General features: G+C 40.8%; 6 protein-coding genes across 13 annotated transcripts; 2 read left to right on the top strand and 4 right to left on the bottom strand.

The window, feature by feature from the left end:
- Positions 1-635: 635 nt before the first annotated feature.
- Positions 636-66,619, bottom strand: CRACDL (CRACD like). Of its 5 annotated transcripts, none has more exons than XM_027718149.2 (12): positions 66,529-66,619; positions 44,897-44,960; positions 27,729-27,805; positions 26,630-26,795; positions 23,814-23,949; positions 23,272-23,436; positions 22,585-22,653; positions 19,150-19,368; positions 15,557-17,138; positions 5,754-5,947; positions 3,908-4,043; positions 636-3,083 (listed from the first exon to the last, which is right to left on the bottom strand). In XM_027718149.2, the coding sequence occupies exons 3-12, from the start codon at positions 27,793-27,795 to the stop codon at positions 2,938-2,940; spliced, it is 2,880 nt and encodes a 959-aa protein (XP_027573950.2). In that variant the 5' UTR covers positions 27,796-27,805; positions 44,897-44,960; positions 66,529-66,619; the 3' UTR covers positions 636-2,937. The 5 variants fall into 5 exon arrangements, with proteins under 5 accessions (XP_027573950.2, XP_027573951.2, XP_027573949.2 ...); XM_027718150.2 differs by lacking the exon at positions 66,529-66,619 and adding an exon at positions 45,393-45,415; XM_027718148.2 differs by lacking the exon at positions 66,529-66,619 and adding an exon at positions 45,043-45,304.
- Positions 66,620-75,086: 8,467 nt separating this feature from the next.
- Positions 75,087-87,672, bottom strand: TSGA10 (testis specific 10). The gene is given in 11 exon segments (XM_039390551.1): positions 75,087-75,330; positions 79,081-79,201; positions 79,516-79,718; positions 81,887-81,939; positions 81,942-82,000; positions 82,002-82,090; positions 83,743-83,920; positions 84,465-84,568; positions 86,716-86,884; positions 87,108-87,163; positions 87,583-87,672. Coding segments are annotated over 11 exon segments (1,233 nt in total). The 3' UTR covers positions 75,087-75,219.
- A 6,001-nt stretch (positions 87,673-93,673) lies between these two features.
- Positions 93,674-95,379, top strand: LIPT1 (lipoyltransferase 1). Its single transcript, XM_027718170.2, has 2 exons — positions 93,674-93,730; positions 93,959-95,379. Exon 2 carries the CDS (start codon positions 94,186-94,188, stop codon positions 95,305-95,307), a length of 1,122 nt encoding a protein of 373 aa, XP_027573971.1. The 5' UTR covers positions 93,674-93,730; positions 93,959-94,185; the 3' UTR covers positions 95,308-95,379.
- A 771-nt stretch (positions 95,380-96,150) lies between these two features.
- On the bottom strand, positions 96,151-102,203 carry MITD1 (microtubule interacting and trafficking domain containing 1). Of its 3 annotated transcripts, XR_003540184.2 has the most exons (8): positions 102,041-102,203; positions 101,746-101,847; positions 101,154-101,290; positions 100,985-101,071; positions 100,233-100,348; positions 99,849-99,909; positions 97,300-99,761; positions 96,151-97,097 (listed from the first exon to the last, which is right to left on the bottom strand). XR_003540184.2 is itself a non-coding variant. In XM_027718131.2 (7 exons), the coding sequence occupies exons 1-7, from the start codon at positions 102,192-102,194 to the stop codon at positions 99,666-99,668; spliced, it is 753 nt and encodes a 250-aa protein (XP_027573932.1). In that variant the 5' UTR covers positions 102,195-102,203; the 3' UTR covers positions 96,151-99,665. The 3 variants fall into 3 exon arrangements, 2 of the variants coding, with proteins under 2 accessions (XP_027573932.1, XP_039246504.1); XM_027718131.2 differs by having other exon boundaries at positions 96,151-99,761; XM_039390570.1 differs by lacking the exon at positions 100,985-101,071 and having other exon boundaries at positions 96,151-99,761.
- Positions 102,204-102,207: 4 nt separating this feature from the next.
- Positions 102,208-106,183, top strand: MRPL30 (mitochondrial ribosomal protein L30). 2 transcript variants are annotated; one of them, XM_027718134.2, is made up of 5 exons: positions 102,208-102,329; positions 102,690-102,770; positions 104,307-104,453; positions 105,209-105,282; positions 105,370-106,183. In XM_027718134.2, the coding sequence occupies exons 1-5, from the start codon at positions 102,246-102,248 to the stop codon at positions 105,500-105,502; spliced, it is 519 nt and encodes a 172-aa protein (XP_027573935.1). In that variant the 5' UTR covers positions 102,208-102,245; the 3' UTR covers positions 105,503-106,183. The 2 variants fall into 2 exon arrangements, with proteins under 2 accessions (XP_027573935.1, XP_027573936.1); XM_027718135.2 differs by lacking the exon at positions 102,208-102,329 and adding an exon at positions 102,340-102,392 and having other exon boundaries at positions 105,370-106,083.
- A 2,103-nt stretch (positions 106,184-108,286) lies between these two features.
- Positions 108,287-110,256, bottom strand: LOC120325126 (lysozyme g-like; the record flags this gene model as incomplete). The annotated part of the gene is made up of 2 exons (XM_039390550.1): positions 108,287-108,407; positions 110,168-110,256. Coding segments are annotated over 2 exons (210 nt in total), but the record flags the coding sequence as incomplete, so codon positions are not given.
- Between the last annotated feature and the right edge of the window lie 718 nt (positions 110,257-110,974).

Raw genomic sequence — 110,974 nt, 5'->3', positions numbered from 1 at the left:
TGGCAATCTGTTCCACTGTAACTCTGCATTGTGTGAAAAGAAGCACATCATGTTACTGCTCCTCTGAAGCACATTTTGAGACACTTGAACTGGTCCGTAATTATGGCAAGATCCTGAGTTTGTTTCCGGTAGGCCTGAGCAGCTGCAGTCCGTTCCCCTGGAGGTCAGATGATGGTCATGGGCTTGTAGGAATCCACAATGCTGGCTGTCACCGTTCACAGCAGTCATTCTCACCCACTTGGCACTGAAAACATGGAAGTGAGTCGAACCACCAGAAACCCTAAGGCAGCAATACCTGGACCTCATCACAGTCAATGGCAAAATTGTCCAGCCGATGGTTCCTGCCTCAGCATGCTCCCAAATCTAGATCCCAAATGGCACAGGAGGTGTAGGGCAGGTGTGGCACAGGGCTGTGCTCCATGAAGAGCTGGTCGTCCATTCACCTCCTCTCCTTGACATGTCTGCAAGGGAGTTGGACACGAGACTTGTTCCCCTTGAGATAGTGCAGGGCTTACCACGATACCTCTGCCTTTCACCTACATTATTCCTGAGCATCTGTCTATGAAAATAGGAGATACTCCAAGAGATTTGTACTCTTCCCCATACACTGCACAGATCATGCTCCAGGAATTCAGTTGTGATTCAACACAGTTTTAATTGTTTTAAACAGGGAGGGAATTGTAAGGAGACAGACCGTACCTTTAACTACATTTCCTGGAAACAATGTGCTCTTTTCATGGGGTGACAATAACTAGAGAATACAAATTTGGTCTTTTTTAATATAGTATATTCCTTTAATACAGAAACTATTTGGGTTTTTTCAAGATTGCTACAAAAGGTAACACCATATCTTAAAATTACACTTTATGCTAATTAGTTATTTATTACAGAAAGGGTGTTTTGGAAGGACAGGGGGTTAAAGACGGTTTTTATTGTATCTGAAAAATGTGCCTTTTTCCACTGTAGGTCCTAGAGTATGATTTGAATACCACAAAAAAACCCCAAAAGTCACTTGAAATAAAGGATGCTTGCTCGTGGGGGAGCAGTGTGGAAGTTTTTGCAGAACCAAACTTCAGATAGTTGAGCCCAAGGTTGCACGTCCTGTAATTAACTTCCTATTTGTAATTAAATTACTATTTCTGGTGTGGATCTGTTTAACAGAGAGCTGTCTTGCGGCTTCTGATTTCAGTGGGTATCCCACACTGCTTTCTGTGATCTGCAGGAAGGAGAAAACCCTGGGACAGCTGGCAGAAACCTATTTGGGTGGGGACCACTGACAGCTGCTGTGATGGGCTGGAGCAGGTCTGTGCAGATGCCCCATCAGGCCTCCAGCAGCCGTGCAGGCGGATTTCGGCAGTGATGCAGGCTGACTGTCTGTGTCCAAAGGCCTTGACAAACAGAAAATTTGTTTTCCCTTCTGGTATTTTCAACGATGAACGACAACCTGACTGAAAACCTTTAGCAGTGTGTTGGATATTCACATGCTCAACTCTCTGTTTCTTTATTCATTACAAAATGTTGTTGTCATTACCGAGAGGCTTGGGTTTTCCTCCCCATCTCTGAGGAGAAGACAAGGTTTTGAAATTGCAAATCCTATATTTCCTAAAGTCTGCCCACATTTTTCCAAAAAGAACATTAATGTGACAAGAAGAACAAAATTACTGATACAAACATAAATAAAGCCAGGGAGTACAGTGCTAATACAGGAGTATTCACCCATGAAATGCTTGCCTTAGCAGTGGGGCATGACAGGGTTTGTCCTTTGCTTCTTTAACTCACAGGGAGGTCTTAAAATATGTTCAGAGTGACTTTGGTCAATCAGCAACAAATGATTTATATTGTCAATCTTGTTAAACAAGTGGAAGTGAAGAGCCTAGGAGACTTCATGAGTGGGAGTCCCAAACTGGTGGGGGAGATTCAGGTCAATGAGCATGAGAATGTTAGATAAAGGTAGTCAAGTACAGACGTTCTATCTGTATGTTACTGATTTTTATTGAGAAGAATTAAGATTATGTAGGGGATGTTATGTGAAGCTGACACTATGATGAAATTCACAGTTTTTCCAAGCATTTCAGTTTGGACTTTAGTTCAAGGATTTTCAGTTCTTAATTAAATTCATATTGTCCATTACTACTAATACCATCCTCCTAACTGATTACAAAGCTTTCACAAAAAGGAAAGCCAGTTACAACCAGATAAATTCATGTAGGAAAGCAACTGTGAATGCACTGCTGAGCTTCCAACTGCAGTTCAGTTTCCTTACTGCTCACTTGCTTGCAAACATTGTGCAACCAAGGTTGCTCAGAGAAGGAGACGAGGAATTTTTATTCGTGGTCACGCATAAATGTGGGTATTTGTGCCTCCTGAAATGTAACCCAACCCCAGAAACTGCACCATCGGCTCAGCCAGGCAAACACACCGCTCGGGCAACACGTTTTAATGGAGCACTCGCTAGCAGCTATTCGGGAATACCACCATGGGCCTAACAGCTTTGGTAGGAAGTGTCAGGCGATTCCAGTGAAACACATCCACAGAATCGGGCTGTTAGTGCACAATTTGTAAATGTAAACAGAGAAACCCATAAGAAATGGAATTTTCCCGCAACAACAGAAGTTCAGCAAAGTTTAACAAAGATCCTGTTTTGATGCAAACATAATTAAAAGCAGAAAATGCAGGAAATACGTAAGGCAAAAGTTTTATTTTCCAAAGTATAAGTACGTCCTTAGCATAACCGAAGTAATCCATTGCCATTGCAATCCTGATTGCTAAAAAGTTGAAGGTAAACTTTTTGACTGCACCTATTGCACTCTTTCTCCACAGCTGTATAATAAAATCCTTCTTCCGTATCAAGAGATTCTTCACTGTGATTAGCTGGTATGCAGAAGTTCAGTTAAGTAGTTGACTTAATTATGAAAGATGCTATTTGTTTGCATCATTCTATTTTATAATCTGCGGCATATCACTCCAAGCTTGAGATTTCTTTTTGGCCAGTTCCATCCACGATGGCTCATCTGGAGCAGCATTACTAGCTTTCTTCAAGTGGCCTATTTCCTCCTTATCCGCCAGTGCAGGTGATGGAGCTACTGTGAATAAAACACATGGGCATTTTACACTTGCTTGCTGTGCAGCTAAACACCCGAGCTCTTTTACTAAATACTTTCCATGCATTGCCCTATGGTAGAATATCTTTACATTTCACATGGAAGCTTCTTCTGCAATAAGTTATTGAGGAAATTACCATTTTGTACTCTAAGTAATACAGTGTTTTTCTTATCACTAATATCTTTTGATCCCTAAATTTACCAAAACACAACATGATGACCTGGATTCCTCGCTGGGCCCTGTGTTAACGCCCAGGCCAAAGAACAGAGAGTCTTTTCATTAGCAAAAGCATTCACTTGCAAATTCCTTCTTTACCCAGCATCCAACTCACAGGAATTTTATACCTTTCTGCCTTCTTTCAAATTTTAATTTACCAAAGAGATGTACAAAGTTATTGTGGGAGGACTAATGGTCAGACAGTTTGTTATCACATCATTTCAGCTCGCTGAGGAAGTCACATTAAAATTGAATGCTATTGAAAATATTTTTGCTTACATTTTGCAGTGGGATGGTGCCTTTGGGTCCTCATCCAGTAAAATGGCCTAGCATTCTCAATTCACCTTACTCGAGTTTTGGCTACTCCTTGTTACTCTTTTGTTTGTAATCAAACTGGTCAAAAGAATATGCCACCCAATAAAACCCCAGATGTTAGAGCTGAGAAAACTCTCTGAGTTTTCATCTGGCTGATGTGGGGCTGAGGAGGAGATTAGGATCTAGCTCCTACTCCTTTTGCAGCACACTCAAGCACACTTTTCTGACAAGGTTGTGAGATAACAGCCGACATTTTAAGCATTTTGTTTCCTACCAGGGACATAATGTGAAAGTGAATTGGTTCTCAGCAGAGGCTCCTTCACTTCAGACTTTGTGTCTTTCCTCTGCTCCTCAGAAGCGCTTTTAGCTGCCAAGTAGGATGTTTTGCTCCGTTGTTGCTTCGCTGACCCCTAGGCACAGAGAGGGATAAAATCTAAGTAATGCAGGGAGAATGAGTCCAGTTTGGAAGAACACAAGCTAATGGAGTGGATGTGGTCCCGGCCACATTTCAACACACATCGGTCCCAGTCCTCTCCCTTGGGCTGATACCTGTTCAGAACATTCCAGTGGTTTCACATTAACGTCCATGATACTCAACTTTACAAATTAAAACTATCCATCTGTATCTCTTATTCATAATGGTATCTATGAGTAAGTAATTATAGTCTTCAATGCAAAATGTATTTCAAGTCCTTTACACATCTCTGCTAGCATATATAGGATTTGGAAACACTCTCGTTCTCTCATGTTTCCCTTCCACCTCTCAGATTTTGTGGGTAAGGGCACTGTATTTTGGGACAGTTGATGGTAAATGGATTTTTCACAAAAAAGAAATCAAACACATCCGCCCATAGATTTTCTTGCCAGTATCAAAAACTATCCTGAAATGATAGTGCCTGGTGCCATGTGGGAGAAAGAGAAAGTGGGAGTAGCACAGTGGCACCAAGCCTCATATGCTGCAGTCAGGAGAATCTTGGCATGTTTCTCTGTTAGCTGCTATAGAGAAATAAAATGCACAGCATGAATTTAGAAATCATTGCCAGATAAAATCTAGAGTTTCTAGTTCTGACATAGAAACTGTATTTTGGGTTCATTTAAGCCCTTGTTATCTAAGTGCTGTGATCATGTTAGGCATTACTGCAGTTCATAAACTTGCCTAGACATCTTATTAGGTATTATTTCTTGTTAATCTAACCACTGCTATTTTTCATCATCTAGAAATCTTCTCTTATTCTGGGATATGAGACAGCTGCTTGGGTTTCTAACAGTACCATGTGAAGCAAGAAAGTAGGCCATTTGCACTGGGAATGCTATACTGGTATAGGACACACATGTTCCTGTATCAGTGCAGGGTTCTTCTTGTGCAGGGTGCAAAACAGGCAGCACTTGCATGCTGTTGCTCCGTGAGATAGTCCAGCACTAGGCAAGCCTTATTAGTGTTCTGGATTCATGCCGAGCACTTCTGCTGGCACAGCTCTGTCATCTGGGAAGATCGCTTCCTACAGGTATCACCCTCTTTTGCATGGGATCTTTGAAAAAGCAGTGTCAGCCCATATTCCATGGCACCACATGTGCTTCTGAATTATCCATATACAGGGAACCAGAATTTATATCTTGGTACTCTCTACAAATACAAAAGTTATTTTTATCCTATTTCAATTCTCAAGGCTCTAAAAATTGTTACCTAGGAGCTTCTGGGAACGAGCTCTTCATTCAGTGTTAAATCAGTCAGGAGGTATAGGAGGAGGTTCAATGAAATGCTGTGCTTAGAAGGATAGTTAAAGAGAACATATTTCCTCTGCTTTGAGAAGGATCAGAGACTACAGTTTAGCACCTCATTTGCAATATTTTAGCATCCAATACACATGTCAGATCTGGTAGGTATGCCAAGAAATTTTACACACTTCACATAGTTCCAGGATTTCCTGGAAATACACAATTACATATCTGAAAAATCAGAGAACTCTGAATCTCTAACATATTTCTGAGAGCACTGTTACTTATGGTTATACTCATTGAGTATCTGTAATCATTACGGCATGACTGCTAATATAGCAGTAGATTCAAAGAATACTATAGGAAGGTGATACAAAAGCATCACAAATTTTTACTATAAGTACCTCTGTTTGTTCCTTTTCTTTATTCTTTTTCTCTGTATCTGTCTTAATATCCGGAGCCACAAGCTTTTCTCTGTCCTTCTCCTGCTGCATGCCCCTCTGCTTTTGCCTTGCAATGGAAATCCAGGCTGGCTCTGCTGGAGTGTCAGGATCTCTTCCAGAGTCTCCAGTAGCCACAGGGGAAGGCACACTTTTCTCTGTTGACAAATTATTTATGTACATGGTTATAGGAAAAAGAGTTGTAATCAGCTTCAACTCACACTTGCTCAATACTCTGATTGGGCCAAGGACGTGAAAACAGCCTAGATAAACAGGAATTCTGTTTAGTTTGGTCTCCAGAGAGCACTTTTCCTGTGCTTGCTTGTTTAAGTTATCATTCTACTGGTGAAAAGCACTTTGCATCTTTGCTCAGCTGGAAACGCAGTGTCACTGCCCTCATGTGAGGGAGATGCTGAAACATGAATCAAACTTCACTAATCTACCCATTTCCCAAGGTCTCTCCTTCTCTTCCCTCTTCCATAACCTCTTAGAGACTAGCAGATGCTGATTCAAAGCTGGACACATGTGGACTGTGGTGTTGCAAAGGCAACTTCTTCCCCACTGCGGCTGCCCTCAGCTCCTGCTCTTCTGGAGAAGAGGAGACTGAGGGAAGACCTCATCGCAGTCTACAACTTTCTCTGAGGGGAAGAGGAAGGGGCAGGCACTGATCTCTTCTCTGTGATGACCAGTGACTGGACCCAAGGGAATGGCCTGAAATTGTGTCAGGGGAGGTTTAGATTGGATTTTAGGAAAAGGTTCTTCAGCCAGAGGGGGGTTGGGCACTGGAACAGGCTCCCCAGGGAAGTGGTCACAGCACCAAGCCTGACAGAGTTCAAGAAGTGTTTGGATGATACTCTCAGGCACATGGTGTGACTCTTGGGGATGGTCCTGTGCAGGGCTAAGGGTTGGACTTGATGATCCTTGTGGGTCCCTTACAACTCACCATATTCTGTGATTCTGATGCCTGTGCAGCAGCAGCTGATGTCTTACTCTGGTTCCTGCCTTCCTTCCACCCCTTTAAGAGCACCATGGTGTCTGCAGGTGCCGTGGGTGACTGTGCACAGCAGTCTGTGGCATCTGACCACAGAGAAATACCACTAAAACCATGATGTGATTTCCTTGTCTTTGGACGTGAGGTTTACTTTGACTTATCCCTGCTGACACTGACCTGCTTTTCACTGGTCCCAGTCACTTCCATGGTGCTCTACCAGAACTGAGACTTCAGTGAGATGAGAAAAAAAAGCACTTTCTAGAGCAGAGGTTCTAAAGTGGTACCTTGCTGTCCTCGCAACTGCCACCCAGGGATATGCAGTATCCAGGGGTATGGGGAAGTGAAATACCCTCTATTCAAATATTCTGGGAAGGGAAATCCTGTCTATTCACTGAACTGGATCAGGAGAAGAGTCTCAGTAGCTCTGTTTGCTCCATCCCCGAGGTTCTCCACTTTTTCATTGGCTCACACTGCACCCAAAATTGAATTTTCCAACTACTGTGGAGCTTCTGTATAGTTTAAAAGAGGAACAAGAACAGTACTAACAACCTTAGAGCCAGAAAGATTGATTTAACCTTTCCCAACCATTTCTGGTCACTGATGTTACCAACATGTACAAAAGGCTATTTCAGAGCAGAAGTTAAGCTTCTCATCCTCAAATCACACGTGGTCCTGCCCCTTGGAAAAGTTTATGTAGTCAGCATCCTGTTCAGGGACACAGGAAGAGGCAGACCCAGCCAGAAAGGATTACTGCCCCAGAGCCCCTTAGGGCTCAGCTTCTCTGCTGGCATAGAGCTGGGCCTCCCAGCCACAGGACCCTGTGGAACTGTCAGGCACGTTTCTGAAGGGTAATGTTCTAGTTTGGAGCAACGTGGCCCCAATCAGGAAAGCAGGCAAATGTCTCTGAAGGCACATTTGAAATGCATCATGAAGGCATGGGAGATGGAAGAGAGGAATCTTTCCCAAGAGCTGGAGTCTGCAAATTCAGGCACATAATGAAAACTCACAAACTTAGTTTGCTCAGGTATTTTCTCAAGTCATTGTTATATCTCACCAGAGACAGACCAGTTATTTGAACAAGAAAACTTTGTAAAGCATATGTCAGCTAAGGAGAGAAAAAACCCCACGTTTTGCTTTAACACCAAAGTAAGATATTTTGCCAGCTGATGCCTGCATTTCCCTTCACTTTCACCTCATGAAACCTCTGGAAGAAACAAGCCAGAAAATCCAGATGTTCAAATACAGCACAGATAAAGCAGGGCCCCTGAACATCCCTCCCTTTTGCACAGCATGTTACTCCAATTCTCTGCATCCCACCTAACTCTTTACATGACAACAGCTGCTCCTCCCATAATCTTTTTCCCATTGCCAGCTTTTTCTGCCTTTCAATGGCTCTCCTTGCTTCATTTTTGTCTCATTTTACAGGATAGTAGAGAATGAGGCTGGGAGAGATCTCAAGATGTCGTGTAGTCTATCCTTCAGCTGCAAGGCAAGATCAGCTGAAAGATCAATAACACATAAACTGTTTCCTCACAAATATTTATCTGTCTAACTCTGCAAAGACAGGACAGGTCTCAGTCTCCCTAGGCAACCTATCCTTTAGCATGGCTCTTTTTTTTTCTACTATTTTTTTTTTTGCCTATACAGTAAGTTAAATCTTCCTTGTTGCAATTTAAATCCTTAACTACTTCTCCTACACACTATGGACATGAGCAGATTACTCACAGACTCCTTGCGGCAGCCTGTTATACATTTGAAGACTAACACAATGTTTTCCCTATTTTTTTAACTATTTTGATTAAAAATATTCTCTAGATCGCTCTTGCTTTTATAGGAATTGTCCTAATTTGGTTCAAATCTTCTGCAAATACACTGCTCAAAACTGACACTTGAGATGAAATGGCGTTAGCATCAGCTGAAGTGGAAGGCCTATGCCACTTCATGGTTTCTTGAAATGGCTTCTTGTACGCATCAGTCAGTGACCCTTAACTTCCACAGTTCTCCAAGATAACCACTAGCAGCTCAAGGACTGCTAGCCCATCTTCTCTGAGTATCCTAGGACAAACTTCTTCATAAGTTCACCCACAGAGTTGAATTGATGTGATATCTGTTAATGCATCTGCCATCACATTCCCTCCTTTGCTTGCAGGCCCTGCCCTTAAACTCACCTGCACCTTTTAAGGTGGTGAGCAATTTGGGCAGGACCAGGAAAACCAGGTGCTAAGCTTCATCAGTTCCCAAAGCACTACACGGTATGCAGGTCAGTGCCACTACTGAAGGTGATGTCTAGCATTCCTCGGAGCTGAGAAGAGCTCTCTGGCTGTACACACCACCACACACAAACTATTTGACCATCTTTTCACCTTCCTTCACCATTTGTAATGTCTTGGTCCTCAAAAACTCCAACATCTTTACCCTGCAGGCCCTTTTCAATCCACTCATCAACTTTTCAATGATACTGGGAACCTGGTTTCTCCCTTGATGCTGCTAGTGATGTACAACTTAGTCATTGTTACTCCAAATCCCCCTTTGTGTTTTGTCCCATTTTCTCTGTCACACCACAGGAGCTTTCTGTAAACATCAACATTCTTCCTCCTCTGCTTCTACCACACAATCAATACTGACAAAATGACTGCTATGTCCAGGTTCTATTTACTGTTCTACATGTAATGGTCTTATTGCTACCTGTGCTTCCATTTCTCTGTCATCCTCATGAATTTAGGATTCATCTTGCTGTTATTTCAATGTGCACTGCCTGGCACAACAGGGTTCCTAGTCCTGCAGCGATATGTCTGGAGGCTGATATTACAACAATGTTTTTCATAAGGCAGATACTCTAACGAAGGCATCAAGCACCTTCAGTCTTTAGACAAATCTCTCTGATAAGACGCCAGACATCCTAGTCATGCCAATCAGAAAGCAGCCAAATTAGGGGCAAGTATCATCCCATAAGAGATGGTATCAGAATGCCCCCGTGACAAAAGGGAACAAAAGCTCTTTAACATAATCTAAAAGATTTTATATGTATCTCTATGGGCCTGACTTAGGACAGCAGAGTAGTATCACCTATAGAGGATCAAGAGCTGATCTGCTTCTGGGAAAGGCTTTCTTGTATCTTTGAGCAATTAGGTTCTGCCCTTGTTCTTGTGAGATTCTTTACTGCAGAAAGCCAGAAAGGCAGGCAAAGCAGAGGAAATGCCTTATCTTCAGCAAAAAATCATCACATGCAACCCACGCAGGATTTGCTACCTCATCTGTCAGCCAGAATTACTGTAAGTGGTAGAAGAGGCATATTCACTATTTATTATCTTTCCCATTGCCCAGAGGTGCTTTACATCCTCCCACCTCCAACTAGATAAGGTTTCTTGGCAGTATACATGCACCATTGTTCCAGCCAGAAGGATGAAAGGTGGTGAAGCAATCCAGGAGATAGCATGGCAGTTGATAGCACGAGTTGGCAGTTTAAGGTGACCTGAGACTGTCGTATGAAGCTCTTGGTACCCTAAGACACACCAAGAGACAAAAAGCTTTCTCAGGAAATGACTGTTCTCAAGAGAACTGCTGCTTGCACATCCTCCTCCATTCATAACAGCCTGATCACCTTGAACAAGCTCTTTTAGTCTTATCTCATCCAGTCATGGGATAGCCCCTGTGCTTTTATGGTTCAGCACGTGGCAAAGCACAGTGTTTAAGGAATTGTGTAGCCAGAGTGGAACCAAAAGTACTCAAAGGGACAATTTTAATTCCTGTTTCTGCTGCATGTCACATGCTCAGCAACAAGCACAGAAGCACCCAGCTGATCAATGCCACTTTTAGGGAGATAATACAGTACAAAATGCAAGCAGTGGCATCCTCTCTCGGAAGCTGTGCAAGTTCAACAGACCACAGTGTTTCACTTCTCCTCTGGCAAAGCAGGGCCGAGCCTCCTGCGTCTGCGTTACACTTGCGAGATTTTCTGAGTAAAACTACAATCTGAATCATATTCTTCAGTTTTTATTACAACATGTTACTTTAAACAATGTGCTATTCAACTTGTTACTTAATAACTTCATAAGCTAATAAAGGACATAGCTGGCAGCAATTTTTCTCTCATTCACTCACCGTTTTAACCTCATGATTGCATCTTTCCCTGGTTTCCTTGGAGCTGGCTTGGCCTCAGGCTATTTTGAAAGAGAAAAGCCCCTTCCTCCCCTTGGGTTAAGTTACCGACGGAAAGATACCAGGTCAGAACTTGTCAAGCCACTCTGTGCATAATGTCACCAAATATTAAAACCAGAAATTAGTGTATACTACTGAGGTCTTCTGCTGCCACTGGAAACCGTGCCCAGAGGCTGCTGAAGCCTTCCCTTCACATCTTTCTCACGGCCACCAAACACACATGAACAGTCACAAAACCAGCTGCTCTGTCTGCATTCTTCACCACTTCAGTTCCCTCCTGCACATCAGAATCCCCCGAGCTCCCCTCCACTGGTCTGACAGCAGCAGGGCTGGCTGCCTCAGTAGTCTCCTAAAGGGGGAAATTCCCCTGCTGCAACCCCATTTAATACAGGCATCTGTTTCCCTCAGCATCTTACTGAAACAACTTACTTTTTTTTTTCTCAGACTAAAGTTCTGGTCTTACAAAATTTCTTTTGCTTAAATATTGTGGAAATGAATGTGTGCACTTCTCATTGATAGTTGGATATTATCATGTAATATGTATCAGATTGGTTGTGTGAACAAGATGAAGATAAAACGTTAATCTTTATGTGCAAAAGGAGATCTGTGATTGACTTGTTATTGTGCATCAGTTTATACACACACACAGAGAACGTGAAAGAGAAATACATACCTATTCCTGTCTACTGACAGACAGATACTCTGTATTCAAATGTATCTGTGTGTGTGTTGCTTACATGGATAACCACAGCAAAGACATATTCAAACATTACCCTGAGATTGTCTTTTTTAGAGATGGCCTCAGATATGTATCCATTTTCTTTAAATCTAAAAGCCTCTGTACACAAAGATAATATAGCAGAGGCTCTTTATAACATTTAAATCTCATACCTGGAAAAGAACATTCTATATCTGCAAGTACTGCAAAGAGTGGTTAGTCTTGCTGTATATCTGTGCAGGGGAAAGGTCAGAGGCAGAATATTAGAGCCTTTTGAAAGTCAAACTATTAAAAGCAAGCAAAGCTAGCTTGTGATTCCCTGAGTGTTTTAAAAGCAAACATGCTCAAAACTAATCCAAACAACTTTACACAGGGAGATAACACCCTCTGTATGCAAGTATCATTGTTTTATAACACTGCTTATGCATGCATATTTAATTCCACACTGTTTTATCTTTGCTCATTTATAAAACACCAGTTATTTTAAGAAGGGCTTTACAAATGCATATAGCATGTAGTATATCCTGGCCTACATATTTCCCTTTGTTTATTAAAGCACTACATGCATTCGTTTCAGTATACAGACCTGATTCCTTAATTTCAAAGCTATTCTAAAAGATTTGGCTAAGTATTTCTGTCACTTCCTTCTTCTCTAAGCTGCTCTGTGAGGTATTTGACTTTTGATTGGATCTATACCACAGATGCCAGGAGAGTCCTTTTTACACAAGAAACTACTGTTTGCATCAAAGTGCATCTCATGGCTGGAATACAGCCATGTTGCAAAACAGCCTGACACAACTGAGAAAGCAAATTCTTTTGGAAAAAAGAAAAAAAAAGAAAGGAAAAGAAAAAGACAGCTTTGTTTTTAGCTGTAGCCAGGACAGCATTAAAGCAATGTCTTTTTGATGTAGACAGAAATATTTTTCTTGTAATTTCAGAGCCTCTATTTACCAGACAATGCCCACCAATTTCATTCACTGTTACATCCATTGTCCTTCCCTGATGTCCTTCGTCCTCCTTTTCTCTGTTTAGAGCATGTCTCCCACTACAGCTCCTCAGTGGCTGATTTTTATATATCCTAATATGCACATTCACATAGGTATTGCTTATGGTTTTGCTCTTGTAATAACCTGTTAGCATATGGTAATTGTTTCTGCCCTTTACAGGATTTATAGCAAAGTCTGTCAACTACAAACAACACAATTTAACCTTTTAAATCTTGCAAGGACTCGTGCCTTTAGCTCTAGAAACTTAAAAATTACTCCTCCTGGGGTGACTAATCACAGAATATTCACACACCCATTAAAGAGCCACCTTGCAGCCCAACAGAGGCCAAACAATCCCCAACTATTTCCTCAGAAAACTCTGTGGAGCAGGAGTGTTGCTTTCACCTGCAGTGGTAAGCCAGCATTCCATCAGCCTTCCTATTGTCTTTGGTACCAGGAATGCTGAAAAGCTAAAATTTGAACTGAATGAACCAAATTGCTCCTGCTGACCCCATCACACAGCAAACTTTTTCGAGATGAGCATACATGAGAAGGGAACTGCACCCCCTTACATCACCATTTCACAGCTTGTCTTCTTGTTCAGCACAGGGAATTCCTAACACAATGTGGAAAGAAACTCCTTGACAGCATAAAGTGTCTCCTGATGGTGACCACAGCTCTGTGAAAGGGCTGATGAACTCAAGGACTAGGAGAGGGCTGGGTGGGTAGAAGGTAGTGCTTGGTCAGATGTCTAAAGAGAAAGTTCTGCCATGGGATAGGAAGGACCTCGGGTCAGTTTGGAGCAAACTGCTTTGTATTTAGAATTAAACTCTGAGTCCTGGCATGCCCTTACATCAGAACCTATTACCAAGCAACTCAAAACTGGAGATAGGAGGAAACCTGTAGCAGCTCTGCTTCAGTTGATACAATAAGATCAGTGGGGCAGTATATAAGGAAAAAAACTAGTTACCATCACAGACCAATCTGAACCATCATGTTAAACAACCCCAGGCCATATAGATTTGGTGTAATACTCTCAGTACATGTTCAAAACAGGGCTTCTTAACCCTGTTTCAGATTCCAGGTGCATGCATCCCTATCAGGGAGTCTGGGGCATGACTCTTGCCCACAGATCCTATTTTGCAGAGGGCAGTCCTGAGCCTGGGAGCAGGAGTCTCCTTCACCCTAGGGCTGAGGAGCCACAGGAGAAGCCTGGAGGAGATATGTCTCCCCAGCTTCATTTCTTTCCCTTCTCCCTTCCCTCAGCACTAATTGTCTCCTGCCCCACTCCATCTGGAGGCACCCTGGGACTCAGCAAGAGGGAACAGATAAAGGGCTCTGTGCAGGAGCACTGGTGCTCCCACTGCTTTTCTCAATCCCCTGCCAGACCAACCTGTGCTAGGTCTCCTCCTCATTTGTTCCCAGTACGACCGTCCCCAAAATCTCAATCCATGAGAGATGTGGGCATCACTGCAAATAATCTACTAGTCAGGGCAGCAGAGAGGGGAAAATGCTTTTAAAGGGAGCAGTGAGATTATATATGTATTACACACACATATATATGTGTATCTCTTGCCTGCAGGATGTGGGGAGGCTCTGGCTAAATGGCTGTAGGGACCTCTTACAGCTGTGGATGCCAACGAATCCCCTCCTTTATGACTGCCGGGAGAGCAGGAATCTGTAAACATGGCCAGAGTCTTGCAAAAATATCTGTGATGCTGAGGCAGATGACAGCTGGAATCAGATGCCACTCAGGGCAGCAGCAGTCTCTGAGGCCAGGAAGAGACTTCTGTCACCCTATAGGACAAGTGGCCTCTTGTGCCCTGAGGTCTTCTGCTGCTTGGTGCTTCCCCACTCCAAAGCTCAGAGACTGACCCCAAACAGAGAAGAGCAACCAGAGCAGGGGAGCTCTGCAATGGCACAGAGAAACCTTGTCATTTGCTTGTCCAGCATCTTCTCCTCACATTCTTAACATCAAACCCATGACCAGACACGTCCAGGGCAGGGAATAATTTTCTCCCATATATCAGAAGACCTAAGGATTTATTTTTTCCTCTCTTGGCTGTTCTCTGAAATGAAGAGCAGAGGTCTCCTGCTAGAATTGCTTGAGTGTGCTTCACTGAACTTTTTTACTGTCATTGCAAAGACCTCAGACACTAGTGCCACTTCCAGTCTTCTGTTCCCTGCCTGCAGCCCACAGCATATCAGTCTCCAGAGGACTGATTTTTTTTAAAATGCTAACCCAATTATATAATAGAGACGACAGGGTGAAATTTAAAAATCTGCAGCAGACACAAACTTATGGTCTCTCCTGGCTTTAAACTCCAGGAAGCTGCAGGGTTGTTAATTTTTGTTTTAAACAAGCAATGACTAATGATAAAGGTGGATAAATGAATAAGCAAAGCTCGCAGGAGGCAATAAGTAAATGGTGTGTTGATCATGGAAGGCAAAGATGGGCCTCATTGCATTTCTGTCTCAATGCTATGGTGAAAAGAAGGTCTAGAGGTCTGAGTCACTCATCCCACACAGGGCACTACACGTAATATGTGCTCCTGGCTTTTGAACTGCCATGCAGCAGCTCTAAATGGGGACAGTTAGTGGTCTGGTATTTCCGTTTCCCAGTACTTGCTAATGCACTTTATTTTTTGAGTGTCACTTTGAACATCCCTTAAACAATGCCCTGAAATGCAAAAATCAGAGGCAAAACCATCTTATTCTGTCTGCTGTTTCTCGCCTGCTGTCTTTCTGATAATCTTTTCAGCAAGGGAGAATCATGGAGTAACACCACTGAAGGCAGAGCCATCAGCTGGTGCTCATTAGTGTCGTGACTGACACAACAGTGCTGCCTCTCACTCTCAGGATAAGGTCACTCTTTGCAAGTGAAGGTAATTTTAGAAAATTCTGGGAGTCTTACCAGGCACTTTACCAGAATTTGACTGTTTCTCCAAGTCTTTGTCTTCACTTCTGGATTCGGGAGAATGCAGAGGTTTGTCCTGCTTCTCCTTGTTTGCAGTAGTGTTTGGGATGGTTATGTTTTGCAATGCTGGCTTTTTAGGCAGTGGAGGTTTGCTGCTAAGTTGTTCAGAGGACTTTGCTTTGGGTTTGATCTTTTCATTTAAAGAATCACCAATATTTGTATTGGCTGGTTTTTTGATCTCTGCCTTATCACCTTTTAGAAAGGAAGTCAATCCCTCATTTTCTAAATTAAATTCTGCACTGTATCTTTTAATCTCTTTTGATTCTGGTGATGAGTTGTCTCTATATTTCAAGGACAGTGAGGTGGATCTAAGTTTCACTTGAAAAGGACTTTTATCTTTACAGCTTGGCTGATTCTGGGATACCACCGAAGAATTGCTTGGCATCAGCACTGCATCAACAGCCAGAGAAACATAACCAGCCAAAATTTCTGTAGGTTCTGTGTTCTCAGAGTCAGACTCTGCCAGCGAGGTCTGCTTTTTGTTGCTACTTTTTTCCTCGTCCAGCTCTGATCCCTTCTGGAAGTCTTCTTTCCACTTCTCATTTCTTGAGGAGACCTTTTCTTTGGACAGGGAGAATCCAGTATTTAATGGGCTTTCCAGCTCTGATCTTTCTGGGAAGTGTAGGCTTCTGGTTCTTGGTCTCTCTCGTGCAGAGGACACAGAAAACTTTCTGAAGGCATTGAGTTCACTGACTACTTTTTCAGCTTTGTTCCCCAGTAGTTCCTCTTTGTGGACCAGTGACTGACTGTTCTTACCAGAAGCAGCTGCCTCTTGTGCAGTCTTTATTTTCTCTAGAGAGCAGGAAGTAGATGATCCCATCCACACTGAGGAAGCAGGATGTGAAACATGGAACGAGTCTGTGGGTTGGGAAGAACCCACAAAAAACTCCTTGCTGGACTCTGACAATAGAGTAAACTCTTTCTTTGCCTCTTCACTACAGGACATTTCCACAGGTACCTGATCATCCTTCTGTATATTTTCGTTTGACCTTCCCAATAATACAACACTATTCTTACTAATTGGAATATTTTCTTCGGATGGTATTTTATTTACTGGAAACACAGTAGGATGCTCCTTATTTTCTTGATTTAAAATATTGATTGACATATCACTCACATCCCCAGACAAGAGAACCAGTGTTTCTGAGGAATCTTCTTGCTTTTTTACTTCTCTGTCTGGACTGGAGTAGGAAGAAGTTGCGGGCTCTTTGTCTTCTATCAGCAGTGAGGACTCAGACTCTTCACATGTTGTTTCCAGCACTCGTTGGCAGTCCTGTGGCTTATTATCCGGAAGCAGGGCTCCCTGTACAGCAGCAGGCTCAGAAGCAGGCTGAGTCATCACTGGTCTCAAAGCAGGGGGGAGGTCCTCAGGCACTCTGGGCTTTGGCCAGGAAACAGCATCCTGTGTTGCGGCTGCAGTCCATGGCAGTTCTTGATTGCTGGGTTTGAATACAGCATCATCCTCTTCTTCTTCTTCTGGGGTACAGCTCAAATCAGTCAGAGATTCAGACTGGGTCCTCTGCAAGAAAGAAATTCAGAAAGCCCCATCACCATGTACAGCTTCACTTTTTTTCTTATTCATCATTACATTTACAATCGAGATCTTAGAGAGGAAGGCAATACTTGCCTCTGACGCTGAGCTTGCAGTTTCCTTAACCTACAGACTGTATGCTTTTTTACTTAAGCACATCCTGGAATAATGCATTTAACCAATATAAAAGCAATGACTGACGCTTCCTTCTGCACAACTAGTGCTTTCATGCCTTTGTAGATGGGAAGTTCATCAAAACAATGCCCATTGGACTGTCCTTAGCAATTGATTCCCTAGAGCATACTGCCTGTGTTGTGTTGCTCTTAGGCAAAAAGTAGCACTTGAAAATCCCTTTGTATTTTGCTACTCCATACTAGCATTAAAAATAAAACAACCCATTCCTTCTAAAGCATGACTCTGAAGAGGGAAGAGCAAAAGCCTAACAAACCCATCCATGCCAGCTGAGTATCTGCCCCAAATGGCAATCTTGTGTCTAATCCCACTGCCATACGGCATTACAACCTTGCTTCCTTTGTGTAAAAGTCTGCTTTTTTTTTCAAGAGTTATACTATTTGAGAAAAGTTTATAAATTCATGTGTAGTTACCTGTGAGGTCTTGTGATTAAATTTCAGGTGAGGACTGGCTGAATATGCTGGATTATTTGAAAGCACAGTATTAAGCTGCTGAATATGCCTTTTCATATGGTGCCTGTATTAGCTCACTGGTTCACTGTAGTTTGTTGGGTAAATATATACTTTGGATGTAGGCCCTAATTCTAAGAACACAAAACCTGCACTTTGAAGATATTTTAGGGTTCTTCCAACTTCTTTTTTTGTAAATGTAATTGCAAAAAGAGTTGAAATGCCACCTGCATTCACAGTCCATATACATAGGAGCATAAAAGCAGAAGACATCAGTTAACCAGAAGCAAGGTGCACAGATAGAGTTGGGCAAGAAAATATTAAAAATTGTATTATCAAAACATGTGAACGCTCTCCATGGAAAACCAGGAGGGCTCGGTCATCTGGCAGTTTATAGGCAGTCTGGACAAAGCAATTGTATTTTAGTAACTGTTAGAATGGAAGAGGAGGTTTGACCAGTGAATTATTGCTTTACATGCTTTTCTAAATAATGGGCCTTATCATTCTGTTGCTCACAGCAATGCTTTACTGAGCTGAAAGGCCACTCACAGATTTTGGGAAATACAGAATATCAGCCAAGTCATATTTTGAGACAGAGGGAATAATATTTCTGGTAATAAGCAAGCTAAATTAATGGTTTTACTGTTTTTAAAACGTGGAAAGCCCAATGAGCAATAGAGCAAATACTGTAATAAGAGCTGCAAACTTCAGTGATAAAAGGGAAGAGCGAAAGAATAAAAACTAAGCTATGCCCTTCATAAGATATGACAAAGAATAAGATAAATGGTGTTTAAAAGCATAGTTTAAAAAACAATTTTTTTAATACTATACAGTTTTTAATGTATTTTTAATAGTATACATTTTGCTTTCCATTGTGCTTTGGTTTTTGTTTGGTTTTGTTTTGTTTGGGTTTTTTTTGTTTGGTTGGTTGGTTGCTTTGTTTTTTTTCCTGTGAAAACTTATTTTAATTCTCTATAATGCACGTAAAGGACTTACAAGTTTTGGGGTGGGGAGATGTCTGAATTTAGGACAGTCTTTATGTACAGAATTTGGTTCCAATTAATAGGTCAGACCAGCTTCTGCACCACAAATAGGATACTAAACTGTATTGCACAGTAAATTTAAGAAGAAATTGTTACACAAAGTGCTGCATCAAGAGTTAATGGGTAAACTCATAATAGTTAATCTGTTCCTAATGTCTACTCCCGATATGCAGCCTCATTAGATAACAGCTATTAAAACCCAATGAAACATCCATGCCACCATATGATTTTATCATATCAGAGTTTGAAATACAAAGTCCAGTAAGAACTTTCTGGGTTTGTGTCAAAGGTGACACTGATTATTTTCACAAGTACCTGAGAAAATCTTCTCATTTTACTGGATCTCTGATTCCGGGGTTTTATTAAAAGCTTATGTTTAGCAGCAGAATTATCCAAGACAGTGGAAAGTTCAGGTGGAGTGTCAAAATTGGCTGTAGGTGAGACGGTACTGTCAGATGTCTGCAGAGATCCACTTCCATGCCTAGTGAACAGCTGACCATCTGTAGCATGAGCTCTAAAAGGATGCAGTGTAACCTGAAAAAAAAAAATCCCCAAACAGAGAATCAAGCAAAGAAACAAAGACATGAAAATAACAATTCTACAAATACATGGCCATGTTTATTAGTATTTTAACTGTGCCTCTTTTTCTTTTTGATTCTCTTTAAAATAGTTTGCATTTCCTAATGTTGCACGTGATGTACTGTTAGCAATTCTGCATTTTTAGCTGTTTGAATACCATGATGTACTATCCAGTGGGAAGGAGCAAGTCACATTTAACTGAAAGATTTAAAGCACACAAATACATGGCCAGCATGTTTTAGAAGACAGATTTATGAAGAGTACTCTGTTACAGAACCTAAAGGGCCATTTTCCTTTCTGGGTCTGTCCTCCAGCATCTCTGTCTAGGCTCCTACCCACAGTTGTGCTGTGCTGAGCAACTTTAGCTTCCTGTATGTCATCATGTCCCTTCAAACTCTACAACACCCTCCTAAAGACAAAAGAATCGAACATTAGTGGCACTGACACTTAAGTCAGTTTGTGTTTTCACCTCATGTACCATGGCTAGGCTTCGCGAACGAAGATTTGGGAACCTCATGTATATATATCTGCAAAATAACTAGGCAGTTTATCTGAAATGTAAAATTTCATTTGTAGACTACTCTGGGGAAGGAAGTGATGGACAATTCCTACTTGAGGCAAATAACTCATCCAGAAACAGCTCCTGAGTGCTGAAAGAGGTGTAGTACTTTCATGAAGCTGGAATCCAGCTTACCTTTGAGCTCCATCAAAAACTACCCTAGTCCCAGGGATGATGCAAAAATGAGACCAGAAAATTTATGAAAAATTACTCTGAAAAGAGTTCCTCTTTTCTCTCAGATTCAGTTTTGCAAATAGGCAAAATGTTATTTCCAAATTATCTGTCACAGCATTAACATGATCTCTGACAACTGTGATAGCACTTCCTTTGTAGGCTTAAAATTCTAATTCATTTCATTCAAGGAGCTTTCCTGCTTTGTCATGCATTCTTCTTCTTTTCTTCTTACTTATTTCTCTGGAAGTGGTATTTTACTAAGGGGGCTGGATTGGAGATGGGGAGAGTAGGTTAGTGTTTGTTTTATTTCGGGAGAGAAAAAGCATCAGCGTTTCCTGCAAGTAGAATTCTGCACTATGCACTGTAGCCAAAAGACACTCTGTAGTGTAGTGAGGGCCTGCTACAGATTCCTCAATGGCCAGGGGAAAACTCCCATTGATTTTAGCAGAGGCTGGATCCACAGCTTCTGGTCATACTTTCTATTTAAGAAAAAAAAGTAGCACAGCCATTCTGAATAATGGATGCTCTCATTAATTTTCACTCTACAGTATCTGCAGTCTAGTACTCAAACATGACTAATGTACAACAAACGATACGTGGCTGCATTATACGTTAGCACCTAACAGTGAATACATTGACATTTCAGCTTCATGATAAAGATGCAGCACATGTTCTCTTTTAAGGCACGTCATTATTTGCCTGCCTTTCTTCTGGCTCCTGCTTTTCCTTGAGAACTTTGCATGTCTTCTCATTGGCAGTGCTCAGTGTTGGCCATTATGCTGGAAAATCCGAAATCTGGTTTCTTACTTAAATTAAATTGAGTGAATGCCAGCTCTGAGCCGGCTGCAGAAGTTGCTGTCCCACAAAGTCTGGCTCTGGCAAAGCCTGCTGAAGAAGGAAACAGCTGGCAGACCCCTTTCTCCAAATCTCATGTGCACATGGCTCAGTTGTCCATCTGTCAGCTGGTCGTGGTGGGTGGTACAAGGTGGGAGGCCATGAGGAAGCCCCAACCCCAAAGCCTAGACAGGACACTCACGATTCCTTTTTCCTTTCTTTGATTCAGGAAACCTTTGAAGATACAGCAAGGTGTCACTGCTGTCCAAAACCTCAGGGCTGCATTGTGCAAAATTCCTCGGCCCTGGAAACTAGTCTCCTCTGACTTTTAGAAGGAGGGCTAGTCTCTCCGAAATGCCGCTCCTGTGGTTTGGGAGGAAAGCCTTCAGATGGAGCTACATTCTGGCTGCACTCTGCAACTGGACTGGGATGAAGAGAGCTCTGAGCTAAATGATGGGGCATATGGAAAAAGCTAAGCAACTGTGTAGTCACTACCATGCCTCAGGAGTCAGCGAGTGAGTCAGAAAGTGATGTTAATGGAACAACAGGGAGACGTAAATCCTCCTTTAACAAACATGCATCTGGACTGTACAAAATTACAGTGAGCCCAAATCAGTTTTCAAGAAATACCTTCTTCATGAGTTTTGTTGATTTTCTTTGAAAAATATTAAAATTTCACTGCATATAAACAGGTTTTTTTAAACAGATTGATGTGGAATCTAAAATGTATGGCCAGAAATCTTTGCTGAGCCCTGCTGCAGCTGGCCTTGAAATGCATTTTGCATAATTACCAAGAAATGGTCAGCTCAGGACTAGCTTCTCTATTTCCTTTCTGCAATTCCCCTTCACCCCTCCTCCTGTTTCTAGAAAACGCTCTTCCCTCTACCCCCTGTGTTGTTTCCACCATGACTCCAGCTGTGGACAGCTAAAAGGGACTCTTCAGAGCTTTTCAAAACAGCCCTTTAATCAGCCAGAACAGCTGGCTGCTGATTGAAGAAAGTCATCCATTCGCCTATACTCAAGCCCTGAAAACATCACTGCAGCAAAATTCACAGCCAGAATCCTGCTGAAGGCTGAGCTTCAGACTCCTAAGCAGTAATGTCAGCCACTAACATCAGGCAAACACTTTCTGTATTAGTGCAAGGTAATTCTGTGCTTAAAGCATGGTCTGGGCAGATTTCAGATGACCAAGAGTTGGTTCACATCTCTTCAATAAGCTTTCTCCCTTACCCTATGCATGTAACTCATGCAGCCTTTACTGTAATTTCCCATCTTTAAAAAAGGGGGATACTGTTCCAGTGTCTGTGGCTCAGAGATTAAATCATATCTGTAAAGTTTGCTAAAGGATATGAGCTATTCTAGACACCCTAATTATTATCAACAGGAGATTACGTGGCATCAGAATTATGTTGATAAATGATCATAGCTTTTATCTTAGATGGACAGGCATTAAAAAAGCACAGTAAACAGACAGATATGCAATTACATACATAAGAAGTTGGTTTTTGCAGCAGACAGGCAACAAAATAATATTTATGTCTTAAATTCCTTTAAAAAACTACTGTGGGTAATTGCTTGTCCCTTAATACATTGGCAGAAGTTACCTGTTCTTCTTCTTCACTGCCTGTTCCAGCTAAACTCAAAGAGCTAAGGTGCTTGTGAGAGTCAAAGAACTGTGGGATGGAATGAGGAAGAGATTCAGTAAAAGATGACAAACAAGGTGGATATAATCACAGAAACAATCTACACAAAGTGCACAAGGGTACTGACAATGTACGTTGTTTTTCTCTAAAGTCTTAAAGATTAGCAAGGACACTGCAAACATAAAGTGTAAGACATGCAGATAAAGAATGAAATAATGTGTAACAAAACTATCATAAAAAAAAACCAGCTTCAAATTATTTTGTTTCTTTTTCCAATGACACCCTAGAAAAACATTAGAGAGCTCTCTTATCAACATACTCAAGGGGGAATACAGATCTTTCAGCCTTTTTTTTTTATGCCTGGCAGCTCTCTGTAGTCTCTATAAAAACCACAGTATTCCCATGCATACATACAAACACATCCTCTTCTTCCTAGTTCTGCATTTTCTGGTGTGATATTTATATTTTAACAGGAACAGAGATTCTAAGTAGCTGTTTTCTAAGTAAGCATTTTGAGTAAGGTATTTCTGAATTGTTCAGCGATAAAATAAGGACATATACAGCAAACAAAATAACTTATTTTGCCTTCCACACATAGGTAAAACAGGTCATTGAACACTGATTTTTGTCAACACTGGAACCACTCACTCTTGTTCTTGTGCCTGAGTTTAGGCTCTCATGGAGCAAAGACATTTCTGGAGGGCTTCTGGGTAATCCATCATCTTCAGAACTGGTCCCAGCATCCTCTGTTCGCTTTGCATGAAGTCCAAATGGAGGTGGAGGTCCCAATTTCATGGTAGGCTGGAGTTTCAGCTTCAGTGTGGCATAAAATACATTAGCATAGTATGATGGATAGTATAGATAGATATGATGGAGGTTTCCCCAGAACATCTTTTAGCTCAGGTTAATGAGTTACCATTATTTTAACTTCACAATTGAATAATCCAGAGCACAAGACATCTGATTTTAGATGTTCTCTTAGGGAGCCAAACAACCTATCCAATTTTCAGCTATCATTTAAGTAAAAGATATGATAAGGCTGTCAAATTAACAAATGTAACATTCAAGTAAACCGCAGACAGATATTACTTACTAATCAAATGCTCAGCTACAAATATTAGCCCCAAAAAATCAAGACTGTGAAGACATTCCACCTCTTCCATTTGAAAAAATGATGTTGTGTAAATTACCTGTAAAGCCCTAATCCGGTCAGAAATGTTTTCTTGAGAAAACACTCTTACTGGCCTTGCAGGCTCTTGCCCAGTCTCAAGGATGAAAATGCTATCATGTGACAAAGCTCTGCTTCCCATAATGCCTTTATGTGCCCTAGAATAATATAACAAATTAGTGAAAACATATAGACTTTTATGCCACTTCTTTTAACTCAGGTAGTCTGTTGAATGTGGAGTGGGAGACAGGTGTGCACATCACAAACAAGATTCCAGACTTCTCCATGAATACAATACAGTCATTCAGGCTAATCTAAGTAACACCTTTAAAAATCAAACAAAAATTTGCAAATGCTGTTATCTGTCACATTAACAAACTGAATCAAGGTTAAATGAGTTATATCTTATGGAAAAATCTACTGCCCCTTGGCTGGAATCCAGCAGCTGGGTGGTGTGACAGTGCTGCAGGCAAGACCACGTGCAAAACGAAGGAGTTCACATAAATGAGCCTGTACTAGAACTGGACTAACTTCTCACTAACGTCAGAACGTGTCTTGCAAATGACTGACCATTACCATAGGAAGAATAAGTATCTCTTACTACCTAAATGTGGTACAGCGTTTAATGCTTCTCTGCTGTACAAATAATTGGCAAAAATACTTCAGGCAATGTAGTTCTCACAGAGAATCATTTGCATAAATCCTTACAAGATCCTTACAAGGTGCTGCCGTGCTTTATATCAAGACCCCTGGGATTTCTCTTATGAGAGTGCAGAATACAGAACTGTCTGGGTTCATGTAACTGTCAAGTTAATTGAGCAGGTATTCTTAAAAAAAAAAAAAAAAAAAAAAAAAAAAAAAAAAAAAAAAAAACAAAAAAAAACCCCAAAAAAATCTGTGTATTTTTGGATCTTAGATACCATCATAGGGACATACAAGACAAACATAAACAAACACGGCAGAAAGTAACATTTTTCTCATAATGGCTGCTATAAATATGTTTGATAAAACAATGGCAGGAAAAAGTTCATCTGTATTCTTGCTGCAGAAGGAAGGAAAGCTTCCTACTTCTGCTTAATGCATTAGAGACATTAGAAGAACATTTTATCTAAATGAAAAGGTGATCTCTGCAATGCATCCAAGGTCAGACAGATCTATAGCAATTTGCAAAGTAGGTGCCAGTCTGGGCTGCAGTGGCTGCCCAATTCACCAACATTTTACAAGGACTGTGACAGCACCCAGATAAGCAGTGCACATTTATCCCAGCATGCTATCCTCATTTTCTCCTTCTATCAGATGCATACCTCCCAGATGCACAAAGGAGGTACCCTGGATATCTCCTCACATTATGAGTGTTCAAATTAATTTCCTTCCTTTCAAAGAATTTCCTGGTCTTTGTCTGTCTAAACAAATATTAAGAAACAATAATGTAACAACCCTTCAATTTAGGGCACAGCAACATGGCCAGAACAGCCAAAGATTGTACCCACTTAGACATGACTTCGTTAAGTCGTTCACAAGAGAAAGAAAATCTCATCATCCGTGTCTTGTTAATATGTTGTCAAACAACAACACTACAGACCACCCGGTGCTGACAGCCCAGAACTCCTGGGGCTTCAAGATGGACAAACATGACTGTTGCCAATGCCACAAAAGCAAAACAAAAATCCCCAAAGAAACCCCAAAACAAACTAAAAAAAAAAATTAATTGTTAATAATTTCTTTTGGTTGTTTGGCGCTGCCTGGTGGCCACATCGTATAATGTTTTAAATGGACAGGATGGTTTTTCTTTCCCATCCCTGAACACAGCAGCATCTCTTGCTTGAGGACCAGGAGGCTTGTTCTGCAGGGCAAAACATCCACCAATGCAAGGACATGCTTTTTAGGCAGCCAAGGGACTCTTCAGTCCCTCTCTCCATCCAGGAACACATTTGAACTTTAGACTGGGTTCCTCGGGGTTCCTCGTGATTACCTTTCATAGTGGGTAACATTTTTGGCAATGCCAGAACGAAGACATGACTTTCAGAGGCTGATAGATACACAGGTTGGGATTCATCTGGTCTAACTTTAGACATTACACCACAGGTATTTACATCAGAGCTGGTCGGCCCTGGCTCCTGTTTACATTCAGTGGGGAGATATAGGTACTTCTTAGAGCCTATTCATGCACAAGGATGATACAAGCTCTCTTAGTAATGCTGACTTCTCTCTGATAACTACAAAATGCTGGTGATTAACAGTCCCTGTCCATGGCAGAGGGGTTGAAACTAGATGATCACTAAAGTCCCTTTCAACTCAAACTAATCTATGAATCTACGGATCTATAACTCAGACACAGATATTTGTCCTTTGGTCAAATGAATCCCATGTAAACAGGGGAAATAAAGTCTTCAGAGCCTCTGGTTCCTGCTGACTTCATTTGCAGTCATCCCCTTACTCCTTCCTTGCTTTCAAAAACCTGGTATAAATGGTTAGGCAACTGAATTTCTTTAAAAATCCTTAGGAATTATATTTTAGGGGCATAAGGCAATCCTGGTAGGATATAAGTTGAGTATCTAATTAATTTTTCAAGATGGGAATGACATTCTTTTGAAATGACAACCAAAGCCTTGTTTATGATTAAAGGAAAGCTTTTTTAATTAATATTTCTTGCTGCATTCTATCCAATTACCTTCTGATTTGTCTTGCATCAGCCATTTTAATTTGTACTTTCCTAGAAAAAGGAACCGCTTGAAAATTCACCATGCTGAACAAGAGAAGGCAATTTTGGGGTGTCTTAAATCTACAAACATTGTAGCAGTTTTATATTTGTTTACCAGGGAGAGTCCAAAGACTTACTCAAGTTCATCTTCAGAGTCATAATTAATGCGCATGTCGTGAGAGGCCGCAACATCACTTGTTGACTGGCACAACTTCAGATTGCTGCTTGCAGAAGATGGTGTCTCCTTCCTTTTCTTTTTACCAAAAAACTTTTTGAAAGATTTGAACTTTGATTTTTTCTTTCCTAAGTGAAGAAACATAAATAAGAAGCAACCAGCAGCATGTGCAAATTTTGGAACAATGATAATTCCTTTATAATTTCCTGGAAAATGCAATACAGTCCACTCTTGCATTAATGTCTTTCAAGACTATACTGTTAGCATGAAATTACTATTATCTTGAAGAATAGATTGCAATGTTTATGAGACATAAAAAATAACCGATGGCGTAGAATCATTCCTAATAGAGTTTCTACTTGCTTCTTCAGGTAATTAAACTGTGAAGGAAAAATTTGGTCTTAACAACCTGGGATACAGAAAAGAAATTACAACTTCGAAGCTCACTGCCTTTGTTCAGCAAGCTAAACACTGATGATAAGGGCAGTGCTACCAAAACCAATTTAAATGTAGAAAAGGCATACATAGGTGAATGTGCACTGTCGGGAGGCAAATGCTTTTAAAGTGTTAGTTTTATAATACATCCCAGAATATTTTGAATGCTAATTACAAGACTCAGTGGATCACAACTAGAAATCAAGCAATAACCTTGAAAAGCAATTCTAGTCTGCTCAGTGAGGAAGGACCTGAATTAGGATCAGTTGCAAGCTCTGTGAAGGAAACTATTTAAAATTAAATCAGTGTTTTGCATGGGACATTCCAACAACTTGTGCTTGTCCTGTTTAAGTTGGCATGACAGCCCTGTGAGGCATCCCTGTCAGTATTTCACTTACTCGCGGATCTTGTTGGATAAAAAAGTTAGCTTCATCACAAGATGCTACAAAAATCTTATTTCAAGCCACTGAAAAGGTAAAAAAAATATAACAGCTCTTGGAAACAGGAGAAGAGAAAGGCAGAATGCATTCTCTAAACAAATAGATTCACTTCTCTGTTAGAGCTAAAGCCTTGAAGCTCAAGAAATCATAGCACTTTTCATTCACTGGGAAAGGACGCAATTCTACCTGAATTGTCCTCTCCATCTCCTTCAGCCTCTCGCATCTTAGGGTCCATTATCCTCGAGGAACTCATGCTACGATCACTAAAGGAGGTGGAAAAAAGTGTTAGTCATATCAACAAAATAACAGTACTTCACTATATATGTGTGTACATACATACAGACAAGCTACTAAAATATACAAATATAAAATAGAATGTGTAAGTTTACATATGTCTACATACATGCCTAAATATATTTGTGTATATAAATAAATATACATAAAATGTAAAAGTATCCCATGTGATACTTATTAGGCTAAGGTATAATAAATTCCACAAACTATTTCCACTTTCAGGAGACAACAGTACATGACAGTTCAGTTGACCAACTAGCCCCTCCGGTCTGAAAGCTGGTGAATTCTGGAATGCTTCTAAAAATACGCATCAGAGGAGGCGGGCTTCTTTGATTCTCCCTTTCTGAGCCCATTTAGGACCACAGATAAAATGATAATTACAGCATATGCTTAAGTGTACAAGTAACAACAGTGAAGAACCCCATGTATTCTTCCTTTATTTACAACCAATTTGAAGCATTCTACAGATTGTAGTTTTCCTTCTTTTTTAAGCAACTTGCGAAAAGGTAATGACTCTTCCAAATACTTCGTACAGACAACAGAAAAATACAAGTAAAACAAAACAATTAATTTTCTTATTTTCTTCTCTCCTCTTTGTTTTTTGGAAGTAAAATATCACTTTGCTTATCAAGGTTCCTAAATTAAAAAATATTTCCAAAATCGTACATGTCCCAAGCCTGAAGACAGTTTATCTGTAATTTAAACTGCATTTCCAGAGCAGTAGTCTGTGTTCTCTTTTCTTCATCTGAAGAGTCACAATGTCATGGTCAGGGCAGAATAATGTCATAGATGCCATTGACTGGGTAGTGAGTTAAATGCTGCAGTCACTCTTTGGGCTGTTGTGGTGACAGATGCTCATGCCGCAAGCTGGATAGGAGGGTGAATACACTGTGGTTGTTTTGATCCCCTGAAGTACCAGGAGACTTAAGTAACAAGGTTCGTAAATTCAAAGAGTTAGTGAAATGGGAATGAAACATTTATTACTCAAATCTAAAACACAACACATCACCTGAACCATCAGCAGCCACTTGAGCTGGGCCATGACAAATGCCTGCAGGGCAGCCACAGCAAAGGCACCTCTGCTGCTCAGAGGCTCCGGGGCTTCTATGACAGCTGGACCCACACCCTGGTTGTAAAACACCCCCTGCCACCATTGGGAAAACAAATCAGAATTAAACACAAACACGAACAACTTTTGGTTGGAAATGTAGGGAGAATTAGTAAGGAACTGACTCTAGTGGTGTGGCACTGGAATAGGTTGCCCAGAGAAGCTGTGGATGCCCCATCCCTGGAAGTGTTCAACACCAGGCTGGATGGGGCTTTGAGCAACCTCGTCTAGTGGAAGGTGTCCTGCCCATGGGAGGGGGGTTGGAACTAGATGATTTTTATGGTCCATTCCAACACAAACCATTCTATGATTCTAGGATACCTTTATTTTTAAAGTAAATGCCCACTGGGAGGTGAAAGATAAATACGTATTGTGGGCTGCAGCATATTCTGTTAATTATTCAACAGGGTGTCTCAGATTCATGTTGTCACATTGCAGCAGCAATGGCAGAGTGTAAATCAGTATCTTTAAAGCTTTAGCTGTCATATGCATGCCCTGTAGCATCTATAAGCTACATGCATCCAGAACTGGGATCCTACAGTCAGTCTCTATATAAATTATGGACAACATAACTCACATCCCCATCTGTGGCCCACTGGCAGAGCCCCACTGCATCCAGCTGCACTCAGGTGAGGGTGTTTGGGTTTTTTTTATCCAAATGTTCATACACCATACTTCTCTAGTGCTCAATAGCAAAGCCACTGGGGGATAAATACTCACACAATGAAAATGTTAGTTTGAAACATGCAGGCAAGTATGAACCAGTTCCCTCTGGCAAAATTCAATCAGATAGTATATTACGTTTCTGACAAACCAGAATTGTGTTGCTGTCCTATCACATCCCAAACCTTGGCAGCCAAATTTCTAGAGAATAAAACCAATTAAAAAAAAAAGTTACCTCCACCATAACGTGTGAGAAAATTTGTGTGACTGATTTGTGACATTGAGGTCACAAAGAATGTTTCCACTGGGTGCCCCAAACATTCAGGGACACTGATATGTGGCCAGGGGTGCAGCACACATCTCCCCACTTAAAAGAAACAGAAGGACACTGAACCCTGATGAGCTCTCTCCTTGCCAGCCACGTGTCTTGAAGCAAGATCCTCACCCTCCTGTCCTCATGCAGCAATTCCTCAGGTCTGCCACGTTTTTGCTGTTTTCTAACTTTTTTTTAAGAATTACTGTGTCTTCCCAAGAAACACCCAAGACTCAAGGAAGGCAGCCTGTCAACACTGTGCTTTTGAGCATGTCTCTTGCAAAGGCGCAGAGCCGGAGCGTCGGCTTGTGAGAAGTGAGGTGCTTGGCCCACGTTGTGCAATTTGGTAAACTGCTCATATAGAACTTGTTTAGCATAACTTGCTGAGCATCAGGAGCTAAATTTGCTGAAGCCTTAGGCCGCAAGCTGTGAATTTTCACCTAGACATGTTGAACTTTATCTAGTCAAGTAAAAGAAGGCCGCAGAGCCAGGTCAAGACAGAAGATACAGAAGCTACTTTCATTAACAGAAACTGCAGCTTTAGAGATAAGAAATGTCTCGCCTAGAGGCAGTGAAAGGACATAAAGCAGAACAGGAAGACCTCAGACCCTAATATTACTACTGATCTGAACTGCTGCATGAAGGGTGAGGAATTTAGACTGCAAGGGTATAATTGCCCAGGGGTTTCTTGGTTTGAGGTTCCCCCTTTGGAGGCACCCAGCTCAAGCTATAGTTGCATTAATAAAAAATTACTTTTATAGAGAAATCTACCTCTCAGCTTATCAATTCAGCAGAAACCTAGAGTAAAACCCTACTATGATGGCTGGCATGTATAGTTTTCATAAGTCTGGCAATGCAGTGGGACTCTAGGCAACAGCCATCAGATCCTCTCATCTCCAAATGTCCTGGCCCTAAGTGACTTCACCTGGGAACTTATGGGATAGGAGGCACCAACCAGTGAGTGTTAAAATTCTGCTACTAAATTCTAGGTGTTCTGGGTCCAGGTGGGTTTGAGTCCCACCTTGGAAGCATGCTAGGAGAAGTGTGGGAGGTCTTATCCTCATAAGGTGCACGAATTTTACATACAGTTATGGGGAACATACCCAGGACAGAGAAAGGGATGCCCTCAGCCAAACTACCAGAAAAATGAAAGAAAATAGATGTCACTGCAGGTCTATAAAAAAAATCAGCAATAACATTGCATAAGGAAGACTGGACAGCACTTAGAAGAGCGGGGGTATGGCCCCATTAAGGACGTTTTGAATTTAAAAAGGTGGCTATGCTACAGGAAATTTTGGAAAATGAAAAACTGCAGCAAATGGATTATTGGTATGTATGGGATAATTGGGCATATGACCACCATGAAGAAGATGGTAGAAAATGAATATGAAAGCCTTGAGGAAGAACCTTAGCTGCAGCAATTGTAATTTAACCAAGATGCCTGCAGAGCCAGTCTCAGCACCACCCTACACTTCTCCCTCTGTATTGCTTGCAGGTTCCTCACCAATTACTTCTGCTTTCCTCAATGCTTCTGCAGGGCTTTACCCTGTGGTGTCTAATGTTACCCTTAATCCTATCACAATGGAGCCAGTGGTGGTGGGGTGCATGTATTTTGTGTGAAACGTTCCTCCCACACCTCAAACGTTACATGTGTACACACCCAGCACCCCTGGAGTCCTGGGGATTTGGTTATGTGTGGAAATCACATGCCTAGGTTAAGGCTGATATGCATCATTACTTTATATTAATTGTTCTAGATATGATCCATCCCAGGCCAATGCTGGCCTGTTGCTGAGGGAGTTGTTCCATCTACATGAGCAAGATGAGACATTTGAAAAAAACATGAAGTTGACCCTACTGCCAGATGCTGGTCAGATTTCTGGCCTCAGGTTGATGCTGGTTGGGCTTGTAATAATCAGAAGTAATTGCCAAACAGTGTTTGGAGATCTGATAAATGTGATTAGAGCTTGTGAGGAGACGAGTAAATTCAACTGAATTACAGGAATGTAGACAGAGGCCAGAGGAACACTTAGCAACTACTGAGAAAGACTGTAACAGGTTTTGTTGAGGAATGACTCTCCAGAATTTTAATAATATATTATTATTTACTGTAATAAAATACAGCAGCAAGTGTATTTGTGGACCAAGCTGCCTCTGACAACTGAAACTATTTTAAGGATCACATGCCAGCGTGACAAAGAGAAAATTAGAAAGATAATATACTACCTGAGGTTCTAGACTTGTACAATACGTAACTGATTCATCACTTGCCAAGCAAGACACATGAAGATTGTTTGAAAGATACTGTTTGTCCATATACTGCTTTAGCAGGTCATCCAGGGATTTCTTTGTTCAAGGACCTTCTTGGGAGATGCCCAGCTCAGGCTGTAGCACTATTAATAAAATGTACTTTTATAGAGGAGTCTCTCAGCTTATTGGTTCAGTGGAAAACTAGTCAAAACCAGTTATGGTGGCTGGCCTGTGTAATTTCCAAAACACCAGATCCCACCAGCACTGCTAGAGTCATCCCTCAACAGCTCAGTGTCACCTGGGGCAAGATTTGTCTGCTTTGCTATGGGAGAGCTGCCAAAGAGACCCAGGCTGTGTGCAGGGAGGAAGGCTGTCCAGGTAAGATAACTCTGGAGTGAAGCAGAAAGCAACTCAGGGTGCAGGTCAGTGTCACCCAGAGTGCAGGAGGCGACATAGGGAGCAAGTACCAGTGGCCTTTGCCTCCTGCACAGGAACCTAGAGGCTGATATCCCCAGCAAGGAAATGGTTATTTTAAATTATGGTCCCAGACATTTGGGTCAGGTAAGCAATACTGGTTTTGCAGTGGTATGACTGTAAGGCTTTTATAAAAACTACCCCTCAACTAAGCATGCAATTGTAAGGATTTGGTTTTCAGCTGAAAAGGCAAGTTTTCCAGCTCAAACCTGCGGTTGGGTGTGACTCTCCCAGGCTGATGGTGGCTGACACAGAGGAGAAGGAGGCAGCAGCCCTGGCAGCAGTCATTATGTTGTGCAAACACACACTATAACCAGGACAGTGAGGCATGGCCACCTGCCCCGTACCAAGGGTGAGGGAGAAGTTTTGTGGCTCCTATCACCAAGGGGAAATTTGTTTACGTCACAGATGCTTCCTTAACCTGAGGATGGTGGCAGGGGGAATCAGCAGGCAGCAGAGGGGACTGGAAGAACTTGCAAAGCACTTGGGCGGTAGTGTGCTGGTTATTTGGAAAGCACTTGGGCTGGTAGTGTGCTGGTGGTCAGGTTTTCAGAAAAATCCTCGGAAGTCAACAAATCCATTTTTAGCAAACTTTGGTTTTAAGCAAATACTGAAGCTGAGACAACCACTTGCTTGAGAGTTTTGCCAAGGGAGGTTTCTATAGGAGCAATATCCCAACACAGTGTAAAGAGATACTGGCCCCCACTGAGCATCCAGCAGCTGCCAGAGATCCCTCCATGATGCTCTGCAAGCAGGCGCTGCCTGGCTTAGCATCTCACCAAACCTAGCTGTAGACAATCACATTCATTTCTACCTTGAAATTTATGATGACATTTTTATTAACATGGGAGAAAGCTGGTTTTCCTTTGAAATGCTTCCTTTGCTGAACACTGCAGAGAAACATTGGTTTTCACCTGTTCAATACCCACCATCAGGAGATAACTCTATTTTCTTTCCAAATATATAAACTCAAAGAACTGTTCTATCTATATCTTCCCTTTTTTCCTTCAGTTTAATGTATTTTAACAATATCTTTAGGCAGGTTTTCAATCTTTCAAGCTTTTTGCTCAACATCTGTAACAAACCCTCCAGTATTAATACATTCATCACAGGAAAGATTTGATTAAAATGCGATACTTAGGAGGAGAAACAAAAAAACCCCCAAAGTCCAGAATTTACCCTTGGTATGACTATAACTGCTTCTCACTTTCTTACTTCCCTGATGTAAAAGGAGATTTGATTTTTTTGCTCTGGAGTTAAATTTTTTCTTCCTCAAAGCTTTGTTTAAAATCTATGATGGTCTACAAATTTAACAGCTGTGCAAAGAAATAACTGACAAAATCCAGCAGCTTTGAATCAGCACCCACTGGGATGGGGGGTATTCATTGTGCACTTATGCTTGGATCTAGAGGCTTGGCTGCACAGCAGGACTGCCGAGCTTTCTCATTTCCAGTTTCCCCAAGGATTTACTGAAGTCCATCACTTAATTAAATCATCCTGTGATCTGAAGACTCAGCAGGATTTGCATCCTAAAGAAGCAGCCTGCATCACTTCTCCCATGTTAGGAAGGGCAAGATTTACCACACCGCTGGCAGTTGCACCCCTTTCCTCTTTTTTCCCCCTCCCCACATTATATGTGTGAATTTTTTCACAATGGAATACCAGAGGTACCTGGTTTATCAATTTATTATGAGGTTTTATAAGCTAAAAATGTCTGACGATAAATTGCTAAATATTACCCATTTATAACAGTATTTTTTGCTATATTGGGCTTCTCCCAGCAGAGACTTTTTCCACTTTCCTTCATCCTTCTCGGGTCCTTTCTAGGTAAGCTGTGACACAAGAAATACAGCTGAGACTATGTTACCGCAGAGAATAAAGATGGAATATAGCAGCACGATGGGTTTTTATTCCCCTTTCTATCCCTCCCAAATGCCAGTACACTCAGGAGTGTGTATTCAAAAAAATCACAGTTTAACCAAATGATTTACACCTTTCATTTCTTTGTTGTATAAGAATATTCCTTTTCTAGTAGACAAAGAAACACAAGGAGTTAAAAAAATCTGAATTTACAGAAATTATTTCACGTGAGAGGAAGACCTGGCCTTCTCTCATAAATTCCAACTGATATTACATAGCCTTGACACTTTCTCCTATTAACAGAGATCCCAGCATCAACCCCTCCTTTCAAGCTCCCAAACAACCTTCAGTGCTCCCAAGTGATAATGCTTGAGGCCTAGACAAAACTAAATCTCTCACAGTGTGCCCAATTATAAAATCCTTTCCAAAAGTCATCCATCATCTTGAGCTTATGTTACTAAGATAAACATAAACCTCTCCTCTCTACCCCTGCTCCCGCAACAGAAGGTCTAAGAAGCATAGTGAAGTGCTATCCCTGAGCTAGCAGAGCATATATGAGCCCAAGTATTAGGAGTGTCCACATGAGTGAGATGCAAGTCTCTGGGAATCCAATTAAGTTTGTAGAAACACATCCAAAAAGCTCACAAAAAGGACAGGAGAATTTGATAACAACTGCAACCCCATTTCCAAAGCCATACATCTTCCTGCTCCAAGCCTTTCTTTATGTCAAAGGAGTTTCACTTTTCATTTTTTATTCTGCCTCCAATTTTTAAATCAAGTGAACAAATGCACCTGAGTGCATGCTTACACACACACAGCCATCCTAAGAGTTTTATCCAGACTCCCAGCACTGTGACTGAAGGGTCACCCTGCCTTTCTACCATATGTCAGCACCTATACAGGATCTGCACATATTCTAGCTTTGTCCCCATCCTTTTTGGATTATTAAAAAAAGACATTTTCTGAGAAAACTGCATTGGTTTCCACTACAAAATCTATATAAAATATCAAAAATAAACTTCATGCTAAACCAAGAAGAAAAACACCCTTTCACTTTTTGCATATGACTTTGACTTTTGTTTTCAAAGTTGGGCAGACAGTCACTTCGTTCCATTTTGTTCAAATGTTGTGAATTAGCAAGCAAAAACTACTACTTAGCAAAGTCTCTGACTTCATGTGTTCTCTGCTTGTTTTAATAATTTAGTGCAGATGCTGTTAGCACCTACTTGTTTATGCCAACTGATGTCCATGGGGACATCATCTTCAGAATATAGTATTTTCACAAATGATTTGCTGTCTAAATGATTGACAGTTTGCTATCCATCTTTATCTGTCTCACACTGAAGCTGGTACACTTTCCAAATCTTTTCTTATCTGCATTATTGGCAAATAAAAGGTTTTGTTTCTTTGCTTGTGACTAACATTTTTCTCCAGCTAATGCTACCCATGTAGCATGCTCTCATGTTAAAAGAAAATTTGCATATTGCACAACCACACTGGTACGGGGAGAGCCACTCCTCATGCTCAGAGCAAGGCTGGCTGCACAAAGCTTTGCTGCCAGCATCCTCTCTGTGGCTGCACAGGTCCTAGGCCAGCATCCAAGTGAGAGCACCCAGCCTGAACACAAAGTCAATGTTCTCTTTTAAAACTCTGCCATTTAGGGATCCTCCGATCCTGTTCCCAGTCACTGTCAAAATTAATAGAGCTAGCTGTGATTGATTTGCCCTTTCTTTCAGAAATGGCTAACAAAAGTTAGCTGCACCAGCACATAATCTCTTCCAATCCTGTTCCTTGTGCCACAGTTTGCTACTCCTCCACCCCAAACATTAGTGGAGGTGGAGGAGTAAGAAGCTGTGGCACATGGACCAGCTATGAGTAACTACTGACACACTGCTGACTTTTTGCACCAGCCCTTGCCTTTGCAGTACTCGCATCTATCACTCAAATCCCTGCTGCATATGGTGTAAACATAAGGTGGTCCTGGATATCCCTGTGATCACTGAGAGAAGAGATCACAGGATGTCAAGTAATACAATACCTCCTAAAAGGAAGATAGGATAAAGTTTTCTGCATGACAAACATCTGAGCCTTTGTGCAAAGAGGGCAAGGCCTGCCATGAACACCACGTGAGGCTTTAGAGGCTACAACAGGAAAAACGGAAGATGCAGAAGGTGCATCTTCCCAAGCCTTTCAATGGGCTTTCTGGGTATTCAGTTGTTTTCACGTGCTCCTTTCACTGCTCTTGGGCAATGTGTGTTTTCCTTTGTCTTACCAGCCCAAACTCCTCTCCGGTGCATCTGCCTCTGTTATTCCAAAGGCTGTGCAGATTCTCTTGCTGGATCCTCACCAGCCCTTCTGCCACGCCCCTGCCAACAGCGCATTCCTTTCTCTATTACAAGAAAACTGCACTTCCAAAGGATGGGAGGGAAACCTTGCATTTCTACCTGTTTTTTTCTTCAAGAATTAACAGTCCTTCCTTTCTCCAGCATTTCTGAGAGAAGTGAGAAACACTCCATAAAATAAACTTTTCCTCCCAAGCAGCTTTTGAAGAGGGAGCTTTTTGTTTTTAAAACAGAAGGCACACCTAGGATTGCCCAGTCTGATGTCCTGTACAGTACAGGGAATAGACCGTTCCCCCAGAAGGGTGAAGGGAACTTTTCTTCCCTGATAGTGCTCGGTAACTTGAGGGTACACACCTTGACAAAGGTCGTATTTTGTTAATGGGAAAAGGCTTACCTTGACTTGCGTGCTTTCTTTAAACAAACAAAAAAAACCAACAAACCAAAAACAAAGCAAAGCAAACAACCATACAGAAGAATTACAGGAAGGGGGGCGGGGGATGGAGTTTGCATTGGCAAATAATAAAGCAAACTCATGTGAAATGTCTTATTCCTATGCAGTAACCCTTTCCTTCTTGCTTTCAGTTCTTTATGTTTTGTGATTTAATAAAGGGGCCAGGAGATCTATTCTACCCACATGGAAAGCACTGTTATTAAGATCTGTTAAAGTAAAAAAAGTCACATTGGCTCTCCTTCTTCCTCAGCATGCAGGGATAATAAAGGCATAGCTGTTTCACACAAAGACACAAGACCTCCCCCAGCTAGCTCCCTACCAGAGATCCTCTGCTATATTTAGGAGCACAAACAGCTCAACATACTACCGGAGTTTTAGGTTTGTACCAGCCATCTTTACTGACAGAAGCACAATCTGTATTTTTAACTTAAATAATACAGAGTGTTCACATAGAGTACTTTGGTTAATAATGTTCTGAAGAAGTTCATAGTTTTTGTACAATAGCAGGCTAACGTCACTCAGAGTCAAGGGTCAGTGGCATATTAAAATTTCACTGTGCCTCTCCTTGGAAAGCAATAAAAATAAAGTAAAATGTCTTGCTTTAGTTAGAACAAAATTACATTTGATTCTACACGTCGCAATTGCAATTACTGTTGAATTCAGCATTGGGAACGTTCCTGAAGCTATTTCACAAAAATAATTATACCAGGTCTTTTGGTATTCAGAATGAGTAGGAATACTAACATTGTTATAAAGGTCTCAGTGCTTTTAAATTCAAGGAAATATAACAGGGCTTTCATTGATCCTTCCTTGCTTTTCTGAACCATGAATACAATTAATTGTCTGTACACCTCTGTACACACACACTTACTTTGTGGTAAAGAAAGAGTAAGATTCCCCTGCAACCACAGCAAGCTCTGAGCACTGGCTCGCTGACACCTGCTGCCCCATTAATTAGCCTAATGTAAGTGTGTTCTTGTACAGTGCAGAGGTTAATGGGAGTTTAAGATGCAGAAAGTGTTTAGCAGTACCCGGAATGACATCCCTGTTCAGCTTTATCTGCTGTTCTGAAGGCAACTCGGTGGGCCAAGTTAACCAGACAAGGAAGTCAGTTGCTAACATCTAGAGCTGAACTTGGCCCAACTTTCGCAGGTATATAATGAGTGGTGTAGTCAACAGTGTCATTTTAACAGTTTTATTAAGTTTCTTTGAAAGTTAATGATGAATCTTTTAAAATGTTGTGTTCATTTGAACACAGAATATAGTTATATCCCAGGCCTACTTCCAAATACTTTGCTGTTAGTGTGATCAAAATTAGTCTGCTTTGGGCAAAATTAAAAAGGAAAGTAAACAAAATAAAGAGACTAAACTGGGCTTTACATGCTTCCTCGGGAATTCCTGCGCTGGAAGGATGAAATAATTATTGTGATCATCTATGAACCATGTGCAGAATAGTTTTAATACTGTATATTTAAAGTAGAAGGGGAAAAAAAAAAGAAAGAAAGTAGGGAATGCAAAGAGAATTAAATAAATGTTTCTAAGAGAAGCCAGAGCCCTTCCAGGCAGAGATACACCAGACAGCCAGCTGAGACTAGCCAGAACATAAGCAGGTTGATTTCCAGGAGCTGCTTGTGAAAGGTGCCATCAGGGGCCCTCAGTCCTCAGCTTTACCTCATATCAGCCCACACCACTCTGCTGAACCAGCTGCAGTCGTGTGCTAACCTGGAGTCACCTCGGATGCAGGGATAACAAGAAGCCATGTCTTCAGCCCAAGGACTGGTTCACCCTCCTGGGTCATCTTAGCACGAAGGAGCGGCAAGGATGGAGTGAGATCCATCTGAAGCCACGGGATGGCAGCAGGACATGGTGGGGAAGGGGAGCATCATCCCCTGCACTCCCTCTGTACTCTGCAGACTCTGAGGCCAGCTTCCTCCCCTACATCCACACGGTCTGTCCAAGAGGTACAGCCACTGTCAGCACAATCTCAATCCTCTGAAATTTCCCCGGGCAACAGTGCTCACATATTTCAGCAATAACTGCTACCTTGTAAACACATTCCACATTCCTGTTGCATTAAACCCCACAGGTCAAATGCAAAGCTGAACAGCCTCTTGTCTGACTGTTGTACAAGCCTTGCTCTGAGGCAGTACATGTGGCAGGCTCTTATTTGGAAAAGACCTTCTTTAGTCTCTTTTGACTCTTCCTAACTCAGGTCCTCTCAGCTTTCAACTGATAATCATTTTCTTGAGCCCTGATGGGAGACAGAGGAGCCAGGGGCTCCTTTATCTTTCTTCCCTCTGAGTAAAACTCAGATCGGTTCCAGAAAAAAGAGCATGAGATTTTTAACACAAGGTCGCAGTAATATATGACTACCTCAGGGATTTCAGGTAGGAGTGCAGTTAATTTGGACAGTCTTCATAACCCAAATAATTTCCTACATGGAAAGACTGGAAGGTTGCTTTCTGCCCACACCACAATAAACGTCATGGCTGAGTCCTTTCATCATTGTTTGGAACCTTCCTCCACATTCTACAAGAAAAACAGGATTTCACAAATGTAAGTACCCTAACTTTTTGTCATTTACTCCCTCACGACATGTACTTCCAAACTTTTAATTCTTACTATCCACTCAGGACATATTTGTTGTCATGTGTTTGAAAGACAGAAAATACTTTGTAGCTTTTGTCTCCTCATATACTTGCAGGTCTGTGCTCCAAACCACAATCTGTGCTGCAAAGCAAGGATATAAGCAAATGGAAATAACTGCCACTTGCTCAGATTCTTGTTTTCTCCTTTGCTCCTTCCCTGCAGCAATAATCTCAGCAAATATAACCTCTGACAAGTCATTCTGCATGTATAACCTCCAGCTGCCACTTCAGACTTACAGACTTTTGGAAGTCAAAACCCTGAATGCAGCTTAACAGTTTTTACTGCCACCTCAACAGAAATCTAGAGCCAAGTCTCCAGTGCACCCTACACCACCTGCACGAGCCCACTCATTCCCTTGGACTGGGAAATAGAAAGCATTTCATGGAATCACGGAATTATTAGGGTTGGAAGGGACCTCTGGTCCAATCCCCCCAGCAAGGCGGGGTCACGTAGAGCAGGTGACGCAGGAACATGTCCAGGTGGGTGGGTTTTGAAAGTCTCCAGAGAGGGAGATTCAACGACCTCCCTGGGCAGCCTGTTCCAGTGCTCTGCCACCCTCAAACGTAAAGAAGTTCTTCCTCATATTGAGGTGAAACTTCTTGTGTTTTAGTTTATGGCCACTGCTCCTTGTCCTGTTGCTGGGCACCACCAAAAAGAGTCTGGCACCATCATCTTGACACCCACCTTTGAGATATTTATATGCATTAATGAGATCCCCTCTCAGTCTTCTCTTCTCTAGACTAAGTAAGTTCCAACTCCCGAAATCTGTCCGCATAAGAGAGATTAAATGCTTTTCCTAATGTTCTTCAAGCAGCATGTCTCAGAGTAGGGACCAGACAGTCTGCCATGCAGAAGCAGCGCTCAGCTCCAGGCTGAGCTTTGCTGGAGCCAATGGCACAGACTGAGGTGCCCTCTCTGGTCTAGGGCCAGATCCCCATGGCACCCTGTGATGTAGTGAAATGTAGGAGGTAAAGGGAACTCGATCATGCTCCCTGGGTCTCCCCAGGAAGGGGTTCCATAGACCACTGGTGGGGAATACACTGGGAGAAATGTCTCCCTTCTCCCACATCGACACTCGCCCTCAGTCGTCTTCTCATTTCTGCCACTGGGACAGAAGTTCTCCCTATCCTCCTCTGACCTGAGCAGCATTTTCCTTGTAAAACTCCTCACTGGTTTAAGATCTCTGGCAGAAAGCGATCATGTGCACATTTGTCCCTGGCTGCACCTCCCTCTAGGCAATGGAAAGAGGAAGACACTTCAGGAATTAATAAGTCTAAATCACTTTACTCCAAGAGACACCCATGTGCAGAGGGCATCTCTTCCTTTCTGCCCCTCCTAAACATGATTTTCAGGTTCCTGTATAGCCTTTGGGGCTTACTTGGCATGGGGGGTAGAATGGTGGCGATGGGAATGTAGAGCCATTTGAAGACTTATCACACTTGTCCCCAGGCTCCCTTCTTTGAATATACCACAAATGTTTTACTTCAATTCTCAAATGCCTGATGAGATGCAGGTTATTAATTCATGACTATGACAAGATTATTATGGTTAATTTAACATGTGCAGGCACTTAACTAACTACTGTTGGGAAATATTTGTCATTAATTCAAAAATGTCCTGCCTGTAATTTGGCAGATATAGTGCAAGAGTGCAGCAGAAATCCAGCATGACATAAAGAGCACTCATCTGCCATCACCTTTACTTGTGCCTGTACAATGCCTGATTTAAATGAGCACAACAAAACGTACTGCAGCATTCACAGATTAAATGGCATTGGCATTCAAACACTAGAAGGAGCCCAGACGTAGGAAGTGGAACAGAGAAGCACATAATCTCCCCATGGGGAGTGAAAGGGACACCACTGGGAGAGAGGGTAGCAGAGCACTATTCCTAATCAAAGCTCAGAAAGCAAAGCTATGCAAACAAAAGCTGCTTGCGTGGGCTTTCCTCCCACCTCCTGTGAGTCTGCCTTGATTCCTACCAAGGCAGATGATGCAGAGTAAAACCAGGGAAGAGGTTTCATTTAGGAGCAACCTTGTCTCTCAGGCATGGCACAGACCTCCAGGGTCATCCCACCACTCTTGGGGAGGGAACTCCCTGCTTCAAACTGCTATGCTTTGCTTGCTTTCCCAGGGAGGCAGGTGAAAAACCTGTGTGCACAGAACTAGTTACAGCAACAAATTAAAACTCATGTCCAAAGTGACCAATCTCACAGCACCTTTGAAGTGTCCCAGCATTTCTCGGCCTTTTCTGATCCCTTGGGCAGGTCCAAAGGCAGTGATGAATTATTTTGCCCACAAAGGCTCTTTACCTCTGTGTTTTTGCACGATCTATCACTATCATATGCATCCCACCTATCAGCCCCTTCCTAGTGCAGGGACTCCATGTATGGCCTGGACTTTTTCAGTTCTCTCATACGGTAAACTCTCCTGAGGAGCAGCATATTTTGGTGCACTTACATCTTTGAGCTTCATATAGGTGTTTCAGGATAAAATTTGGGAACAGAGCATTGAATCCTCCGTTGTTGCTGGCAAACACTCCATATAATCCCTTCACAGGCTGATTAAAGTCTGATTCTGAAAATTATTCAAATTCAAATGCTATTCAAGAACTTTGTAACTCTTACGTGTTAGAAATTCCCAGACTAAATGACCAGTCTAGACCTGTTTATTTTTGTGTCAATGCAATACTTTCTTTGAAACAGCTTTTCTGTTCTGCCACAGGTATTTAGAGAAGATGGCCATCTCCCCTTTCAGCCTTGATCTGCAAAGCCAAACAAGGCATGGCACCTTAATTTCCTCACAGAGATAAGCTCTCTATTACCCTGGCCATCTTACTTATCCATCTTTGCACCCATCCTACTCTGAGCTCATCTCTTCTGGCAGTCAGATGTCCAGAACTGGACACTGGATCCCAGGCAGCCTCAATAGCTAGATGACACAAAAGTCACTCTTGGATTTAAGCTCCCTAGCTCCTAGTTAAGCTTGCATATGTTGGCAGACAAACACCGAGGAAAGCCTTTACCTGCTTCCTCTAGTCTGCTCTCTACTGCAGAGTCCAAGGACATGTTTGAGCTATTTATTATCAAGAAATGCTGTTCAATTGAAGGACAATGTTCCAATAACCTCCCCAGATTTGGCTCTTTTCTATGTCCAAGCACCCAGATGCTGATGCTGGCTGCCAAAACTAGACTACAGGACCCATTCCAGCTTCTTTTCAAATCCCGAAGTGCCGGCATACGCTCCTTTGGCTGGATTTACAAGGGCCCAGCCATCTGTGTATCTGCAGAGTGTCTCTGATGTAGGTATAACATGAAAATATTTAGCCTTTCACATGCAGTTGGCAAATGCACTAGGTCAGGCTTGAGGAAATTCTGACCTTCTTTGCTTAGAGGCCTCCTTCCTTTCAATATTTTTAAAAATATTTGTGAGTCACAGCAAGAGGTAGGGAATGATATGTCTAACAGAGCTCCCAGCTCTGTCAGAAAAGCATTATTAAGAGGACACTATCAGGCTTTGTGAAAAGAGGAAAGATCAGGAACTGCTGGGTGACTTAATCTCTTGTGTCCCACCTATCCTACGAAGGTGCTGTTTTACTAAAACAGCTAGATCAAAGCTCCTAAAGAGGTTTCTGCTGTTAACTGCCTCCTGAAAGCTGTTGACCTTGAGACTGGAACAATTAAATGAAATGTGAAGCACCTCCTCAAACAGATATTTTTCCTTCTCTGTCCTACATCACCTAACCACACAGTAGTATGAAGTTACACACTTCGGAGAGCTTTTTGTAATAAAGAACATCCTGAACTGCATGAAGATACTGCCCTGATACATATTTTTTCTCTCGTCTTAAGTGGACACATACCTTGTAAGTCCTAGGAATGAATGTATGAGCTCTCCCGTAAGTATCTCCCATATGTATGATAGAGACAAAAACCAGATTGGACTGGCACACTTTGAAAAGCAGCTGCTGTATCAGGTATGCAATGTGAGACTCTTGGAATTGTTTTTCTGAATACTAAATGTGGAAAATATCAATTGAAACTGCACTTAGTCCCTCTGAAGAAATCAGCTTCTGAATGCCTTCAAGTCAGTACTCAAATTAAACAGCTTCATATTAGAGATAATTAAAATATATTGCTTAAAAATAATCTGATCTTTTATGTCCCTATTCAGAATCCACCACTACAAACTCCTGCGCAAAAAACTTGTAAGCATGCTTGCAGTGTACATGTCCAAGAGATGTGCAGCCAGATCTTTGGCTGATGTCACTTGGCAGGCCTTTGCTCCAGTTAACTGGAGCTGTACCAAATCATATCGCTGAAGAGCTGGAACATACTGCTTATAAACTTCTGAAAAAGGCAAGTTAAATAGCTTGTATGCACCTGGAGAGATTAATTTCCATGTTTTTCAAAATATGAAAACTGTATTTTCTTTAAGGAGTGGTCCTTCACAAAACTATTATGCCAGCCCTGTGCCAGCACTAGATACGAATATACTCTGGTTTAATTCCCACCATCTCTGCTATCTGTGAGTAGAGAAGATAAGGCACAAGGAAGACAATTTTTTTTTTTGTAAGTATTTTTCTTAGAATGGCATACCACTTTAATTTTTACATTTGACAAAGGGCTTCTACTTGTAATCTATCAGAGGAAAACAAAAAGCAGTAACAAATCCCACTGTGTTACCAGCCAGAGGCAATGACAGCCGGCCTCTGCAAACAATACATAGTTAGAGGAACTTGCTGTGTTCCATTTTGTAAACATGGTACAAGGAGTGAGTTGCAGCGACAGCACAGCAACCAATAACTCTTGATCACTTAAAGATTTTTCATTAGCCAGTTCTATAATAAATTAACTAGGGAAGTGTAAAGGTTGTTTTCAACAATTTATAAACACCCACCACAAGGAACTAGGGAAGACAGTTCATCTTTTCACTTAACTTTTTTACTTACCCTCCGATGAAACTTTAGTAAGTACAAAGGCTGGTCAATACTCCCAGAACTGAATGCTGTGCACCTGTGTAACCAAGAAACACATTTCATCTGTCAGAAAACAACTTTTAAAACACTTCAGACATAAACTTCCTTCAGCTGCTTACCTGCGTAGGTTCCTGTTTGCCAGATTCAATGTACCACAAAAGGCTACTGGTGTTTCAAAAGGGATCTGTCACCTTGCCAAACATTTAAGTGGTAGCAAACCCAGCAGAGGTACTTTCAAATTTCCCCAGAGAATTCTGAAAGTCTTGATTTGGTTTGACTTCGATAGTGCACCCTATGTCTCATCAGTTATCCAGCACGGGGCTACTATCTGCCTTCCCAAAGCACGAGTTATTAGCACTGCCCTGAGCCTTTCACCAAGTGATCCCTGTATCTAACGCGGAAGGAGTCGGTCAGAGGAGAAAGCACCAGTATCCCCCAGTTGCTAGGTAACAAGCAGGGAGATCCTGACCTGAATTCTTAGTGGAGGCTGATGTTGCTCAGGAAGCTTAGCTGGGTCCCTCCTGGAAAGGGAGGGCCGTGCCAAAAAGTTCCTCCTGGCTTTGCAAAGGCCATGGCGTAACATCACGCAGGACAAAGGGGCAGCAGCTGAGCTATTTTTATGACAAAAAGGCACCTGTTCTGAAAATAGGAACACATGCAAAAACGGAGGGTGAATTTTTTGCTCCTTGTGCCAATGAAACTAGAGTGTTTTTAACATTAAAATGGTATTCTTCTATTTCAAATCTGGACATCAGATAAAGTGGAAGAAGCCACCCATCATGTGCACAGCCTCAACATTAACAAATGCAACAACAGAATATTAAGCATATGAAAGTAAAAAAATACAGGTTATCTCAGACATGTATGCTATGAATCATAACACAGAAAACTGAAGAGAAGCAAATCAGGAAGTTAGTGATGACAGAAGAACTTTGCATTTTCTGTCCGTGTAAATATTTTGAGTTACTGCCATGGCACTGTATTAATTACTCTATTTACCTCGCAAACTCCATAGGATGTATTTTCAAAAAGAAGAAAAGTAAGGGCTGAGCTAGACCTGAAGTGCCTCTGGGTCCCTTGAATGGGGTATACCCGACCCTAGTCAACCTGTATAGCGAGTGGAAGGAAATAATGCCTCCTCATATGCAGCATAATACAAATGTTGAAGACCCAATTATCTGGAAAAAATGCCTGTTTGCTTTCTACTGACTCCAAGGAACATCTTGGTAAACGAAAGCAATGCTGTGACCACCACGTATGGCATGGCTCCCACAGGCTGGAGGGGCCTGTGAGGCCGGGAAGGCTGAGGGGTATTGGTGCAGAAACAAATCTTTTCACTCCAGCTGGCTGCTTCGCATCTGGGCACATTCTCACGTGTGGGCTGCTCCCTCCTTGCTCAAGTACGTTCTGCCAGTCCCAAACAGGAATATCTATGAGGACGTGCAGCTCAGCCAGGGCAGTAGCTCCCCTATCACCTTTGTAGGGCACACTCTCTGCAGGAGAGATTTGCAGTGGGTAAACCTGCCACGCAGCAACCACATGGGCAAAAGCTCTTTTAAAGAGGGGTCTCAGGCATAGGAAGACTGGCCTGTCATGTCTTGAGAAGTGCAGCTATGACCTTAAAAGGGAATTACTCCACAATAACATTTATCTGGTAGAAACAAAGCAATGCTTTAATGGAAAGGAAATGCACACAAGTGTCTTTGCAGAATGCCAGCCCAGCTCAGCTATACAATGGCACATCTAATGCTTACTCCTAATGCACGTAGTGTGGCCCCAAAAAAGACTGTCCTTTGATATAGCCAGGTTCAGTGTGTTCAGCACAGGCTCCTGGTCAGAAAGCAGTCTCTTAGCTATGCTTGAAATCTCTCCCTCCCCCATAAATGTCCATATTTACCCAGGGAATCAGTCTATCCCTGCAGCAATTATAACTGTCCAAAAGCAGATGAGTATTAAGGTGCTCCAAGTACCTTTCTGAACAAGTGCCAAAACCCATCACATTAATAGGAAAATTATAGTTCTTTTGTTCATTTCCCTTCTCTCATTTTATTGCAGAAACAGGAGGAGCTCAGTGTTAAGTCCTATCCCAAAAGCACTTAAATTGTCAGACAAAATAGTTACGGATGTCATGACCTGAATTCAGCAAAACTGAATTAATTCAGGCTTTAAATAGAGTCACAATAAAAAAAAAAAAAACCAAAAACGTATAGATAACCAAGAGACATTGGGAGGAAACAAACTGAAATTTTAAGATGTTAAATATATATTCACCTGCTGCTAAAGAAAAGCTGATCATGTAACAACACTGAGCGCAAATTGGACATCACAGCTCTGTGCAGTGCAACTGATTTTTAAGTAGTCCAGAAACAATTTTCTGACGAAAGGCCATCTTACAGATATCATCACCAGAAGGCAAAACAATGCAGAGAATCTGCTCATAGAAATATTTGTATTTTAGATAGCACTAGATTAATTTTTTTACTATAGATTCTGCTTTTTGGTACTTTAGTGCATCTTTTCCTACAAATTCTTCCAAATGGCCCTAATGTACAGCAATGCAACAAGCTGACACTAAATAGCAGAAAGTAGAGAAAACAGAGGAAGCTTGGCAAAATGAAAGGTACAGCCAATATAAGCTTTTAATAACAAGGTCCTTAATAGAGACAAAAAGAAATTAAGTATGGTAGATTTGAGAAGAAATGGAGAATTGCTGAGCCTAAGAAAGAGGAAGATGGAAAACCTCTCAGGGGCAAGAACTTAGATGTGAAAGGGGAGAAGGAAGATGAGAAAAATACTTCAGATTTTTCTGAACACAGACTGAAGGGCAATCGTGAAGACCGGAAAGAGAGCCATGGGAGATGCTTCAGGTAGGTGCCAGAATCCAGTGATCTCCTGGCCACAGATGAGCAAATGGCTTAGTCAGTGATTTGTCATTGACACTCTTGGCAAAGCTACTGTAGGGCCATTGATTTAAACTTCTGTGCAGAAAAGCGGGTGCGAATGGTACATGGATCAGAGTGATAGACAATTAAACAATGAGAACTGCAACACAGTAAAGCAGTTTTATATAAAAGTTAAAAAAAGGATGTAGATGGTGACAGCTGTTGGAAATGCCTACTCCAGGGAGAGCCCAAACTGGGCACCTTTCCACTCTCTGAACATTTCCTCTGATCATGTCTTGATCAGCAAAAATGGGTAAGTAGTAAAATGGATCAGGGTGGGGTACAGGAAATCCATTCCATGGTGTTAAAAATAACCTGTCACATCTTCCTGTTGTCTAAACTGGCATAACTCCATTGGCTTCATATAATGCCAGCTTAAGATCTGGTCAAATGCAATGAGTAAGAGGAAGGTGGCAGTGCCCCTTACATGTTTCCCTTTGCCCACAGGCAGGTTTCAGCAAAGTGTGTCTATTCCAGGGGAAGATACTTAATAAAGGATTTAATCTTCCTAATGAATACGAAGGATGCCAGAGTACCAAACCTGTCAAACACACCTTGCAACAAAACACATTTTTAAAAATTTGCTTTATTCAGCTCTATTTTTGTAAAGTCATGCAAAACGGAGAATTCTAAATTGCCTGACTTCAACCACTGGAAGTCAAACGCTCCTGTACAAATCTCACTGCAGAAGTGTAGTATCACAGTAACTGAGATCTTACATAATCCGGTCACATCTCCACACACATCAGGAACACAGTGCCGAGAAGTCTCCCGGTTGTTCAGCCACAGAAGGAGCTGCGTGAAGCACTGATTCACGCTGATGAATTGTAACCAAGCAACACTGCCAGCATCTCTCCAACCCATTGTTCAACTGAGCTGAGGAGAATAGCAGCAGAACAGCACTGAAAATCTGCCAAACTTCGACTTCAATTAAAGAATACCATCCCTCTAACACTAGATATAGTAAATTCTTTAACCAAACTTTAACAGAAATAAACTGTTACTTCTCTCTCAGTAGAAAGATTATGTCATGCCTGAAGGCAGCAAATTAATTTCTGTGCATCCATGACCTCTTGTAAATCATCTTTACAAAAGAAAATGTTCAAATTCACTTTACACAGAAAATGAAGGGCAATGAATTATTCATCTGAGCAGAGGGACAAAAATACTGCCTTTTTTTGGTTTGGCTATTGGATGCTGAGGGAAACTAAAGACAACTTTCTCAGATACAGTAACTAATCAGCAGCAACACAGACGAGGTGGAAAGGAAGTAGATACTTGAAAATTTTGTTCACTGAGAGTTAGCAACTTTTTTCCACGTAAGCATCTGAAACCAACAGTTAATGCATGTAATACAGCTACTACATCATTGATATGAACCTTATTATCAACAGAGGCATTAAAAAATTAGGTTGCAATACTGACATTTTTTTCTTTTATTGCGGTTAAGTCTGAGGGGTTGGATCGTTTGTCGTGTTTAATGCCACCAGCTTCGATATCAAGAACAAAATTCACTGTAAAATTATCCATTCTTGCTCTTCATGGAAATAAGAAGACGACACAGTCTGCCAACAAGACTGTTGGTTTCTAGAGAATTTAAATTTTTTAGATGTCCCACAGTATCCTCATTTCACCAGAAAAAAATAATCACATGTACAAATTAAGAATAAGATACAGAATTGACTTGTTCTTATAACGCAAAAGACAGGCTTGCAGCTGTAGGCATTTCTCAGAGCACAAAAACCAAAAGCACTGACCTGTGAAACAGAAATAGTAATAACATCTGCTAGATTTCTGGGCTCTGAAATCACATTCCCTGAGAGCAAGTTTCCAAACTTATGTAAGATACCACTTCCCTTTTCAATGGATTATGCTTCTCTTTTGAAACTTTACTTAAAAGCCTGAGTGTAAAACCACATATATCTTTCTTCTCCAGGAATTAAAGTAGTAGAGCAAAGTTACAAACTGCCATGGCATTGGCATAAAAATAGATTTATCAATGTCTCTCCAAATTTGTGATATCCTAGAATGACTTGGGTTGGAAGGGACATTAAAGATCATCTATTTCCAACCACCCTGCCATAGGCAGGGACACCTTCCACTAGACCCAGCTGCTGCAAGCCCCATCCAACCTGGCCTTGAATACTTCCAGGGATGGGGCATCCACAACTTACATTAGATCACCCTCTTTCCTTACTCCCTGCTTTTCTTTCTAGGCTTTATTTACAAACCAGGTTCCTAGATATGGTCTTCTCAATCCCACCATGGGGAAATCAAGCAGTCTTGTATTCACTGTTTTACATAGAGGATCACCAGGATTTCACACAGGCAGGAATGCTGCTGCTTGGGTTCTCTGTACTTGACAGTTTAGGGTCCTTCTTATAAGTCCTCAACACTGCCACAGGTTTTGACACTATACAGTATTTTCCCTAGAGGGTCAAAGTCTGCTCTCCCTTGGCATGAGTGTGAGCAGATATTTAAAGCAGAACTTGCTCTCCCCTTCTTCTTTCCCCTCCTATGTTTGCCAGATGCCTTTATTTAATGTCTGTTCCCTGGATTGGCTCTTAGATTGATTTCTTCCCTCTACATTTGCCATCTGCTGGTCCAAACAGCTAAACAATACACTTCTCAATCTCATAGCATTGATTCATTCTTGCTGTCAACCTGGCATCCAAAATAGTATGGCAGGTCTGGGTAAGGCCTTTCTCCACCAACAGGAATTTTCTCCTTGTACCTTTGCAAGCCGCTATTGCAGGAGCAAAGTTTTTAAGAGGGAACAAAGCCAAAGTGAGAGACAGGTACCGAGAGGAACTGAACCACTTTGTCTTGATAACGGGAAGTGGTCTGTGTTGTGGCTATTTCTTGGAAGCAGGATTTGCAGCCCAGGTAGCTGGGTGTGGCTTTGTACAAAGAGAAGACATCAAACCGTATAGCAGCTAATGGCATGTGCACTTCCAAAAGAAACAAATACTTTGTGGAAAAAAGCTTGACTTAGAGCCTTTGAATCCCTTTCCAGAGTCTTCAGCAACTGTCTTCCTCTCTCCAGTGAAAATTTATGAGGACTCCTGTGAAATAATTGGTGTGAATATGGGCACCATGCCTGTGCTCTGCAGGGTACACAGCCTGGGCAGCACTACAGGGGAAAGGCCAGAACAAGGGCTTGCAAAATGCAACAGCAGCTGGCTGGGAAAGGTGTGAGGAAGAGGACAGAGGCAGCACAGAAAGAGGAGGAAAGGAAAGGTGCCAAAAAGTCTTGTTATGACCCCACCTAAATGCTTAACAGCAAGGTATTACTGAGTTGCCTAAATGTGCGTGTTTTACCCGTCCTGTTACATTAAACTCAGAATGTTTTAGAGACGAGTCTGTCTCTTGAGTGTTTGCACAGTTCAAAGCACAATAGCTCCTTGTGCTGGCTGAGTCCTTTGAATGCTGCAAGAATACAATTAAATAATAGGAGCAGTAAAAAGCTTCATCCTATTCATACTTGAGAAGATCTTGCGTGGCTCTGGACAAATCGCAGCCACAGCAACACTCAACAAACACATTTTCTAATCCTCTCATTATTATTGTTGCTTTCTCTTAAAGGTATTTTAAAAAGAGAAAAAAACATTCCTTTCATGAAAAAAATATGTATTTCATTTAATATCTGAATGCCACAAAAGACTAATAGTGTAAGTGAATAAAAGCTTGAGAATTCCTGGTTCAATGCTTCTCCTTATGCTTAAATTTGCATAAACACTTGCTTTTTTATGTTTCTCCTGTGATTTTGGTGGCTCAGCTGACATCCAAATAGCCTGCCTGCTCTCAACTTTGCATCACATGGTGAAGTAAGTGGGAACAGTGTGAGATCTGCAGGGTCTCAATCTCTTAATGTTTAGATAAATGCTGACACTACAGAGCTGGTCCTAGTTTTCCAGAGCTTCCAACCTATTATGAATCTAATAGAGAAAACCCAGCACTTCAGTGTTCTTGGTCTCAGCAGCTCTGATCCAATGCCCGTTGAAGCCAAAAGAAAGGTTCCTTAATTACCCAGTTAGTGTCAAATCAAGCTCAATTAGACTCAAGTGCCATTGAAGAACAAGATGTAAACACAAATTCCTTCACTACTGAACTGTACAGCACCGACCTGCCTGATCCAGGTCTTCGTGTAACCTGATACTTCATACACCACCCAGCGTTCAAGGGAGTGGTGCTGAGAAACACTTCCTGAAATTCCCAAGCTGCTTTACCTGCTTCACGTTGCTAGTTCACAATGAGATTGCTGGTTGTCACCACTATGAATGGAAGGATAAAAATTCAGTGTTAAGTTATGAAATGTTACATCTGCTCAAGAAGGCAGAACCACCAGCCAAAACCAGTGTGTCACAGAAATGTGTAAAACAGCACCAGATTTAGCCAGATCCAGCACAAGCCAGGTTTATATTTGAAAGCTGCACTGGTACAGATGTTAGTAGGTGTATGAATAAAAGAGCAGAAGATTGTACCACCAGTCTGCATATCCATGGTAACAAAGAGAGGATCTCCTGGGAAAAGAAGTTGTGAGTGGGGTAACAAAGGAGCTTTATTCTTTCCCCCTTTGCCTTAAGGCTAAAAAGCTTTCACACTATCTAGCAAGATTATTTAGGCTGGGGCCATGTTCATCCCTGGATTACAAGAGCAATGAGAAAAAAGAACAATATGGCACCTTCAGCCCTCAGAGTGCTTGTCTAGCTTGCACTGCGGTCCACGTCTCTGTATGTTCACAGCTGTTGTTCCACCTAGGCTGAAGTTGATGCAAACACACCCAGTCACACTACAAACAACCCATTATAGTAGACACAATACAGAACAGTACCCAAGACATACACCAGTGAGTTGGGGTGTGCAAGCCAAAGAAAGAAACAGTGGCCTGCTATGCAGCTCTCAGTATACAGTATTTAGGCATGAATCGTGGAATCGTTTAGGTTGGAAAAGATTCTAAAGGTCATTGAGTCCAACCATTAACCTAGCATTGCTAAGTACCAGTATTGCTCATTTCCCTTTGTATATATGAGTATGTTCTGAATACATTTATGATGACACAATTGCATCCACTCTAGGCCAGGCCAGGTTTAACAACTTTTACTGTCTTGTAACTACTCATAAAAGTTCTATTACTACTGAAGGACAATGTCCAGAGAAAGAAAGACCGATTGCAGAAGCAATTAAGTTACTGGGATTTCCATGCAACACACAGGGATACCAGTGTCCTCACATGCATGCCTATTCCATCACTCATGGTTCAAAGGGCAACTCCTTGAGCTCCCACTCCAAACTACACTCACAGAACTGCCATCTCTGTCCATCTCCTTACAGCCATCATTTGGGCAAGAGGGAGGTGCTGCAGCCGGCACTGACTGAGCCCATGTGGACTGGATTCTGGGTACCTGTGTGCTGAGCTGCCAGGCAGGAGGTCAAAGAGAACAAAAGAAATAGGCACCATCTGCCCTATCGATGTATGTAACCTCTGAAGCAAAGGGATGAAAAATTGTTGCAAATACAGTTATTTTTAATAATCTCCTTTTTTTATTCTCCTGCCGCCAACAAAAATTCCAGTTTATCCATTTATGAGTCTGAAGCTCTCTGCACATGGTCCATTTCTCTTGCTCCTTCCTGGTCCAGGTTCTTCCTGGTCTTCGCAATAGGCAAGAAAAAGTGACTTCAAAAAGAAAGGACAACAGAAAGTAAACCAAGGCAATAAAACCTTAACATACCCAAAAACTCATCTGAACATCCAAACAGGAGCAGAAAAGCTCCTTCTTCTTTTTAAATCCATCTTTTGTTTCCATGCTACAAGGTATGTGTTTTAATAGTTTGTTCTAAAATAAGTTGGGCGTGGTCTTTTTACTAACTATTGTATGATTTGATAATTATATAGCAGAGCAAACTACTTTCCTAATCTCAAATAAACTCTTAAATTCTACAGTGCCTTTAAGAAAATGGGGCTTAAATACCTTTTATTTTTTTCCAATGTCATGTATGCCCAGGAGAAAGCAATTTTTCCTCTATTTAAGTTGGTCTTGAAAGTCTTAGAATTGACAGTTGCATATAAACAATTTACATCCTCACTTTTACAGCTACATGAAATAGCATTAATTTATGCAGTACACAATGTCTTGATTTCCTGATTAACTTCCCTTCAGGCTTTCACTGCGAGTCAGTGATATTTTATTAGAGATGAGATAACAGTGATACTTGTATTACTTTCCTTCATTACATTCAGTTGCTTGTAACTCTGGCGGGTGGTGTAACTTTTAGGTCTTTTGAGTGGGGGGACAAAAGGATTAATAGCTTGTGATGGTGTAATTGGAGTGTCCACTCCACAAACAAGAGGTAGGTTATGGCTGCACAATGAACCTTGGTTCTGACACACTCAAGCTTGAGGTTTGACTCAGCAAAGTAAATAAAGCTCTTTTCAAGCAGTCTGCACAAAGTTGTCAGGGCGTTCTGGTTTAACACACAGCACAATATCACGCATTATACATGCAGTGGGATTAATTAATACGTTTAGAAACTGTCAACTACCAGGTGTAAGCACTTCAATCTGCTGTTCCTAAGCAAAGTGGTCGAGAGTTTAATAAAAAACATCAGAAAGATTAGGTAAAATTTCAACATAATTTTGATTATGAACCTTCTCATATAAGTAGACCCCTTGCATGTTCCTGTTGCAGTAACTCTCTCACCTCCACTAGCAAATGGCTTTTCCTTCCTCACCCTTAGCTATTAAAATACATATTGTATCCAGATCACTACAGGCTGCTGTGGAATATAAAGTTTTAATGACACCACAGCAGACTCTTGGGCTGAGCTTATAAGAGCTCTCAGTTTTAGTCCAAATCTAATAGTAAAGTAAACAGAGTTAGGATGATGCTCAGTGCTATTGTAAATTCCAACCACATTCCATCTTGAAAAATGAATGGAGAAAAAAAGTGGCGTAACCACTTATAAATATTATGATGAAAACTAGATTGGTCACTTTTATTTTGCCCTAGGCTTCAGAAACAGAGGCCATTAAAATAACAACTAGTCTGATAGAAAAGCTAGGCAGAAATGAGGCTTTATATTGTGGAGATACAGCAGACAAAATGTAGTGCTGTAGGAGCAGATGTGGTTTTAAAAAACAATAAAATACTTTTCACCAGAATTCGCAAATTCATTTTGTGGAGATGGAGTCAGGAAGCCCTTGCTGGACATTCCCACCACCACCAACCACAGATCCAAAGTCCCCATGAACCCAACAGAAGGTTCATACTGAGCTGTACCTATTTGCACACATGGTCCTCTTTTATACTGTGATTGAGCTACAGCTTGTGATTTTGTTCAGAATAAGACTGCAAAGCAGCTAAGCTGGTTATTAAACCAGACTGTTGAAGCAAGTGTGTAAAAATTACAGAATTCAACTTAAAGGTTACAGTCTAATTGCCAGTATCTTACTTTGAATAAGGAACTTGCTGCAACAGGCTCACTGCAAGAGTTGCAGAGGATATTTCTGCGAAGTTTCAAGAAAACTGACTAAAAATCTCTTGACAATTTACAGTGTTCTCTGCTCACAGAGTCATTTTGCATCAGATTCACAGGACTAGCTTTTACTAAAAAAATCCGCTCACCTTGACAAAGGTTGTGGAAACAACCTCTTTAGAGTAAACAGCCCTTCCTTAAAGCACTCCATCAGTCCAAACAGAAACCCTCATATGCTTGTGCTAACAGTGTCAAGTTACATCAGAGATGGTAACCAGTTTAAAGAGCGTAATTTTGTCAAAACAATAGGCCAGCTACCATTATCCTTCCATACACTGTGGACTCACTGCAAATGTCAGAGAAGCCAGACCGTTTACCTGGTTCAGATATCTCCAAAATGGACTAACCTTCAGTCCCATAAAACTGAACTTGGCTAGTTCAAGAGTTGAAGCCCACTTGGGGATCCTGGAATATCAGATATGTGGTACTATATTATTACAAACCCAGGATTTCAACTTGTTTCTAGGAAAGAAATGTCTTTCTTTTTCTCCTATCTTCTTCCACTGTTAAATTTCAAGCTAATAACCCATTGTTGTGACTGAGCAAAGCATTACTGAAGCAATGGCTACAATTCAAAGCAAGTGTAAAATGCAACAGAGCTTCCTTATCCATGAACGTAATGAGAGCGACAGAACCATCACCTGTAGATGCATGGCAAGACCAAAGCAGCAACTGATATTGTGGGTCAGAAGAGACTTCCCTTAAGATTACTATCACAAATGCAGGTATTTGTATGGAAGAGATGTCTCTGCAGGAAAGAAGAAAGCAAGGAAGGAGAAACTCTGCTGAAAAAACAGTAGTAAAGTCAGCAGAAAGTATGAGAGAAAGGGAGAACAGCTGTAGAAAAAAATTCCCTGAAAAGGCCTAATGACAGCATTACTTCATGAGTGGCAGAACAAAATAGTAAGTGATGTTCAGAGAAGCCTCCCTCCTCTTCATTGCATTCTACTTCATCCATGGAATCAAGGTTTGCTTTGGTTTTTCAATTATCAGGATTGGATCTGGCTTCATCATCAGATTAACATTAGCTAAAAGTTATTAAAAATTGCCTGGTTTTGACCTAAGTTTTTACAGCCTCAGATCTCAAGCAAATCCAGGGACACAAGCCCAATTCTGACCTTGCAGCAGTTCCTTGTTCTGTCTTGCCCACTTACAGTTTTATTCACACACTTTGTGATCTCAACTGCTTGTGCAAAAGTGGAAGAAGTAGCAGCAGCAGAATGACTTTCAGGTGGGTTTTGTTGATTTCTTTCACAGCTGTGGCAAGAATTAATAAAGGCAAACTCATCAAAATACAGTAGTGAGCCTGTTCCACAGCCACGAGGCCAGAGACGGGACAACAGCTAAGCACCATGCGAACCACTGGGAACCCACACTCACTCGAGCTGTGCTAGAAGGCCCCCTTCTCCTGTGCTGAACTCCATCCATCTTTCACAGACCAGTAATGCTCCTTGCTGTATTTGCATTCCAGCTTACCGGACACGTTACCTTCACTCCATCACAGCACCCAAAACACCGCTCCTTTGACACGTATACAGGGGAAGAATGTACCTGAGAAATTCTGTCCAGCAGAGAGAAGGAGATTTCCTGAAGTCCCTTAGGCTTCTCAGCTGACTGCAGGATGTGCCACCGTTTCTCAAAACTAATCAGCTGTTCCAGAGAAACATGCAACTTATGAGGAGAATGTGTCAATTCATTCACCATATATGCTCCTTTACAAATATGTAACACAGATTGGAACTGACATTCAAGATGACCCACACCCTATATAAGCCTCACAAAAACTGCCTAGTTATTCACTTTTCCAGCTTGCCAAACTAAGCCTCCATACTCAGTGTCAAGCTAAAACATTTGTTAAAATAATTCTTGGCTTCCTTCCACTCCAAACAAATTCATCAGACAGATATTTCAACTCATTTTTGACTCAAGCAAGCAGAAGTAGGAAGGTACAAAAGAAGAGATGTAAGATCCTTCATTAGTTAAAATATGATTTTTTTGGTACATATTTTTCTTCCACATAAGGATAATGGAAGGTTTCGGCTATTTTTGAGGTCACTGTCTCCAATTAAGAGAAATGCACGAGCTTTAAACAAATCAGACAACCGTGGAACAATTTTAATCCCTGAATGAATAAATCCCTTGGGGGACCTGGCTGCAGAGAAATCAATGGGCAATTCTATTAAGCCTTAGCAGCAAATAAGGCACAATCTGGCTTCTACAATGGACCTCAAAGCCACAGATCCTGTCATAAGAATTTATCAGATTCGTGTGATCAGTCATCAGTGTACAGAGCCCGATTATACACAGAATTTCTTCTGCTTACAGCAGCTGTTGGAACAGCATTGTCTCTAGATCATCTTTGAGTGAGGGGCTATAATCTTATGCGGAAAAATGACAGTAATAAGTGTTAGCTGGGTGAATACTCATTTATTCCAGTGAACTCCTACCCTTATCAGCACCCTGCTGCCCACTGACCTTACCTCTAGCTCAGAAGTGTTAATAGAAGTGTCAGCTGTGACTGTGAGAAGCTCAGCATTTGCTCCCACAGCCTTTCACAGCAATGTATAAATGACCTCCTTTGCCCTACAGACTGGAAGTGCTCTCTCTAGCTGTGGGATCAAACACAAATCATTCATATCATACTACAAAAATACACCACAGACTGGCACAGAAGATAGAACTGTGTTTTTAAAAGAAAAAAAAAAAAAATCATCAAAACCGAAGAGGCAACTTCCCCTCCTCCTCCATATACCTACATGCTGACCTGCTGACATCTCGCACGGTAAGGACAAAATCACCTTGCTTGATGTGATTGATACAGCCTAGGCAATATCTGGGAGCCTCTGCAGCAATACCTCGGGCTGCACCTGCTCTTGCAAATAAAACTCTTGGGACTGCCCTGTGGCACTGGACACAGTGCTCGAAACCAGACTGCTAAACTCTCATGATCTTCGAAAGGGGCTGACTACATCCACTCTGCTTGTTGAAAACATTACCAGCCTATCCAACCAGGACCGTGTCCAGGGCTGTTCCAACAACGCAAGAAGACAGGTGATCAGTGACAATCTGACCCAGGAAAGTTCCCCACATTGTTCAGTAGTTGAGAGGCATCTTCCCTGTCCAGCTACCCAAACTGTTCAGATCTGAGGCATGTCCAAGGTGCATGACAGCTGCCTTCTCTGCTCACAGGACTAAATTTCCTTTCCTTGAAATCAAGGTATGTGAATAAAGAAAAAGGGTGAAAATAACACACATACAGCTACTACCCAGACAGAGCTGTGCTACAGACATGGCACACCCAGTGCTCAGAGTTCAGGAGTACTCACTCCAAGCATCCACTCTTTAGTTACAGAGTCAAGTTTTCACAGCCATTAAATGCTTAAAGATAGAGATGGGAGCTATCACTTCTTGCAATGAATAGCAATCCTTACCCAATAAAATGCACAGCAGGATTTTTAGGTTAGGTGCCTCAATCCTATTTCAGTTGAGTGGAATTATATCCCTGAAGATGTTAAAAGCCTCTGTATTGAGATGCCTCTTTTATCCCTTGGCACCCAAACACGTCTCTAATCCATTTCACTGGCTTATGAAAGAAAGAAATACAGAAGTAATACTGCAAGTCTTTTCCTCCTTCTCCTGGGTAAATAAAAAATATCCTCTGCATATTTCAGCTTTGCAGTCTCGCTTCAAGTCTACCTCTGAGCACTAAAATGGAAGTCCTGTGGAAGCTGCTGAGGTAAATTTCAACACTGCCTGGTAGTATGAGACACAAGACAGGCAGAAATAGTTAAGTAGTTTAATTCACACTGGTTTGGCATTCGGCCAAAGGGGTTTTGTGGAAGTAATTAAAAAAAGGGAACCTTAAGTCACTAGAAGGAACAAATAATTTTCATAGTGACACTTTACTTTTCTTCCCCGGCATCCTTTCAGTGATGCACGTTATCCAGAACTCTGTAATCTGCAAAATCAATTTAAAACACCAATGTACAGTTATCACGTCACTCTAAAAAACTAAATTGGTAAAGAAACATAGCAGTCTTCATCTGTCGGTTCAGCAGCAATCAGATAAACTGGCTTTACAGTCTGGACCATATATTCATCTCACACAGATGTGAAAAAGGCTAAGCTACAAGATTAAATAAAACCCATATATATTGTCTACCACAACTCCTATTATTTTGAATCGATTAACTTTTGAGATAAGTACATATTCTAAGTGGATATTTGAGAGCAGTAAACTGTACAGTATCTTAACAAGCGGCTGCCGAGGAACAAGAAACCAATATGACTTCACTTTGATAATTTTGGACTGAGTGATTTTGGGGGAACGCATCAGGATAAGAAAGAAAGTGTATCTGTGCCCTGCCAAATGGGTCTGACAGTTCTTCCTGTGCTGTTAGGAAAAAAAACATAATTCTAATTTCTGCTACAAAGCAATTAGCATACTAGGAGAAAATTACAGTACACAGTGACACAAGATAATGCTCCACATTAACTGTTCCTATAAACCTTAAAGGCAAGTAAGAGGGACAACAGTAAAAAATGTTACCCTTATTTTAACAAAATATGTCTTTTTCAGAGTTAACTTCCATGTACTCACGTTTGGAAGCCAGATCTAAAATACCTGAAATAGCCTCCATTTTCACAAACTGTTTAGCATTCCTCTCACTGAAAAAAATCAGTCTTTAGAGTACATCTGCCTTCAGTGTCCCAAAGACACTAGACACTTAGGAAAATTCAGGACACTTCACTGAAATACACTAACTTGTCTTTCTTCAGATATTCCTTTTTAAAATTCTGGGAGAACAGAACTGATGGGAATAGCATTTTCTTTTTCATGCTTGCATTATGTGCCAGTATAGCAAAATCCAGCCACCACTGGTAGCTTGAATGCACCAAGCAAGACATGGAGGAGGATCTCTGCAAGTCTGCATATTCATTCATGTTTACAAAACTGAGAACACAAAGGTCTAAGAGACTGATTGACCTATTTGAACTATTTGCTTAATTGACAATCAACTCCAGGTTTCTTAACTGCTCTTTCTGATTCACTGTCTTGTATATTTGTTCATGACACACTGTTGAAGGAACTAAGGGCTGATCTCTGGCTACAGACATCAAGTAAACTCTATTTTACTATGATACTGCCACCTGTAGTCTTTCTGAACACCCCACTACCTCTGCACAGTTTTGATTTTTAAACTTCTAAAAATGGCATTGCTTATCCTTTGCTAAAGAGTTCAACATCACCCCACTCACCAAGAGAAATGTCAAATAAAAGGTTTGGGCAACAAGCTTTCATCCTCTTTCCTCTGTGATTTCCAGCCCCACCTAAAGATCTTCAGAGGTTTGCCTGCCCTGATGTTCTCTGATGAAGACTCTGCTGTCAGCAGGTCTGAGAAGAACAGGCAACTCCAAGGTGAATATCTACCAAACTAGCATGAATGGTTACTTCCAAACAAGAGAGAGCATGCCTGAACACACTACACAACCAGCCTACACTGCAGAAGACAGGGACGGAAATCAAATCTGAAGTTTCTATGAGGCCTAATGGAGAACTCTCACCAGATACTTCTATATATACTTCATTTATGCTCTACTTCTGTACACTGATTAGTACCAGTGACATTAATTCTCTTCCTCTTCCAATGTTTTTCTGTACAATAGTTTTTTTTATGCTAACCTATCATTAAATTAAAAACAGATCTCAAAAAGGCCAGATATATGCCTTTCATTGCAGAGCAACACACAAAGTGATGTAAATTCATAATCTCTCTGTTTTGTAGTCTTACAAGTCAAGACCTAAGCCCTATGGATGTTTTGCTCAGCATTCCTAGCTATGGAACTGTCAGCTCAATGGTGACGCATTAAACACTATATCAACTCAGAAGGCCTGTAGCTACAGAAATTAATTTCTTCCATTCTTCTTTCTAGGAACAGAATTAGTTAGAAGGACAGACAGACGAGTGTCTGTCCCTCCTTAACCTGTGATTTGTCCAAGTACTTATGGAAACTCTTGCATATTTCCATGGTCAGCTGATACAGTGCAGCCGCTGAATCTGCCCAAACCCCTAATGCCTTGCACAAAGCTCTGTGATACCAATTCCAGTATTAAGGAGAAAATGTTGCAACTGTAAGATTTCACAAATTACTAATTGTGATGGCATACAGTGCCCCGAATCCTTTAAGTTCAACGTTATATTGTATTTACAGCTTCTTTGTTCAGTTCTAGAATATTTTCCATTTTAAGAAGGAAAGAAATCTACTCAAGTTTAGAATCAAATAAACCCCACAATTCTAAAATACAGTTAGCTGATAGCATTTTATAGACAATGAGTTAGAAGATTAAGTGGTTCCTCTGTTATTCTATTTTTCTCTAAATTGCAGAGTTGCCAAAGCTGATCTGATAAAAGAAGAATGACGTGGAGAACAAGAAACTGTAATCTTCCCATCTCACCACTTTCAGATACAAAGGAGTAAAACTGGAACCTGTCTCCCCTGCCCAGAATTTTTATGTGCTAAAAAAAAAAACCAACAAAACAAAACAAAGCACACTGAGTTTTTAGCTTTTCAGGGATGCAATATTAAACAATGTCATTAAAAATAAGTTGACTTTTTAAAAAAATAAATTCCTTTACTGTTTTAAAAAAAAAAGCAAAAGCAGAGCTGTTGTGTACTTTTATCCATAGAACAAACAAACTGTTTATGGAGACTGTAGCTTAGCAGTGTGAGCTGAAGCATTTTTTGTAACACTGTCAAGAGTGTGCCTTGCCTGTAAACTCAGCCATCATACCTAAACCCCTAAGTGTATGCATAAAACAAAAAGCTGTATTGCAGTACAGTCAAGATATTTTCCTTGAAGGATTCCTTTCAAAGCTAGTTCTGCCTTAGTTTAGCAACAAACTTCATCAGAAAAACAGATGGTAGAGGACACCACTGAACGTATGTCCCAGCTTATACACATGTGGGTTTTCCATACTCCTGGAGCTGACTGATGAAGTCTGCTCTGAAGATGCTGGGAGCATGGAGAACCATGGGCCCAAGAATTCTGAGAAACAAAATGTACTAGAAGAAATACAAAGAAATCACTGTCCTGTTTTATCTCATTCTCTTTGAACATCAACTAACAGGCTAAAAAACTTTGCCCTAAATCAATACTCCAGTAATTACACTTAACTAGACTCATTCAAGGTCACAAAGAGTCAATGGTGTCAAACTGCTATAAAATCCCACTGTATCTTTTATACCTGTTTTGATGCTTATCTCTCTGAGTCATTGATTTAATCTTCCTTTTGAATTATTTCAAAATTCGTCATAATTTAAGGCATCACCAATGAGTACAGTGAAACTTGCTCCCAGGGCATGTTTCAAACATGCTGTACTAAAGCAGATACACCATCTGCTGTTTAAAGGGCTCCAAGACAGCTTTCTGTTAGTTAAATTCCTACAGCTACTGGATAAAGTACTACTGCCAAGAGGAATTCTGTTGGCTCCCTCTGAGGCTATACAGGGTACAGGCATCAGGAGTAATGGGACTTGCAAGAGGTATGAACAAAGTAAACAAAATAAACATTGTCTTGAAATCAAGACAATGACTATTTAAGTCTGAGCTTCAATAGAAACATCACTGCTGATTGTTTTCACAGAAACATCTACTAATATATTTACACTATTCTCCCAAACTAGACTGCTGTCTGTGTTTTCCCACGTGCCAGCAGACCCAGTTGCTTGGCTTTGAGTTGCCAAGATTTTTAGTTTCACCCTGTTATAACTCAAACAGATGTAGGCATTTTACACTCAGAATTTTACAACCCCTGATGTTCACTCTTTATAGACACCAAAAAATGAAGTATTGTAGAATTACTGTACTGATTACATTATTTACTTTTATGTTTAACTGTAAAACTTTCCATTTCAAATGTATTTCAGAGTGGCCAAAGACCCCCTTGCCTCATATTGCAATGTTCTACCCATATCCACCTCCAAAAAGTAATCAAATTTGATACTGTATCAAGAAGATCTTATGAGATTGTCTTAGCTTAGCCCTCTTCATGTGTAATGATGGAGTGAGAGAGGCTGCAGTACCACACTGAGAAGGCACAGAGGAGGAATTTGTGCCAGTATTTGCCAGTTCAAAAACATAAACTCAGAAGACCCAACTTTACCAAGCCAAAGCTGAATGATGGAGAAATATAATTCTGAAGGAGTTCTGCTGACTTTGGGATGAGTAGCAATCCACAGAAATGCTTCAGTACAGATAAAGCCATCTTCCTTAAGTGACAGTGTTGTCCATGAATGGATGTTTCACTGTAATAAAATGGGTAAACTAAATGGTCTCCTGCCCTGGCCGTTTTTGCATAGCCTTTCTTCTCTCTTTAATAAAATAGAGCCATAAATCTCCTAGTAAGAGAAGACTGTATATTTAATACCTTGAAGACATTACATTTTATGACTGAATTTCCATCTTTCCTGTGATTGTTAACTCTCAAAGTATGCAAAGCTGGGAAATGAAGAAGCTTTTTCTAAGAGTGTGTTACAATCCTGGCACCTACAACCTTCGTTCTACTGCCTTCCAACAAAGATTTCCATGTTCAAGCAGATGTCTTTCAGTATTTTGGTCTCAAGCAAACCAGACACATTCAGTTCCTCAGCACCTACAGTTTCAAAAAGGGACTTCTAGGCATCTGAACAAAAAGATAAATGAACTGTGCATTGCTGTATATATACTACGTTTAATGAGCCAAAGCCAGGCCTTGCTGTTACGAAGCAAGACCTCAGAGGGCAAGACAAGTGATGCACTCCAGCTGTGCAGGGCACTAGACAAGAGATCTGTGACAACAGTAGCAAAAGACTTGGAAGACACCTTCACTTTTTGCACAGCGAGTGTTCTGCAGGTTCCCATCTACAACGTGGATTGGTTATAATGCTCCAGTCAGAGAGTGGTTGTGCTGGCAGAACACACATCTGAAACCAAGAGTGGAACAGCTGGATGCGCTGCGAGTCAATGGCCATTTATTAAATCCTCACACAAAACAGGGAGAATTTGTCTCTGTGTTGTTAGACAAAGATGATTTCACTTTAGCCCTGCTGAATCTGAAATGCAGCTTTGCTACTGCAATAAATATTTGCCTGAGACATTTCCATAATTTAATCATATTTTCAGTTGCTCAGTAACAGTTCAGTGCCAGTCCTTGCTATTAAGGAGCTTGCTCTTTCCTCCTCTTTGCTCCTCTTTTGCCATAACTGTAAATATTGAATCTGCCAGCCAAGTAATGTACAGCTGTTAATGCCCTGCACGAAGGGATAGCAGAGGCTGTCCGTACCACTACAAGCCACATGTGAGCAGAGCCCTTTTCTCTGGGGAGCTCAGCTGAGCTGCAGGTAGCAGGCACTCATATTCCCACGCACTACCTTAGAAGCAGCACTGCTGCACCCACTCCTAAACAGTTTTATGGATTTTTTTTCAAGAGAAGAGTCAGACTATATATATCTACAAGGAGATTTTATGCTAAAGAAAACATTTTTAATTAAAATCACAGTAGAATTAAAGTTCACAAGGTCACTGCGAAAGCAAAGAAACATGAGCTTCTACTGTCTATAAACTCTGACGTCTGTACACAGACAAACCAATTACCCATCACTATAAACAACCACAGACAGTTCCTACTTCATCACTGGATAAAGCAAAATGCACCTGCTCCCTTCCCTTTAATGGTAAGCCAACTCCTACCATGAAACCGCCTTCTTTCAATGATTAAAGAACTACAAGGCAAGTGCCAGTAATAAAGTTATATTTTTTTCCTCCTGTAATTTAATCTTTGCCCTGTAGAAACTGCTGATGAGCTCAGTTCCACTTAAAATTTACATAGAAACAATCCATATCATGTTGCATGGAAAAGGACTGTTGCCCCAGTGTTTACTGGCCCGGTGATACAAGGAATGAGAAGTTACTCGGACGCAAAAATGATGTACAGCATTGTATTAGTATCAAACAGGCTTTGATGCATGGTTGCTATTTCTGGAAGCTAATGATCTGTGAGTGATAAAGCAAATGAACTTTTTAATGATGACAAATACAGGAGAATGTACAGCACCGAGTAGAGAACACGATGTCAAATGAAGAAAGATTTATGGGAGCTAATTATGGTACATAAGATTTATAATGGAAAAAAGAGGAGAATAGGAAAAACTTGTAGAAGATCTTGTGTGTGTCCAGCTGGAATAACAATTTGCTTTCAGACAAAGAGATGGACTGTATAGTTTACTACATGCTTCTAGTTGATACTTATATTGCTTTGGTATTTATACGCATATAAAGCCTAAGACATGCAGGATTTTATGCAATTTAAAACAAACTAGCTATAGAAAAAAACTCGCTATAGAAAAAATGTAGTTTTTTAACTAGTGTGAAAATAGGCAAATAAATAGTATTTTATTGATATTAAATCTATGGGATATTTTTCAGTTAATTGTATGGCAAAACTGGCAGGGTAATGTTTCCACAATTAAAATTTCACTGCACTCTTAAAAATTTTTGAAGAGATTCCCACGCATTGACCTAAGATCCATCAGTGTCAATTAAAATTCAATGGACTAAATACACTATTGACAGCAAAGTTTGTCAACAGAAGCTAATGTAATAATGAAAGAAATTGATTTGTGGTATTTCAGATCTCATGACCAAAAATACATTAAGGAGGACAAAGAAGTCACAACATTTAAGGCAAACTTCGGGCCGGAGGGTCAGTCAGCATTTTGCAAGACAGGAATGGGAGAGGGTCAGAAAACATCCCTGCCAGCTGAGCTCAGCCTTCCCGAAAGAAGTTGGGCTGGTGGGAGCACAGGCCCGTTCACCTCAATCTAATTCACACCTTCGACAAACCTGGAAATGTCGGTGGCGAAGGAACCACTTGCGCACATAGAAACCCGTGTCCATGTCCCACTACGTACCTTTCGCCTCTAAATTAAACGCCTTTTTTTGCTTCAGATTAAGCGTTTCCCTTCGCCTGCTCTCAGGAAAACAAGCTCCGGAGGACACACGGGGAAGCAAAGCCCCCCGCCCCCGACGGCCGCGGCTTGGCCAGCGGGAGTCGCTTCCCGGCGGGTCTCCCCGCCGCCTTCACTCACCTGGAGCCCGCGCGAGGGGCGAGGCGGCGCAGCCCTGGCGGCACGGGCGGCCCGCAGGGGCCGGGAGGCCACGGGGAGCGGGAGGATCGGGCGGCACCGGCCCATCCGAGCCGCGGACCTGCCGCCACCTGCCCGCGGCCCTGCCCCGCTCCTCCCGCCGGCCCCGCCGCCACCTGCGGCGCAGGGCCCGCCCGCGGCCGCGGGGCCAAAGGCGAGGCGGGCCGGCCGCGCTGCCCCGGGGGCGGGCGGGGTGCGGCGCCCCGGTGTTTTCCTCCTGGGCAAAACACTGACCGCGTCGGGTCATAGAGGTACGGGTGTGAGGAGAATGAGCGGGACGGGCGCTGTGAAGGGCCGATTTCACCGTTTTCCGCCTCGGCTTTCCTTTCCACTTCGCCCACCCGTAGTGGCTGAAGGTAGCGACGAGCCATCTCCAGGTTTTTGCTGGAGCGAGTTAAAGACTGTTGGAGGTGGCGGGGTAATTGCAGCGTGTAGCTATAGTCAGGATGTTCGTAGGGGTATCAGAGTGAAAGGCTCCAGCTGAAGTTGCTTGCAGCTGTGAATAGTCGTGCATTTGGATCTTCAAATGGTGTATTTGAAGCTTTGCTTCCATGCAAGAGGTGAGAAAGGATGGATGGACAAACTGGCTGGAAGAACTGACAAAAATAACCTCGAGTAGTTTCCCACTTTGGCATCTATCTATTTCAATAAAATTCTCTCAAACTTGTGAGTTCTGATTTCAGTATGAGCCAGTGAGTCTGAGGACAACAGTTCTGGATAGAAAATAGAGGTGTTGCCTGAAAAAGGAACGACCACCGCACTACATTGCCTTGTAGTCCAAGGTAGAAGTGTTAGAATGAAAAATTATGTGGAGGTTGTTTGTTTCTTAGGGCAGTGGTAAGGGAAGCAGAAATGAAAATGGAAAGCTGCTGCACACTAACTCAGTCTTAAAATGAAAAATCATTTCCACGTTACTTCTAGAGCAGCCACTCTGGGTCAAAAAAGAAATTCAATTATAGGTTTTATTTCTGCCAAGTAGCATTGTTTTAAAAATGTTCATGCTATACTGGCAAAAGTGATTTCATAAAATATTACTATGTGCAGGAAAGACATACCCTTGTGTAAAGCAAATCTGAGAAGCACATTGTTCACCTGCTCAGTTGCACTGCAGCTCTGACAACATTTTCTGCTTTGTGTACTCTATATAATTGCTTGGGTGTAGGCTGCATTCAAGATAAAAAATGTTTGTTCTTCTCCCACCTCAGGAAATAAAAACACTGAAAATACAATGCAGAAGAGAAGCATAAACTAGGAAACTTAAAACTAACCTTAGACTTTTGCATCTGCTGAAATAAATTACTAAGCTGCTTTGTGGATTTTAATAAAAATCAAATGTGGGACGGCCTAGAGAAAAATCTAATTGCAATATTTTAGAGAGGTAAAAAAAAATCCATTGGATGGAAACATCATTTTAGGCCATGTCTTCAAATATAATGTTTTAATTATAAGCAAATTTTGTTTTTTCAAAGTTTATTAATAAAAAATCTGATCCGCGTCATGAAATAAGGTTATGTGTTTTGATATAGTCAATCCAAGTGGAGTCACATGAAAATTTTATCAGTCTAATTAAGCTCTTTTCCTTCTGTCTGGAAAGTGTCCAAAAGGTAAAACTAACTGAAATAATCTTTCCATGTGTTCAGATAACTGTGCATGTTAATACCACAAAGCTATGTATGATTCATTCATCTTCATTTCACATACTCCCTCTGCTGGGAATTAGCATGAAGGTTCAGTGGATCAGAGGAAAGATCATTAAGAGAGCAAGATACATTAAAAACTCTCTTTTGCTTCTTTCATTAAAAGATCACACTTCTTTACAGACCGTCCCATCTATATCAGTAAATCAATTTGTATTCCTTGTTGCAAGGCTATTCATACCAAAATCACTTCGATGTGGAAGGAGAAACTAATGCAAAGTAACTAGTTAAATATTCCATATATACTAACTTTTTATGCATTCCATTGTATAATTTAAGATCTGCTAGTATCAAAAATTAAATGAATATACAAAAGCAACTGAGTAACAGAACTGCAAAAGTATCTTTGATGCTGATAGACATGTGGCTAATACTCCACTGTCTACACTGACACCAATGGGATTAAGTTGCTCTGAGAAGAAATGAGGTGATAGAATAAAAAACTCAGCTGTAGTATTACCAAAGAATACCCCACACCATGGAGGAGCTGCTTGTGGGCAGAGCTGTCTCTCTGCAGTGCTGCCTGCTTGCCATGAGTTCCCTCTGTCCCAGGAGCCCAGCCCAGCTCAGGAGCACAGCAACAGCCCAAGGCATGTAGTGACCCTCTGGTGGATTTGGTGCTGAGTCCCTGGACCTCAGGCCCTGAGGAAAATTGCAGGAATGTCTTGAGAAACCAAAGTTTTTCTGGTCAAAGACTAAAATCACTTGCTAAAACCTCTCGCTAAAACCCCTCCTGTGAGGAAAGGCTGAGAGAATTGGAATTGCTCTGCCTGGAAAAGAGAAGGCTTCGGGGTGACCTAATTGTGGCCTTCCAGTACCTGAAAAGGAGGGAGAGGGACTTTTTATAGAGGCAGACAGTGACAGGACAAGGGGCAATGCTTTTAAACTGGAGGACAGCAGGTTTAGACTAGGTGTTAAGAAAACATTTTTTACTCAGAGGGTGTTGGCACTGGAACAGATTGATCAGAGAAATTGTGAATGCCCCATGTCTGGAAGTGTTTAAGTCCAGGTTGGATGGAGCTTTGAGCAACCTGGTCTAGAGAAAGGTGTCCCTGCCCATGATAGTGGGGTTGGAACAAAATGGTCTTTAAGGTCCCTTCCAACCCAATCCATTCTATGAATCTATGATTCATTCTAAATCTGGTTTTCTTTGAGTGGAAAAAGCAGGATAAATCACATAGATACAAGGCTCCAAATGCTCCTGAAAGGTTGCTTGCATAGATTTTACAAGAAGCAGGGAAATATTTCTGCCCAGCAACACACCATGAATTCTTCCTCTTTGGTGGGACTGTACTGTAGTGGGGATACTATTCTGTATGCATAGTAACTCCTGTTTCTTCTAGTATGAAGAAAAAAGATACTAAAGAGGGAGGATACCAGAGCACTGAATTATTTCTTCTACGAACCCTGTAAACTAGTTATGTTCAAGTGAAATACCTTCTACTGAGTAGTGGCGACAGTGTCCATTGCCACAGGTAAGCAAACTTATTTGGAAACAACTCCATAACCAGTGGCTAGAAATTAGAGAAATATTGCTGCAGAAGAGCATGAATACTTTTGAAAATTCTATGGTTTCTTTGTTACGCAAAACAGATAATTGTAGATCATAACAGTATAGCTGAGTTTAAAACACTCTTATTTCATATAAAGCCAAATTGTATTTTCAGGTTTGCCTGTGTAAAAATGTTGTGGTAAAAGGCAATTTAAATATATATATAAAAATTCTGGTATAACATTGTTCACGTTTGCAAATAAGTGACACAAGTATAAACAAATGATAAACAGATTCCTTTTGTATGCTTGTTTCCAATCAAAATATTGTAACTAAGCAATGACAAGAAAATCACCCTACCACAAGTAACCCCCATTATGAGGAAATAGATACTACCACAAAGTGTGTAACACATCTCAGGTTGGGCATAAACAATAGTAATTACTGGGTATTGAAAAAATTAAGATGTTATGGATTAGCGAGTTTACAACCCAACGTAAAGAACTGTAAGGATTCCGAGCTTATCATCTATCCATACTTAAGGACAAATTTTCATAGTCAGTCATAGTCTGAAGATTTTGGAGCAGTACATTTCCCCACCAAGAAATTCCCCACCAAGAAACATTGTTGCAGTCCTCTTGGGCTAGCTATTACTACAGACATTGCCAACAAGCAAGGTTTTTTGCCAAACGAAAAGGTATTATTTGCAAACTTCAGTAAATTCAATTAATTCTTTCATTTGTTCTTTCTTTCAGTTTCTGACCTAGGTCAGATGTAGGCGGATTGCCACTACAATCATCCTACTCTCTGAATATACTCACTTAAATGATTTTTTTTTCTTGAACATCAAAAATTTTGCAGCAATTAATTGCTGTCAGAAGTTACTTGAAGTCTATATCTTGTCATCATTGACAAAAGTTCCTTTGGGTCCATCCATGAGATGATGATCCCTTTGCAATTTGCCTGCAGAAAATTAAGGCTTTCATTTCCATAACATTTTTTTAAGGAAAGGCTAACCCTAATAAAAAAGGCTATTACTTTACCTGGGTACTTGACAAAAAGCAAGCTTATCACATGTTGGTATTTACAATCTCATGTTCCTTTATTCCTCTTTGTGTAAGAAAGAATTTTAAAGTCCAATTTGCTTAAGAATCTTCTGCTTTTACTTCGTAGGTGAGTACCTCTTTATTGACTTCCTTATTATCTTACATGGAAAAGCATCATTATTGCAACTAAGGAATGACATCTTAGGACATTGGCATCTGCACTCCCCAAAAGAACTCATTTTTATCTGCTCTAAGTATATCTAATATCTGCTTCTCATCTTCCAGATATGGGTATTAGTTTTATAGACTAAGATCACATTTCTCAAACTTTTTTATGATCACCTTCTAAAAAATAATCAATATGGCAATATGATTTCAAAACAACAAATCATTTTCTCATCTTCTGGGATGATGAGATGATTATCTTCTCTTATCTAGGAAAAGTGTACAATATGCCTTTTAATAACTGAATAATATGGCAATGGTTAATGTCATTTTATCTGCTCTATTTCAAATACAGCACATAGATTTCCCAGATGATTTATAGGACAGAAGTTTACATATTCTCTTGCATTTAAAGTGTGAAAATATAGAACATAGACAAATGCTATGACATACACTGCAGAAATTCTGAGCAAGTTTAAGTGGTAATAACTACCACCAAACAGACTCACTCATACTAAAGAACTCTAAGTAGAAACTTTGTGCAGTTTTAATTAAATTCTTAGAAGTCAAACACACCTCTAGTATGTAACATACAAAATCCCACATATCTTTACAGATGAATATCAAAAACTGTGACATCCTCTGGCATTAGTATCTTATTTATCCAAATTAATAAGTTAGGTTTGAAGAGGAAAAAACCCCACTACATTCTTCCTATCTTGAGATGGCACAGCATTCTCACAAACATAAGACTCATATATTTCAGCAAAAATACATCGAAATCATAACACCTTAATATAGACTTTTTTCCCCAATAAAGTTTCATACTGTCATTTTCTTATTTTTCAGGTAACTTTTTCAAAACCTTTTAAAATCATGCATGCTTTTAAAATCAAAACACACTAGTGTTTTACTTTCCTAAAGGTAAAGTCAATGGAACTTGCTTATTTCTGTTTACTGAGATGGGCCGCCTCACACAATAATAGAAGAGCTGGGAGAGGGGTGGGAGAAGGAGCTGTCTAGACTGATTTCTTCCCATGGAACAATGTTGAGTGTTAAAAACCTGTGCAAGCATTTGTGAAATAGATTTGATGAAATTTAGCATTCAAGAGGGAAAAATTGTAATTAAATCAGCATTAAACTTTAACTCTCCAGATGTTGTGCAGAACCTTCACAAGCCATTGTGGATATAACAGTCTAAGTCCTTGAAACTAGAATCTCTAGAAAGAAAAAGAAAAGAAATTTAATTTGTTTCAGTGAATACAGAAATACATTCTGACGTTTCCGTGTGCAAAATTTTAAGGTTTGGATTCTGGAAGCACTTTGAGCAGGCTTCCCATAACAGTCAGCCCAGATCATTTGATGGATTAGATTTTATTGTACAGAAGTGCAATAACGCTCTTTGATGTGAAAGACAAGCTTTGGACTCCTATCACTTAAGAAAATCAGACAGAAAATGTCTTTCCCACCAGGTTTGCAAGACAAACTGCAAGGCACATCCTTTTCACTTTACTGGAACATGGAGTTTCACACAACAGAGAGAAAGATAGAAGAATAAAAAAGTTACTGTCCAATTTACTTCTGATATCACATTCTCAATGAAAGAATAAAAAGGTGACTGTCTGCTTCATCTCCCATCACAGTCTGTCTGCTGCAATTGCACGAAAACCCTGGAGATGAGGAAGTGGTGATTCCAGCACTGCTATCTCATTATACTTCATGTACTGCAGAGTCACACATTAACTGTGGAAGAAGCCTCTCCAGTTTGTAGTACTCGTTTCTACAATATCTTTTCCCTGGTAACTTGTCATCAAGCAATTGAAAAATGAAATTTCCCCTCCTGGAAGACTATTTCTAGTAGTGTTCTGCTTTAAATACAATAGGAACTTACACCTAGATCATGTTTCATCAATTCCCCATAAAAAGTCTTAATTCTGTAATTCTGCTGATGATTATACCCAAATATCTGCACTAACATTCTTGCTTTTATTTTCAGGAAATATCTTAAATTGATTTTTCTTTCTTTCTGATCTCAATGAATTTTCCAAATCTTTCTAGAGAAAGATTAACTGGGAGGGAAATTATGTCATCATTCACAAATATTTCAGGCATTTATACTATTCCATCTTTTTCTTGATACAGACTCTAAGTTCTAGACATAAGATTTATCAAGAACTTTAGTACTGTGGACATTAGAGGACTCAGCCAGATATAGGCAAATCAAATGTAAATCACTTATACAAAGCAGACAGTTACAGATTCAGATCTCTGCTCTATCTCAGGAGAGCCTTATGAAACAGGCTATTTTATTCATCACTGTATCACTACACTACACAAACCTAATAAATTCTTTCCACTTAAGCTTTTGAAATATAACACTGACTGCCAGTGTTTCAGTTTTTATTGCATGTTTTTTTTTAATGAAAACAAGCCCAAACCATTTAGCATAAACCAGTAACTAAGTAGTGTTCAAGACCAGGGTGCATGGGGCATCGAGCAGCCTGGTCGAGTGGAAGGTGTCCCTGCCCATGGAAGGTGTGTTGGAGCTAGATGGTCTTTAATGTCCCTTCCAACCAAAACCATTTTGTGATTCTAGGATTCTCCAAGTCTGAAACAACCCTAGTCCTTCCCACTTAGACCAAAAAAAGTATAACAAAGAGCTGGATGAGGAAAAAAGTTATGATAGCATTGGTTATGTATCTTGAGCTCTCAAAACAATCAAGCAGAAGAAAAATTGAGTTCATTTCCATGGATTTAATTGAGAAAGAATTAGCTTAAACCACCTAAAGATTTTAAGCAAACAAAGTATTTATACCTAACTCACTTATTTAATTTTTAGTCCTTACTTAAACTTATTGTATCCTAGGAATGTGCAAAAGCAGGTCATGCCATGTAAGGCCAGCCAGGACAAAAATAACGAATCGAAACAAAACAACAAAACACCAAGCAAAAATCCCCTGCAAAACAAAACAAAAAAAACCCAAGCAAAACCAAACAAGATGTGAGTTGAATTCCTAATCTATTTTGTAGAAGATTAGTCTTCATTTGGTATTTAGCCAGAAGTTTACTAATTAGAATGGAATCCTATCACCCTGAAAAGGGAGTGATGCAAATACAAAAAGAACCTTAATTGTTAGTATTGGTGTGGTGACTACATGGATTGCACCCTCTTTTCTTTATAAGTATCACAAGTAGGAAGTGTTATGGTATAAAAGAAAATGCAACTGTTCCAAATAATGCTTCTTTCAAAAGTTTAAGAGCTACACTGTACTCAGACTAAGGAGGAGTAGACACAGTTCTATCAGAGGAACGAAGACTCCATGTACTTGCTATCAAGGTCTGGCAATAGCTACAAAATCACTGTCTTGCTCAGCTGTGTTTTTTTACTAAGGGCACCAGAACCAGCTCACTGACCCAAAGGAAACTTGTCTCATATTGTTAGGACCTATTATTAGAACTTAGCAGAGCCTTTGATAGCAATCAAATGCCAAAGGTAATGATTTAGTTAACAAATTAGACTTGGAAGTACATTATCATCTCAAAAGCAGAAATTATTTCCTGCAAGTCGTGAATTGAGACCTTTTTTCCTCCTCAACTGGTAATATTTTTTTAATGCATGCTGCCATAAATCTACCAAAAAAGCATGATGCAACAAGCATGCAGCTACCAAATATGAAACTAAGCTGAGACTGAAACTGTCAGGGGAGTAGCTCCATATTGTGGAAGCTCCATTCCACTGATTGTTAAAAAGAAAGCTGGGCTTGCTCCTCCTCAGGATTACAAGTACTTGAAAACTTATAGAATGCATTTATGTTTCTTGTAAAAATGTTCACATATATAGAGTAAAAACTGTTTTGAAAACTAGAAGAAGAAAGACTGGATAATTAAGAGCTTTTATGTAGGAAAGATGAAAATATTTACATATAAACCTTGCGTAAAACAGTGGCCAGTCAAGATTTTCTGTAGCATTATTTCTATTACTGTTTTAAGAATTTTTGACTACAGCATCCTGGTGCAAGTAATTGCTGTTTACTATATACTTTTGATACAATTCAATAAAACAAAAGAAAAGGAATATCATCAAAAGATTATGGTCCTGAATCTTCTTGTAACTTTTCTTGCATAAATGTAATTCCATGGAATTCAGTCAATATTTCAATAAGAAATATCAGAGTTTATGCTTTTATTTTTATTTCCATCCCCAGTGTTTGGAACTTAAATATTGTGGAACCACCTACCCTTCCAGAGACCGATGAGGAGATTGAGGATGGGAATGTTCAGGTGATGATGTTCTTAATGTAGAGCTTAAATGATACAAATTTGTACAATTCTGGCATTGAAGCTTCTGAAGTTCCCTAACAACACAGTATTTTACTATGACAAAGCACTTTTCAAAAAACATTAAAATGTCACTATAAGCTTTTTTTTTCTATTTAAGATTGTCAGCTTTTAAATTTTATTTTATATTAAAAGGAAATGTGGTTTTCATCATATACTTCTCTGAAAGACAGATTAGTGACTCTATTACTCTCTTACTCAGACTTAATTCGACATATCCATTGTCTTAATTTTCTTTGAAAGACAGAAGTTAGCCATGGTTGCTGCACATTAAACTCTAAAATCTGCACAAATTTCCAGGGATGAAGAGCTTAGATTTAAGGTTATTCAAAAGTAAGAACAGTGCTGTTTGTGGTATTCTTGTGTTATTTGAGTTGGCAAGGCCAGTGGACTAGAGTCTGAAGTGCCTGAAACAGATGGATATTTAAGAGATGCTGGACTCCCCAGTAGGAAAGTTGCAAAATGGTAGTCTAGTCATTTTGACTGCTGGGCATGGGGCCTGGATAGTGGATCAATCCATAACTCCTGTATCTGGGTGTATGGGAAGGAAGTATGTGGGATTGGATAATGCACTGGAAAGTTTTGGAGGTACATGCTCATGTGAGATCCTCATTTCAGGCTGTCAGTTGTTTACATAAGGAGAATCTAGTCTGTGTTGGATTGGGAAACTAATAGATAGGGTGGCTACAACAACTCCTGAGTTCCAGTGTGGCTTAGCCATTTCCACACAGCTACCCGTCGAGTGGACCACTGAAGCAGGTCACCAAAACCTGCAGGGGAACGATCAGATCCAGCACCAGCTCATGGAGCTGAATCTCCAGGCAATAAAAGGGCTTGCTCTAGCAAGTGGAGCCCAGTGAGCCATTAGGAATCTCCCAGCCAGCTACCACCATCCCACAACCTGGTGAGGTATCACATACACTGTAAAGTCTATGGAACCAGATTTATCTGCATTGACTGTGAGCCTTACTAGCATTGTTGCTTTTAAGGGCTTTGCTATGTTCATGTTGCACTATCTGTAATGGTAAAGAAGGTGCTGAAAATTGTAGGAAGTCAGAGTACAGCTGCTTGCACTTCTCCCAGGTAACACTGGGAATGAATGTAGAAGCCAAACGGACCAATGGGGAAAGGGAGGTACAAAGGCAGCAAAAATGATGGTCAAGAAACAGAAAGGGATAAAAAGTTCCACAGGTCGTACACCTGAGGCTGTCCAGGGGTACCTGACCTGACAGTCAGTCTCTGTGCTTGGTCACCACAGCAAGGACAAAACAATAAATCAAACCTGTTGTTTCCACAGGAGTCCAAACTGCTTCTGCAGTCAGTAAGATGGGAGGGATGAGAAGGTGCTTTTCCTGACTGGTGAAGAAAAAGCTAGGCAGATGGATCAAGCCTCCTGGTATCACTGTGTTGGTGCTCATTGGTTGCTAACAGTCTTGACACTTCCACCTCTTAACTTCAGGCATTATTTCATTCTGCATCAAGGCAGTAAATCAATACAAGGGGAAGCCGTATGAGGAGCAGCTGCGGTGACTTGGTCTGTTCAGCCTGGAGAAGAGGAAACTGACTGAGGGGAGACCTCATTGCAGTCTACAACTTTCTCATGAGAGGGAGAGGCAGACACTGATCCCTCCTCTGTGGTGACCAGTGACAGGACCCGAGGGAATGGCCTGAAGTTGTGGCAGAGGAGGTTTAGGTTGGATATTAGGAAAAGGTTCTTCAGCCAGAGGGGGGTTGGGCACTGGAACAGGCTCCCCAGGGAAGTAGTCGCAGCACCAAGCCTGACAGAGTTCGAGAAGTGTTTGGATGATATGCTTGGGCACATGGTGTGACTCTTGGGGATGGTCCTGTGCAGGACTAAGGGTTGAAGTCGATGATCCTTGCGAATCCCTTCCAACTTGGCATAGACTGTGATTCTGTGACTAGCTAAGTCAATGTTATAATAAGGATGTCATATACCCACTTCTTTAAACTAACAACAAAACCCCAGTCAGTACTCGCCTCTGTTGCTTCCCTTATATACTATCATGATACCGACTTTAATAATATTTTTCCTATATGGCCAATTTTCTGGTTTTCATTTGCCAGTACCAGAAAAATAGAAGCCAGCTTGGATTTTTAATTCCCTTCCCTGTAAGCAAGAGACAGAGATACCTTCTCTTGCATGACCTTCTGAGAGAAAACAGAAAAGAAATAGAATTCTTGTAATCTTTGCAAGGGCATTGAAGGTCCACTGTTATGATTTTTTTAAAAGGCCAAAGAAGGAAAAAGCTGTGGTCTTTTAAAGAGGGCTAAATCTAATGTCAGCCCCAGATTTTTATATGAGAACATTTCAGTCTTTGCTGTGTAAGACTTCTGCTCACTGCTTTTGCAACTGACTTACAGACAGCTTAATGGAACGTAGATTTGTTTTTTCCAAGGCAATTCAGGTAATTATGTTTGTAATTCTCCAGAAGTAGAAGATAAATTCTCTTCAAGAATGAAAAATGGTGATCTTTGTTTCAGCATAGGCTCAGTCTAATATTTGTTTTTCTAACTAATTGTAAACTAAGTGATTATATTGCAACTGTAAGCAACCATGTGAGTAACGAATTATCCTTGACTAGGAGTAGAGATTAAGTGTGGAGCCTATTGCAACTTTCTGCCAAGTGAACACTTCAAGAAGAAACACTTGCAGTCCCTATCAGGGAATACCCATACACCATGAAATGGATGCATTCACACAGGGGAGGTAGGGAGGTTCTTTTAAAACAAAGGTTCTCCTCTATTAGCATACAGTCTGGCTCATTCTATGCAGCTGGGGAAGCACAAATTATGCCACCTTTTAAACTGACTTCCACATCTAACGCAAAAATTTTGTAGTTTTTGCCCTTGATTCAGGGTAAATGAGAATCCAATTTGAAACTGAATCTGAGAAATTTAAGAAATTCATCTTTAAAAGACCTAACTTCAGGTATAGAGATGCCCCCTCTGAAACCCTTGTCCTTACTTATGAGAGAACAGAATATCAACAAGGTAATTTACTACAGTTGAGACACCTGATTCTCAAACCCGTGCTATAAGCACATCACTCTGCTTCTTTTAACCCTCTGTTTACATACCCCAAAATAAAACCCGACATTGTTCTGTGTTTAACAGATAAGAAACCTATTTAAGACACAAAGACTATGTAGATAAACTAAGTCGTGAAGCAGGACAGGGACCATTCTCTGGTGCTGTGGCCAAATCATATGAAACAGTTTCTACATGTTGTTAGACTATCTTCTTAAAAAATTTAATATAAAATATTTGGCCACATTGCCATTTGGGAACCACCCCTAGCACCTCAAGGAGTACCTGGGAGAATGGGGGTTGGTACAGGCTAAAATCATTCCAGAGGTTATAGAGAACTAGCAGTCTATAAAGCTCTTGTATAAACGACTAGTCACCTTGACTTTCACTATAGGTCTAGACAGGCATCAGTATGAGTGAAGACAGATGAGCATCTTCAAGAAAATCACCCATCCCATCCTAATTCAGGCTATTCCAGAGGGTAGTTGATCTCACTGTCTCATTCTGTTGGCTATACAGGGAACCTATACAACTAATTTAGACAGCATGTATAACAGCTAAACAGACTAAATTTAGTGACATGAATAGTCTCCAAGCACAAAGGAGACATACAGAAAAGCAAACACAAACTTTGCCATTTATCTGACTAATTAGTCTGTCTTAGTACTATATTGCATTTCACCCCAATTAGCTGCAGGAATCACAATACAAAAACATATACTTGCCTTTCAAAGCATTCAGTCTCCAGCAGTCTTTTGGTGATATCCAGTTCTGCCTCAAGCTCAGCTGCTCTATTTCTGAGGTGAGTAAAATCTCGACTCTGCACAGCACTGTGAAGTCCATACACTTTAATTAGATAGCAACTGTAATCCTCCAAGCCAAATACAATTATCCAAAATTAAAAGGGCAGCTATATCGTGCAATTGAGATTAAGAACATTTTTTTGAGCAAAATATAATGCTATGCAGGAAAGTCTATTAGAGTATAGCTGAGGAATCAAAAGCAGGTTTTTGGTATCTTCTGCTATTAAGGTAGCCAGGTACATTGGCCATTTGAAAATGCAGGTAGATATAAAACCATCTCTTTTTATATACCCTTATAAAGAATGAGAACATCTGCAATACTCTCCTAGTCATTTACTCACAGATGATTTTTCTTTAAAGCAAGCTGTTCCTTGAGAAACTGAATTTCAGAGTCTTTCTCTTGCTTTGCTGTCTGTGACTGAAATTCTTTCTCACAATTGGACACAAGCAAAGATTCCAGGTTTTTCATAGATGCTCTTTCATTTCCCACTTGTTTTCTCAGCAGCTCTGTTTCAGAATGGGATGACTCACACTTACTCTGCAGCTAAACAAAGATTTTAAGTTTCAGATGTGTATCTATTAAGCTTAATGGCATTTTATCAGGGTAACCTTTACAAAAAATAAGAAGATAAATATAAAAAAGGAAGTCTGGGATCAATGACAAAATTTGCTTTCACTCCCAGATGGATGATTACTGCTATATTTTCCTAGTTAAAATCCTGTCGGATTTATAAATTCATTCAATGTATATATCTGAATATAAATGTACTTGATAGAAATGACAAAATGCTATGAAATTTATGTATCAATGGATTCTGTAGACAGAATCATTAAAGAACAGGAAGTAAGTTTCACATTTTGTTGAGGCAAGAAACTATTGATTAACTATTTGCATGCAGGAAATAACACCTGATAAAACAAACCACTATCAGCATCATCAGCAGAGTGAGAAGGCACTTAATTTGCTTAAAGAAGCATCAAGAGTAAACTGAGGGGGGAAGGAAAATGAATAAAATACAAAACAAGATATTAAGTATCTACATATCTTGGGGAAATCTATAAAAGAAGAATACCCATAAAATCGAGTATATTTCCCTGCCAAGGGAAAGATGGACATAGCCGAGACATAGCTACATACAAAAAAATAGCATAAGTAAGCTAGTTGCTATTTTCCCTTCGTCTTTGCATGTATGCATTTTAGTCTGTCTAACTGAGTCTGCTTGGGGTGCTGCAAACACTTTTATCTGTATTTTACGCAAGCCTAGTTTACATTACACACAATAATGCTCAGCCAAAGGTCATGGGAAATCTGTGAACTGCCACATCTTAACAAACACCCACCTCTCCAGCACATTCCTCAGAATTTTCAGAGGATAATAATTTTTGTGTTCAAAGAAGGAAGATACTGGTGGAACTCAGATCATAGGCCAACAGGGAGGGGGGAAAGAAAAAAAAAAAGAAAAAAACATTTTTCACTTACCGAAGCAAAGCTCAATTTTTTTCTCTTACCAAACTAAACTGAAAGGTTTCTTCATTCTGAAAGATCCCATTTTCTATGAACTGTCACTCAAAAATCTAGTTCCTTTGCGGAGAAACAGTTTTGATATTCTACATTTGTATTTCAGAACAAAAGAACACTGAAAACTTCAGGTTTAGTTTCCGCTTCTGAATATACATATGCTGCAATCTAGTAATGCAGATTCTGCACTGGAATACTATGTAAAATAAGAGCCCTATCTGAAGGTTATACATGGCTGATGAAAGATTACTGGTTGAAAGATATGGAAAAATTCATGAAAATTCCCCAACTGCAGACTTTTCTCCAGCTCTCCAACTGCATTTCTGCATTTTTCTTTCCCAAAACTATTGCTGTTCTCCACAGTCCCAGCAATCCCCTCCACAGACAATCTCACAAAAGGATCCAGGGAGGCTTAATCATATTAGATCTCATAAAAGTTTCAGATAAATGTCATATGCTGGAACTCTTCCCTATCAAAACAATCACAGAGGATTCCACAAGCATACAAAAGACATCACACACATGTGGCTAGAACACATAACCAACTGTCTAACAGCAGCTTTACCCATGATGGATGCAAAAGGCATAAAGGTTTAAAGAGAATGCTGGAAGCCTGTAAAGAACAAGAAATTATCTCAGCTGGAGCAGAGGATGGACAGGTCAGTGACAGAATCGTACTGAAAATATCTAAATAATCTAGGTATGTATGAACAATTTTTCAAAGTTTATCCAAGCTTAGGTTTTAAAAATTTATCTATCAAATATTAATTTTGTAGTTTTTGTAAAAATCAAGGTCAACAAAAATTTCAAGGGAAATTAAGAAAATATTAAAGATATTAATACTTCATAAAACAGTCAGTCATTTTAAAGTCCATGTCAAGTTTCATTGCTAATAAACAACTCCATCTATTCTGCTCACTTATTGACTAGATGTAAAATGCAAGATATCTTTCATGAAAACAACAAGTAATTTTAAGCCCTGACTTTTGAGTATTCATAGTCAAGCCTTGCAAAGCAGTGTCCTTTTCAAAGAATATACAGCACATAAACTTTGAGGACTAAGCCCCTGCGAAATGCCAAATTAAACATTAAAAAATTGAAAAATCGATCATCCATGATCCCAAAGTATATGTAGATCCCTTAAGTATAACATAAGTTAACATAAACTTGTTTTTCTAATATATTTCACATACCCTTTCTACTTTTTCTGCTGTGGAAGTTAAATGCTAATTTAATCGTTGACTCCATCTAATTTAATGTAAAGTTTTTGTATAGATGTGAGATTTGCAAGTATAGGGACTCTCCCAATGTATATTTTGAAGCTCTCTATCCATTTTCAGAAGAGACTTGCTTAACACAGAAATATGAGACTTGTATGCTGCTTCTGTTGGCAAATGCTACAGTAAAGCAATATCAGATAATCAAAATGCTACTGCAAAAAAATTTACAAAAATCCTACAAAATATCTCTGTGTGAATTTCAAGAGCAGTAATTTATTCTAGAATAAACCATAAAGTTATTTCTTTAAATAACTCCTGTATGTAAAAACTAGAAGAGTTCTTGCTACTGACAGCAAAATTAGCTACTGACATTTTAAACTCTACTCCTAGAATTCTACTCCTTCTACAGAGCTAATAAGGTTGAAAATTCTGCCATGGGTCGCATTTCATTTTCAAATGAGATCCTCTTATTTTAGCAATAAAATGTGGTTTTGAATGTAGATGATCTGTAAATGCTGAGATTCTGTCAGTCATATTTATACTGCTGTCACCTGTAAACTGAGGCATGACTATGAGATGACAGTCACATTAAAGAGGAGTCCACAAGTTAGCAGCAGCAGTTCTGACTAAAAGCATTAAGAATTTCATGAGCTTAAAATTAACTCAACCTAGGATTTTCCTCTTTGAAAAATGCCTGTACTTTGCCCAGTGATACTTGCATTCCTGGTCAGTCACTTTTAACTTCTTAATTTTCAGTGGGTGGCAGAACGGATCTGGGAGATTAGTAGAGCAAAGTGAAAGGTAAAGCACTGTGATTTTCTTGAAGACTTTATTAAAAATTACATCCCAAGAGATGATTGTATGAGGAACATATCACATTAACTCTAGCTCTGTCTTACCTAAGAAAAGCACAAGGAACACAGAGAACTGCTGAACACATTTAAGATTTTTGAACAAAAACCTCTGTGTTTTGTATGTGTGCCTTGCAAGTAACTGCTATGAAACTGAATATGACATCTGGAATTCTGATCCAATATGTTGACACAGTTTTCATGAAGAGGCCTGTTTACTCCTGTATTTAATAGCAGGTGTATGGGGTGGAATTAGAAGGATAAAATATCTTCTGGTTTGAGGCTTTCTGGACAAACTAGGACCATGTGCCATTTTTATTATTTTTTAAAAGAAAAGTCAAAATCTGCCACACAATCTTCCTGTGGCGTTGCTGTTCTGTTATTGTTACATTCTCATCCGCTTTCTGACAGCAACAGTTGGGTTCTCTTGAGTATCTAATGTGCTTAAGTAGCCCTCGGTAGCTTATATGATATTCATGAAGGACAGGTGATCTGCAACTAAAACTGGGAAAACCCCAAACCACGTGTATATGTTTGCAGAATATTTCCAAAGCCGTGCTGTGAATTTCTGTAAGTTCTTCAGTTCTTCTTTTCAAGTGGGAAGAGGCTCTTTGGGACACCTAAAAGAAGGTTGAAAAGCTGGAAGCAAGAAGAGCAGGGACAGGAACATAATAGGTGACAAAGCACTAGATACGTTTCAGGTATGCTGTGGAATTGTATGTGACTTTATGCCTTCGGTGATTCCAAATATAAGAGCATTTTACTTTTTGTTTTCCTTGAAATTTGCTATTATTTTCCAAGATCTCTTTTCCCAAGTGTGACTAGTGAAGATCTAATCATATTATTATATAAAGTTAAAACCCATACAGTTCATGGCAGCAAATCTCTCTAAAACATAAGAATTTGCATTAAACAGAACTTAAAAATACTACCAGACCATTTCAAGGCTGAACTATGGAAAGAAAGGTTTCAACTCACTTGCTCCATCTGTGTTCCAAGGGACTCTATTTTCTCTTTCAACCTGATCAGTGCCAGTCTAACAGAGGAAAAGCCTGCTTCTGCTTGACGGCATTTTGCTTCCCAACTTTCTCTTTGTTCACAGGCCTTGTGGTAATTCTCCAAGAGCTCACAGTTCTTTCTCTCCTAACACATAAAGCTTGTTTATTTAATAATTTACAGTGGGCTCCACAAAATAGGGATAGCTATAGATCTACAGGTATGGTATTGGATATTCTATTTCCACTGAAAATTTAGCCTCTTAGCCAAAACATTGAGACACTTTTTAAGAACCAGAGTTTTGTTCAAGAAGACTACATTTTATGAACAAAAGACATCTGTTAAAAGTGTCTAGGTTAATGTTAGAAATACAAGGTATAGCAATGTAGCACAATAATATTTTTTTTACTTTAATCCCAGAGTTCAAAGCCTCTGTATTACTCACTGTCTAAATTTATAAGTTTAATAAACACACAGACACATGAGTGTATATATATAGAAGCACAATGAAATATATTGCATTGATTGTGTACTGCAAAAATAGCCACGAAAATGTGTCCAAGCTAATAAAACCAAATTAATAGAATGCAAATAAGTTTTGGCTAGGAAGCAAATTTTTCCGTGGAGATATCGTTAAAATTTTATTTTTAGTTAAAAAAAACCAGCTTTTACTAATAGTTTTAATTTATATACTCATCTTAGACTTCAGTACATTCTTCAGCCTGACAGTATCTGTGTTTGAATCCTGGGCCTTCAACTTCATATAATCAAGCTTGTTTTGGTACTTTGCTAGTTTTTTATGTAGTACCTATGAAGAAAGTTTCTTTTCATGAGGTTAGAGCATACTGCTTATACCTTTACAAAAAACCAGAAAAATAGTGTGTACCTAAGGTCCATGGCTTTATTAACTGGTTTTTAAAAGACTATATAAAATCTAAATTATTTGTACTTCTATACACCAAATTTTTCACTTGTCAAAAGTAATTTGTTTCTTTGACTTATAAATAATGCGAAATCTTCCTAAGAAGAAAAATGTCTATAAAGAAATGAAGCATTTAAGAAGAAAAATACAGATGGTTTACTTAGCAGCCAAATTGTCATAAAACAATTTAAGAAGTAGAGCTCAGTTAGCTCCCTTTTTTTAAACATTCTAGTCTTTTAAAAGCCCACATTTTAAAAAGAAGACAGATAAAAATTTTAATTAAGTGGTCTAATTATTTATTCATTGCTTATATCTTAATTAATTAAGTGCTTATCTCCTAATCAGGAAAAATAAAGCCAGAAGTATTAGAAGGACACACAGAGAATTTCTGGCAACTATTGCTTGAGAAAGAGAACAGAACGAGGAAAAAAAAATGCAGAAAGGCTGTCTTGAACTGCACTGTTCAGAAACTTTTTCTTTCATATAAAATTACTAGGAAAACATTCATCTGCAAGAACTGGGGGCAAGTGTGTGCGTGGGGGTGATGTGGTGTGTAGAAGGGTATGAAGAAACTCCTGTTCCTGTTGCAGAAGGGCTGTGAGTTGCTGAGAAGGGTGCTCTGAAAATCTGTCAACTTTTCCAGTTAAGCTCAAATGTAGAAACGAGAACGCTACTTTAAATACATGGAGTAACACCTCAATTAATGGAATAATCTAGAGGAGCCAATACACATTATAGAGGCAGGCCTTTCAAAAGCACTTGATCGTGTAAGACTGAGATTTTTGTTTCTAACTTTTTCTACAAGCATCCAGGCATTGCAAAGAAAACCATGAAGTTTTCAAAAGCAGCTAGGAGCAACAGGAGGCATCATCAGTATCAGCTGTGCTTCTGAGAGAAGGTGAAGCATAGTGATTCCCTGGAGAATCTTTGGTGGTTAAAGCTGCTTCAAACCTTGCCTTTTCTTGGATACTCAGGGAGGGCACCAAAGTGAAACAGGTACGATGTTTGAGAGAAGTTATTTAGAAGGCAAGTTGTCTCACCTAATTTTTGCAGCAAAGAATTAGGCACCAATCTAAAGTCATTAGCTACACTGCCTCTTCAGTGAAGGGAGAGAGGCAGGTAATATTAATTACTTTAAAAACTGGAATGGGATGAATCTCCTGGAGGAATTTTCTTCACTTAAAAGGGAGCCTTAATGACTTAAAGCTTTTATATACTCAGGATCAGGTGCAGTTAATTTGCTCCTTTCAAACTAAATAGCACTTCTAGAGGAAGAGAAAACCAGGTGAGCAGTAGACTAAGTGCAGAGAAGAAAGATCAAGTATCAGAAAACCTAAATGAAGGCAAGAAGCTGAAGAAAAAGAAGAAAACAAGAACATTACATAGGGATGAACTACTACAGGTATTAAGCTTAATTTCTAGCTGCTTGGAAAATGTTGGTGCAGGAGTATTATGTGTACATGAGATGGCACTTTAAATATTTTAATTACTTCCACTAGGAACTGCACAGAGATAATTAACACAGTAGACAATGTAAGGTTGTATTACAACAAACTATTTCCATTATCTTTTATCCAAAAGCCACTTTTAAGGAAACATACATCAATAAAATGCTATTAATAACATTTAGAACCTTGTTAAAATGTGTAATGTTTTACATTATTAGCAGGTGAAAGTAACAAGCTTTTAAGTACTCTAGACCGGTCACAGCACAGTATAAGGAACACTCACTGCTTCCTTTATAGTACTTTTCCATACAAGTGATAGTTACAGCTGGCACATTGTTTTTACTTTAGGATCAGAAAAAAACATTAATTAGCTGTTCCTCAAGATAAATATCTAAACCATTACATAAGAATAGCTGGTTCTCTTCATACAAGTGAGCTGAGCAATAAAGGAAAAATCAGAGTTTGAAACACAATCTTAAAGCTAGTTTGCAGATTTACTTCAAATGAGGACCCACCAATTTCCTGTGCTACTTGAAAAAGGCACCATTTTTTCTTTTTAGTCAAGGGTTCTTGGTACAAACATACCTGAATTTCTTGCTTAATATTAGAGAGATGCTCCTGTAACCTGTCATTCTCCTGAGCTAATGATACTCTGTTCTTGTTGGTCTGTGTGAGTTCTTTGTTGGTTTCTTATAGCTGTTGATGCAAACTGGTGATATCCTCCTCACAGATGGAGAGCACTTCAGCAGATGTCCTATGCAGCAAATAAAAAATTCTTCAGGTATGACACTACTGCCCAGTCGAATACAAATGACAGCTTTTCCAGTGGTTAAGTTTTCAAGTCAGGAAAGAAAGCTGTAACATTTTGATATTAATTTGAGTAAAAGAAATTTCTACATTAGTACATCCTATGATTCATTTTTTTATTTAATGCTATAAATTAATCACAATTTGATAATAATGTTGACATTTCTTACTTTGTGGAATGCTCCAACTCAGAAATCAGAATCTTGAAATCTGAAATTATTTTCTCCTGGAAAAGAAATACAGAATTAAAATAAACCTCTCACCACTCTTCAGTATAAATGGAAGAAAAAAATTGAGCAAGATTATTTATATCTCTTTTTATTCAACTAGCTGATTATTTTAACTATTTAATGCAAAATCCAGCGTGCCTGTAGCAAATGTGGATAGAGCCTTCCCAAATCTTCGTTCGCGAAGCCTAGCCATGATGATGATGAATGCAAAATGGATTGTGATTTTCCAAGCTTCATCATGTACTATTTAGATTTGAAAATTCTTTTCTTTTTTTTAATTTGGGAAACAAAAGAACAAATGATATCTGAGTGAAAGCCCTGGCTGGTCTGGATGGTTGTGAAGGCCTGTTAGAAATCCTGATTCCAACTCTGCCCCCCGAAAGAAAAGCTGTCCATATAACCCTTACATTCTCACAGTATTAAGAATGTAAGGGTTATATGGACCCAGGGCTGACACATTCTTGAGGGAACTGGTGGATGAAGTGGCTAAGCCACTATCTGTCATATTTGAGAAGTTGTGGCAATCTGGTGAAGTTCCCACTGAATGGAAAAAAGAAAGCATAAATTCCCCATTTTTAAAAAGGGAAATAAGCAAGACCCAGGGAACTGCAGGCCAGACAGTCTCACTTCGGTACCTTGGCAAGATCATGGAGCAGATCCTCCTGGAAACTATGCTAAAGCACATGGAAAATAAGGAAGTGACTGGTGACAGCCAACACGTCCTTCCCTAAGGACAAATCGTGCCTGACAAATTTGGTGGCCTTCTACATAGGGGTTACAGCAGTGGTGGATGAGGGAAGTGCAACTGATGTCATCTAGCCAGACATGCAAAGCATTTGACACTGTCCCGCACAAGATCTCTGTCTCTAATCTGGAGAGAGGTGGATTTGACAGATGGACCATTTGGTGGATAAGGAATGGGTTGGATGGTTGGACTCAAAGTGTTGTCACTCAGCATCCAAGTGGAGACCAGTGGTGTTCCTCAGTGATCAGTGTTGGGACTGGTGCTGTTGAACATCTTCATTGGTGATATGGACACAGACCGAGTGAAGAAAGGATCAAGAGCAGCCCTGGGGAGAAGAACTTGGGGGATTTGGGGGCGTTTGAGGGTGGGAAGCTAAACCTGACCTGGCAATGTGTGCTGTCAGACCAGAAAGCCAACCACGTCCTGGGCTGCATCAAAAGCAGCGTGACCAGCAGTTTGAAGGAGGTGATGCTCCCCCTCCACTCTACCCTCATGAGACCCCACCTGAAGCACTGCATCCAGCTCTGAGACCCCCAACTCAAGAAAGACACTGACCTGTTGGAACAAGCCCCAAGGAGGGCCACGAAGATGATCACAGGGATGGAGCACCTCTCCTATGAAGTCAGGCTGAGAGAGTTTGGGACTGTTCAGCCTGGAGAAGAGAAGAATCTGGGGAGACCTTACAGCACCTTCCAGTACCTAAAGGTGGCCAACAAGAGAAATGGGGAGGGACTTTTCACAAGTGCATGTAGTGATAGGACAAGGGGGAATGACCTAAAACTGAAGGAGAGCAGGTTTAGATTAGATATTAGGAAGAAATTCTTGACTGTGAGGGTGGTGAAACACTGGAACAGGTTGCCCAGAGAGGCTGTGGACTCCCCATCCCTGGAAGTGTTCAAGACCAGGCTGGATGGAGCTCTGAGCAACCTGACCTAGTGGAAGGTGTCCCTGCCCACGGCCAGGGGTTGGAACTAAATGGTCCTTAAGGTTCCTTCTGACCCATCCATAACTCTGTGTTTTCCTTGAGCCGGGGTTCTATGGGACAGAAGCCAAGCAGCTGTGATGAACATACCAACTTCTGGTACAGTACCAGCATAACATCTTACCTAAACAGCTGTGTGCAGCAGGCATGCAGTCTCTGCACTTTTATGCTCTTAAATCTTGCTTTCAAAGATTATCATAATCCTCGTTTTCCCCACAGGTGTATCTGACTGAAATTCTAGAGGCAAAACAAAATCAGAGGTTAGAAAAAATCCTAAAAATTATTTAAAAAAAAGATGCATTGTAAAATCTTGTACAAAGTTATCAGTAAAAGCATTTTCCCCATTAATTCTTATATAAATATTTATAAACACTCCCTTCAAAGAAATTTTAATTATTTCTCTACTTGGTTTCATCTTGGGAGGTTTTTGAATAACTCTTATCTATGAAAATTCAACTTTCAGTATCAAGTTTATGACTTAGAGCACAGTTCCTCAATAAACATTACTAAAGTCAAGAAAAGGTGTTCATATTTCTTTTTGGTTTTAAGTACAAACGAATACTGAGTGACCAGTTGCTGCTATACCTTTTTGAATGGCTTTTTCGTTGGGGGAGGGAGTTAAGCTAAGCTTCTCCTTAAGTGACACAACATTTTCTCCACACCTTGACAGATAAAAAGATGACTTCCTCAAATAATACTTCAATTCTTAATGGCTATTTGGAGATGGAAACAGGGAGGTGGGTGGGCATAATAAATTGGCATTCTTGGGCAATACCACCTCCCATTGTTGGTTTGAGTGGAATTCTTCAGTTTTAGAGCACCTTTAACACAAACCTCCCATCTGCACACAAGTGGCGTAGGCCTCATCCGTGATTAATGTGAAAGCCTCAGAGGAAGGCAGGGAAAGGCAGCACAAGCAATGCTTACAGGTCAGAAGACTTCAGAGACAAAGCCAAGCAGCCAGGTCTCGTTAATCCAGCCCCAGGAGAGAGATGGGTATTCTGAAACTGCCACAGCTGATCAACTGGGACTGACTGTGAGCTCAGGCAGCTCAGCTGAACACCTCTGCTCTAATTAGGTTCATCTCTTTCAGAAACTAATATCCAAGGAGACACGTTTACAGATGAAAACTCCAGCAATTGCAATACAATCTCTCTGGCTTGACAAGAACAAAACAAGTGCTAGATAAGACTGATTTAATATTGTGAAAATAGCCTTCTTTTAGTTAAATCTTATCTTGTATCCAAAACCCATCTAATCTGCATATGTATTTGTAAGATTATGTGCCAGTTGTATCTTCCAGAATAAATATCACCCTTAACATCACACTTGTTTCTTGACAGTGTCAAGCATTAGCTTCACACGTATGATAAAACACCAGTCTGAACTCATTCCCCATTTTTAATGCCAGGATTGACATATTAACTGGTTTGCAGACATTGTAAAGTTAAAATGTCAGGGTATTACAAGGCTAATTGTGCTTTTCTTTATTCCATCAACAAAATCATATGAGAGAGACTACTTCTTACATCTTCTTATGTCCAAGATAGCAGTTCTTATTTACAGTACCTCTAGCTGCATATCTCTTCTTGGAATAGCACAGACAGGGACAGGAAGATTGGTGCCTTTGAAGAAAGTGATGTGAAAAGGGTAAGGGGACCATGTGAGTCCTCTGACTCCTATTGCCTGCTTCTGTCGGGCATGGATATAAAGAGTCTTGGAAAGAGGCTGCCTTAGGTCGTCCCAAAGTCAAGCTGAGAAATCCGATGAAACGCACTCTCTTCCCTGTTAGCCACTAGAACAGGTTTTATATTCTGCAGACAGTGTCAGGTGAATGATGGGGGGTTTTGGCAAGCAACCACTATAAAGCACTCATGAACAGAGCTCACCTTTTCAGATATTAGGTGTGAGTAACACCTCAGAAATACAATCCTCACCCAAAGAGAAGAAATTGGAAGATTTTAACTTCCAGAAAAAGAGCAAGAGAAACAAGTGTCTTTCTTTTCCTCACCCCATTCTGGATTTATTGTAAGTCTTTCTTTTGGATTTTGGTATGGTGGAGACCATCAGAGACTCTGCATTATCATGTTTATCTCCAAAAGAGATGCGAAAAGAGCATTTCAGGTTTTCATAACTTTAATTATGAAGAATAATAAGAATTTTATTATGAAGAATAAAAAATTATTCTTTATGAAAGTTCATTTTAGGTGTGAAATTAGACATTTTTAATTAGTTTTGCTCTGGTATGTCTAAGGTATCCTCTAAGAGACATATGGTGAGTTCTCTCTTCCATGTTTATGCGGGTTAATGTTGTGCACAGCAGTTACTGTGCTTTTTGTATACCAAACAACACATTCTTGATCAAAGAAGAAATGAAATTCATACACAGGATTGTTTTCAAAAGCAAAAATAACAATTGCTGTATTTTGTAGATGTGATTTATACACTAGTAGTTGAGACATAAAAAATGTATTTAAAAGTCCAATCCAGAAGAAATAAATAAATAAATCATGGTGTGCATTTAGAAATTCGTATTTTTTGCTTATTGTCAGAATATTTACAATTATCTTGCTGGGTTTGTCTTCAACAATAGCCACTTTTTGGGAAAGGCATTTATTGTTCATGTGTATTTACCCTTCAGCATATCAGAAACAGACCCTTGATGTTTTTACCTGTCCACCTAGTATTCTGCACACTTTACTTTTTTTTAGCACATTGTGCTTCTAACTATGGAAACATTTTTTAACTAGAAAAACACGTAGTGTAACAGCTCAAAGTAGGTTTTTAGTGTCACCTTGTGGCAAAATGACACATTGCAAATTTCCAAGAATCAATTGCCAAAATGGAAACAAATGGTCCCACATTTTGTTTGGTTTTTTGTAACATCAGAAGTCTTACAAGATGCATTTCCCTACTTCTGACCAGTGTCACAGTGTACGGGTTCACTTCTGCATTTTGCCAACTACTTCCAAAGTTGATTTTCCAATATTCAGAAGTACACATGCCTTTTGCCCTGTGCATTACTGAATAGCTCACCCCAGTGAAAAGTTATCACCAGTCTAATTTAGCAAGAAGTTATGTCTATTGCAAATCACTTAGAATAATTCACAACTTTTTTTTTTTTTTTAATATGACAATACAATGTTCCAAGTGCTGGGACAAACATTAAATCAAGATTCTTTTAGAGTCTGTTTCTCCCACTAATCACCTCCAGCACACATGTGGTGATGGTTTCTTACTTTTTATTTGCCCTACTACACCCACACAGCCCTTTTAAGTGTTTGGTAAGGACTGTCATGCTCTTAATTAATCAGTCCTTCAGTAGGAAATAACCCCAAACTTATGTCTTTAATCTTGGAAGTTATTCATCCTTATCCACCTTCTTTTCTCCTTCACCTTTCAGGGAATATAGTTGTTCTGATACTGTTCGTTCAACTAGAAGGTTAAGGCAATTCAGGCCACATCATAAACAGTTTTCTTTACTAGAAAAGCAAATACAGGAGCACCCAGTTACACATCCAAAGCCAAACTGCTTCCTCAAGTAATCTCACTGTTTCACCTGAATATCAATTTGGCATTTGAAAGTCATCTATTCCCAAAACTAGAAAAAAGAAAAATTACTTAGCCCTAACTACCTGTTCAAGAGGGATAGCCTATGTGAATTCTCACAACCCACTGTATCAACTTTTCTCTCTCCAGTTCCTTCATGTCTTGGTACTCCTATATTAAGGCAGAGAGGAAGACAAAAGCATGCAATGTATCCTTTATAAATACACATACACCAGAAAGAGATATACAACACATATTTGCCCATAGGGATACTACTGCAGTTAAAAAAGTTCAGCTAGCATTGAACATTGTCCCACAGTGTATGCTTAAATACAGACAAGAGCTCTTGATAGTTAAGGTCTGGTAGACTTTAAGAATGGCTTAAACCAATGCAAATCTGGAGACAACTTGCTGCGTGAAATACATCTACAGTTACTTAGTTTTTGATCACTTCCAGCTTGTTAATGAATTACACTATCAACATTTAGTTTCCATATCTTCCTAAATCCCATGGAGAGTTTCTGCGTATTTCACAAGCCTCTATACATTTGTATTAAATCCTTCAGCCTCCTTGTGAACCCGTGAAAGCTGCTAGCACCCACAACAACCCGTGGAGAGAAATTGCGCAGCTGGGTCTTGCAAGAAGAATCATCCATTTTATCCGTTGTGCACTGGCCTCTTGTTGGCATGACCCTGTAAGTATTACTGACAATGCCTGTAAGTATCTGAAGGGAGGATGCCAAGAGGATGGAGCCAGGCTCTTCTCAGTGGTGCCCAGCAATAGGACAAGAGGCAACAGGCAGAAACTGATGCACAGAAAATTCCGCCTGAATATGGGGAAGAATTTCTTTATTGTATGGGTGACTGTGCACTGAAACAGATTGCCCGGAGAGGTTGTGGAGTCTCCCTCGCTCAGATATTCAGACCCGTCTGGGCACAATCCTGTACCACGTGCTCTAGGATGACCCTGCCTGAGCAGGGAGGTTGGTCCAGGTGACCCAGTGTGGTCCCTTCCAACCTTTCCCATTCAGTGATTCTGTGACCCGATCATTCCCGCTTTTTCCCAGCTGCCTCCCACTGCACAGTGCCATGGCTGCGCTGCGACAGGCAGGACATCAGCAGTCCCTGAGCGGCAGGAGCCCGCTTACAGCTCTCCGCCCTCATCCCTTCCCCAGCTCCACGGCGGGGCAGCGCCCGCCCCCAGCACCTCTCACCCGGGAAGCGGAAGGCGCTCCGGAGGCCACCGGCTCCAAGGAGCCCGCGGGAGCAGGGGCTGCGTTCCCCGCCGTGAGTAGCGCAGGGGTGGCCGGCGGGACGCGGGGGCGGCGGCGGGCGAGGGGCGCAGCGCCTCGGAGCAGCCGCCGGGGCCGAGGGGACACCGCGCCAGGAGCCCCGCGGGAAAAAAAAGCCAAAAAACCCCTAACAAAGCTAGACTACGCGAAGTAAAACCGCATTAGGAAGGCTCTGTTGAGTGAGGGGAAAATACACATTCCGTCTCTTCCTTTGGTCTTTTAGGCACCAGGGACTGCGAGGAGCAGCTACTCTGACACCCCCGGATGTTTTCAGGAAGCTCCCGATAGGGCCTGAGCGGCATCACCCGGAGGAGTACCATGCCTTGGAACTGGCATGCTGCCGTGGGAGGAGCATGACTGCGTCATGCCTGCCTCTAGCATTTCATTTCTGCCGCATCCAGCTTTAGCAGAGTGGATATTCCTTCCATCCGCTGTCCAATTATTAAAAACATGGTACTCCAGCCATCGTTAAAGAACTGCTTTCGGCTGTCCTGCGTCCTCAGGACTCCAAAAGCTGGCTTCAGGAGCACAGCCAGTGAAGCCCTCATTATCCAGTCTGTTTCTAATGACGTTTACCAAAATCTAGCTGTGGAAGACTGGATCCACGACCACATGGATTTAGAGAAGCGACAGGTCCTTTTCCTTTGGAGAAACTCCCCTGCTGTGGTAATAGGGAGACATCAGAATCCCTGGCAAGAATGCAACCTCAGGCTGTTGAGGCAAAAAAATATAAAACTAGCCAGGAGAAGAAGTGGAGGAGGGACAGTTTACCATGACCTCGGTAATATCAATTTGACTTTCTTCACAACTAGAAAAAAATACGAGCGAATGGAAAACCTGAAACTGGTTGTTAAGGCACTGAAAGCCTTGCGCCCCCAGTTAGACATACATGTCACTGACAGATATGACATCTTGCTAGATAGGCACTACAAAATCTCAGGTACTGCTGCAAAGCTGGGAGGGACAAGTGCTTATCACCACTGTACCTTACTCTGTAATGCAGATAAGTTTGTTTTATCTTCTGTGCTAAAAAGTCCTTATAAAGGGCTAAAGAGCAATGCCACTCCTAGTGTGCCTGCCTCGGTGAAAAATCTCTTTGAAGAGGATCCTAGTTTAACTTCTGAGATGCTCCTGGATGCCATTGCTAAGGAATATGCTACACAACACCAAATAGATCATCATATCACCTTAATAAACCCAGCTGATGAGACTCTGCTTCCTGGAATTAATAATAAAACTAAAGAACTACAAACCTGGGAGTGGGTGTACGGAAAGACACCAAAGTTCAGCGTTAGCACTTGTCTTAACATGGCCTATAAAGATTCTGTTCTTGACATTAAAGTAAATATGGATGTAAAGCATGGAAGGATTGAAGTCTGTAACATTGATCTGCCGGAGCAGTGGCTGCCACCAGCACTGTACAGCAAACTGGTCAAGAGCCTTACTGGCAGTAAGTTTTGCCCAAACGAAACCACAACACTAGTGACAACATTGCTAAGAGTGTGCCCACAAGATGACGAGTTGCACAGCAGGTGGAATCTACTATGTGAGAATATGATAATGCTAATGTGACTTGCATTTTGAAAATGTAAGTTAAACTTCTGTTGCTTTTTTATTTAATGTATTAAAAACAAAATTAAAGCTGAATTTTTCTCTTACTAGTCAAACTGTTCAATCTTGTGCTTTTGTTTAATATTACAATTAAATTTCACACTGCCTGCACCCGATGTTCCCAAACTGTAGGATGTAAGCCACTGCTGACAAGACATCATTGCTGCTTAAATCACAGAAAATGGTGGGGGCATCCCAAATTGGCCCTGTAGGAGAGGAGGTACAAATGGCTGGCAGAGATGGGATGGGGTAGGTGAAAACCGGTGCTTTGCTGCTGCACTGGATGCCCCAGCCTGCACCCTGTTCCTTGGGGATTGTAGTCCAAAGGCTGTGTCTCAGCCCCTGAACTGTGTGGAGACGGATGTCCCCTGGTTCCTGGTTGAAAGTCCTTTCTTGCAGAATTCTGGTGCCACTGTGCCTCCACTGTACAAGCATGGTATGTATGCTGAACTCACTGCTGTGTAATGAATCACTTTGACAGTTCCACCCTGGATTAGGGCTTTTTTGTCCATGCATGTGCAAGAGCAGGCAAAGGATTAGGAAATTCAGTGGGGGGGGTTGTGTGATGAGGGCAGGAGAGCTGTGCCTCCTTTGTTCCTACACTGCCCGGCAGGAAGCTGGGAGTCCCTGCTGCCTTGGGTACTGGTATCTAAGCTAAACTTTAGGAGATACAGTAGCAAGTACAGATCTGGGAGAAACAGGTTTCCTTATGTTACAACCTAGGAGAAAATTTTCTAGTAAGAGACAATAGTGAACTGAAAATGACAATTTTAATGTTAAATAATAGTTCAATATAAAGTAAAATTATGAAAGAAAGGCTCAAGATATATTTCACTGCTGTTGTGAATAAGCAAAATGCAATTTTGATTAGGTCAGAACAGAAGCACTTTATTACTACAGTTTTAGGAGAGAACCCAGTGCAGCAGTGACAGACTCCACTGATCTGAAGTCTCCAAATGAGGTAGTCACAGAGTTTATGTACCTTTATATTACACAACTCTTTCTTCACCAAACTGCTCTTGAATAGTAGAGTTAGTTAAATTTGAAGTGGGAGGTTCATCAAGCAAAAAAGCCATAAATTCACCCTGTCAAGGTGTGAGCACATCAAGGTAAATTCCATTCAGCACAATATATAGGCACAACTCAATTTACCTAAGTCTTTTCCCAGAAGGTTAACCAGGCTGGTAGGACTTTAAACGAAACCATGGTATCCAGAAATGAGACAGATAGTTACAAAGAGCTTGTTACTAGATGATTTATGTGTTGCCCTGAAGTACCAATACCATTTACTACTTCTGTATATAAGGAAACTGCAGGAAAAACAGAGGTGGATATAAAGTGGATTGAGAAATGCCAGTACCAGTTAGGCAACAAACAATCTTGCTATTAATAGGTCAAGATAAATAAGGATCAGTCTGGCCTCAAGAAAGTAAAGGAGCAATGATGTTTATGTTCTTGGGCCTGTCCTAATCACATTTCTGAGCCTGTGGCATGAAGGGAAAGTTGGATGAAAAGTTAGCATAACTATTGGACAAAGAGTTAGAAGACTTACAAGTAGGTCTGTAAGGACACACTGATTTCCAGTGTCCATACAGAAAACCCTCAGCTGAAGCTCCAGTAAGGATTTCAAACTGTCCCTTACCTTTCTGAGTGGCACCAGGGGGGTTTCAGCAGGGATCAGTCTGCAGTCCTGCCAGGCCATGCAGAACATGGGAATCGAAGTCATAGCACCGCATTCTGTCACGGAATAACTGGAATGCAATTTTGATCAGGTCAGAACAGCAGCAGTTAATTAAATAATGCTGCCCAGATGAGACAGCTGCAAATAGTTAAGAAGTGATGCCTGCAAAGGCCTGTAAGGTGTTACTATGTTACTTCCCCACTGACACCTTTAAAAGATGACTGGTTGATCGGCTCTCATGAGGAGGAAATTACACGGCAGAAGTGACCTACCTTTAGTTAAGGAGTGCAGTCAATGGGGGTGAATCCAGCCATCAGCTGGGACTGGTGGTAGGGCTGAGTGACACTCGGCCGAGCCCAGCAGGGAAGGTGGCTTAAGTTCATCTCCACAGATGATGCCAGGGGGGACAGTTCTGGCTGCACAATCCAGGTGATGATCTGACTGCATCAGTGTGAGCAGCAATACAGAAGGATATGGCTTGGAGTCTTATTGCAGAACTGTACTCTCAGATTTCTCTGGTAGTTTGTTGGGTTTTTTCCATTCCTTGATGCCCACTGCTCTTCACACATGGTGTTCCTACTGACAGCACAAGGAACTGTTCAGCGATAAAGGGCTTATAAGTAAAAATTGCAGTGCAGCACCAAGTGGTACGTCACTAAAGGCTTACATGTGTACAGATACTGCATATCCGTGGGATCTGCAAGGAAAGCTGTAGTCTTAGCTAGTGAATTATAGTTGAATTAGAAGAAAAAGCTCCTTATTTTGCCTCTGTATGTTTAAAATTGCTGAACTAGGTTAAAAGACACAAAGCTTCACATTTGGGCAGCTTACTGTATTTACAGTGAGCCTTCTCCCAAACACGGCTGGATCCATGAGGCATTACCCAGCTTCCTTGAATTACTCTATGCAGCGAAGAAGTCAAACAGATGACTAAAACTACAAATAATAAAAAATATTTTTTATTCCCATTAAAAATAGGCATATATTATACACAAGTGAATAAAATTCACAACAGTGACTAGAAAACTAGTATCACAGCAGCAAGCCCAGGAGCTTCTATGGAATGTCTGGGGGAACAACTAGTAGCACACAGCTCTGTGGCACATATATTACTCATTTTGCTGATGTAACACTCCAAAGCTGAGACATTACTATGAGAAAGGATAAAGAAGGCAAATCACTGGCAAATTGTGACCCAGAAAATAAGGTAAAGACCAGCTCCATTTCTTCTTGATTTCTGTGGAATAGATTTGTTGTTATAGGCAAGAGGGAAAGAATAGCAGCATTAGACGATAGAAAATAAAATAATAAAGCACATTAAGGAAAGAAAAGTATAATAGAATACACCTATAAACATGCTACTAGAATACAGAGGCCTACTGTATTACAGGAGCAGAAAGCATAAGGCACCTATCAGTCCTGAGGCTAAAAAGATTTTGATGGGACCTGCAAAAGAGGCCACTGCCTGTTTTTCATGTCAGAATACATGACTTTGGTGAATTCTTGCTAAGAAAGAACTCTTGTTTAAGAAGAAAAAGAAGCAGCAGCTCAGGTAATACCTTCTGGTTTCCAAAGGATGAAGGAATGACAAGGAAAGCCTTTGTCTTTACTCCAAATAGCATATTCCTTAGAATCACAGAATACTCTGACCCACAAGGATCATCAAATCCAGCTCTTAAGTGAATGGCCTGTACAGGGATTGAACCCACAATGTGTTATTAACACCATGCTCTGACGAACTGAGCTACTCAGGGTATCCAACTTTTGGAAGAACTTAAAAATAAATTTTGGTTTTTTTAGGGGACTACCATAGTAGTAGGGAAAAATGCAGTTGAGACTGGCATGAGTAGCCAGTCATTGGACTTTAAAGTCAGAGAATAAGACTGGGAGAAGATCATACATCCTTTCCACACCTAATGCAAAGGATGGAAATCAGATATATGACCATACATCATGGAATAAAAGAACATATAGGAGTGACAGGGAAGAGAATACAGCTGTTTGCAGCCTTCCTAGTCCAAAATCCATCATGCAGAGACACGTAAGACAACCCTAAAATGACTGTATACTGAACACTAAAACTCTTGTAGGCAAGAGGCTTGGAAAATGGAATGTTAAATTTGGGGTTACTAGTAAAGTCTGTGAAATAAGGTATTACGAGATTGACTAAAACCCACTAGAATATCAGTCATGACTAGAATACAGGAATTAAAGGAAGTAAATAAGACTGCTTATAAAAGAGGACACGTGGCAGCCCAGCTTCCAATGTTTCTGAGGTGGTCAATTACAGATATAAACCCCAAAATTGGCTCAAGACAGAATCAGTAGTAAAAATAGAAATGACAGTAAAGAGGCCTTTGAAAGACAATATTGAGGGTCTGTTACAAAATCAAGATAAAATTTAGACATGGATTGTATTAATTAAGATTACAGAAGAAGTACAGTGAAGGAATTTACAGTTGTGTTTTCTCAGACTGAAAAGCCTCAAGTATTCTTAAACCTATAGATTATAAAAGCTATGCTGCACTAAGTACTTGGAAGAGTTGCTTCTGAGGGTGGACAGCTGGGCTCAAGCAACGTCTTCCAGTCTTACATTTTTATGCTTATGAAAACACTTATTAAAAGCAGTCATATCTGATTACATTTTCTTTGTGTGTTTAGTGTGAAAGACATCCACTGTTGTTTCATGACAAGGTCGCAAGTCAAAGTCACAGTATCCGATGCTGAAACGACCCTGCAGAAATGAATAGAATTGACATGGTGAGCAAATACTGTAGAAGAGCTCATTCTAAGTTAATTAAAGAGGTCAAAGCATTTTTACCTGTGGTTTCTTAAAATAATCAAGACCCCTTCCAATCTTAATCATCCATCCATTGTTGAATCTGTTGTAAAAATTCACAAATTTGAATACTATGAGTATGTTGAATAAAAAATAGTTACATCCACATGATGCACAAGTTTCTTGTTTCAATCACAACTACTGTCACCGATACCTGTGTCAACCACAGAAGACACAGCATAAAGAGACAACTAATATTATGTTCACAATTAGACAACATGAAACTGTGGAGGCTGATTTTAACCAGTGAGGGCCACTGCCTTCTACTTTGTTAACCACAGCTGTAATTAATAGTTGTCTCAAAAGTTAGGGTTAAATAGTTTGACTTCCAATAACTGGAATTTGCTCATTTTTTATATCCCGCACCTGATTTCTCGATCATGTATTGAAGACGAAAATTCAATATTCAGTGTTACTCCATAATTCCTTAATGACTGTTGTATTTCTTCCAAGCCACTCATCTGCTGACTCCTCCCACTACCCTGTAAAAAATAAAAATAATGTGGTGGGGTTTGGATTGTTTTTTATTTTAATATATATTCACTTCTGGTCACCTCTCCCTAAACTCACCAACAAAAACTTTTTACAATCAAAGTAGATTTGCAGTTTCAAAGACAGGATAAAGAGCAGACAGATTACAGGTACATTTGCTAAGGGATGTGGAGGAGGAGCTTACTCTCAGCCCTTTGCAACTAGATATGAATTACTATTAAAAATAAGTGCAGTAATAGTTTAAATAAATGCAGTGCTAGTTTGAGAGATTACAGCTCGTTAAAGCCTCTAAAATGACAACTAAATACAGCTGTTGGAACAGCAAAAAACCCCATATCTCTGTAGACGCTTTGCTTTTGATGACATTTTCCACAACAAAACTTTCACGGAAACATCTTTTCGATTTAAGACTCTGCTTACCAAGAATTTGTTAGAGTTATCAGAAAACTCTGAACTTACAAAATTACTTATGTTCAACTATCACATTAAGTCTGAGTTTTCTGCTGAAATCATCAGAGACTGAGTCTAACAAGTTCTGGTAAGTAAGAACAAGTCTATATTTTTTTTTTTTTTTTGCATGTGGCATCACCTGCCACATCAGTAGAAACCAAAATCTAGACACTTACCTCATCATAGGAAGTGAGGAGGTGGATTGTTTTCACTTTGCACGGCCCCTTAATTAGCATCTCACAGAATCGTAGAAAGTTATACAACTGTAAAAGTTTTATTTAATTTAGTAACTTGGAATGTCTCTAGTAGCTACATCTGTATTAGTTACACCAAGTATCTACTTGCCTGATGAACGTGCCTAATGTACGGGTCCTCCACCCAAACTTCAGAAACAACCTCAGTAAGGTACTCATGGAAAAGCTTTTCATAGCCAAAACCCGTTGCGTTTTCCTCTATCCTGATTTGCTTATGGTATTTGCCATCTGAAAAGAAAGCAGGTCTCTGTTTAAGTAACGGTCAGGACATAATTTCTGTGTTAAAACACCTCACCCATCAAACATTTGCATAAGAACAGACATTTAAAAGCGAACGGGTACATCACAGCTCACAGAATCACAGAATGGGCTGGGTTGGAAGGAACCACAGTGGGTCATCTGGTCCAGCTTCCCTGCTCAAGCAGGGTCATCCCAGAGCACATGGTCCAGGATTGTGTCCGGACAGTTCTTGACTATCTCCAGCGAGGGAGACTCCACAACCCCTCTGAACAGCCTGTTCCAGTGCTTGGTCACTCACACAATAAAGAAGTTCTTCCTCATATTCAGGTGGAACTTCCTGGGCATTGGTTTCTGCCCATTGCCTCATGTCCTATTGCTGGGCACCACTGAGAAGAGCCTGGCTCCATCCTCTTGGCACCCTCCGTTTAGATTTTTATACATACCTTGTTTCTCTTTCTCGATGTGTTTTTTAATGTCTTCGGCTCTGGTCATGTACTCGGAGATCTTCTGCCGGTAGCGGTGCTTTTTTGCCTCATCCTTCGTGGCTGTAACCCATAAAACCACAGGGGCCATTAAAAAACTCTCCCCAGCACTTCCTGGCCCCGCTCTCCTGGGGAGACACCGCCAGCTGTCCCTCTCTTCTTCCCCGTGTGTCGACGGCCCTCTGCGCCCGACACAGCTCGAGTGTTCCTGGAACCGCCCCGACGCCTGAGGCCGGGGAGCCCCCTCGCCCGGTACCTTTCACCACCTGCAGCAGGAGATCGATGCCCTCCTGGTAACACACCAGCGACTCCTGGAACCGGGATGCCACGTCCAGCTCCACCGCCCGCTTCACCGTCTCTGCCCCGGCCCGCTCCAGCGCGGCGGTGCCATCGCCCCCCGACCGCGACATGGACCGGGACCGGGAAGACTACCGGGAAAGGGCAGGGAGCTGAGGGGGAGGATGGAGAGGGGCGGTGTCTCACCCTTGTCCTTCCGCCCGCTCGGAACTCAAGTGCCGCGGCGCTGGTGTCCGGCCGAAAGAGGGGTGCGCACCGAAATGGCCGCCGGGGCGGGCCGGGCGGGCCTGGGGCTCGCAGGAGCCGGGAGGGTGAGGATGGGGAAATCTGGGGCGGGATCCAGGTGGAGATCGGGGGCGATCTAGGGCGGGATCCAGATGGGGATCGGGGGGAATCTGAGGCGGGATCCGGGCTAGAGCTGGGGCACGCAGCCACTGAGAAGGTGGGGATCCAGGTGGGGATCTGAGCTGGGACTCGCAGCCGCCAGGAAGATTGGGATCTGTGTAGGGATCTGCGCGGGGAATGGGGCTTGTGGCTGCGTCGTCTGTTTGCGAGTATTCAGAGCTGTAAGGAAAGTGCAGACGAGTTGTGCCCTCCTCTCTTTGCAGCTGCTGGGAAAGAGGATGGAGGGGATGGTGTCCCCAGCCTGGGCTCGCTGTCTCTTTACCAGGTCGAGAATTCCAGACTCGGTATGTGCTTCAGTAATTGAGAAACTGAAAAAAGCGGGTGTTAGCCTGCTAAATTTTGTGTTTGCTGCGGTATGACAGATTTCCAGACACTCTGTGGGATGAGCGAGTTCACAGTGCACTGGGTGAAGAACTCAGAGCCCAGAGCGTTGCAGTGAATGGGGTTGCATCTGACTGGTGACAGGGCAACAGCGATGTTTCTCAGGCTTCAGTTCTAGGGCCAGGTCTGTTCAAAATATTTATCAATGATCTGGATGCAGGAGTTGATTGCACAATTAGCAAGTTTGTAGAGAGATCTAGACAGATTAGAACATTGGACAATCATCAGTGGCGTGAAATTTAGCAAGAATAAATGCCAGATACTGCACTTGGTACCAAGTGATACCGGGCACAGGTATAAATGGAGACAGGAGTGGCTGGAGAGCAGTCCTGAAAAAAGGGATCTGGGGGAGCTGGTGGGCGACAACTCAACAGGAGTCAGCAGGGAACACGGGCAGCCAGGGGGGCAAACCCCATCCTGGAGGGCATCAAACACAGCACAGCCAGACAGTCAAAGGCAGTGATTATCCTGCTGTATTCAGCATTGGTGCAGCCTCATCTCCAGTGCTGTGTGCAGTTTGTGTGAGCCCTCCAATTTAAGAAGGACATGAAGGTCTTTGAATGCATCCAGAGGAGGGCAACAAAGCTGGTGACAGGGCTGGAAGGCATGTCCTGAGAGGAGCAGCTGAGGACTCTGGCTTTGTCTGGTTCAGAGAGAAGGAGGCTCAGAGGTGACCTCACTGTTCTCTGCAGCTTCCTGAGGAGGGGAAGCCGAGAGGGAGGTGCTGAGCTGCTCTCCTTGAGATCCAGTGACAGTGTGCATGGGAATGGCTTAGAGCTGCCAGGTTCAGGGCAGGTTCAGACTGGACATCAGGAAGCGTTTCTTTACTGGGAGGGTGGTCAAACACTGGAACAGGTTTTCTGGAGAGGTGTTCAGCTGCCCAAGCCTGACAGTGTTTAAGAGGCATTTGGACAATGCCTTAATAATGTTTTAACTTTTGGTCCACCCTGATCAGGAGATGGACTACATGATTGTTGGTAAGTCCCTTCCAACTGAAATATTTTGTCCAATAAATAATTAAACCAAAGTGATGGGAAGTTTGACTTGCACTTTACATTTTTACATTTACATTTTTGCAAGATACCATCTTGTGTCAGTTCATACTTTTCCTTAAAAGCATTTTTAAGCCTGTGGAAAAATGTGCCATGCAGAGGCTGAGCACAGGCTCCCTGAGGAGATGCACATGAATTAGGTGTCGTGCTGGTCCGGTGTTGTCCATGTGTTTCTGTGAGTCACTATCAGCAAACCACTATAAAGATATATTTGACTTCATGTTATAAAATTTTGTTTCACTTTGTTGGTACTTTGACTGCCTGAAAAGAAAAACATGTAAGAATATTTACCAAGGTTGAAGTATGTTTTAGAGAGTAGCTGACTATAATAATAATTATCAGATATTTAGGAAAAAAACTTCTGGTTTTGTGAACTTTTCATTCTAGGTATTTCAGCCACGGCCTGGAGATCATGAGAAGTATGGAGGTGACCCTGAGCAGCCCCACAAAATCCACGTTATTACCAGAATAAAAAGTGTCATTGGTCGCCCATATTGGGAAAAGAAGATAGTACGTGACCTTGGGCTGGATAAAGTATGATTGTTGTTCTTTGTACTTGTTGTATACATCAGAAATGGAGCATTAAGGTGGTTGTTTTTTTAAGGACCTCAACTTTGCAGTCACAAAACATAATTACATTTATAGCAGCTGAGGGAAATGTTCATGGCAAGTGCGCTTTCAAAATATCCCTCTATGGTATTGTGCTGCACGCCTGAGGAGAACTTCACCCTGAGAATTCTGCTAAAATCATAGAAATAGATTTGTAAATACTTTGAATTCAGTTTTCTCTGTGGGTCATGTTATTTAGATATTGCAGGAAGGCAAATAAGACTCGTTTATCAATGAAAAGGCTTTGAAGGCCAAGACTAAGAGTTTGTGTCAAAGATGCATTTATCCAAGCTTTTCAGGCTAGCTGCACATTGTGCAAAGATTCATCTAGTCAGTGTTATATTACAGAGAATAAAATGTGTGCTTGATCCATTTAAGATGTAACTGAAACAAGCAGTTTTGCTCCTAAATTACTGTATTTACATTTATAGTGTTTTTAACAGCTGGAAGAAAAATGTATTGATAATGGAATGGGAATAAAGCTGAAATTATCATTTTACTGGAATCAAGTTTGATCCAGTTTTGATTTCACATTTTTATGTTCATGATGCATGATGGTTCTCTAAATCTTACATTTGCAATTGTGGTTTATATTTTTACTGATAGTGTGAAAAGTTCAGTGAACCAGAGATTTGGGATTTGACAACGCATTTGTAAAACCTGTTTTATCCTTTATGTAGGCGCATCAGCCGAGACTGCACAAAAATATCCCTTCTGTGAATTCCAAACTGAAAGTTATTAAACATCTGATAAGGTTTGTTAATTATTTGTTTATTTGGAATATTTAATGTAACTCTCTTCTAGTCACAGGACTTCACTAAGCAAACTCTTTTGCCTGTAGAATAAAGCCACTGAAACTACCCTACGGGTTGCCAACAGAAGAGGAAATACCCGGCACCTTTCTTACACGCAACGGAGAGCTTGTCATTAAACGGCGTCTGAAACCTGTGGAGCAGAAAGAAATTGAGTCATAAGGTGTGCTGGTTGGATTTAGATTCTATAAAATAAATACTTTAAATTCTGAGTTAAGAGTTTGTGTATGAAATGTAAGAAAATTCTTAACCCTGTCTGGTATGAATGGCAGAGGTGACACTTAAAGAATTGTATGTGTACAGATAGGAAATTCAATGTTGTTAATAGTTGCCTAAAATATTAAATGAATTATAGGCTGTCTGTGTTTTAATTTTGTGACTAGATTGCTGCAGTTTATGGCTAGCTGTAAGAGAACTTTATTTATAAAGTCAGATAAGCAGAGAAGTGAGTAGAATAGAGGTAGCTAATGATGTTGAGGATGTTTCCCAGCTAACAGTAAAGGTTTACAGTGATGATGCAGGACTTCACTTTCACTGCATAAAGGACAGAACTGGAATTGAAAAGCCCTCTGCTTAGTAGTCACAGGAGAATCGACTGGCTATCCACGGAGAGTGTCAGGCATTTGGATGACTTGGTTATCCAGATCTCAGGCTTGTTCCTTAGCAAAGAATCTCTCATCTGGCCTCTCCTGTAACTTAAAAAGTACATAAACTCTCCATTTGGACGTAACAGGAGTTATTCATATCTTGGTACGTTGTATAATTTGTCTTCCAGGAAACATGCTATCTCACTTCATATATATTCCCTGATCCTAAATGTACAATAATAGCCTAAGAGCTGCAGTTTATGTGAACGTTGATGCTTTTCCTGTTCTAAAATTGCAAACTTTAGAAGTCTGGAGCCCCTGAAGCATGACTGTGACACGAGTTAGGAATTACGGGCTGCAAGCTTGTAAAAGACTACTCTGTGTGTAGTTTTATTTACGGCTGCTGTATCAAATGATAAAGTAGTTTTCATTCCAGCGAGCCTAAATTCTGTGGTTTAATGCACTGTGAGCCTCTCCACACTAGACACACTGAAAAGGAGTTAATCTTAATGACTGTATGTTGTGAGAAGATCAGAGGGATACAGTCGCTGAAAATAATTGTTTATCCTTTCCGCCTGCTTGCAGAGAAGGGTAAACACCAGTAGGAGTTCGAAGGAGTAGACAGACATATCAGTACAGGGAGATAAAGCTGGAAGCACGGTGCACAGAAGGAAAAGGATAGGTTACAGTGGCATTGAAGAGTGTAATGGCCCCTACAGGCAGGCTGAAGGCAGAAATTAAAATTTCAGCTGAAATATAATAGCATGGAAGAAGTGAAGCAGATAAATGAATGATGCTTTTCTTCCCTCCCTCTCTCCCTTCCTCTCTCCCTCCTTCCTTCCAGCATCTGCACAGTGTCTTGTGCTGCAGTATGTTAGAACTGCAGTCTCTGCAAGGTGTTGATCACGTTCCCACGGGGAGGTGCTTAGTACAAGCTGGAATTTGAACCCTTTTGAAGGGCGTGTGTAGTGCACCCAATGTGCAGGGCATGCTTGAAAGAGATGGCACAAGTACTAGGGCCCAGAAGATGATCTTGGATCAAATGGATCTTGTTGCTGGTGGATAGCAAATAATAAGACTTGTGCCAGGATTGGAGTTCCAGAGCACCAGAGCCAGGATGGCTCAGCCTTACCAAGCAGGTTCGGGTTCGGGTCCACGGCACTGCAGGCTGGTGAGCCTCTGGCAGAGGACGCGCTGCCGGTTCCATCCCACATGGTGTGTGTACGGATACAGATATGGATATGGATACGGATAGGGATGTGGATCTTTTGTTCATTGCACAGTACTGATGCTACAGCCCACAAAAGTACTGCGGGGTATTCCAGAGGGAATGTGTTAATGAACAGGCTTGCTTGGTATCGTGCAGGGCTTCAGAAGTGTGTGATAAACTACCTAAGTTAAAGCAGAGCTAATAACTGCTTCCCAAGTACAGAGAAGGGAACATAGTACCTGTTATTTCTGGAAAAGATTTAGGTACAAGAGCTGCTTTCAGATGTCTTTAATTGACAACCTGACAGTTTTAATGAAAAAGGAAATTGTATTTCCTTAAAATGTTCTGTTTGGATGTTTCTGAAATGGTATTTCTTCCAAGGTCACAAGTGTCATACAGTCAATCTGCTATCCCAAACCTTCTCTGTATAAGCACACATCCTCTAAAGATTTTCTCAAGTCTAAAACCTGAACCAACAGGGTGCACAAACATAGTATATGTCCACATCCTTTCATTAATGAAGCTTTGTCAATGCTCTGTGTAGATCTTTATGAAGCAGGGAACAAACAGACTTTTTGTACAGGGAACAGACTGACATAAGATGATCACAAAATTTGGGTTGGCAGGTACCTCATAGGTCTCTAGTCCAATCTCCTGCTCAATGCAGGGCCAGTGCTGACTAGGTTACTCAGTAGTTTATCCAGCTGGGTCTTGAAAACCTCTGCATCTTGAAGACCTCAGGGCAGGGACAGCTCTCTGTACGTCCTGCACTGCTGTTTTGTACTGCTGTTAGACAGAGGTATTGGCAGATAAGATGCAAGGCAGATAAAATCTTGTTAAGCAGTGTTATAACTTTCATGCAACAATAATCTGCTGCTTCAGAAACTGCAGGCACAGGTGAAAAATCTGAATATTCTCCTGAAGTAAGCTAAAAAATGGCAAGAGATAGGTCGCAGTTTGGATTATTAGCAGTGTTATCTTTTAAGTTACTTTTTTAGCCTTAGCTGAAAAAAAACCCCGTTGGAATCTTGTACTTGTTTCTGGCTTCATTGCTCCCCCCCATTCTTACTATTTCTGAGGGAGAAATCCAGGTTGTTTTTAATTAGAAGCAAAGTATGAATCAGTGACACTAATCGTTATTCAGAGATCTCAATATCCAATTCTCTTATAAAAATTGGCTCTTGCATCCACATTATTGACATAGCTGTGTGTTGTGCCAGTATCCAATTTGTTGTAGTTCTGGATATTGTTAGCTTCTGCATTATCCCACCTGAAATGAGAGTGAAAGAAACACATAAACAGAGGTGCTACTTCATTAGTAAATAAGCAAACAAACAAAAATCACAACTGAACTGCACTGCTTTAGTTTATCCTCCCTTTTCACCAGGATTGTTGGCTGTAGTATTAACATTTCCAGCTCTTTTTGTCACAGAGGTATTCCTTTTGTGTTTAAAGTTCGTGAGGAAATCATAATTTCCTCATTTACATCCAGACTTGGTGATCATTGTCCCCTTGCTGTATTTTGCTAATGTCTTCAGTTTTATGACTTTCCTTGTGTGCATATTCCTTCATGCCTACCCACATTAATAACCTCAGACATGTTACTACTGTAGTTGGACTAAAGGGACCCAACTGTAGGGACTGCTTCAGGGTAATCAGTGTTTAAGAATATAACTATGTTTCCTCCGGAGAGAACCAGACATTTTCAAAATTAGTGGGTTCCTCCTTCAGAGTTGCCAGGATAGGCAACCAGGATAGGTTGATTTGTAGATGGTGGTAACACGAACAGAGGGACTGGGATGTGTTTAGTTTTCTTCAGTGATTGGTTTTACAGCATTATCGTGCTTGGCTTTACATGTGTGAAGTGTTTCAAAGCTGACAAAACTCTGCCTTTGAGGTCCTGTTCCTTTGTCTAAGATGGGAATTTTTTCTGAATTTATAAATCTGCATAAAATCTCTGTGTCTCATGGTAAGTACTCTTCAGTGTCCCATGACTTGTCAATCTTACAGTACTGTTTATCAGCCTGAAAGTGAGACAGCAGTATCAGCATACCATAAACCCCAACCCTACTACTTATTTATCCCACTATTTATCCAGAGATCTTCATTTCTTACAGGTTGCTTGTGTTCATTTTGATTCTTAATCTCATGATTTACCTCTTTTGTGACTGTATAGAGAGGAAGCAAGTGCAGCTCAAGGTGCAGGTAAAGCCAGCAGATGTGTGAAGGGCAGACTGTTGGGGCACTGAAGAGGAATTCCTGCCTCACTTCCTTGTCTTTCAGAGCCTTAAAAAACCAACACAGCTGCTGTTGTAAAGGTGACAGTGTGCAGAAAGCAGCATGACTGCTGCTTCAGCGTTTCCAGGTGCGAGGTGCCTGCTCCTCTCCTCCCCAGCTGCATCAAGGGTGGGAAAATCTGTTTCCTCTAAGAATCTCCCCTGGATCTCTGCCCCAGTCCTCCTTCTTCTCCTCCCCTTATCCTCTTGTATGGGATAGTAAAGCAGAAGTCTGAGGGGGCTGGAGCTGTTACAAAAGCAATGTGTATGACATGTTTAGGGATTTTATGGATAAGGATACAACTTGGCAAAAAAGTGAGGCACAAATGTAGGCATGAATAATGAAGCAAGATCCCCCACTAGCCAGGCCCCTGTGGTGCATAAAGTGTAATTAACCTGATGATGTGTAGCTGCAGCCTGCAGGCCTCCATGCTCAGCTAAAAAAAGTGCTTTTTGAAACAAGACTTATTATCTAGATATAAAATAGGAACAGATAATCTGTTCATTCCCAAGGGAGTGCTGGGAAGCAATCAGTGGTTTCACAGTGCAAAAGCAGTCTGCTCATGCCCTGACACTCACTGGGGTCCTTCCCAGGTTCTGGCAGCTGACAGTCTGGTCAGCGTTGGCTTTAGTGTGGCCACAGAGTTGGCTGAAAAGGCTTAGTGGGTTGCCTTTCAACAGGGCCCCTGCTGCTCTTCTAACTCTGCTTCAGATGAAGGATGAGATTTGTGTTTTCAAGAAGGTTGACTATAACTGCACTAAACCAAATGTATTTCCAGGGTCACCCCAGCTGTCCTTCAGCACTGCCCCAGCATGTGACTCTTGAAAAATAATACCAGCAATCAATCACAACTTTTGCAATGTTGGCATGGTATTTCTCCATGTCCCTCAAACATTTTTCTGCAGTCTTCTCTTGAGGTACGAAATCCTACAGCATGACATGCATGACATTGCCCATCATTTTTAAAATCCAAACCCAGTTTTTATAAGTCATTATGACTGAGCTGACATTTTGAATCCTTCTGACTCTATTTAGAGAGAAACAATGATACAATGGACTAATTTTGCTGAAGGGTAAGTGCCCTAGAAATCAATATAAAAGATAATATAAAAGACATTTTATTCAAATATAGAGGGCAGTTCTCTAGCATGCAAACTAAAAGGTGATTCTTTTAAATCTAAACCTTTGGGTGGAATAGTCCCAGATCTAGGGCCTTTTAATTTAGGACTATATTGGAGAAATGTTTAGAAGCTTGGGTCGTGAGGGAAATCCTCTTAAGGAAGGTAGAAAAGCAGATTTGATGGCAGGGTTGGATGCACCAAGCAGACCTTCATTTTCTCTGTGATGATCTTAAATATCATCTCAAAGGCAACGCTATTCTCAACGTAAATTTATGTGCTCAAGCGGGATTTGTGTTGGTTGTGGGAAAATCTGCTTGCATGGCAATGACTGACAGAGACCGAGATGGGTAATAGGCATGAGCTTTTATGTGAGTGTAAAGGGAGATGAACAGCTGAATTAGTGCCTACCTACACAGCTCAGACCTTCTGTTTTCACGGT

Source organism: Pipra filicauda, unplaced genomic scaffold (genome assembly GCF_003945595.2).
Source record: "Pipra filicauda isolate LSUMZ 115617 unplaced genomic scaffold, ASM394559v2 scaffold83_size3615187_pilon, whole genome shotgun sequence".
In the NCBI taxonomy this organism is placed as follows: domain Eukaryota; kingdom Metazoa; phylum Chordata; class Aves; order Passeriformes; family Pipridae; genus Pipra; species Pipra filicauda.
The sequence above is the reverse complement of the archived record's forward strand: the minus strand, read 5'-3'. Positions and strand labels throughout refer to the sequence as shown.

Excerpts from the sequence above, each read along its gene's own strand:
- CRACDL (XM_027718149.2), bottom strand. The coding sequence starts at position 27,795 with ATGAGTTCCTCGAGGATAATGGACCCTAAGATGCGAGAGGCTGAAGGA. Across the intron at positions 22,654-23,271 it reads ACTCAGGCACAAGAACAAGA|TTCTTTGACTCTCACAAGCA; the intron begins GTGAGTGGTTCC and ends TCCATCCCACAG. Across the intron at positions 4,044-5,753 it reads AAGAAAAGGAACAAACAGAG|GGGTCAGCGAAGCAACAACG; the intron begins GTACTTATAGTA and ends CTCTGTGCCTAG.
- MRPL30 (XM_027718134.2), top strand. The coding sequence starts at position 102,246 with ATGGAGAGGGGCGGTGTCTCACCCTTGTCCTTCCGCCCGCTCGGAACT. Across the intron at positions 102,330-102,689 it reads GGTGTCCGGCCGAAAGAGGG|CTGCTGGGAAAGAGGATGGA; the intron begins GTGCGCACCGAA and ends CTCTCTTTGCAG. Across the intron at positions 104,454-105,208 it reads GTGACCTTGGGCTGGATAAA|GCGCATCAGCCGAGACTGCA; the intron begins GTATGATTGTTG and ends TCCTTTATGTAG.
- LIPT1 (XM_027718170.2), top strand. The coding sequence starts at position 94,186 with ATGGTACTCCAGCCATCGTTAAAGAACTGCTTTCGGCTGTCCTGCGTC.
- MITD1 (XM_027718131.2), bottom strand. The coding sequence starts at position 102,194 with ATGTCGCGGTCGGGGGGCGATGGCACCGCCGCGCTGGAGCGGGCCGGG. Across the intron at positions 101,291-101,745 it reads CATCGAGAAAGAGAAACAAG|ATGGCAAATACCATAAGCAA; the intron begins GTATGTATAAAA and ends CTTTCTTTTCAG. Across the intron at positions 99,910-100,232 it reads ATACATGATCGAGAAATCAG|ATTCAACAATGGATGGATGA; the intron begins GTGCGGGATATA and ends TTTTTACAACAG.